This window comes from Phaseolus vulgaris, chromosome 1, assembly GCF_051622355.1.
Source record: "Phaseolus vulgaris cultivar YP4 chromosome 1, ASM5162235v1, whole genome shotgun sequence".
Lineage (NCBI taxonomy): Eukaryota > Viridiplantae > Streptophyta > Magnoliopsida > Fabales > Fabaceae > Phaseolus > Phaseolus vulgaris.
The window spans coordinates 8978343-9115270 of record NC_143498.1 but is presented as its reverse complement, the minus strand read 5'-3'; the positions used below and the strand labels follow the sequence as shown (position 1 = coordinate 9115270).

Genomic DNA, 136928 nt, shown 5'->3' with positions numbered 1-136928 from the left:
TTATAAAAATTAAAAATACCACGTTAACTAGTTCAGATTGAGTTTGTTTTCTATAAATCTAGTCTAAGTATAATTGATTTGAGTTTTTTTTTTTAATTATTAACACCTCTTTAACTTAAAAAAACTTGGTTTTGATTCTTATAAATTAGTTACAATACTTATAAAGAATAAGTTTTAACATATTAACATTTCAGAATAAATAATAAATCTATTCACAGCTAAGTGAATCTAATAATCTGAAAAGAGAAACATATTCTTCTATTCAAACATTAACCTTTAATGATAATATTTATAAAATAATTATGCAATCAATTATCAAGTAGAAATAATAGTTTTGTTTCGTAATTGAGTTGACTTTCCTAAATTTGAAATTGGTGATTTAATTTTAGTTAGATACACTATTCCAAGTTTGATCTAATATCTAAACTCAATTGACTATAATATAATTGAATTGCATTAGGTTTGATAAGTATGTTCAAATTTGAATTGATAAAAAAATTAAAAGTTAATACAAAACTTTGAAAATTGATCAAAACTAACTTATTTTATTTAATTTCTATTTTTTTTTCTTCAACCTAACAATTTGATTCAAATTTTGTTAAAGAAAAAATTTAACATCTAGCATGAAGTTAAGTCCGTTAAGGCGAAGATCAGTCATATCATCACATTGTCTAGATGATTATAAATTGTGATTTCCGGGTCAACATTAAAAGTTGTATGCTAAAGAATAAAGAATAAATGAAAGAATATCGAGTATACCTTTAACTTGATCTAATAAGTCTCGATGAATGACAAACGAAAGGAGCATTAGAAAGATCAACCAAAATGTCTGATAAATAAGTGAATGAGCATCAAATGATACACTCAACGTAAAGTTCAAGACAACACAAGATCAAAGAACATTTATGAAACTTGAGTCTACTTTTCAGAGATTCCCTCCTAAGTTTTCTCTTAAGAAGACTCACACCAAACATAAACATTCAAATGTTTCTTAAGACATGAGTTAAAGTTGCAATGACCAACAACTCTCTTGATATAACTACATTTAAACTTTGGCTCAACTATTTTCCTTGTATAATGTGCACTTTTACCTTGCAAGGTATAAAAGGCTATGTTACCAAGGGAATCATATATTGTTAGTCATTCATAATACTGTATAAAGAAATAAGAGCTTTGAAAATTTGCATTAATTGCAATAGTCAAGTTGACACCCATTAGACGCAAGAAAGACAAAGAAGAATTGAAGCTACTTAACAAATGTAAATGACCTCCCAATGACTATCATCTTTAAGTGATTATATAAAAGTCTATCATAAAGAAGAATAATACAAGAGACTAGAGGATGCATTGTGCAAAAATAATGTCAATATAATTTGCAGTCCTCAAAAGCTTTAGAAAAGGATTCCAATACTTAGAGTGTGAGTACTACCAAATGTATATAGATCCATGTGAGCTTAGAAGAGAACACAAGATGTGTCTCTCTAGTCACCTATGTGAGTGAACTTTCACCTTGTATTCATCGAAAGATGTAACCCCTCCGTAGAGTGAGTGTTGATCAAGAGTGATCAAGTGCTTTATAGAATCCAAATCCAAAGTGTTTGATGAAAGGCTGGTGTTGCTGATATGTTTAGGAGGGATTTTGGTAGAATAGAATGTGATCCACACCTTTGTTGAATCTAAAATTGATGTAATTTAAAACCTTTTTGAAATCAAGTGTTTTTCCAACTAAGTGAAAAACAACTTGTTGTTTTGTCAAATCAACCGGTTGTTTTCCTCTTAGGAGTTTTGAAAAGGTTGAAAATTGTTTTAGTTTGGTGACTCAACTCTCAAACCAAACAATTGGTTGTTTCGTGGTTTTAACTAATTGTTTCTTTGAAAATCCTAACATAATTCTATTTTGGTTGTTGAATGTGCTTTAAATTTTTTTCAACTGAATACGCTCATTTATTAATTGCTTTGACCAATCTTTAGAAAATATAAATGGTTTGTTTATGTTTTCAAACAAGCAAGTGAAACAAATTTGAGTTTTTCAGTGGTGACAAAGTTGATTCTAAGTTTTGAACATTCACATCAAACTTTGGGTTTTCAAAGAGAGTGGAATAGGATTGCAATTGTATTGATTTCAGTTTGTACTGTGTGTTAGAATGTATGGCTTTAAACTGGAGGGGGAGTGAATGGTTTAAAGGGGGTTTTCGAAAACTTTTTAAGATAGAATGAAATTCTTTACAAGAAACCAGATTTAGGAATTCAGTTTGCCAAGAACAAAGCTCAAAACAGAAAAACAATCGGTTGTTTCGCAGAAACAATCGGTTGTTTATACCAATAAAAATAACAGCAACTGAAATTAAAGAGTTTAAGGAAGAGAGAAATGCACAAACATTTTATACTGGTTCACTCTTAACCCAAGAGCTACATCCAATTTCCTAGAAACCACTGGGGAATCCACTAGGTAATCAAATCCAGATTACATACACACACCACTAAAGAAGTGACCTTGATCCCCTCAAGACACACACTTCCTTTGGTTCAGCACATACACCACCAAGAATGTTGATCTTGACAACCTCAAGAGCACACAACCCTTCTTGGCTTTACAACACCAGAATGTACACAAATCACAGAACGAATTACACTGTTACAGAATCAACTGAAATCAATATAGAGTAATCTTATTCCACTTCTCTCTTGAATAACCAAAGCTCAAAGTGAAAACACACTACGCCATTTTTCACTTTAGGCAACACTAACATGTCAACAGGTAAAAAAGTGTTGCTTAAAGGTGGTTTAGACAACGTTTTTTTATTGTTGGTTACTTAGTAAAGTTTATTTGTCTTTGGCTAAAAATATTTAGAAAAAACGTTGTCTATTTATTTAAAGCAACATTTTATAAAATGCAGACTTGGTTATTATAATGTGAGTACTTTAGACAACGTTTTTAAAACTGTGGGTATTTTATATAACATTTTAGACAACGTTTTTAAAACTGTGAATATTTTATATAATATTTTAGACAACGTTTTTAAAACTGTGAGTATTTTTTATAATATTTTAAGCGACGTTTTTGAAAGTGTGGGTATTTTATATAACACTTAGACAATGTTTTAAAAAATAGCAGGTATTTCAAATAATATTTTAGACAATATTTTGTAAGTGATTCTCTTAACATTCACTGTAAAAAAAATCTGATTTAATAACCTCGAAGAAGACATCGGGTTTTCTAAAACCCTTGAAAATATTGATTGTTATTTAAAAATTCAGATTTCTCTTACTTTTTGCATTTTGTATACACTGAAGGTTTGGAGGCATGGTTTGAGAGAGACAATATCCTTTTAAAAAAAAACAGAGGCATAATGGTACATCTTGAAAACACAGTGCATCCGATTCAGAATTCAAAAGAACTCTTCTCATCTTCGTCTCTCATAATTCAGATTTTTTTGAATAATTTTTGGCACACAGAGTTTTCTCTATTCTTGTATTAGGGCTTCCAATTTGTAATTCTGTTTACTCTGTTTGATTTCTCAGAATTAGTTTCTTCCTCCATTTCTTATGCCCTACTTCTTTTCCTACCTCTTAGTGGGTCGTTTTCCTCCGGTGGTGCGTTTGGTGGTGGTTTTCTTTCAGCGGTGCGTTTCACGGGTTGTTCGAACATTCTCACCGGTTCGTCTCTCATTTCGCTCTTCTTTAGTTTTGATGAGGATTATTTGACTAATTAAGTTATTGATATGGATTATTTGAATGTTGAGTTATCCTGATTTGTCCCAATCCCACATTTTTGTTTAACCATAAGATAGATTCAAGGAAACTTGAACATGTTAGAGTATTCGAATCAGGTTTTCAACGGTTCAATTTCGACTCGAATTACAATAATAACTCTGTTGAGTGAATCTTCATGGGTTCCAAATCCAATAATATAATCTCTTATAACAGACTACTTTGTTGGGAATACCCTATTGGCCTTTTACGGGAATTGTAGGCTTCTTGACGATGCAATGAAGGTATTTGATGAAATGGCGGATAGGGATAAGGTGTCGTGGAATACTATTATTGGCTTGTGTTCTCTTTATGGATTTTACACGGAGGCGCTCAGGTTTTTTAAGGAGATGGTTGTGGTCGTGCCGCGGATTCAACTGGACCTAGTTACCATTGTAAGTGTGCTGCCAGTGTGTGCGGAAATTGAGGTTGAGGTGATGGCGAGAAACGTGCACTGTTATGCATTGAAGGTTGGATTGTTGGGCAATGTGAAGGTTGGAAATGCGTTGGTTGACGTGTATGAGAAGTGTGGGAGTGAGAAGGCTTCCAAGAAAGTTTTTGATGAAATTGATGAGAGAAATGTGGTTTCCTGGAATGCTACCTGTATTAGGAGAATTAGGACTTTTCAAGTTGGGAATGGAAGTTCATGGGTTTAGTTTAAGGATGTGCAAATCTAGCTTCAGTAAGACAAGGCAAAGAGGTCCATGGTCTGCTGGTGAGAAAACTTTTTCACACTCATCTTTTTGCAGCGAATTCGCTCTTGGATTTGTATACCAGGTGTGGACGAATAGATCTCGCTACAAAGTTCTTTGACACTATTCAAAAGGACGTGGCCTTTTGGAATACTATGATTTTGGGGTATGGTATGGGGGGTGAGTTGGACACTACAATGAACCTTTTTGAATATAACGAAATGTTTACCTTCACTTTAAGTCTTTTAGTCTTTTGTATGTTACCTAAACCATATCCTACATTTTTTCTTCTTGTTATTATTATTATTGTTATTCCTCACTGATGATAAATCTTAGTTTATAAACTATAATTATAAACTACAACACCTTCTAGGATTTTTTTTATTTTATTTGGTGAATCTCATCTTGCAAGTGCTGAATTTGATAGATGATGTAAGGGGAAAGGTAGCGGTTATGGTAGATGACATGATTGAGACTGCTGGTAAGTCAGTAAAACTCTTTATATGCTAGTGCAAATAATGATAGTTTGTCCTTCTTTTAAAGTTGTAGTACTCAAATTAAGAAATGTAGTGGATATTCTTGTTTATATTAATATTATTTTCAGATTCCTAATATGCTCTTTATATCTTTGTGCTAAAATCTAAGATTGCCTGTATTATTTTTCTCTTTTATTAAAGAAATCGATAAAGACAAGGAAGGATTTACTATTATTTTGAATCTTTTGTAATTAATGCTATTTTAAACATTTTGAAGGATAGACATATGAATAGAACTTTTCTCCCAAAAGGATAGGAATGGATATACATGTTAGTTTAATGTGATAATAGCAATGAAAAATAATGTCATACTTGTTAATTACTTTGTCTTATTGATTGCAGGTTCACTTATTATCTAATTATCATTAGGTCTATCATGACAGAAGAGAAATATTCTCTTGGTTCATTTGCGTCCACCCATATTCCTTTTTTGATCAGGTATAGATGCATAATTTTCATTAAAATGTTGATTGGATACTTTTCTATTAATCTTATTTTATTTAAAACTTAATACTATTTTAATAAGTTTGTACATTTTTTTTTAATTCTTTCAGGTTGGACCTGAAGATAATACAAAACAAGAAATTGATTATGATCAATCGAAGAACTGTACAAATTTCAAGAGATTTTTTTGTTATTTTTTCTGTTAATTTCTAACTCTAATTAGTTGTAATGATTCCAACATCTACTATTTTAATATATATTGGAGTATGTAATTTCTACATTTGAAATATTAATATTTATATATATTGTTCTTAGATAGAAATGTCACATTTTAAAGTTTTGTTACGAAATATAAATGTATAACATAGTTTACAAATATTATTGGATTTGAATAAATGAATAACCAAAATGTATAATTATAAATACGGTCTAAATGTGCAATTATGTTATAAACTAGTTTAAAAATATTGTATAATGTGTAATTTTATAAATTAGATGTATGTCAATTTAAAATTATAAAATATTGTCAAATGTATTTCATAATTGTCACATTAAAAAATTGTTGTCTAATAGTATTGACAAACATGTAAATAAGTGTTGTCTAAAAAACCAGATAACATGTAAATAAGTGTTGCCTAAACATTATTCTACCAATATGCAACATTGAAAATGCGTTGCCTAAAAGATAGACAACATGCAAATAAATGTTGTCTAAAAAGATAAACAACATGTAAATAAACGTTGCTTTTACCAATGACAACATTTAATAAAACGTTGCCTAAAATAATAGGCAACATTGAAAATGCGTTGCCTAAACACTTTGAGAAAAAACGTTGCCTAAAAGTTTTCCCAAAAAACGTTGCCTATTCTACCAATATAAGACAACGGCTGCAAAAAAGCGTTGTCTAAACCTAAGCCCACGGCTGCATATTCCACGCCTAAAAAAGTGTTGCCAAACTGTTGCCTAAAGTTAAGGCAACGCTTTTCTTACTTTAGGCAACACTTTTTAGATGTTGTCTAAGGTCAAAAATGGTGTAGTGACAAATGCTTCAAAAACTCTTTGAAAAACTCAAATATGTTTTTCTTTCTTGTTCTTTGTTATAAAACATTAACAAACTATTTATAGTATTCAAATCTTGGTCAAAGCATTTAAAGCATGAGTGTATTCAGTTATGAAATCAATTAAAGCTCTTTTAACAAACAAAACCGTTTTTGTTAGGATTCAAAACAAACAATCGGTTGAAATAGCGAATCAATCGGTTGTTTTGATTTGATAGCAAGTCAACCATCCAAAACAGTTTTCAAACTTTTTCAAAAACACCTAAGTATAAAACAATCGGTTGTTTCGACAAAACAACAAGTTGTTTTTCACTTAGTTTGAAAAACACTTTAAACTTAAAAGATTTGAAAACACTTAAGCTTTAGATTCAACAAAGAGTGGATTACAAATATAATATACCCCAAATCCTATTCTAAAGCACCTCAGTAACATCAAGCACCTCCAGCCTTCCATCAAACGCTTAGGATTTGGATTCTTCAAAGCTTGATTTCTCTTAACACACTTGATTCAACACTGTGAACAAGTGTAATCTCTTCTCAACCAACTGTATTTTTGGTGTTGTGTAGCCAAGGAGTGTTGTGTGTTCTTGAGGTGGTCAAGATCAATACTCTTGGTGTGTTTTGCCAAAGGGAGTGTGTTTTCTGAAGGGTTCAAGGTCACTACTTTGGTGGTTTGTGTGTTGTAATCAAGTTTGATTGCTTAGTGGATTACCCAATGGGTTTCTGGGTTGTGGATGTAGCTCTTGGCTTAAGAGCGAACCAATATAAATTGTTGGTGTATCTCTCTCTTACTCTGAACTCATTTAATTCTATTTTTAAGCTTTTCTAGTATAAACAACCGATTGTTTTTCTGTTGATTTGTTGTTTAATTGCTTATATTCTTGGCTAACTTGATTCTTGTTATGGATTCACACAAAGAATTTTATTAAGCATTAAAATTTTTTCAAAAACCCCTCTTAAACAATTCACCTCCCTTCTCGTTTAAGGCCATATATTCTAACAGTCTGCACTATCAAATGAATCCATATAAAAAATTATAAAGTAAATTTGTATAGACTAACCATCCATTCTTGTAATTCTAGGGTATTATAGAATTCTTGAATGCTCTTAGAATATTCTATAATCTCTAAAATTTGCATCTTTATTTCTTCTTCAAATCTTTTATCTTGCTTCATGTAAATCTCCCTAGAAATTTCTTCCTTAATTTTTCTTGTTCTTTTCTTGCCATGCTTTTTATTTGTATTCTTAATTCGTCTTGTACTTCCTTTTCTACTTAATTAGATTCCTCTTCAATCATATTCATAGTACTATGGGTACACCACTTACTTCATTTATAGACAATTAACCAATGATTTCATCATATACAAGCTTTCAAGTTTCATCCATAATCTCTTTGTGATCTTATCCTTCAAGACTTACCTCAAGACCTTGTCACCAAGGCAATGAACAATCACATTGTGAGCCTTTTTTATACAAACCACCTTGACAAGCAGATGACTAAGAAAACAACATACACTTCAAAATTAGGCAAGTCATCTCAGTATACAAGATCAGGCCCCACCAAACAACAGAAAAACCTCAACAGAAGAAGAATTAGACATAGGCCAAAGCATCAGATATTCTTTCTTCTGGTCTTTTTACAAGACAAGTTTATGTAAATAATTTTGGCTCTTTTTGGGGTCCAAATAGAAGAATAAGCTAGAGTAGGGTGTGCTTAGTAATTTGGGCTTGTGTGCCAAGACCACCTTTCATGGCATGTGTACATAGGTTTAGAGTTTCTTTGACCTACCTTTTAGAAGGTTTCTCATAAATGACGCCTCTACCCCTCTCACTCTTGCTCCCCAAGTCACTCTCTCCTATATAAAGGGTGTCTTGTCTCATGTATTTTTACACTTGAATTTGAATATATAACAGAAACTCTGCTTGAGTGATTAGTGAACTTTGTCTCCTAAATTTTTTTTGGGTCTTATCTTGGGTGTAATGCACCTCAAGTAGCAACTCCTCACCACTCATCTTGAAGTCTTCTACCACTCCAAGTGGCGTACCCACCCCCATCATCCATAAGTTTTTCTTACTCTTTCTCTTTTCCTTCTTCATTTGTGTCATTATTCTTTTCCATTTCATGTTCTTTAATGTTCTTCTCCATTCGGTCATCATCATCACCATATAATTGTGTTTTCTCTTTTGCTTTCTAGAAGAGAACTTTCACACTTACTTAACCACTTGGTTAAGTTCGTGTTTAGTGACAATCTTCTTTGAGTTTATCACCATAATTGCTAATTCAAAAAATCTTAAACAAAGTGCAACCTCTAAAATGTGCAATCCTAAAATTAATTCACATCACTTTTTCAATGAGGCCGTATTGAACCAAATAAGCATGAATCTTCAATTGCCACAATATGAAATCATCAAACCAGTGAATTTCTCAACTTCATATTTTGCAAAAGTCACGATGAATTAAGTCCACATTCACCGTACTTGTTTGTTATGAAAATAAACTAAACAAATTCACTACAAAACTATTTACCAATACAAATTGAAATATGATAACAAAGAAAGAATCCATAAATGATTGATATAAGGTAAACAAAGGAAGAAACAAGAAAAGAATTAATGTGCAGATGTAACATGGTCCAATTGAATTGTTAACAATTTTCAATTTACATCCATGACAAAATTCACTATGAAACAGAGATTGCAACTTGAAGTTTTTCTCTTAGTGGCCTCTCGTTCAACTCACTTAAGTTAAACTTAAAACTCTCATTTAGTTACAATTATTGATATAGGTTCCTATATATAGTACATAATAACCATAACTAACTTCCGTGAAACATGCTTGAACATGCGGAGAAGACATGTGAGCAATACTTCCCTCTTTTAAGTTGAAACGTCACCAAACCAATTCCACCAAATGCATTAGTCTTAGTAGATGCTAAAACAATAAACGCTCTACTAAGATTATCCACCAGAGCTCCATGATGGCATTCTCATGGAGCTCTTCTTGGATGTTGTGAAAATGGTGCGGAAGCTATGGATTGAAATGGACAAGATCCTCCTAGGTGCATGAAGTGTATGGAAAAAGGGAGGTTCGGCCAACCCTTGGATAGATGGTGAAGATGAAGATTAGGTCCTAGAAACTAGGCAAAAGCAATGTATGGCACAATGTAAGCAGCATAACATTACTCTCATTAATCTTGAAAATACAAGTGATGAGCTTCTCCTTTTATAGGCTAAGGAGGCCGTAAATCCTAAGCTAAGAGAAGATGAAATGCTACCTAAATGAAATGGAAATTACTCCACATGGAGCACATGGGCACATGGCCGGCCATGTGAGGCAATGTTCTAGAATGTGCACAAAATCTAGGGTAAATCACATGTAAGACAAGTTTATGCTTTCTAACACTACATTAACTACTAAGCCACCCCTAATGGGCCTCCATGTAGTATGTATAAGTTCTTCTCCCTCCCATCCGTTGCTTGACCCAATTGTGCGTGAAGATGCTTGGCCATGGACCTAGTGATAGGTCCTAGACGGTCTAGGCTTCCTCCTAGACGCTCCTTTTGTAGTCGCCCCTCATCTTGTGCTAGACGCTCTCCTTTTAAGTCTAGACACTCCCCACATGGTTCTAGACGGTCTAGACTTGGATCTTGGCTTTCATATTGTGGTGAGCTTGGCCCTCCTCCATCATCCCCTCCCCCTTGGAAAGGATTTGTCCTCAAATCCGGCTCGTCCTCATCGTCATTGGTACCTACAAATGGAGAAAGATCAATCACATTAAAAGTATCATGTACTCCATATTCAAGAGGTAGGTCCAATTTGTATGCATTGTTATTGACTCTCTGGAGGATTTGAAAGGGTCCATCACCTCGGGGACTTAGTTTGGACTTCCTTTGAGTTGGAAATCGATCTTTGCGAAGGTGAAGCCAAACTAAGTCTCCTTCCTCAAAAATTATTTCTTTCTTCCTTTTATTGTTATATTTTGTGTACTTCTCATTTTGTTGTTGTATTTGGAGTTTAATCTTCTCATGCATTTTCTTCACAAAGTTGGCTTTGATTACTCCTTCCTTATGCACAAATTCTTGTGGATTAGGAAGAGGTAACAAATCCATAGGTGTGAGAGGATTAAATCCATATACTACTTCAAAAGGAGAAGCATTAGTAGTCTTGTGGACTACTCGATTGTAAGCAAACTCAATATGGGGAAGATACTCATCCCAAGATTTATGGTTTCCCTTCATGATAGCCCTAAGCATAGTCCCAAGAGATCTATTGACTACTTTGGTTTGGCCATCCGTTTGAGGATGACAAGAAATTGAAAATTGTAGTCTTGTTCCAAGTTTGCCCCAAAGAGTTTTCCAAAAGTGGCTTATGAATTTGGGATCTCTATCGGATACTATACTTCTAGGGAGACCATGAAGTCTCACCACTTCTCTAAAGAAGAGTCTAGAAATATTTTAAGCATCATCTACCTTGTGGCAAGGAATAAAATGGGACATTTTGCTAAAATGGTCCACTACCACAAAGATAGAGTCATGGCCTCTTGTAGTCCTAGGGAGTCCTAAAATGAAATCCATGCTAATGTCTTCCCAAGGAGCATTTGCAATCGGCAAAGGGGTGTAGAGTCCATGAGGCATTGTTCTAGACTTTGCTTTTAAACATGATATGCATCTAGAACAATGTCTTTGGACATCTTTTCTCATGTGTGGCCAACAAAATTTTGCTTTCAAAAGGTCTAGAGTCTTATCAACTCCAAAATGGCCCATGAGTCCCCCCTCATGTGATTCCTTGACAAGGAGTTTCCTATGTGTGCCTTGGGGAATGCAAAGTTTTCCTTCTTTAAAAAGATATCCATCGGCCACACAGTACCCTCCTTGCGCTATATGTTGACATTGGGCATAGATGGATGAAAGTTCTTGATCCTCTTGGTAAAGCTCTCTTATGTGATCAAATCCAAGAATTTGGGCACTCAATTTTGAAAAGAGTGTATGCCGTCTTGAAAGAGCATCGGCCACTATATTGGTGCTTCCTTTCTTGTATTTGATTACATAAGGAAATTGTTCAAGAAACTTCATCCATTTAGCATGTCTCTTGTTGAGCTTGTGTTGGCCCTTTAAATATTTTAAAGACTCGTGATCACTATGGATGACAAATTCTTTGGACACAAGGTAGTGTTCCCAAGTCTTTAGGGCTCGCACAAGAGCATAAAGCTCTTTGTCATAGGTGGGATAGTTGAGGGTGGCACCATGAAGTTTTTCACTAAAATATGCAATGGGGTGTCCACCTTGCAACAATACCGCACCTATGCCTACTCCCGATGCATCACATTCTATCTCAAAAGTTTTGGAAAAATTTGGAAGAGCTAGAATTGGTGCATTGGTGAGTTGAGTCTTTAGCCTTTGGAAGGCTTGCTCATGCTTATCATTCCAACAAAAGGCAACATCTTTTTTTACAAGTTCATTCAAAGGAGAAGCTAGACTTGAAAAATTAGGCACAAACCATCTATAGAAGCTAGCTAACCCATGAAAACTCCTTACATCACTTACATTTTGTGGAGTGGGCCACTCTCGGATGGCTTTGATTTTCTCGGGGTCAACATGCACCCCCCTTTTGTTGACTATGAAACCTAAGAAAACTACACTATCTACACAAAAGGTGCACTTATTCCTATTGGCAAAAAGACTATTTTTCCTAAGCACTAGAAGAACTTCCCTAAGGTGACTTAGATGGTCTTCTAGGGTTTTGCTATACACTAGGATATCATCAAAATAAACTACTACATATTTACCTATGCAATCTCTCAAGGTATGATTCATGAGCCTCATGAATGTACTAGGTGCATTAGTGAGCCCAAAGGGCATCACCAACCACTCATATAATCCAAATTTGGTCTTAAAAGCGATTTTCCATTCATCACCCTCTTTGATTCGAATTTGGTGATATCCACTTTTAAGGTCAATTTTAGAGAATATGGTTGACCCATGTAGTTCATCAAGCATGTCATCAAGCCTTGAGATTGGATGCCTATACTTGATGGTGATGTTGTTGATTGCTCGACAATCACAACACATGCGCCATTTTCCATCTTTTTTGGGCACCAACAAGACAGGTACAGCACAAGGGCTTAGGCTCTTTTGAACTCAACCCTTCTCTAACAAGTCTTGAACTTGTGACTCTATCTCCTTGGTTTCCTCAGGGTTTGTTCTATAAGCGGGCCTATTTGGTAGGCTTGCCCCCGAAATGAAGTCAATTTGATGTTCTATACCTCTAATGGGAGGGAGTCCAATGGGTCCCTCATTAGAGAATATATCTTCAAATTCACAGCACACCAATTCAAAGCAAAAAATTAAAAACAGCAAGACAATATGGAATATAAAGATGAACAACGAGGAAAATAAGAAGAAATCAAAATGAAAATGACCAAGAACTACTTATCTTTGAAGAACCTATGCTCATGATACCAAATGATGGCATTCTCATGGAGCTCTTCTTAGATGTTGTGAAAATGGTGCGGAAGCTATGGATTGAAATGGGCAAGATCCTCCTAGGAGTTGTGGTGATCTTGAAGGTGCATGAAGTGTATGGAAAAAGGGAGGTTCGGCCAGCCCTTGGATAGATGGTGAAGATGAAGATTAGGTCCTAGAAACTAGGCAAAAGCAATGTATGGCACAATATGGGCAGTATAACATTACTCTCATTAATCTTGAAAATACAAGTGATGGGCTTCTCCTTTTATAGGCTAAGGAGGCCGTAAATCCTAAGCTAAGAGAAGATGAAATGCTACCTAAATGAAATGGAAATTACTCCACATGGAGCACATGGGCACATGGCCGGCCATGTCAGGCAATGTTCTAGATTGTGCACAAAATCTAGGGTAAATCACATGTAAGACAAGTTTATGCTTTCTAACACTACACTAACTACTAAGCCACCCCTAATGAGCCTCCATGTAGTATGTATAAGTTCTTCTCCCTCCCATTCGTTGCTTGACCCAATTGTGCGTGAAGATGCTTAGCCATGGACCTAGTGATAGGTTCTAGACGGTCTAGGCTTCCTCCTAGACGCTCCTTTTGTAGCCGCCCCTCATCTTGTGCTAGACGCTCTCCTTTTGAGTCTAGACGCTCCCCACATGGTTCTAGACGGTCTAGACTTGGATCTTGGCTTTCATAGTGTGGTGAGCTTGGCCCTCCTCCATCACCATTACTCTATTATACACTTTGATGAAGTTAAATGATCTAGAGTTCTCAACAAGATTTTACTAAATAAATCATCTTTGTATTTTATTAAACGATCCACAAAATTAATGTTAACCTAACTCATTAGTGAGAAAATACATAGATTACTAAAGGGGAAATCCAATTCCTTAGCAAACTTTGTTAAATAACCATCTTGAAGGTTGAAGACTTACAATGGACTTGGTAGTTCCTACCCATCTTCCCACTTGTAGGTTGTACCATAATTTTACCTAGATTCTAATTAATAAAAATAAAAAGGGTTACTGTAATTAAAATAATAAAATCATGATTTAGTTATTTAGGACAAATAAGCATTAAGAACAAAGTAAAAACAATTAACCAAATAACCACATGATGTTGGGAATGAAAAGATAAATTATAATTCTAGTAGTTACATCAATTTATAACAACTTATGACTTCATAATGACATAAAGACTAAAAAAAACTATAGACAAAGAGGTTAGAATACATTTTTTTTATGTTTGTTCTTATTTACCTTTTATTATCAGGGTTTATACTACTACGATACAAGGTTTATGTTGTCTAAACCTAAATTAATAACATTTGGAGTTAGGATTTTCCTTCTTGACATCGAGTTTTCTTTTCCAAACAACTATTCTTAGCTAAGATGTAAAAGTTTAATGTTTAATGATCTATTGATCATTAAGTTTGATCACTTATGTTTGGCGACGAATATAATGTTTTGGCTTTCTATTCTAGTTTAGATCATCTTGCTCTTTAGGGAGAGTAGTATCTTTCGACGTATATAATAGATAGGCTCACTCTTCTAGGTAGTTGGATAAACACTCTCATTTCCATGAGGTTCCTCTATAACTTAGAATTTTAATTATGTTTCTTCTTTTAGCTTAAGGATCCTTTTACGAAGTTGTGAGGTTTGCTCCATCATGTGATAAATACTTTGGATACAATGCAACCTCTGGTCTCTTGACTTAAAGGAGTGCTCTTGATTTGAGCAACATTTTGACATCATATCTCCTCTCTCTCACTTTTATTCTTCTGGATGGAAGGCTTTAAATAAAATCTGGAAGAAGGTAATTGTTAAAAGGTTGTTTGTAGCCATTATGAAACTTCAACTTCTATGCATGTCCATTATGCATCTGAAGAGCTTCAATATGATTGATGCAGTTAACGCAATTTTGATCCTGGCTTCTTTCTCTTCAGAACATCCTTAATAATTGATAACACTTATCTTCCTAGGTAACATAACATTTTGCAGTAGTTCATGATTAACATGCATACCGTACCAGGCATATACATCAAAATTGAAAACATCTTTCAACCTTTTGAGTTTTCTACCTCTAATTTTCATCTTAGTCTCACCAAACCCAGTCTAAACAATTCCTCAATATTTTGGTTTGAATTTCTTTTATGGATTTAGATTAATAGTGAAAACATGTAAGAAGTGCAATAATGTCATGGTTTGTAGATGAAAATTATGAGTTTGATTATAGGTGAGGTTAGGCCAACACACTAGTTTCTAGAAGAGGTTGGACCAACGCTACTAGGAGGAGTCTAGAATTTTTCTAGCAAGAAGATAACTTTAGAGAGAACTTTGATAAGTAGAAGTGTCTCAAAATCTAGACAATATTTCATTACTCAATTCAAAATTAATTTTCATGTACAAAGTACTCCTATTTATAGGAGATGAAGCTAGCAAGAGAATCTTATAACCCTACATAACCAAACACTAACCCTAACATGGAGAGCAAGTTTCATAAATCCTCTCGAATGAGAGTTTGACACGTGTCACCCCCTCATTGGCACAAATCTTCTTAATTAGGAGAGTGACAAGTAGCAAAGGCACCACATGTACATGTAAGAAGTGCATATCCCTAGCTTGCATGTCAAGCTAGGGTTTAGGGTTTATGACCTAGTTAACGCCCAAAAATCACCTTAGAATTAGGTTATTTGACCTAATCTAGTTTGTTCCATATATAAGGCCCAAAATAAAATCATATGCTACATGGCCAAAAATAAAAGACCCAAGAAAAATTCCTAAACTACTCTGTACAATTTTTACAAATAGAGGTCATATAATTTTGATGCTCCAAAATCTCAAGAGTGATCTCTTCAAGTTGAACATGGGCTCAAAAGCCTAATTGGAGGTCCAAGTAGACTTAAATAGGCTCTAACTTCTAATAAGCTTCTGATCAAGTTTTTAGATTTGTGATTAGGGTTATAATTATGTTTATGGTCAGGATAAAGTTATAGTTAGGATTAGGGTTAGATTTAGGATTAGAATTATGTAAAGATAAGGTTAGGGATATGATTTACTTTAATCCTTATAATTAGGACTATAGATGACTACTACTACTAATAAACAATTTTTTTATAACTAATTCTAAATTTATTTCAAATCATAATGATGTAAACTTAATTACAATACATAACAACAACAAATTAAAATATTAAATACAATCATAGCATGAATAATTCTTTCGATATTAAACATATGGTAATAAATTTGTTAATGTGATGAGTTATGCGTTATATAAATTGTATTAGATAATTTTTTTTTTAAATATATGAAAACGGTAAAAACAATAAACACATAACAAAAAAAACTAAATAGGACAGACATAATAAAAAAATTAAAAATAGTAAACACAAAACAAGAAAAATATAAATATATTTATAAAAATTAAAAATAAAAACACATAAAATAAAAATTAAACAATAAAAATAATAATAATAAAATATAAAAAACAGTAAAGACATAATGAAAAATATAAATATATTTATAAAATTAAAAACAGTAAACAAACAATAAAAAAATATAAACATATTTCAAATAATTAAAAACAGTAAACACATAAAATAAATAAACTAAACAATAAACACAAAATAATTAAAAATTTAGAAATAGGAAACATATAATAATACAAAAATTATAAATATATTTATAAAAGTTAGAAATAGTAAACACATAAAATAAAAAACTAATCAGTAAACACATAATAATAAAAAAATGTAAAAACATAATAACATAATAACAAAATATATATATATATATTTAAAAAAATTAAAAACAGTAAAAACATAAATAAAAAACTAAACAATAAACACATAATAAAAAGAATTAAAAACAATAAATACATAATAACCAAAAAATGTATAAATATATTTACAAAAATTAAAAAAAGTAAAACATAAAATAATAAACTAAAAATAAACACATAATAATAACAAAATTAAAAAAAGTAAATATATAATAACAAAAATAAATAAATATATCTACAAAACAACAAACGCATAAAATAAAAAAACTAAACAGTAAACCTATAATAATAAAATAAGTAAAAACAGTAAACACATAATAATAAAACAAAAATATAACTATATTTATAAAAATTAAAAACATTAAAATTAAAAACTAAACAATAAACACATAATAAAAAAATTAAAACAGTAAAAACATAATAACAAAAGAAAATATAAACATATTTAGAATTAAAAAGTAAACGCATAGCATAAAATATTAAACCATAAACACATAATAATAACAAATGTGAAAACAGTAAACACATTATAAAAAAATTTAAATATATTTATAAAAATTAAAAGAAGTAAACAAATAAAATAAAAAAATAAACAATAAGTATATAATAATAAAATATGTAAAAACAGTAAATACATAATAAAAAATATATAAATATATTTATAAAAATTAAAAACAATAAACACATAATAGTAAAAAAAATATAAATATATTTATAAAGATTAAAAACAACAAACACATAAAATAAAATAAAATTAAACAGTAAACATAAAATAATAAAAAATATAAAAACAGTAAAAATATAATAGTAAAAAATGTAAAAACAGTAAACACGTATTAAAAAAATATAAATATATATATAAAAAAAAAAATATTAAACACTTAAAATAAAATAAAAATAATGTAAAAACAATAAACATATAATAAAAGAATACAAATATATTTATAAAATTAAAAACAATAAACACATAAAATAAAAAACTAAACAATAAACTCATAATAAAAAAAATAGAAAAACAGTAAACACATAATAAAAAAATAAAAATATATTTATAGAAACTAAAATCAATAAATACATTAAATAAAAAACTAAACAATAAACAAATAATAATAAAAAAGTATAAACAGTAAAAATATAATAATAAAAAATATAAATATATTTATAAAGATTAAATACAGTAAACATATAAAATAAAAAAAACTAAACAGTAAACATGTAATAATTAAAATATAAAAATAATAAACACAATACAAAAATATAAATATTTTTAAAAATTAAAAACAGTAAATATATAAAATAAAAAACTAAACGGGAAACACATAATTAAAAAAATATAAAAATAATAAATACATTAAACAAAATAAACAGTAAACACATAATAATAAAAAATGTAAATATATTTATTAAAGCTGTACACACATAAAAAAATACTAAACAATAAACACATAATAATAAAAAAATGTAAAAACAATAAAAACATAATAAAAAAAATTAAATACATTTATAAAAATTAAATACAGTAAATAAAATAATAAATAAGTATATCAAGAAAAGGCTCTTACAAAGCAATTACAAAATAAAAGTTAATTTTTAAGAAGTAGGGGTGACAAAGCGGGTCGGTCCGCCCCGTATAACTCCGCGTGTTTTACCGTGGATCAGCCCCGCACCTCCCAAAAAGCACAACTATCGTATGTGAGTGAATATACATACATACACAAAGTGTATCTTTAATTTGAAAAAGGAGTCAATACACCAAATTCAAACTAAACATGACTCATTCAAGACTGTCACCATTGTTTTAAAAATGCATGCACAAGAGTATTTGGATGAAATGCAAGATGCAAATCTCTTCATTTATGTGAATAATCAATATGTTTTCACATTTTCTCTTACTCTCAAAAATCAAACACAAAAACACACAAAAAGCACACCAAGATCCCTCTCTCCCGGTTGCACATACTTGGAAACAACAATAGTGTTAGTCTCACTCTTCACTCACAATTTCCCACTATTCATGTTTTGCATCAAAAAAGTCTATTACACATTGGTTTTCTTATTTTCATTCTTTGTCATCCCTTAATAAGTTAATAAATATAGTACTTGAAAAAAGTGTTAAGCGGGAGCTGTTTAATAGGTGTCTCTACTATTTATCATAAAAAGAAATATTAAAAAAATCTTTTTATTAAAAATAACTCAACCGTATGTTTCAATAAAAGATTATTACTATTACGAATGGTAAAACCTACCCTCTCACACACACACGAATCAAGGCCCCATTAGTATTTCAAATAATATAGTAAGACAAAAAAACAAAATCACTTGTAAGAATTAAGAGAGCATATATAAATAGGAAGAGTGAATGAAACTAATCGAGAATTGAGATAGAGATGAAAGGTCTTTAGTTGAAGATAAATAAAGAAATGGATAAAAATGTGACAAAAGAAGTGAAAACAATATTGGTAAGTTTCACTATTTGTAAAAGTTATTCTATTCTGACTTTCTTTGAACAAATATACTAACTTCTTCCGGCTATCTTATTTCTCACTGATCAAACAAAAGACAAAATTAATGTCTGATGTGAGTAAAACAGAGTGAAAATAATTTTAACTAACCCCAAATATCTTTTACTTTTCTTATTCGATTATTTTACTCTCTTTTTCATCCACATATTTAGTGTAGACAATGAGAGAGGGACCATGAACACTTGTTTGATTTGGCTCCTGCTAGAGCATGTTGGTCTCCACAGCATGAATGTTACATTATCATCTGCATTCGTTTGGGTTTGGTGCAGTTAATATATAAAGACACACACTGTCTTTGAAGGGCATAAACGGTTCTCCCATTGAATCCTCGTGGATAAGATCAATCTCATTTTTCTTCTTTATTTTAGTGCCTAAAGAAGTTACCTTTCAATTCTTCCATTTCTACATATATTTGTATATATATATCACCCCACAACCTCTGCAAACCACCCCTCATTGTAATCAGTTATGAGTTACCTACCGTTTCTAAAGAAACTCCTAGTTCTTTAGACCACTTTCTTTCCTTTCTTCAACTCTCATTGATATTCTTCTCACTTCCAAGCTTCAACATCATGGATATTGCTCATTTCGTGTTCGGCATATTTGGTGAGTTTTACTGTTTCTCTTATCTTCCTGCATAATGCTTCCATTTGCATACCCTTCTTGTCTATGTTCTTGGTTTCTCACTTTTCTTTTTCTGCTGCAGGGAATGCTTCTGGTTTGTTCCTCTTCTTGGCCCCAATGTATGCTTCTCTTAACTCTATCTTTATCTCCCCTTCCTCCCGCACCCCATGTTTGAAGTTCTTACCTTTTTCATTCTCTATTCTTTATGATGCACAAAAAATCATCTTTTTGTGTGCGTAGGGTACCCATTTGAGCAAAACTTATGAGAAATTTGGTTTTGCAGAGTAACATTCAAGAGGGTCATTACGAACAAATCCACAGAGAAGTTCTCTGGCGTTCCATACCCTATGACACTGCTCAACTGTCTGCTTTCTGCTTGGTACCTTTCTCCCTCAGTTCTTTCACTTTAATCATCTATACTAAAAAAAAAACCTTTTCTTTCGATTTTCTGTTGATTATTACCATTTTCATTTCTTCCATTTCCCTTTATGTCATGTAAATCTCATATGGTAAGAGGGGCATTATATTTATCCATAGGTATTACTTTCAGTTAAGGGAAAAAAAAAGTTACATAACTTTGCCAAATCGTGGTTGAGTTTTCCCTCTCATTGGCTAAATATTGGCTCATAGTTTATTCCTGCTCTTCCTTGCTCGTACACAAGATACATCTTTTTGCATGTTTTCTTATAGTGAGTTCAATCTGAGAAATGAAAGTTTTATATTCCATTCTGATTCTTTTGATTGTATTCTACAAAACACTATACACAGGTATGGTTTACCATTTGTGTCCCCAGACAACATACTAGTATCAATAATCAATGGCATAGGAGCAGCGATTGAAGTGACATACGTTTTCATCTTCGTGTTGTTTGCACCCAAGAAAGAGAAGGCGAAGATTCTTGGCCTTTTCTCCTTCGTGGTGGCAGTGTTCTCTGCTGTGGTTTTGGTGTCCCTGTTAGCTCTCCATGGAAATGCCAGAAAACTCTTCTGTGGCTTCGCTGCTTCAATCTTTTCCATCATCATGTATGGGTCTCCCCTCTCCATTATGGTAAGCTAACTTCACTTTCTCCATTGAATTATTTCATCTCTCACATCCTTATCATCTCATTATGGCATCATTCCTTCTGTTGACAAGTTTACTTTTGAGGTTGCCTTTCTTGTTAATCATTATTTCAAGAGTGTTGCCATTGTGTTTCCCCTTTTTTGGTTCACTGAATTAACATCACTCTCTCACTTGATTGGATTTCATAACTCAATCATTCACTCAATCAAAACAGAAAAAATATCTTATTTTAAACACAAATAATTTGTTTACTTGGTGAAAAATTTATTTTAATCAAAATGGTGGTATCTGTGCAGAGGTTTTGGATGGCACATGCAGTTCTGTCAAAGTGAATCTCTGTATATTTATTGGTAACTGGTGTAAAAGTAGACAGTTCCTTGAGTGTGTCTTTCAATGGAAAAAAAGGTTAAAAGCATAGCAGAGAGGAAAGAATTGAGAAGTGAATTATTAGTAAAATAAAAAGGTTAGAGAATGTCTTAGTAAATATTTATTAAAGTTGTGTCGGAAATAAATAGGTAACAATAAAAATAAGTAGAAAGATAACAAAATGTCTAAAAATATATGTGCACCAAAGCATAGTATTTTTCTATTAACAGTTGTAGATAATTCTTTCATAGAATAGTCATAGATAATTAAGGTTTTTAATTTGGCCTGACACGTGTTTCATAAAGCTATTTTTATTCAAAGTCTGTAACAATTTCATCATTTTTTATCACATCATTGATTTTTCTTTACATTTCTATTTTCATTCTCACAAGAAGTAAGATATTCTTTCAAATACAATTTTTTTCTAACACGTTACAAATTTAGTAGAATATTTTTTCTAACATGCAAAAAAAATTCTAAAATCTTTTTTCTTGACGCACACACTACATACAAAGACTAATATTAAAAACGAGTAAAACGTTATTTTAGAAACTCTGTAATTATTTGAAAACATAATTATATAAATGTAAATGAGATTATTTTTTTCATACTCTTTTGGTGTTTGGCATTATGTGTGGGTGCAGAGGCTAGTGATCAGAACCAAGAGTGTGGAGTTTATGCCCTTCTTCCTGTCGCTGTTTGTTTTCCTCTGTGGCACGTCTTGGTTTATCTACGGTCTTCTAGGTCGTGACCCTTTTGTGGCTGTAAGTTGCACACCACATTCTTATCATTTTATCACGTTATTATTATAATCAAATCATTTTTTTATTATAATGAAATCGTATCAAAATAACATAATTTAGTTTAACATAATATTTTGTTTTGTTATGCACTGTGCAGGTACCTAATGGCGTGGGTTCAGCGTTGGGGACGATCCAACTGATACTGTATTTTATATACCGTGACAGTAAAAGTGATGGAAAGAAGGCAACAGCAGCATCATCATCTGGAACACAAGAAGAAGGAACCGTGGAGATGGCAAAGCATGCCAACTCCAATGGAACAACTACGCAGGAAGAACAGGTCTAGGGGGACACGTGCCAGCATTTTAGGACCACCTTTTTAATTTCGACAATGCTTATATTTTTTTGTTGTTGTTGTTTCTCTGTGTTCTCTCAATGATTTGGATCTTACTTTTCGTTACGATAATGTTTTTGTAAGTTTAGCCATTGAGGCTTGTGTTTTTTGTTGTGTTTGGATCAAGTTTGAAAGAGGAATGGAAAATGTGAATGTATAGAAATAGTAATATGTTTTATTGGTAACATTCTAGGATCAACATCTATGAAGGTCATGAACCACACTCATTTGGTTTGTAATTGTTGAATGAATCATAAAAGGTAATCGTTTCTTCATCTTCTGATGAACTCGTTGCTAACATATTCAAATACATTCTGGAAAACCTGCATTGACACATGGTGGTATGCAATCCTTTTACCATTTAGAATTTTGTAATGAGCCTGACAAATCCACATTACAGTCAACAATATCCATGTGAGGGTTTTGTCCACCAAAATCCACCAATCGATGAAGAACTAACAGAAGAGGAACAATGACAATGATCAAACACGTAAGACACCACTACAGAAACTAATCTTTGCCACAAATAATATCATCTTTTGCTAGTTTAACATAACATTCAATTTATTTAACGAACTATTTTGTAATACCTACATGTTTATATATAGACATTTTTTTCATAGTTTTCATATATATATAGACAAGACTTTTTCTTCCTACACCTCCATACCTTCTTCTTCTGCCACCTCTATACTAATTGTGAAAATACCGTTTTATCCTTTTTTTTTGTGTCACTCATACATAATTCATAATCCAGAAGATGTTTTTGGATTTGGAAGTGTTCTTTAGATTTATAAAATTTGGAACTCTTTTCTGGATTTGAAATAAGTCTATGAATTATGTAATTTAGATATATTTTGGATTACATCCGGAAGTCAATCTCATATTCACAAAAGACTTTCGGATTATGTAATCCGGAAGCTAATCACACATCTGAAAAAAAATCTTCCGGATTACATAATCTATAAGTTAATCTTATGTATGGAAAAGACTTCTAGATTATGTAATCCGGAAGCTAATCATAAAAGGCTCATGGATTACATAATCCGAAAGCTAATTTTGGATATAGAAAAAGATTTAAAGATTATGTGATCCAAAATATTAAAAAGGGTATTTTTGGAATAAAAGAACTTATGAGGATGGTACAAAAAAGCTATGGAGGTGCAGTAAGAAGCAACCTAAACACAATGATACAACATTTGTCCAAAAAAAAATACTCGCAAGACATTTGAAAAGCCTGTCAAAAATTGAAAAATGCATTTTTAAGACCTAAATCATAACAAGTGGGTCACTTTAGGAGTCTTGATCAGACCTCTAAATACAAATACAATGTTAACATAGAACATTTTCCATGATTTTCATGTATATAAACACAATAATAATACTCGCAAAAAATTAAAAAAATATGTAAAAAATAAGTACAAAATATACTTTTAAGACCAAAACCATAACAAACTTCAGAAGTCTTACGAGACTCCGAATATAATTACATATAAACAATTCTTCATATTTTTCATGTGGATCAACACAACTGTGCAACTTTTGGACTAAAAAAATACTTGCAAAATCCTAAAAAGCGTGTTAAAAACTCAAATATCAATTTTTCTTTAGGCACATACAACACCATCATTTATTAAGGTTTAAGGAAAAAAATAATTAAAAAAATACTAACATTTCATCTACATAAAAGTAGGTATTATGCTATCATAATTAAGTAAATATTTATAATATAGTTAAATTTATATAATTCAATTAATTTTATAATAAAAAATTAAATAAAATATTTATAAGATTAATTAAATTTATATAATTCAATTACTTTTATATCAGTTATTAAATTTATTTATATTTAAATTGTAATATTTATTATATTATTATAACTAAAAAATTATATTTTAATTACTCTTTTAGTAATTATAAAATATATTTGTATTTTAATATAATATTTATTATATTATTATATTTGAAAACGTATATTTTCATTAATTAATAGTTAATTATTAAATTTGTATTTGTATTTATATTTTATATTTTTAATATTTGTATATTTTAATTAGTTATTAATTAACTATTTATTAATTATTAAATTTTTATTTATATTTTAAATTATATATTAAGATAGTAGAAACTGAGATGCACATTCAAAATTTGTGTGCTTGGGAAGTGAATTCTAACTTGTAAAAGTGAACCATGACAATCTGGTAAATAATATCTATGTTCCACTAGAGAAATTTTTATCATTTTCATTTTCAAGTTTTTACTATAATTAAATCAATATTTTAGTTCATCACAGAACTAATTAATTATTTTATAAAATAATTAATGTCTTTTATATTTTATTTTTAATTTTTATTATTAGAAATTTATTAAATAAAAACTAATTTTAAAAATAAAAAATAATTAATTATTATATTTACTAAATTAGATAATATTTTAAAGACTAAAAAATTATTGATTTTTAAATTAGCTTATATTATCAATAAATAATTTTTAAATTGATTAGCTACTAAGGTTTTAACTATTAATTATTTAGATTTTGAATTTGGTAGAAAAACCTTAGTAGCTAATTAGATGTCAATTTAAAAATTATTTATCAATAATAGAAACTAATTTAGAAACTAATAATTTTTTAGTCTCTAAATTAGAATGAATTTTAGTCAATATAACAATTAATTATTTTTTATCTCTAAAATTGGTTTTTATTATGATTTTTTTTAATGTTTTTATTATCTTTTAAAGAATTTTTAAATTTATTTATGTTTTAATTATAATATTTAATATAGTGCAATAAATATATTTCATATTTTAAAATAATTATTACATTTATTTATTTATTATATTGTGTTAATGGATAATACAAATTCAATTCAAAATCGGTTCTTGATAAACCAAATTTCAGCCAAGAAGGATATACCATGATACTTCTGTAATTAAAAGACACAGTGTCCTATAAGACAAAATAAAAAACTGAACATGAAAAATTCCTTATATATGTAAGATAATTCATTATTTTTCAACTTAAAACAAGTTATTATCTTTTTTTATTAATTATGAACTAGTTTCTTAAATTAAAAAGTGACAATAATATAACTGGAGGAAAGTCTTTAAATATTTATGAAATATATAAAATTTAAATAGCTTTTTCATGATAAATATAGTATTTTGGTCTTTTAATTTAATCATCTATAATTTATTATTATAACCGAACTATTTCCATTAAATAATTAATTTTATGCCAGGTTTGACAAAAAGGGAAAGAAGAGAAATAAATTTGAGAAGAGAATAAAACTTTCTCTCTTTTAATTTAAAAATAAAATTGGAAAGAGGTTGATTTTTTGTATGCCTAAAACAGAGAATTTGAAACTTGCATGTGATTTTCTTTAATGAAACTAGGATAAATTTTATAGGTTAATTAATAAAATATATAATTTTAAAAAAAATTATCAAATACTTAAGTTGTACGATTTCAATATAATAAAATTTTAAGTAATATTAAAATCGATGACACGACACGACTTCAATTAAAATTTAATTAAAATAAATTTGTATTACTTTAATATAATTTTAATTTAAATAGAATAAAATCATATAATATTAAGACGATTTTTTTACAATAAAATTGTGTGAATTTAACATTACTTATCCATCTCAATAAATGTTTAAAATTTTATTTATTTCAAAAAATTACCTTAGTTTGATAAATAAAAATCGTAATTTGGGTGTCTAATGAATTGACCAACCTGGTGTGGCTGGATATCAGTTTTAACTTTTATTTTTTTAATATGGTTTAGTTTTATAATTTAGATAATTTTATTTTTTAATTTTAATATCATATATAAAATATAAGAAACAACACAAATACTCCATTTAAACTTGCTTGTTTAGATTGGTACCCACATAAATAACGGTGATAATAATAATGACATTAGTAGTTCATTTAAGGGATTGTGAAGTATAACAGCTTAAAAAAAACCTTAGACCCCACGTTCTTCTCCCAAGTTTTATTTTTTTTTCTTTTATTTTTAATTTTCTCTTCCAATTTTTATCTATTTTAGAATTTGATCGATCCACGTTGTAACTGAGAAGTTAAAGAACATTTCTACTCGATCATATTTTCAAACAGAGTGAGTTCATTTTTGTTCTTTTTTTTTCCCTTAGGTTTTAGTTATCAATCTTGGTAGGGTCACTTGAAAAGAGTAATCCTCTCAACTTATTCTACTATATACTGAATTTTTGTTATGTTTAGATAACTTGCATTAGACCCTTAAATCTAGAAGCTTATCTAGACTAAGGGGATAAAATTCTAGAAGTTGTTTGGAAAACAAGTAATTAAGGTAAAGGAAACTAAATTTAATTTTTAATAGCACTATTAGATTTTGATGGTTTATTATTTAAGTGTTGTTTTATTTTATGTTAAATAGACTTTTGAATGTTGTGAATCACGTTTTGAATGATATTGTATGATGAAAATTGTATGAAATTGATGTCATACATTTGGGATAATGTATGAGTTGTTGTTTAATGGCACTAAGAATGAAAAACCTATTTTTAAAAGAGATCCTCTAGCTTCATTGATGATCTAAATCATATAGACTAAGATATCAGGTGGGGAGAAGATGAGAGAGAGTTCATACACATCGGGTCCCGCTGTAGACAATCGATATTGGATGTTTGAACATACCCAAATCCTTTTTATTAGATTCGTTGGTAATCTTTGGATCATGTGTTAGTATCTGGTAGGGGCATACTTAATAAGTTTTCCGGAAGACGAAGTGGGATTGGAATGAAATTTAATGATTGTGATTGAAAATAGATCCATGTGTGGTCTATATGAATGTATGAAATTGATATTGAAACTTTATATGACAACATCTAAAGAAATGTTTATAAATGATTTGTTTGATTAGTTCCGTTTGCATGAATTAGATATGTTATGGAATTTCTTTTCGTTAGCTTACCCTAGTTTTTCTTGTTGTGTTTGAACTGCAATGACTATACTACATACACGAACAAATGATCATACAAATGTCAGAGGGTTTATAAAGCTTTAAAGTGTTGTTTTTGAAACTTATATTGTAAATATTTGTATTTTTATAAGTTCTAATAATGTATTGGGAATGTTTTAAAAAATCCTAAACTTGTATAGAAATATATAGAACTTGTATTGTTATAGTTAGAAGTATTTATGAGGTGTTAGATGAAGTTTGTATTAGTAGCTATAAAAATGAGATTTTTTTTTAGTTAAGTTTGGATTGGTGATGATAAAAGTTAAAACAACCAAATTTAGTTAGTGTTCAAAATCTAAAGATTAAGCAAAGATGATTCTAGAATAGACCCACGTTAACTTGATTCATTTTTGTCGCACTTATCTGTTTAAAGAAAATTAGGTAGAAAAGATGAAAGTATAGGAAGGGATGAGACAACTTCCGAAAACCTAAAATTAGTGTTGATTTGGAAAATGTTAGAGTCACGAAATATAGTTTTTACATTGTTTTCATGTTTGATTATTCATGTTTCACATATTAGATGAAATCTTATGATTATTTTATTTTATTTTTCTAAAAAAAAGAGAGTATATAAAGACATTACTATATAGCATGTAATCTCAATTAAGTTAATATTCTATTATAAGTTTGGTTAATTATTTGTAGAATAAGATATAGCATAAAAATAAAATAAAAGATATAGAAAAAGTGGGGTCTAGGAGAGTACCCACCTTATCGAGAAACAAACCTAGAATTAGGTAGATACTACTTATTCCTAAGAATCATATGTAACAATCTTTGGCATAGAATCCTACCGAAATTATAATAATAAGAACTATTGATGGAGTGTAATAAATATTAATATTTTTTTTAGTATAATAATTTATTATTATTATTATTATAAGATTTTTAATTTTGTTTATTTTATTTGAATTTTACTGATGGTTAAGATAACTGATACTAATTTTTTTTAGTAAACACACGTGACAATTGTTAAAGATAATGTGTTAAATCACCTTAATTATTAATAAATTAAAAAAATTATTAAAAATAATTTTTTATACAATGATTCTGTAATTTTTTTATTATACTAAAAATAAAATATATTAATATTTATTATATTGAATTATAATTTAACCTATAAAACATTCCATTTTTTATTTATTCATCATATTCATCTATCCAGTACTAAGTTTATAAAGAACCATGCTTTGATTATGAAAAACTTGAAAAACAAGAAATCACTCTGAATCTAACTATTTTAAAAAAATATATATATTTCATAGCATATATATACTCAACAACTAAACTAACACAAAGATATGAATGTATATAAAGAAATATTGGACTCTAGATTATGCGAGCACAAACTACTAAACAATCAACAACAAAAAATTATTTTTGATTTTCATGTATGAAGTCCTAGTGTTTTTAAAGCAAATAGGACTGCAATTGGACCAAATGGTTGTTAAAATAAGTGGCCTAAACAAGAGGGGAGTAAATTGTTTTCACAAGATTTTCGCAAAGTTTGGAAGTAGAGTGAAAAGTTATGAAAAATCAACCAATTGATTTTTTGTTCAACTCAATAAAATTTCTCTTTTAAGGTTATTTATAGCAAATCAACCTGTTGTTTTCACAAAACAACTAGTTGTTTATACAATCAGAATATGAAACCAAGTTAAAACAATTTATAAGAGTAGAGATAGAGAGAATCACACAATAGGTTTATACTAGTTCACTCTTAACCAAGAGCTACATCCAGTCCTCGGCTAACCATTGAAAATTCACTATGTAATCAAACCTAGATTACGAAACACACACCAAAAGTGATGATCTTGAACCCTTCAAGAACACACACCACTCTTGTAGTGTTCAAGAACTGTTTTGTATTTCTTGTAAAGAAATTGTGTTGTTTTAGTGAAATTCACCTTGGTGTGAGGTGAAACTAAATGTAGCTTTGTTGTGAGTGAATCAATATAAAATCTTGATGTCTTTTATATGTTCTTTACCTCTGCTTTATAAAATTTATGCATAATAATAAAATGTTTTCTTAAAGCATTGATTGATACTTCTGAATTTTGTACCTATCATATAATTTGTATAAATATCTTTTCAGTATTTCTTGATCATAAAAATAATTTACTAATTCCAAAAATAACTTTCTTAAATTAATCCAAATATTTGTTTCTTTTAAAACAAATTTAGATCATTTCAATTGTATTTCTGATTTATAAGATTTTGTTCTAAAAACTTTAATCAATTGTCTTTAAATAAAACATATTCATTTTAGTATCAATGTATTTCAACGTCAAAATTAATCTGTTGTTTTTCAAAACAATTTGTTAAAATTGTTTCTAAATTGTTGGAAAATATTTGCGAAAATATTCTAAGTACAATTCACCCCATCTTGAACTTAGTTTTCCTTTATTTCAACACCCCTAAGTTCAAATTCCCTTGAGGGGGTATATGATACAACCCAATTAGCCAAGCAGATGACCAATGACACAAGAGAAAATTCACACTGTGATCAGTCATCTCAACATTCAAGACAAGGCCTCACCAAATATCGGAAGGACCTTAGCAGAAGAAGAACTGGTAGACCAGAGCATCAAATGTTTTTCCTTCTTGTCTTCTTACAAGACACAAATGTTTGTAAATAAATTGGGCTCACTTTGGGGGTCCAAATAGAAGAATAAACTAGAGTAGGATGTGCTTAGTAATTTGAGTAGGGTGTGCTTAGTAATTTGGGCCTGTGCCAAGCCCACCTTTCATGACAAGTGCTTCTAGGTTTAGGGTTTCTTTGACCTACCTTCTATAAGGCTTCTAACAAATGACACCCATACCCCTATATCTTGTTCTCCAAGACACTCTCTCCTATAAATAGAGTGCCTTGTCTCATGTATTTCACACATTGAATTTTGAAATAGAAAGGAAACTCTGCAAGAGTGATTAATGAGCTTAGTCTCTTAGTATTTTGGGTCTTATCTTGAGTGCGCAACACCTCAAGTGGCAGCTCCTTCACCACTCATTTTGGAGTACCTCATTCTCCAAGTGACGAGACAACCTTCTTCTTCCATAAGCTTTCTTCTTCTCTTCATCTTTTTCCTTCTTATTTGTGCCATTTTCTTTCCTTTTTATGTTCTTGTGTTCTTCCTTTCATATTCGTTTTCCATCTTGTTTCTTTCCATTATATGTTCTTTAATTTCGCACCTCTTCATCATCAACATCATATAATTGTGTTTTCTCTTTGCCCTCTAGAAGTGAACCTTCACACTTACTTAACCACTTGGTTAAGTTTGTGTCCAGTGAGAATCTTCTTTGGGTTCTCACCTTAAATTGTTAATCTAAAAAATCATAAACAAAAGAGGAACCCATAAAATGTGTCAATCTAAAATCAACTCACATCAGTATAAATGTTGAGAATTCATGGCACAAAGGTGAGGGACGCCTCTCAGAATGTTTGAGCTCAACATTATGCCTAGGATGAAAAAGATAAGTTAAAGAGATTTTTAGACAAACACACCTTACTATTTATTGAGTTAAATTCAGTTACTTAGATACATCTAAGATCTTTTATTTCTTTTGAAATACCAACTTGTGAATTGTTTAATGATAAACCTATTTACTTTTTTGTTATGATACCACTCACTTCACATAGTTTTATACATTTTTTATAAACAAGTTCAAAGGTGAATTATACAATATGAAGTATTTTTTTGAGTTTCATGCAACTTATGAGTTACTTAGTTAGCTTTTTGTAAAGGTGCATACATTAACTTTTGTTTTGTAAACTAATATGTATTGTTAGATGGGTCAACTTTTAGTTTGATTTCAAACCATTTATTGGGGAACATAAATCTATAACAAATATTATATTATGTAAATGTTATTATTCACATATGTTATTATTTATGTTACACCAAATCCTCTCTTGAATGTTACACAAACTATAAACAATATTCAAAAGGTTCACAAGAGGTTTGTCCAACCAAGCATCAATAAAAAATGAACTAGTTTTTTGTCACAAATGTATCATCTCACATTAGCTAATGCATAAGGAAAACAAATTTTAATACTACACCAAATGCAAGAGCAAGTGAAGGGTTTATAGTGATGTGATCTTGGAGGGAATCATTCACTTCAAGAAGATCCTAGAAGAAAGCTAACTAGAAATGAAGATAAAGTTTAAGAGGAGGACATTCTCAAAAGTTTATGAATGATAGAAAATAGTAATTTTCATGTAATAAACTTATTCTTTGATATTTAAATAGTTTAGGTACTCCTTAGTTAGGATTCTTTCTATCTTGTTTTATTACAAAGGAGGGTAGAAGAGTGTTTGAAACTCCTTCACATACCTACGTCTCTTTATGTTAGATGTCGAAATTCAACAAACCATGTGTTTGATTTTGATTTTCTGCTTAAAGAAGTAAGTATAACATAATTTTATGTTTTATCAGATCATGTTAGACACAAATATCCAATCTATCCCTTCAAAAATAAGTTGTATGGCTGGACAAATGCAAATTCTATTTAATATATTATTGGTTTGACATCTGATAAACTTTTTCTTATACAAACTCAAGAGAGTATACTTAGTTAAGTAAGCTTTTACTTGAATAGACAAGCACACCTTAAGCCCTTCATACTACATGTCCAAATTTAATATATGCTTATTTTATGCTTACAAGAATTATAAACTTCTTCAGTCTTTCAAGAATATCTCGCAATGCCTTGTTAACGTAAAAAATCTCTTGCAAAACATGTTGAAAGTTGCTTAAGGAAAATAACTTCTCTGGAAAATACAACATGTCAATGTTGCAAAGTCTGCCAACTATGTCATGTCTTATGCTTTTCTCAAAGGTGGAAAAAGCCTCCTACCCAAGTCCGTAAAGCTTTTCCATCCTTCAAAGGTGTTGCCAAATAAGTCACGTTCAATGTAATGTTAAAAGTACTTGATGCGTCTTGAAGGCTCAAAGTGTGCTCAGATGTAAGAAGAAACAATATCATAAAGAAAACCCTCACAATAGCTACAAAAACATGTGCAACGATCTTGTTGAAGAAAAGGGGGACGACAACAAAAGTCTCGATACAAGAATGTGCTTCATCAAAGATCTTAAGCTTCCAAATTTTGTAATTGTGAGAAAGAGCATTGTTTGTGTTCATTATCAAACTAATAGGTGTGTAAACCCAAAAGACACATGATTATGCATCATCAAACAATATTTACAAAAATCTACAAAACATTATAAAATAGAATTGAACCTTCCCTTGTGTTTCGACCTATTTTCACAAAAACTAGAGTTTTTTTTAAAAGTGTAAAATGGAGTCTAAAATCAAATTGTAAGTTGTAGGATCAAACAAAGACAATGTGATACAAACCACCTCGACAAGCAGATGACTAAGGACACAAGAGACACTTCAGAATTAGGTCATTCATCTCAGCATACAAGACCAGGTCCCACTAAACATCAGAAGGACCTCAAATGAAGAAGAACTGGACATAGGCTAAAGCATCAAATGTTCTTTCTTCTGGTCTTTTTATAAGACAAGTTTACGTAAATAATTTTGGCTCTTTTTGAGGGTCCAAATAGAAGAATAAGCTAAAGTAGGGTGTGCTTAGTAATTTGGGTTTGTGTCAAGCCCACCTTTCATAAGATATGCACCTAGGTTTAGGGTTTCTTTGACCTACCTTCTAGAAGGTTTATCACAAATGACGCCCCTACCCCTCTCACTCTTGCCTCCCAAGTCACTTTCTCTTTGCCTCATGTATCTGGACATTGAATTTTGAATAGAAAAGAAACTCTATTAGAGTGTTTATTGAGCTCAGTCTCCTAGAATTTGGGTCTTATCTTGAGTGTTCTACACTTCAAGTTGTGGCTCTTCACCACTCATCTTGGAGTCTCCTCCCCTTCCAAGTGGCGTGAGCACCCCTTCATCATCCTAAGCTTTTCTTTCCTTTCATCTTTTTATTTTTCCATTCCTTGATGTTCTTGTGTTCATCTTCTTCTATTATGTTTCCATATTCTTTTTTTCCTTTATATGCTCTTTAATTTTGCACCTATTCATCATTAACACCATATAATTATGTTTTCTCTTTGCCCTCTAGAAGTGAACCTTCACACTTACTTAACCACTTGGTTAAGTTTGTGTCCAGTGGGAATCTTCTTTGGGTTTTTCACCATATTATGCTTAAAATCCAAAACCAAAAACAAAGTGCAAACCATAAAATGTGCAATCCTAAAATCAACTCACATAAAAATGTATAACATAATTAAAGAAATGAGAAAAGTAGGCAAAGATTTATCCTGGTTCACCCTATGACTTAGGTGATTGGGGGGGCTCTTTTTATTTTTATTTTTCGATAAGTGGATTGAGTCAACTATAGTACAATTGATAAGAGGAGTTGTCGTATCCACAGGGACTAAAGATAAAAAAAACATAGCAATATCAATCAAAGTGAAGTGAGGATATTTTGATTTTGGGGTGCATGATGATATCTAACAGATATAATAGATAAGTATAAATAATATAAATAACGAGACTGAAACTAGATGAAGAAAAGGAGAAATTTAGATATTCAAAGCAAATGTTGGCATTGAATAACTTTGTAAATCTCTTTTGTCGATGTTACTTACAAATGCTTTGTTCTTCAAGTTCATTATTCTTTATGGCAAAACTAAGTTAATCCCTCAATCATAGTTATCTAGAACAACAGACTATCATAATCAATTCTTTGACTTCCATTTAGCTTGCTTTTGCGTTAATATAGAACAATGATGACTATTTTACAACAAGTGTATCGAGTCAGAAGTAATAAAATTGTCCCTAAAGACGGATTTCAAACCCACATGGAACCGTTGAATTCTCAAGTAAAATATTCACTAAATAGAAAACAATAAGTAAACGTTTGTTAGATGTTTGTTGTATGTGAGACTACAAGAATGTAAATAAAGAAAAGTAAAGAGTGTTGATTCAATTGGGGAAATTGGGATTAAGGTTCATCCTTCTCACTATTTTGTATTCTGAAAACCATAATAATATTTTATCTTTCATTGATATTGATGTCCATATAAAATTCATTTATATCTATTTCTTGCATATAAAATTATTAAGATAGTATCCTAAATCTGGATTTGTCGCATATTTATAAAAACTCTTTATCGTTACGAGAAGATGTTGATAGCTATTAGCATTTCAAATATATTCCTAGCATTCAAATATGTTAAGCATTATCATTTAGGTCAGAAACGTAGAATTATGTTTTCAAATCTAAGGATCAAAATCATGATAAAACAAATGTTAAGAATAAAATGAGAATATCAATCATCAATCAATAACATAATATTATATTTAAATATCACCTAAATACATAAGAGTTTGAACAAATTACTCTCAATCCCGAAGAGTAGAATTAGTCACTTATGTTGGCCATTACAAGCATGGAAAGCAAGAAAAAAATGTCCAAGATGTTTCTCCTTGATGGTTGCCTCCTTTAGGGTTTTCTATCACCTTCTATTCTCCCTATGATGTCTAGGGTTATGCCTCATGTCTCATATTTAACATAGTTGAACTTTGGAGTTGGAAGAGAAAAAACCAACCTTCTTTGGAGTGATCTCGCCTGGGCGAGATTTGGCAAGTTCCTTTGGAGTGCTTCTGAATTTGGTGAGTTTGGGCGAGTTGAATCAGCGTTCCAGCTTTCCCTTTTTATCTAGTATATTCTCCTTTTGCCCTTTCATCTCCATTTTCTCCTATAATCCTGAAATTAACTTAAATTTGGGAATAAATCGTTATAGAACCGTCATTATAAAACCACATTAACGACACATGTTAAAAACTGTCATTATTATGCCAACTAACAATAATTTTTTTAATAAAAAATACACTTATAACGACTGTTCCCCACTAGAAACGTCGTTATAAATTCTTTTGAAAGACGTTTCTAGTTGAGAATTGTCGTTATAAGTGTATTTTTTTTAAGTTTTTATTATTATATATATAATCTATTCTTGTATAAAATATCAAATTTCCATAACAATAATGCATGTAATATCATACTTTAAATATGAAAGTCTACAAAAAATTTTATAAATATATGAAAAAGTTTTAGGTCATTCTAAAGTATTATACAAGGTTACCTTAAGGTGCATCCAAGTGAGTTTCTTTGCATTTGCACTTGTACTTGCACTTCTCCTCCCACTCAATATGTTATATCCAGAATAAGCACTAAAATAATAAGATTTTATGTTAGAACACACACACAACATTATGCAATGTAATGTATAAGTAATAAATTTGTGAATGTAATGTAATCATAATGGTTTGATAAATCTCTAATTTATACTAGGAAATATCATGCAAAATTTCAAAATTTTCTGACAAGTGTAAGTATGAGAACTAAAATCTCAAAATACCTAAATAATACTAAAAAATTAAAAAAATAATAGTAAATAGTAGATTTTTGGAATTTTATTGGACCCCAATCCCCTTCGGAATTGGCCACGTGATTCGTTACCTTGTTTTGAGCAACTTTCATTTTTTACGCATCTCCATCTGACTTCTCTATCAAAAGTTATGACTGTTAAAGAAACAATTAAAAACTATTTGCAGTATATGACAATTTAAAATAGTTAACACATAATCAATAAATATTTATGTTTCCAAACAAAGATGGTCATTAGACCATTGATAATTAATGTGTTCTTTAAAACTAGATTATATAGTCATGGAATTAAATATTTTCAACACTTGTATATTTATATAAAAAAAAACAATAATTTAAACATTGTGCTTTCATCTAATTAATTTATTTCAGCTTATAAGAACTTTTGTTTTAATAGATTAACTAGCCTGTGATACGTTGTAGATATTGAATGGTTTATTATATACTAGAGCTACACAACACATTGTTAAAACGTTTAGATGATATATTCCACATTCAATACCTAAAGTTATTTTGCTATCACTAGAACATTACAAATCACAGATGATCAACCGTCATCAAATCGTCTAGTGGGGTATTGATGTGAGTTGATTTTAGAATTGTACATGTTTTTAGGATTTTCACTTGGATTATGATTTTGATTAGCAATGATAGGTGAAACTCAATGAAGATTGCCATTGGACACAAACTTAACCAAGTGGTTAAGTAAGTGTGAAGACTCTCTTCAAAAGAGTAAAAGAAAAACACAATTACTAAGATGATGATGATGATTGCGAAAAATAAAGCCAAACAAATGAATGAAGAAACCGAATTGAAAGGGAAGATAAAATGGCGGAACAATTAAAGAGATAATGAAGAAAAGAAAAGAAGAGTAATAATGGAATATAAGAGAAAATAGTAAGGAGTATAGAAAGCTTAGGGAGTGGAGAGAAATGAAGAGGGATCACGCCACTTGGGGGAGGAAGCTCCAAGATGAGTGAGGATGGAGTTGCCACTTGCAACTACCTTTGCCAAGATAAGACTCAAAAAAATTATAGGAACGCTCTAGACTTACTCAAGGAGAGTTTCTTTAATTCAAAATTCAATGTTCTAAAGAGGATTATAATTGTATGGCAAATATTTTCCATAATTGTAGAATTTGATCATTCTTGCTTTGACAATTTCTAAAACCATGTTCAAAGCTAAAATCAATTCACATCATGTGGTATTCAAAGCATGGTTATTTTGCGCTTAATTTTTTCTAAGTTGATTTTTGCTTTAAATTTTCAGCACCTTTCAATTTTGTCTTTATATTTCAGTCTTTTCAATTCAGCACCTTTCAATTCAGTCTTTAAATTGCTTTATTAATTAAGCAATTTAAATTCTAATTTTGAATTACTTTTGTCATTTAAATTTACCTTTGTCGTTTGCTTGACTCATAATGTTATTAGTGTTCTAGGAGTATTATTTTCCATTATGCTTATTTTGATTTTAATTGTGAATAACTAAAACCAATTAGAAGTTGTTTGAGTAGTGGTTGAATTAATTCCAAACATAGAATTCAAGTGTTCATATGGATTAAATCTAAAAAAAAAAAAAATCATTTGCAAAAATTGAAAAGTGATTCAAAAGTATGCACGACAAGAATATGAAAATTTTGAATCCATAAACACAAAGACAAAACAATTTAAGTGCATCCACCTTTCAAATTTCAGAGTGCTAAAGAGGATTCTAATTGTATGGCAAATCTTTTTTATAATTGTGGAATTTGATCATTCTTTCTTTGACAATTTCTAAAACCATGTCCAAAGCTAAAATCAACCCACATTAGGTATAGACCGTCTAAAGAGATCTTAGTCCACTTAGAGTCTCAACATGTAAGACAAAAGATTTATTCAACAAAAGATGCAAGTGTTTTATCTGTTAGACGATACAACACTATGCAGTCTTCCTTTACATTTGATAGCCTAATAAGTCATTTATATACTCAAACGATATGGACACAATCTAAGTTAACCTCATACTTCTCGCATATGCATACACTTATTCTAAGTTACAGGAAATGTATGTTGTTTTCGTATGCCAAGGAGATTCAGTCAAACATAAGTCACATCAAGTGATTTCTTGAATAAAGAGCTAAATTTGTTTTCTTCAATGACAACCTAACATAAGTTTTTGTTATGATTCCATTAATTGTCTCATCATTTCCTCTAAACATGACTCTTCAACATTAAGAGGAATACTGTCAGTTTTCAAAAATTGTTGATAGGATGTTTGGGTTTTATCATAATAACATTACTGATAATATGATTGTTGCTGAGGTTGCTCATAAGACTGCTGACAATATGGTTCATAATGCATCTCATAATTGTAAATTTGATCAGCTAAATTTCTTTCCATTTTAGAATTTTAAACAAGAGAGATATGTAATGGTCAAAGGTTAGACGTTGTATCAGCAAACCCCATCTACCTTAAAAATGTAACAATTCAAGATGCAAATTGGAATAAAAAGTGTGTAGATGTTTGTCAGTAGACCGTCTACACTGAAAATTAGATGAGAACATAATCAATAATAATAAATAAATAAATAAAAATTATGCAGAAAATCTAGTCATGCACTAATGAAATCCCTAATATGTATCGATAACAACACCTATTAAATGCCTCATAGCAAACTCTTTTTTTAATTGAAAAATAAAACAAATGAACTCCCAAATAAGAGATGTGACTCATAAGTGGACAAGTTTAAAAATTAAGTCTTTCCTAGCTAAAGTCTTCCCTAGATTGTTTTTAATTTATAAATCAAGGAGTAGCAACCGCAGCATCTATCCTAAATGCAAATCTTGTAAAAACTAATACAAATGCTACATTTAATGCTAAAAAGAAAATTAGTTAGATAAAAAAATTATGCAGCACACAAACAAAAGAAAAACAATTTTTTTAAGTAAAAATAAGAAAAATATAAACTTTGTTAGCAAAAAAAAAAAAGAAGAAAAGAAAATAGAAACTTTGTTAGTAAAAACAAGAGAAGGAAAACTTTGTTAGTAAAAAAAATAAGAAAAATAGAAACTTTGTTAGTAAAAAAATAAGAAAGATAGAAACTTTGTTAGGTTAAAAATAGAAATTAAGAATAAAAATAGAAATTAAGAATAAAAATGGAAATTATGAATAAAAATAGAAAAAAAAAACAAAAACAAAAATAAAAAAATGAAAACAAAATAAGAAATAAGAAATAGAAAAAAGATAATGGCAGAAATAATAATTAAAAAAATAGAAAATAAATGAAATAAGATATGAAAAATAAAAAATAAGATTAAGATATAAGATATAATGAAGATATGACAAATCAAAATAAGATTAAAATATAAGATATAAGGAAGATATGGCAAATTAAAATAAAATTAACATATAAGATATAAGAAAATAAAATAAAATAAAATTAACATATAAGATATAAGAAAATAAAATAAAATAAAAATAAGATTGAATATCATGAATATTAAATTTATTTATTTATTTTTATTAATTTATTTTTTATTTTTCCTTTTTTATGATTATAATAAATAAATAAATAAATATAGAAAAATAAATTTAGATAAGTAGAAAATAAAATTATGCATATGAAATAAAAAAAAATGCAAATAAAGAAAACAAAAACTAATAACCAAATTCAAATTGAATTCCTCGACAATGGTGTCAAATTTGATAATTGTTGTTTAGCAGTTAACTTAAAATTATTTCAGCGTAGACAATCTAACTAATATTGGACCGTATAACGTTAGGGAGATTATAGTATAATTATGGTCAGATGACCCAAATCATCTCTCAACGAATCCAATAGTAAAATCACTAAAAAAAATAAAAAAGAGGAGGTTGAGTTGTGAAAAAAAGTAGAGATTATAAAACAGTAAAAAATGTAGGTTAACTCTCAAGTTCCTCCACCAATGAATTCTTGAAGGTTATCTAAATATCATCACCCTTCAATTCTCACATAGGGTGAAATTAAATCAAACATATGTTAATACAATTCAACTGAATCTTATGAGCAAAAACATGCATATATTGATGTACTCATGAGATGGTTCTCTCCTCTCTATTGGATCATGAACACAAGAAATTAACTAGAACAATGCGAACTAACTAAGAAATCAAAGTTTAAGATAAAGAAGATTTTCAATCATGCGTTCAAGTACAATCTCTCACAAAATTCAGTTTTCTAGGAGATCAGAAGATTAAAACAATTGCTATAGAAAATTGAAAAACGAAATTTTTATTGCTCAGAACCTCAGAACTCAATGGGAAATTATAAGAGAATCAACCCAAAAATTATAACAAAATAACTCGTCTCAGTAGTATTCATCGTATAGCAGAATAAGACAAATACCCTATTTATGAATTCATAAAACATTGGTTTAAAGAAAGTTCATACGTATTTAATCAAGTATTCTTGCTAAAATTTGAAAAAAATTAAATCGCTTTCTTTTTTTTAATTGATTATGACACATATTAATCAATTATTTCTACTTTGCATTTATTTCAGAAAAAAAAATTTATAACAAAATAACTCCACACAAATATAAAAAAACTACCAAATGGTTATCTATGGGCAAATAACATTCCAATGTTCAAATTATTAAAACTATAAAAAGACAGTGCAGAAAAAGAATATAACAATAAACATAAAATAAAGTAAACATTACTAATATGAAGTGTTAATAAAGTTTCCAAAAACATTACTAATATGAAAAAGAACTACCAATGGTTATCTATGTGCAAATAACATTCTAATGTTCAAATTCTTAAAACTAAAAAGACAATAAGTGTAGAAAAAGAATATAACAATAAACATAAAGTGAACATTACTAATATGAAGTGTTAACACATAAGTTTCGAAAACTTTAGTTTTAGAAAATTAAATATATAATAATAATAAATTAGAGATATAATAAAATATGGTTGTGTTTACCATTTATTTAGGGTAAACACTTTCTGAAAACGTGTATTCAACTATTTTAAATGATCAGATTAAAAATGATTTTTGAATTTAAGGTAAAATATAAACTCATACTAAATTGAAGAGTTAAAAAGAAGTTGAATCAAACATTTATTATTTATGATAATTATTTTGACTAAAAAGAAATAGTTTTATTATAGAATATATGTATAAAGAGAAAAATAATAGTGCAATGTTTATAATGATAGAGTATGGTGATGAACGGCTGAGATGAGGGTGAGGATGGAGGGCAACGCATGGTTGATGTAGAAACCAGAGAAAGAGAGAGGCGAAATGGAAGAATAAGATTTGACGTGAGTGTGCTCGAACTAAATATTATAAAGAAGAAAGAAACAGAAAACGAAAGAAAGGATGAAAAAGAAAAGAGAGAGAACCGAAATTCAATCAGATCGAATACAAGCTTGACGTCCGCAGCAACACGCCAATCTCTCTCTACTTTCTCTCTCTAAAAAGCGTGAGAACACAGTAGGGCCCTTCACTGAAGAAGAAGAAGAAGAAGAAGAAGAAGTTGAAGAAGAAGAAGGAGAAACCCTAGAGAGAAAGGACCAACTCAACTCAACTCAGCTCAGCTCTACTCAGCTGAACTCAACTCAGCACTTCATATTTCTCGCCACAATTCAAATTCCTTTTCCATTCCGTTCTCATTTTTTTTTCTCTCTCGCCACTGTTTTCTCTTCGGTTTCGACTGGGTAGGTTCTTCTGAGTCCAACTCGCTTTCTTTCTCACGAGTCATGGATCGTTGATTCGCTCCATCTAGGGCTCGATCGACCCCTTTTTATTTCGCTACTGTTTTCGCTTCTTTTTGAGTTTCTTTCTTTTTAAATTCAACCGCGCATTTTGGTTTGATTAAATTAAGTTGAATTTCTTTTATTTATTGGTGTAATTTTTTTTTTCAATTACAAGCTCTAATTTGGTATTTTTTAAAGGTTTCGGTAATTAGTGTGATTTACTATAATACTTTATTTATTTGTTTATTTATGTTAATTGTTACTGGGTGGTGTTTTGTTGACTGTTGTTGATGATTTGGATCTGAAAATTGGTGTGCTGTGCAGACTCATGCGGAAGGTGTTTGAAGAGTGCACGTTTGAATGTTTGAGTTTGTTTCGGAAGCGCAGCAAGGGCTTGGACTTTGGGTTGAAATGAAACGGTCTGTGGTTTGAGATTGAGAGGGTTTGTGTTTGGTAATTATTGGGCTTAGGTTTTTGAAAGGGCAGTTATAGTGAAGAGAATGGTTCCTCCTGGGCCGCCTACGCCACTTGGTGCCCAGTCCGTGCCGTCACTTCTGAGATCGAATTCCGGAATGATGGGGGGTCAAGGCGGTCCTGTGCCTTCACAAACTTCGTTCCCTTCGCTGGTTGCGCAGCGAAACCAGTTTAACAACATGAACATGATTGGTAATATGTCTAATGTAACTTCCTTACTGAATCAGTCTTTTCCGAATGGAATTCCGAATTCTGGGCTAGCTGGGCATGGGAGCAGCCAGCGCAGTGGAGGAGTTGATGCTGGGGCGGAATCTGATCCGCTGTCTGGTGTAGGCAATGGAATCAATTTTGGCAATACTTTGCAATCGAATTTGGGGAACCCGGGTCCATCTGGTCAAGGTCAGGGTCAACAATTTTCAAATGCTTCTGGTAACCAGATGTTGTCAGATCAACAGCATTCCCAGCAACTCGAACTTCAGAGTTTTCAGCATAGTCAGCAATCAATGCAACAATTCTCTGCTCCTCTGAGCGCTCAGCAGCAACAACAGCATTTTCAGTCAATTCGTGGTGGAATGGGTGGTGTTGGATCGGTTAAGTTGGAGCAACAGGTAAACAACGATCAGTTTGGGCAGCAGCAGCAGCAGCAATTACCCTCAAGGAATCTTGCTCAGGTGAAGTTGGAACCTCAACAACTTCAAACAATAAGAAACATGGCAGCAGTAAAAATGGAGCCCCAGCATACTGATCAGCAGTTTTTGCATCAGCAGCAACAACAGCAGCAGCAACAACAACAACAACTTCTCCACATGTCAAGGCAATCCTCTCAGGCTGCTGCTGCTCAGATGAATCATCTTTTGCAGCAACAGAGACTTTTGCAACATCAGCAACATCAGCAACATCAGCAGCAGCAACAGCAGCAGCAGCAACTCTTGAAGGCGATGCCTCAACAACGGCCCCATCTACCACAGCAGTTTCAGCAGCAGAATATGCGGTCTCCTGTGAAACCATCATATGAACCTGGAATGTGTGCTAGGCGGCTGACACATTACATGTATCAGCAACAACATAGACCTGAAGTGAGAGTTATTCTTGATATTGTGTTTTCTCTAAACATCTATATCTTCTGTCTTATTAATGATGCATTTGCACTTGATTTTATGCAGGATAATAACATTGAATTCTGGAGGAAATTTGTTGCTGAGTATTTTGCTCCGAATGCCAAAAAGAAGTGGTGTGTTTCCATGTATGGAAGTAGCAGACAAACTGGAGTTTTCCCTCAGGTCTGCTGCAAGAGAAAACCTTATAAACTATTTCTGATGCCTGGATAACTTCATCTAAGTTAGTCTCTTGATTATTCAATAATGTCTGTAGTCCATTCTCCATTATACTATTTTCCTTTATTTGCATCTTGATTTTGAAGTTGTGATTGCCAAATTATTATGTATCAAGCAACTATTGTCTTGAAAATTCTATGGGAATCAATGCGCTACCATGTTAAGTTCATGAAGTTAAGCATTAGTTTAAGCTAACATATTGTTTTTTAAATTTTTTTCAGGATGTATGGCACTGTGAAATATGTAATCGCAAACCTGGCCGTGGGTTTGGTAAGTTCTTTTTAAATTTTTCAGTTTAACTCGTCACATTATGTTTTGGTCTGCTACTATCTTACTGTTAGTGATTTTGAATTTTTGAGCATTTCAAATGTTTAAAAATATGATTATGCTGCATTATCTCCTTTCTGAAGTTTTTATGTGTTTTCAGAAGCAACTGCTGAGGTTCTTCCGAGGCTTTTCAAAATAAAGTATGAAAGTGGTACTCTGGAAGAGCTCCTTTATGTTGACATGCCTCGAGAATATCATAATTCCTCTGGCCAAATTGTTCTAGATTACGCAAAAGCAATACAAGAAAGTGTTTTTGAGCAACTTCGTGTTGTCCGTGATGGTCAACTTCGAATAGTTTTTTCTCCAGACCTGAAGGTTGTGAATTGGAAGAATTGCCTTTAGCTTTTAACTACAAGCATCACAGATTATTATTGATATTTTGTTAGAACTACCTTTAGCTTTTAAGTAAAATTCAGTACACATTATTATTTATATTTTCTTAGAATCACCTTTATTTTTTAACTAAAAGTCAGAATATATTATTACTTATATTTTCCGTATTTCGAAAAAGTAATTGACATTTTGTTGGTTATTTCCTATGCAGATATGCTCTTGGGAATTTTGTGCCCGGCGACATGAAGAGCTCATTCCCAGAAGACTTTTAATACCTCAGGTTTGTGACAAAAATTAATTGTTGAGAGACTTTATATCCTGATGATGTATCAATATTTGAGTACAAGATGTTTGTTGTGATGGTTAACCAATATTTTAGGGTTAGAATTTAGGGGGACTTTATATGTTTGTGATATGTATTGTTCAGATTAAGGAAAATTCAGATTAAGTGCACTTATATATTTTGATTATTGGTTTCAAAGATGATGACAAAGTGTTATACATGATGGTTATTTATTCTTATATGTATTCTATTTTTGTATGTAGATTAGTCAGCTTGGAGCAGTTGCTCAAAAATACCAGGCAATTACTCAAAATGCGACACCCAATTTATCGGTTCCAGAGTTACAAAGTAATTGCAATATGTGAGTCCACTTTTCCTTTATATTCTTTCTGCTAAGGTCTGAGCTGCAGTCTTTTGTTAGTGATCTAATCATGAAATTGTTATGATATACTTGCAAAATTACTCCTGTTCTTAAAACTAGTATGTATTTGTTTATTAAGTGGTAAGTTTCTGCTTCTTGATTTCCTCAATTTTTCTGGATCTTTTATATGAATCTCATTATGAATGTGTTAATAGTGACTTGGCTTCTAATAAAATCTTATTTTTTATTTTATGGTATAATAAGAGAACAAATGTCTGGCTTATTTAAGTCTATGTATCCTTGATTCATACATATATTTAATGGGAGAAGGTGCAAACATTTGTCTTTTCCATGTCCATAGGAAATATCTATCTTTAAAGTTTTTCACATGTGGTCCTTGTCAGTGCATTTGTCTTAGACAAAGAATTTAGGAATTGCTACGCAAACATAGTTTAAATTGTGATTTATATCGTGAAATCGTCCTATTCTACGGTCTTGTACAATGCTTCCGACTCAACTTGGACGTGATTGTAGCATAGTAAAATTGTCTCGCAAAATCGCAAAATCGCAAAATCATGCATATCACATTTTTTCTGTGTTTCTTATGCTACACTTCCAACCAAAAGCTTGTTCACCTTCTCGAGTCAATGAGTTTTTGGCTAAAACCCAAACCCAATTGGAAGATAAGGACACATAATGTTTTCTACGTAAAGTTTCTTCTCCTTAAGAAATCCGGAAACCGCTCGTACTCATGGACTTAAGGCACCGGTATGGTTTTTCTTCCACATCTCCTTGTTTGATGCAAACAATTCGCACACACGGTCATAACACCGGCAGGGTTTTGCTGTTTCCTCTCCTTGCTTGCCGAAAGGCACTCACAGTCACAGACTCACGACATTGGCATGGTTTTGCTACATGAAGGAGATAGAGCTAATGAAGATCCCTTGATTTTTCGTTTTAATATGAATGATATATATTAGAGGAAGCATTGACAAAGTGATTCATTCTGTTTTAATTATTTATTTTATTTGCACAGGTATGTGTATATATATATAAATATATAAATAATGTATATCATATTTTTGTAGAAAGTAAAATCTATGATCTGTGTTATGATCCCATGATTTACGATTTTGTGAGCCCTTCACGATCCATACCATAATCTCGATATTAACCACCTTGTGCTACACACATTTATTGTTTCATTTTGAAGGAAAATTTTGTTCTTGGGTTTTTATGTGACTTCTAAACGCTGGTCTTGCTATTAAGAAATTTGCATGTATAATGTATAAGTTCTCGTCACATTTAGGCTTTTAGGAATGTGTCTGATATGCCTACTTCCTATTTCCACTTATAGAACTTTTTCTTGATCCACTTGTGGTCTGACTTAAAGTAAGTTCACTTGATTTTGCAATCTCTGTTTGTTTTCCTTAATTTAAATGTTGCTTTACTGCTTTCCAGGTTTGTTGCATCAGCCCGTCAGTTGGCGAAAGCTTTAGAAGTTCCATTGGTCAATGATTTAGGATATACAAAAAGATATGTGCGGTGCCTTCAGGTAATGTTCTACTTGTTGAGTCATGTTCTTTAATATTGAAAGTCGAATCCTATTGTGATTTCACCTGCTGCATACCAAAAGATTGACGACTGTAGATTTTTATTTTCTTATGTTTAATATTTTCATGGTGGTTTTTTAAATATTTTCTTGGCAATTTTCAGGAGTGGTTATGAAAGTTTTCTTTTAAATACTTATATTTTACCTAAAGAGACAATTTTATCTAAATAAAAAGTAATTGGGAAATTTATGGAATTATGAGCTTATTGAAATATGTTCTCTAGTGAATTTTATGGAGTAATTAGGGCTGCTAAGTTAACTTGTCAATCCTTTCTCTCATGTTGCAGATATCAGAAGTGGTAAATAGTATGAAAGATCTGATAGATTATAGCAGAGAAACACGGACTGGACCCATGGGTAAGTTAATGATATTTTTACTGGTTTGGAATACATTTGTGAGCATGGATATGGATATGGTTATGAAATAGTGTCATGTTTTATCAAAAGCCCCAGCTATCTTATCCACATATTATTGCAATGTTCCATTCCATTTTCTAATTGAACAATGGGCATCATATAGATGTGGAAAGCCTCAATGCATATACCTTTATAGTTTATGTTGGGCTAAATTATTTATTTAGTTCCCATGGTTTCTGGCTAAATAAATTCAGCTTAGTCCCAACTATTATGACAAAAATACAGGTTTCTATAATTATCCAAACTATGCAAAACGATCCTAACTGTCAGATGTCATTATGTCCCTATGATAACTGTGTTAATCAAATTTAAAAATACGAAGTATCAAATGGTGATACTGGCAAACTGTTAGGATCCAATTGGAAGGTACGGGACTTGAGTTCCACATTGGAAATATGTTGATTCAACTGTAGGATATTGCATAAGGCTTTGGGCTCTCCAACTACATGAGCTAGCTGTTGTGGAGCAACTCTCACAAGGTTCGTATCAATTGGTAGCAAACCTTCTTACATGTCTCTTAGCTCCAAACGAGAGGAGCCAGTGGTGACACCATCATTGCAGTGTTCACCCCCAAAAGTCTAGTGCATTGCCAGCCTGTGTTGAGGCTGCCAAGAGTGTTGGGATATCGGGATCCAATTGTTGGATGAGACATGAATTCTACATTGGTAGTATGAGATTCTAGCGTGGGGTTTACTAGGTTTTGGGCTCTCCATCTACAGGTACTAGCTTTTTTGCTCTGGCTCTCTTAAGGTTCTTATCATTTGTTAGGTGTCTGTTAGTAATGGTCATCTCTTAGTATTTGTTAATGAGGAATTAATCAATTACACTTGTGAGTTAGTTGGTTGAAGAAATAAAGGTTGTGATTTGCAAGAGAATTGAAGCCTTTGGCATTGTTGAGATTAAAAGCCTTCAAATTTCTGCAAATTAGGCACTGTTATGATGGAGGATATTTCTTGGAGCTATGGGGATATGTTCATAAAAATGATTCCAAGATGTCACCAGGGCCAGTATCAGCTTGGGTTCTCTTATGTATGTTATCAGGAGAACTGTTACACCTTGGTGCTCATATGTTTGTCAGTATTATGCTAGAGTCAGAGTAGATGGGTGTGAATCCCAATTCCAAAGTAGAAATGGTGCTGGCAAGGTGATGTACACAATGGCAGGCTTGTAATTACACATAGTTGGCTAATTTTTTGACCTAATGGACCAGGCCCTTAGCACTGACGTTTATTTTCACCAAACACCCAGAGGTGTTTTATTTGTGTCAAACCCAACAAAGTGAGACAAAGGTAGTGATGAAGGACAAGAAAAACAGGAGGTTCTTTTTCTAAATTCACGGACCCAGAAGAACAATGACTCTGAAAAGGGATGGAAGAGATTTTCTGTGATTTGTGTATTTGACCCATATTTGTGTTCATGGTAGGAGCATTGACAGTGAATTTTTGGCTACAGTTGTTTTGTTGGCTTTGTGATCATGCTTGAACCGACCTGAATACTGATATGGACTTTTTAGCAGCAGCTGGCATCACCCTTTACCTTGAGGACAAGGTGAATAATTAAGTGGGGATTATAGTTAGGTGTCTGTTAGTGTTAGTATGTCTTAGCAGTTTTTTTAGTAATTGTTAATGAGTTTGGTACATTAGTTATGGTAGTTGGTAAAAGAAGCGAGGCATATTGCCTCCTATGAATAAGAGGGGAGGGAAGAGAGTGATCACCTTGTCAAAAGGCTCCAATTCTCACAAATGACAGGCATAAAGTGGCACGAAAGTGTTACTTGTCAGTCCATGTGAGTCAGTTATGATCATTATTTGGAATTTTTATGTCAGTGAATTATTGATGCTGACTTTATTTGATATGATTAGTATGATTAAAAATATAAAGCACTAACCCTTATTTATACCAATAGTAAATAAGGAGACGAATCATGAATCAAATCTTAAGAAATCTAAGATACTCTTAAACTATTCTAAAATGATTATTGGATACTTTTCATATTTTCTAACACTCTCCGGACTAAGACTAAAAGGTTAAAGTTTGCTATGCTTTAAGCTTATAAATTATACCTTTTAAATATAATATGGCTGCACCAAAAATGGCTGAAATTATTATCATCCTAGAGAGTTGGGTAGAATATTTCATTACAAAGGAGGGAATTCATCAATGAGATGCGAGAAATCACCATTAGTGCAAGTATTGTGTAAGCCAGTTATCTCATCTGTGCTATTGTACCATTAGCCCCTCAACAGTTGTTAGTTACTGTTGTAAGGTTTGCAGAGAAACTAGTGTACAAGCTGGTCTGTTCTCAGATTGTGATAAGAAGAATCGTTATCAATTGTAAAAATACATTCGGAATCTATCACTGTGGTCTCCTTTTTAAACTCTCAAATTCTTTTAGTCATTACATCAAATGGGAGGTTGGTAGTATAAATCCTAGCCAATTCATCTCTATACAGAGCATTGTGAGAAAAAGTCAATGGGAAGGATTAATGCTGCTAAAGAACATCCTTACAAACATTAAATGGTTTGAATGAAGATGAGGCGAGTGTCTAAGGTCAATCAGAATGCATTTGTGAAAAATATGGGGTCAAATTGCATTTTGGAACAAAATCCTGGAAGGTGCCAGGCTGCACCTGGGATTGAGTTTGATGCAGGCGAGTGTCTAAGGTCAATTATTACATTTGGAAGGGCAGATTGCATTTGTGAAAAAGTTGGGGCCCGAATGCAATTTGGAACTAAAACTGGCAAGTGCCCAGGCTGCACCTGGGATTGAGTTTGATGCTAGATCATATTTACCCACCCTAAAATTGCTGTAGTGGGTTTAGCTATTGTGAAATTTTATATGCAAGTTAAACAATTCATAATATCATATGCGGACATACACAAGCTCATAAAAAATCCTGGAAATTATAGACATTCGAATGTTGGTGATAGAGAACAGAGATAAAATCATGAGAGAGCAAGATCATTAAGTAAAAGAAAAGATGAGAACAGTTAAACAGTGAACTGAATAGAACCAACAGAGCAAAAGGTTTCAGAGGACAGAACAAGATCAGAAACACTAAGAAAGTACTGGAAAACTTTAGAAATTATCAGAGATGGCATCCGAGAGTAGAGGCTCATGTTTTAGAAACACAACGGATAACATAATATCAGAGATGGTACCAGAGAACAGTGCCAGGCTAGTCGGATGTATATATGAGCAAGGTCAAACCACAGAACAGAGATTAGGGCAGAAAGAATTGATGAGACAAGGTTAGGAATGAACAAAGCAGGTCATATAAGTTTGGAAAGTACAAACTTTCCCCCAACAAACGAATGAAGTGACACTAATTTCAGGGGTGTCTTTCTTCACCTGAGAAAGGCGAGTTGTTGACATGTGAAAATAATAGCATACTGACAATGGACACAATTTTGGCCATGAAGAGCACTTCACTTTGGTTGTGTTGGCCTAACACAACACGACATGGGCATAGTGCTGCTATCACGAGCTATGAACAACTATGGGCTACATCACATGGGAGAACCGTGGTCCAATCACATCTGACTGAGATCATCGGGATTACACAATGTAGATTTATATATAAAAAAATGCTTGATTTTAGGAAACTGAGCTGCAGAATATTCTAGGTCTCTGAAGATGGTACTGCAATAATACTATATTGAAATTATAGGATTTTAGGTATAGAGGGAGAAAGGGGAGACAGGAGGAAATGATATTTCTTGGCTTAACATATGATGAAAAACCAAAGCACTAGCCCTTATTTATCTACTAGATCATTATGCTAAATAAAGAAACAAGTAATTTTATATTAGGAAATATGAAAACAATCTGATAAGATAATCTAAGATACTCTAAATTATTCTAAAGATATAATGAAGATACTATTCTACATTTTCCATATATCCTAACATGTGGTGTAATTCCTTTTTCTCATTCTGGGAATGTGCTTGTGTTTATACAAGTTCTCAAGTCTTTACATGCTGGTTGGCAGATGGTAAGAGCAATTGCTCAAACCAATTTTTTACTGAGATAAACTGTTTGTTTGGTTCCAAGGGAAGAAACTGTATTTAATTGTTTTTCTTGGGGTGGGGGATAGAAGTTGGATGAATTTACTAGTATACTTTGCAGTAGACAAATAAAATCATCAACCGACTAAGGGTAATTTAGTTAACTTTTTATTAACTTAAAGCATATTCCCTCCCCTTCCAATTCCCCAAATATATAGGACACAAAAAATGAGGAGGGATTTGGGCATCCTTATTAGTTTTCCTCTCACCAGACGCTATAAAAAGTTTCAATGTACAACTATGCATCTATTTTGTTGTCTGAGGGAAACTGTGTACAAACTCTTTTCATAAGTTTTGGTACTCAATATATTTTAGTTTCAAATTGTCGGAAGGTTTTTTAATGCATTATTGCCAGTTGTTTAACTGTAATGATATACTGATTTTAGAATCGTATTTTTGTTGCATTTTATCAGACAGCTTAGCTAAATTTCCTCGGAGAACAACTGGTTCATCTGGACTTCATAGTCAGGCACAACAGTCTGAAGATCAAATACAGCAGCAGTCACAGCCTCAGCAGCCACCCCCGCATATGCCCCATACTTCAAATGGTGATCATAACTCTGTGCAAACTGCTGCAATGCAAATTACTTCTACCAATGGTGTGACAAATGTAAATAATTCTGTCAATGCAGCATCTGCATCAACCGCCACAAGCACCATTGTTGGACTTCTCCACCAGAATTCTGTGAATTCTAGACAAAATTCAATGAACAATGCAAGCAGCCCTTATGGTGGTAGTTCTGTTCAAATTCCATCCCCAGGTTCCTCTGGTAATGTTCCACAGGCACAGCCAAATGCATCCCCTTTTCAATCACCCACACCATCCTCATCTAACAACCCACAAACATCTCATCCGGCATTAACTTCCGCAAACCACATGGGTACAGCAAACTCACCAGCTAATATTTCCTTGCAACAACAGCAGACTTCTCTCCCTGCTGAAGCCGACACAGCTGATGCCCAGAGCTCAGTCCAGAAAATCATTCATGAGATGATGATGTCCTCCCAGATGAACGGCCCAAGTGGAATGGCTGGTGCTGGTTCTCTTGGAAACGACATGAAAAATGTAAACGGGATTCTACCAGGGAGTAACAATTCAGGGCTCAACAATAACAGTGGCCTTGTGGGTAATGGGGCTGTAAACAGTAATTCAGGTGTTGGGGTTGGTGGTTATGGCACAATGGGTCTTGGTCCATCTGGAATGAGCAATGGAATGAGACCTGTAATGGGACATAATTCCATCATGAATGGAAGGGGAGGGCTGGCATCTCTTGCTCGCGATCAAGTTATGAATCAACAGGATTTGTCAACCCAACTACTTAGTGGGCTAGGAGCAGTAAATGGCTTTAATAATCTTCAATTTGATTGGAAACCATCTCCATGAGAGCCTTTGTAATCTTGTGGATGTTGCGATTCTTGGGCGGCTGCTTGTGCAGCATGAGAAATGCTAGAATTGCCTTCGGCCCCTGGCCCTGGCCCTGGAGATGGCAGAACACAATGAGGTCGTCATAGGTCGTTGTACTAATCTGTTGTTTTTATATATATAAAAATGAAAATTTGTTGGCTGGTTGTTTGGCTGATGGGGCTGATTTTCTTTTGAATTCAATTGTAACTTTTAGTTTTTGTATTTTTTAAATATCTTGATGGCATTCACAACTTATCCATTGCACACGCAAGAAAGTTGATGCTTGGGGCTGCAAACTGTAAGTGATTAGGAGCATGTATTTATGTTCGTCAGCACAGGACAAGTCCGGCACCATGTGATAGAGCTCATGCCCAGCTTGAAAGGCCATGAAGACATTGGAATTTCCCTTTTACTCCTAAACCTGGAGTAATTGTGCCAAATTAAAACATGGCATCAGAAATTATTTGTTCTGTGATCGAATTTGTGACTATAGATTTCCCTCCATCGAGAATTTATACAATGTAATCTATACAAAATGTTGAAACGGACATGGATACAAAGTACTTTTTGGTGTGTTTAAAACCATAAAATGAAAATGAAAGATGGTCTATAATTCATGGTGAATTTCCTTATCATAACAATTTTCCAGTTATATATCACCATATTTCTCCTGTTAAGGAAAGGGTGGACAATTTCGCTTTCTTCCCTTATTTTTAACTCTTGTTATTGAAGAACGGAACAGTTGGTATGCTTCTGACTCTGAGTTGTGCTGTATTTTGTCTGCAAAACTCTTAATGGATTTTGGTTGTTTTGTTTTGTTTCATTTACAGTTTTTAAAAATAGAAGTGGCCTTTTTATTGGGAAGATCTAGATCCATTTATTTTTAACATATTTTGGAATATGGAATAAAATCAATGGCCATTTTACTGGAATGAATTAATTCAAAGATTTAACGCTTGTAGGAATTAATTTCCTCATGGAAAGTAAATGTTTAGTGGGAAGTAATTCCTTAGAGGAAATTTAGTACCCAAGTCTAAATCAAGTTTAATAAGATCAGAATTGGTGTTTATTCAATTTCTTGTGTTTCTATTTTTATATTATTTTCACCTTTTTGTCTTTTGTTAGGAGTTTGATGTTCAATTTGAGATCACATAGCAGAAATTATCATTACGCATTAAAGGATGGGTTTAATTGCTTGGTTTGACATGTTAAACTCAAATTCTTGTTACTGTCAGCAATTGTTGCATGAATATGATTGGTACAAGTGGAGAAGTTTGTTAATCAAGACCTAATCAAGAGTACTGAATATTGAAGTTTTAGTTTAACTTTATTGTATTATTTATAACTTCCATATTTCAATGAGTGTGAATCATGCATCTAGCATTAATTAAAATAAGAATAAACATCACATTCCTCGTTGACACTTATTTAAACTTTAGTGTTTTTTAAAAATATTTAAAAAACTTCAAATACAATATAATCAATTATAATTTAATATAATTAATTATTATTATTGGTATAATCAATTATTTTTAAATTAGTTTCAAAATGTAAACTCACAGTTAATCAATTATTATGAAATAATCGATTAAGTTGTTGTTTGGATTCAAAATCATTTAAGAGCAAAATAATCAATTAGGTGAAGATATACTCATAATTGTTATGAGCATTTAATTGATCTTATGATTTAATAATTTATTCTAGTTGTGTTTCCAACTCATTTAGCTAGGAATGACTAAGTTAAGAATACTCAAGGGGTTACTAAAGAGTTACGAGCTTAAAGAATATTGTAATGTACTTCATAATAGTAGTCTACCTAGTTGAACTTGACTTGTTAGATTAAGAATTGAATGTACATATTTTCTCCCTCTTATCTCCTTTACTTTGCATGTTACTATCATATGCACTAATCTAAGAAGGAGATTTATTGTGAGAGTACAAACCTAAAATGGTTTCATTAGAACTTCTTCTAAATGAGTATTTAATTTGTACTTATGATGTTTGACCAAATGAAGAAACCATGATCTAACCACTTGTGAATCATTAATCAAGTGATTCAAATGAGTTGCATAATTTGCATCTATCTTGACCTCTTAGAAGAAGAAGAAGTTGAGTTCAAAATAAGTTTTTTTGAATTGACAAAAAATTTCTTTGTTTGTTGAGATTGATCATCTATAAATCTCTTATGAAAATATACTTTACCATCTCAGTCTATTGCTACAAATTTGTGCAAATCAAACTTGCATTAGTTAGTTATGATCTATCAAACACAAGAATTACAATGAGAAAATACCATAGACACAAAGATTTAGTAGGAGTTAGTTGCATCTGACATGATAGATCAAACAAAGTAAACCATCATTTGAGTACCGTCATTCAAACGATATTTACAAAAGGTTTTTAAATTTAATTCAATCACAATTCAACCTTCCCTTCTTGTGATTTCCTTGTTTTCACAACTAGTATCTCTTAAGAGTTGTTAAAGATGTTTAGTTCATATCTTGTGTGATTACATGTTTCTCATGTGAAGTGTGATTGCAAGATTTTGAAAGTAATCCCTCTCATGTTGAGTTTTTGTAACTAGACTGAGTTGATTGTAACTAGACGTAGAATTAGGCATATTGAAAATCTTTTGTGCATTTTCTTTTGCCTACCTCTTGATATATTTTTTTATTTTTGAAAAACTAACATTTTATGATTTAGATACTCACAATTAATACCAGAGCTTGCTTTTTTGTATGGTTTTTCAAACTAAAAAGAAATCTTGAAATGGTTGGACAAAACAATGTTGAAGTTACTAGTGTTGTTATATTTGATGAATCCACTTTTAAATAAGTCTTGAATATTTTTGAAGAATTAGTTTTATCTAGAGTGTGAGTTATGTTATTTAATTTGAATATTTTTTCTCTTTGTGATTAGTTTGATCTTTATAAGTACTTAAGAAAGCTAATTTAAATCTTGGTTATAACTTATTTTTGTTGAAGGATAATTTTAATTGATTAAAAGATAGTTTAATCCATTAAAATGTTCTTATTCGAAGTCATAAAAGACTGCAATGGATATTTTAATTGATTACATTGTTGGTTTAATTAATTGATAGCACTTTAAACCATAAGTAGTTTTAGAAGGAAGTTTTAATAGGTTAAAATGAGTTTTTAATAGATTAAATTGCCTATGTTTTTAAAGGATCTTTATCAATCTATTTTAACATATTGAAATAGTGATTTAATACATTCTTTTTACTAGTACATGAAATCTATATAATTCTCTTTCTTAAATCTTTTTCAATATGTTTTTTGAAGTTTGAATTTTAAAAACACCTTAAAAAAATGAGAGAGTATTCTTCTAAGTCTACAAACTTTTTTCATGAGTTTTCCTTAAATGTTCTTGGGATAAATCTTTTCAGCCAAAAGGAATCCACATGATTTTTCTAATCTAGTTTGACCTTGTTGTAATCCAAGTGATATTGTTTTATTGTATACTCTTTGTTTTTATGGTTCTTAGTTTGGTTTAAATAGGGTTTCTAGTTACAATTTTGTAATAGTGGTAAAAGAACATTGGTGTATTATTCAAAAGTGTTCTTGGTGTGTTGTGTAATTGTATGTTTGATTTAGTGTGAGCTTGACTGATGTAGCTAGGCAATTGGATGTAACTCTTGAAAAAGAGTGAACCAGTATATATCTTTCTCTCCCTTTAATTATGAAACTGCATTAATCTTGTTCTTGTTGTAGCTAAAATTTTCACTTGTTAAATGATTGTGTCATATTTACTTCAATTGATTAATTTTGCAAGAGAATAATTCTAAATCTTCAAAAGTTTCTAAAAATCTTGATACAATTCATCACCTCTTGAGCTCAACCTCCCTTCTAACAATTGGTATTAGAGTTGGTTCTTATAAGATAATCAAGATTTAATCATGTTTTCTAAAAAATGGCTAAGAACAAGTTTCCTTTTGTTGAGAGTGCTTTTATTAATAGATCACCTATGTTTGGAGATGTTAATTATCAGCTTTGCAAGGTTAGAAAGAAGATCTTTATTGAATCATTCGACAAAGGAATCTAGGATGCAATTATAAATGGATATTTTGTGCCTAAACATGTGATTAACAATGAACTTATTGATAAACCTTGGTCTGAAATTGTGAACAAGAAAGCTCAATATGATTGTATGACTAAAAACTTAATCACTTATGCTTTAAATCTTGGTGAGTTTTTTTAAGATCTCTTAGTGTACTTTTTCTAAGAAGATGTAGAACATCCTATAGGTCATACACGTAGGAACTTCTTATGTGAAAAGGGTTAAGAAACATGCCTTGATCCAAGAATATAAGCTTTTCAAAATGCAACGGGGACAAACCATAATAGATGTTTAGAAACGATTTACACATATTATAAACCACCTAATTGGCCTAGGGAAGATGTTTGACAAGGAGGAGTTGAACATCAAAGTTCTAAAATGCCTTGACAGATGCTAGTAGCCTAAAGTGACAACAATTTCAGAATCCAAGGATTTGTCAACTTTAACCATTACATCACTCTCTAGAAAATTAAGGCAACATAAGCTAAAATCGATTGAATGAGCAAGAGAGAAATGACAAGAAAGTTAAGAGCATTGCACTTAGGTTTGTAGTGAAGATGAATCAGATAATTACAATGATTCTAAAAGTTTGAACCCACTGACTAAGAAATCTGGGAGATTTCTGAAAAAGAGGACTAAAGACAAAAATTTTGTAGTGGACTTAGCGACAATTAATGATTCTCGCTTAAAAGATTTTTGCTAAACCAATATAAAGATTTGTGAAGACTGACTTAGTAAAATCTTGTTAAGGTTTCTAGACCTTCTGATGTTGTAAATTGCCTAGTAGTTTAAGATAATATAGTGGAATGAGATCTTTTGTCTTAATCAATCCATATTTTTTTTATCAATGTGTTTGTCTTCGGAGCATCTGATGGTATCAAATCGTCTACTTTGCATTAGATTATAACTTCCTTCGTCTGCCATCAAAGATTCAACCCACTTAATGCTTTAAGTTCATTAGTGGAAGCATTGTTTAACTTTTCCATTAGTTTCATCCTGATTTATGAAAATTAGTATGAAAGTTATTTATATATAAATAAGACCTTATTTTAACAGGTTTTTTAACTAAGGTTTGTGAGTTGAATTGTATATTAGAAAATTGTTAGTTGAGTGAGAGTTACTAAGAGAGAAACTTCGAATAATCTCTATGTGATAGTGAAATTTTGTCATGGATGTAGATTGAAGTCTATTAAAACTTTAATTGAATCACGTTAATCTTTTGTACATGTTTGTTATCCTTCTAGTAGTATATTATGGATTTTCTCTATTATCATTTTTAATCATTTATGTGGTAAACTGATAAGTGAATTTGTTTGAGTTCTGATGACAACTCAAATATTAAACATTAACATACATTGCATGTTGCAAGTTTGTCTTTTCTTGAATTTCTACTATAGTTTATGTGAAGACACTTTTATTCGGAAAAACTTCATTTCTTGTAATATCACCACATTATGCGTAACTAGTGCTTTAAAATATATAACTTCTTTTAATTTTTTGTAATAATAACTTATTATTGGACTATTCTAAATAACTCATAGTTTCCTAAAAGTCAGCCATAATTTTATTTCATTATAACATTCTCTAACTTGACTCTTCTTTCTTTCTTTTTTATTAATAATTTAATAATCACAATTTTCTCAATAAATTTATCTATATACCAAATTGTTTTTGCCGGTTGACCTGGTCGCCGATTGACTCTGGGAACAAACTGTGGCTCTATCTATCTCGTTGGAGTCTGCTCTTTCCTTTGGATGTTGGAACGCAGCTCCGTTTGAAACAGAGGGACCCCTACCTGTTGATTGCACTCTGACAATCAAGTCATTACAAGGCTTATAGAAGCAGTAAGTAAGCAAGTAGTTTCAATCTTAGAAATAGTGTACCTTTACCAGGGATCTCGAGTCCCTTTTATAGACTACTTTTAGGTTACTTCTTGTAACAACACTCTCTCACGAGAATCTTATCTCGAGTGAAAGCATGTTTAATGGGAGGAGAGTCTCTTACAATGCGCACAATCTTAGCCGGAAACTGCACAAAATCTTATCTCCTTGGAGTGCATAATCTTAACAGAATGGCCGCCAGGATACCAACTCATGTACCAGAATTAGGGGTCCAATATGAACATTGTAGGTGTACAAGCCTCTACATACCGTGCATGCAACTTATTCATGCAAACCCTAACGCTCTTGGACTTAGGCTTTATAGAGAATGTTTTACTTGTGCTAGACCTGAATGTGCTAAACACACCCTTAGGCCCATTAACACTCTTTGTTGAGCTGACCAGGACTTATACGCGTTAAGTATATGAATGAAAGTCAATGTACGCATACCTGAAGCCCACTCATGTGGCCCATCAACTCGACTTGACGACCGAACTGACCTATTTGACACAGATGTTGATGTCCGATCGCGCGAACACTGAACTGAGCGCTCTGGTCCAATAGACAAATAAATTCATTTCATTGATTTTTCTTTAGCATGGACAACAACGCAACCATATTCAATTGTAGTATGTTTTAATTGAATTCAATACCTCTCGTTTTTTTCCTACTCTTAGAAATTGTACCGGGATTATTACAACTTAGTTTTCTAAACAATATATATAATAAATGGTAAGTGAGTTTACTAAAAATGTTAAAGTGGAAATTAATGTCAGAGTGAAAGATAACTTTCTTTTTAAGAAAATTACATAAACAATCACCACGTGTTTGTTGAGATTAGACACATTGAGACAAAAATATTTTTCTAAAAAGTAACAAATACAGAAATTAGACACTTTCATTCTTACATCCAAATAAGAAAGAGATTTGTTCTTATGTTTACATTTCCAATAATAAAGAAATTTTTATTATATGATAAACAAATACTCTGACAAGATTAACAGATAACCGTGAAACACTCATGTCTATAGATTTTTGAGTTTATTATAAACAAACAACTTAACAAAAAAGACTACAATGAGAAGGGAATGAGACAAATCAAGTGGACCATCAAAATAATTCTATTTTAAGCCATCTTTGTTTCCAAAAGAAGATTTGTGCAAGTGAGGAAGATTGAATAAAGCACAAAAATCAATAAATAAAAAACTAATTAAAAATAGAAAATGAGGAAAAAAAGTATGAGTGCTCTTTCTTGGTAATTATACAAAGATTTGTAAGGAATGTAACTATTAAATATATTATATGTTTTTATTATATATATATATTTATAATTATTATATTAAATATATATTATATTTTAATATTATTAATTCATTAATATTAATATGTATATTATAATAAAATAAAATAAAATATATAATATAATATAAATAATTATTATTATTAAAATAATAACAAATATATAAAATAATAATGATAAATATTAATAATAATTTATAAAATAATATTAAAAAATTATAAAAATATAATTTTAATTACTGTTATTACATTTATTCACAAATTTTTATAAATTTTTCCAACAGAAAATAAAAATTAGGAGATGATATAGATCCCATCCTATGATGATATATCATCTTATCTAACATTCTACTTTGGACACCTAAACATATTCTCTCTTGATTAAAAAATATTTTTAATTAGATTATTTTAAATTTTAAATTAAATATTAATTATTGTATTTCTAATTTACCCTCAAATAAATTAGATACTTGTATATAGTATAGATCAAATTAACATATTTAGTAAGGAAGTGAAGTTATTTTAATAAGTGACACATTTATTGTGATTCTTTATTTAGGTTAAAAACCCGTAAAATTGCAATCAAATTTGGAATGGATGAAGCACCATCATGTAATCATTTTAGGATAGAAATTAAAATTAATAATTTTTATATTGTTTTATATTTTTTTACTAGAAAAGAAATGCAATATTTAAATATAAGAATATATATATATATATATATTATAAATATGTGCAAATAAAGCTAACATATAAAATATTAAATTGTACAGGATATTTTTTACTATAAATTACAGTTATTTTTATCTTAGTTACAATTTTAAATAGTAATATTGAGTAAATGTTTTATTTTCATATTTTGTTTTCATCCTGATAAAATAGAACTTACTGTTCTTTTTTCCTGTGTGACCCAAAATATTCTTCATATATTTATTATTGTTTTAAAATTACTATAATAAATATTAATAATAAATATAAAAATTTATAACCAAAATAAATATTGTATAGATTTCTTTTGTTTATATGTATATCTTTTAATTTATATTTTAAAAGCTTGTCTAAATTTAAAAGTTCTTATATCATAGAAACCTCTTAAAAATACTAATGAAATAATGCATTCTATTATACATGTTGTATAATGAATATTTCAATAAAAAAAGTATTTATTAATTTATCTTTACAAGCTTTACATGACTACCAGAACTGTTTAGCATAAATAAAACAAAAGAATAATAATGAAAAGACTAAGAGAAATGAGCTGGCAAATTGAAAGAAGCCCACAAAGATGAAAAGGATCCACAGAAAATTCACTGGTTTCTGTGTTATTCTACCAAAACCACAGCACCCCCAGTTTTACAAATCCAAATCCTCCATATTTATTTAATATGAAACTTTTTGTATTTTCATGCCCCTCAACTATTCTTCAATTACCAAACTACCCTTCCCTATGTACCCAACACTACCCTTAACAATTGTCATTCTTTTCTTAACCAAAACTACCCAACCTATCTAAACACAACTTCTCCATCTATGTAAAGTCAAATTTCCACACAAAAATTGCATAAATTTCAAAACAACTTCAAAATTCAATATGTGGCATTCTTGAAATTATGAACAAAAACAAGGACTTATTTCTACTCACACCCTTTACAAATATCTCTCTCTTCTAAGCAGCACACACAGTTTCACTGAAAGTGAGTCTAAGCCCACCACATCACCAAAACCATGCAGATACGGCCATGCCACTCCATCACCACTCAAACCGTTGTTCCACCGCTTTATAGGAATTCATGCCACCGCCACCTCTTGCCACCACCCAGTGCCGCCGTCTCCACGGCGGCGCTGAAGACTCGGAGGACCCACTCAATGCCTGCGGAGAAAATGGAGGTTTTCAAGTCGTTGGAGGGGTGGGCCTCGGAATGCGTGCTACCACTGTTGAAGCCCGTGGAGCAATGCTGGCAGCCCCAGAACCTGGTTCCTGACTCAACACTGCCGTTCGAAGAGTTCAGTGAGGAGGTGAAGGCCCTTCGCGAACGCACCAAGGAGCTACCTGACGAGTACTTCGTGGTGTTGGTGGGTGACATGGTCACCGAAGACGCGCTTCCCACCTACCAGACTATGATCAACAACCTCGACGGGGTGAGAGACGAGTGCGGAACCAGCCCAAGCCCGTGGGCTGTGTGGACCCGGGCCTGGACGGCAGAAGAAAACAGACACGGAGATTTGCTCAGAACTTACTTGTACCTCTCTGGTCGCGTTGACATGGCTAAGGTTGAGAAAACTGTCCATTACCTCATCGGAGCTGGCATGGTAAACAAATCTTTTTATTTTCAATACCCTTTTCACTTCACACATGACACTCATAATATCTTCCACCATACAAGTAAAAAGTTGGATCCTTCTTCATCTATAGATATTTGCTTCTCTTCATTGAAAGTTTCAAGCTTTGAAGCTTCACGTACAATTTTTTATATACAGTAACATGGCAATTGGACCCTTTTGCGAAAAGTTGCGGATTATGGTTTGATTTTTTGATTGGTAGGACCCTGGAACAGAGAACAACCCTTATTTGGGGTTTGTGTACACTTCATTCCAAGAGCGAGCAACTTTCGTGGCGCACGGGAACACTGCACGGCTTGCGAAGGAAGGGGGCGATCCAGTGCTGGCACGCATATGCGGGACTATCGCTGCGGATGAGAAACGGCACGAGAATGCATACTCGAGGATTGTGGAGAAGCTTCTAGAAGTGGACCCCAGTGGGGCAATGGTTGCTATAGGAAACATGATGGAGAAGAAGATTACAATGCCGGCACATCTTATGTACGACGGGGAAGACCCTAAGCTGTTCGAGCATTACTCTGCAGTGGCCCAGCGAATGGGCGTGTACACGGCCAATGATTATGCAGATATCTTGGAGTTTCTAGTTGGACGGTGGAGATTGGAGAAGCTGGAAGGTTTGACGGGTGAGGGAAAGCGGGCGCAAGATTACGTGTGTGGGTTAGCGCCTAGGATTAGGAGGTTGCAAGAACGCGCTGATGAGCGAGCGCGTAAGATGAAGCCGCAGAGTATCAACTTCAGCTGGATCTTCAATAGAGAACTGCTTTTGTGAAATTTTGTGTGAGATCCTTTTTTATTTAATTTTGGCTTGTGCTTGTAATAAATGGAGACATGGTTGTTTTGGTGGATACATAACTGGTAGGACTTTTGGTATGTCACGTTTGGTTTGAGAGTAGCTTAGCTTCCCAATGTTTATTTAAAATCTTATACTTCAAATATCATATTTTTGTAATTAACACTAAGCAAAACCATGTTCTATTTCATCATGGTTTGCTCCATGATGACTTTATGGAAGAGTTCCATTTTTCAAGACTTTTAAAACAAAATGCTATTCAATTTTCATTCATCAATCAATCAAAGCGAGTATAAGGGAAGGTATCTCTTATAGTTAGAGGAGCTTTATTACATACACTTAGAATGTGCAAATGCAGTTGCACTTAGAAATTTGTGACTTCATACCATCTAATCAGTTCTTTGATTTTTTATTTTTCAAGGGTAAGTTTCAATACTCTTACACTTATTCCTTCATCGTTTGGGTGTGTAGTGCGTGTTCCACTCTTTGGGTTGTTGACTCCTCAAGCTAGCTTAATCCTAATTAAGCTTACTTGTACATTTATTTTTTTACATAAAGAAAAATCATAATTCCTATACAATTTTTTACTTATTTTATTTACACAAAGCTTACTCTTACACATTTATAGAACTCTAAGAAGAAGGAAAAAACTATTAAAATTCTATAAATGTTGATTCTCCTCTAAAAGGTCTTATCTTTCCCCATTCCACTTAGCCAAGGATGTCGTGACTCTATGGTTTTCCTTCAGATCCCATGTCCTCATATTTGAATGAAGCAACCAACTTTATTTATTCATCTTTTGTTTTCCCCTCCAAGATCAAAGATCAATTTACATAAAACAACAAACAAAACTATAATCAATTTCAGTGATAACTTTCAATTTTGTTGTATTTATTTAGCCTAATTGAATTTTCTTGGGATTTGTTTGATCTTATTTACTGTTTTTATATTAGATTTGTACTTTCTGTGAAATAAAAGAGTTTCTATCAAAATGACTTGTAGTTTATATTTTGCCTTAACCATCTAATGTAATGTTTTGACCTTTTGAAAAGTCGATTTGGAGTTGAAATTGATTTTAGAATCATGGAAGAAGTTGTTGAAAAAGGAAGACTTGAAACTGGGAGCTAAAATGATGAAAAACTGCTAAAATGAGCTCTAGATGGTCAACCCTTCCTTAAGCAATAGACAATCAATAGTAGCAATAATTGACTTTATACTCAACCATGCTTGAAAAGAGAAATTCACATAAGTTAGTTAGAATGTAACTTGAAATTGGGGTCATTAACTGTCAAAGTTGAAACTTTATAAATAGAATTGATTGTTGATTTTTTTTTTAAATGGGTAACAATGAAATGAAAATCATGTTAGACGATGCTCTTTTTTAGTATTTTCTTCTTCAAAGTCTTTTTGGGAACTCTATTTTTTATTGAAAGTAGTTTTTTCTAAGATCATACAAACTGATTGGTTGTGTTTTCTCGAGTAACAAATTTCAGATTTGGATCTCTTGCAAATTGAAGATGAACATTACTAACCATGAATTTTAGTCCCTATTTTTTTGTTCCAATTCATAGTATCGCTTTTCTCACTTTCAATTCATTTTAATTCTTGTTTCTTATATGTTTATGAACTTTAATTTCTTGTTTACAAGTTTTTCTAAATTCAATCACAGTTTAATTCATTGTCATTTACTGCTTTGTTTTAAGTTTCATCAATTTAAATTTTTTGCAATTTACTTTTCTCACAAAGTAAGTTTCTATAATTTATATTTTTCGCAATTTACTTTACTATCGTTTACATTTCTCGCGATTTAAGTTTCCAGACATTTACATTATTCATCATTTTAGTTTCTATCATTTACATTCTTTGTCATTTAAGTTTTCGCTTCTTTTTTCTTTTTTCTGTTATTTCTTCATATACCCATTAGATAGTCTAGTAAGTGATTGCTTACTAGAAGATTTAATCGTTATGTGAAGTATCTTTCATTGAAATTAATTTCATTTTCTACAAAGCAATCATCAGACGATATAGTAAGTGGTTGGAGACTAGATGGTCTTATAGTTGTATTTTACTAATTTTGTTTCATTTCTTTTTGTTTTTCGTTTACATTGAAATTTATTTTCATGTCTTTACTTTTCTTCCATTAAATTTCGGTCTTTACATTTTCACATGTTGCTAGATAGTCCATCAGAGAATTGTCTATAGACCGTTTAATATTCACTTTGTTTTACTGTTTAGATTATTTTGCAGTGTGTTTAATTACAAATTTTCCTCCATTTTATTAATTTGAAATCAAAAAATTATATGCAATGAGTTTCATACATGAGATTTTTCCTTGGACTAGACCTAGGTTGACCCTACACTACATTAGGGAAAACATAGTTTTATTCTGGTCTTTACATTTTCACATGTTGCTAGATAGTCCATCAAACGATTGTAGACGGTCTAATATTCACTCAATTTTACTGTTCAGTTTATTTTGCAGTGTGTTTAATTACAAATTTGTTAGAAAAGATGGCTTTAAACTAGAGGGGGTGAATTGTTTAAAGGGGTTTTCGCAATCTTTTCAAAGCTAGAATGAACTTATTTCAGAAACCAATTGATTCAGCAAATTAGTTAGCCAAAACAACAAGCAAAACAGTGATATCAGGAAAAACAATCGGTTGTTTTAACGAAACAATCGGTTGTTTATACCAGCAAACAACAAACAAACTGAAATTAAAGAGTTAGGGATAGAAAGATTGTACACAGATGTTTATACTGGTTCACTCCAACTAGAGCTACATCCAGTCTTCTCATAAACCCTGAGGATATCCACTAAGCAATCACCACTTGATCACTTACACCACAACCAAGAGAATGACCTTGAACACCTCAAGAAACACACTTTCCTTGGCCAACACTAAGATTGCTGATCTTGAACACCTCAAGAACACACAGCCAATCTCAGCAACACACACAAACAAATTGTTCAGCAGCTTACAAAGATTACACTTGTTACAGATGGAAATCTGAAATCAATACAAGTAGAATCCCTATTCAACACCTTGATCAATCTCTCAACTCTTTAGCAATCTCATAATACTTTGAAAAACTCTTTTCTCAAAACTTTGTTTCAAGATTCTTAATATATCAAAACTGTTTTTCAGAATATATCTAAGAATATAGTTTGTTATCAAATCTTAACAAACTCTTAATTGCATTTAAAATAGATTGGTCAAAGCATTTAATGACTGGAGCGTATTCAGTTAAAGCATTTAAAGCTCAGTCAAAGAAAACAGTTTTTCTGTTATGGTTTTAAAACAAACAATCGATTGTTTCCTCAAATCAATCGGTTGTTTTGTTACTTAACAAAAACACCATTCAAAAAACAGTTTTCAAACTTTCTCAAAACACCTAAGTGTAAACAATCGGTTGTTTCGACAAAACAATCGATTGTTTCAACTTAGTTTGAAAATCATTTTGCTTTGTTAAAATTGAGATGCTAATTGCTTTGAGATTTAATATAAGTGTTGATTACAACATTGAACTACCCCAGAACAAGACTAAAACCAGCACATCAGCAACAAGTAAAGCAGAGGCTTCATCATCCTTCAAAGGATTTGGATTCTTCAAAACATTGAACTCCACTTGGTTGACCCTACACTACATTAGGGAAAACATAGTTTTATTCCGGTCTTTACATTTTCACATGTTGCTAGATAGTCCATCAAACGATTGTCTATAGACGGTCTAATATTCACTCAATTTTACTGTTCAGTTTATTTTGCAGTGTGTTTAATTACAAATTTTCCTCAATTTTATTAATTTCTAACCGAAAGATTATATGCAATGAGTTTCGTACATGAGATTTTTCCTTGGACTAGACCTAGGTTGACCCTACACTACATTAGGGAAAACATAGTTTTATTCCGATCTTTTTTCACATGTTACTAGATAGTCCATCAGACGATTGTCTATAAACGGTCGTCTAATAGTCACTTTGTTTTACTGTTTAGTTTATTTTACAGTGTGTTTAATTCCAAATTTTCCTCCATTTTATTAATTTGTAATCGAAAGATTATATGTAATGAGTTCCGTACATGATATTTTTCCTTGGACTAGACCTAGGTTGACCATACACTACATTAGGGAAAACATAGTTTTATTTTGAGATTGAACACGACTAATAGTTCTATTAATGAGACAAAATGTTTCTAAAAAGGATAAAGAAACACGACTCATTATGATATTTGTAAAAAAAATTTCATATTATGTTCCTTTATTTCAAAATCATTTTTTTCTTCACTTTGTTTTGACCATTGTCTTGTGCCAAGCAATGACACAATAAAGTGTAATTTTTTTAGATTTTTGTAAAGACAAATAAAAATTATTACCTTTTCCGAAATAAGAGTTCAAAAACATGTAAGATTTTATTTTCTATTATCTTTCCTAGAGGCTTGTTTCAACTTTTCTTATTTTCTTTTCTTTTAATTTTAATTTTTCTCTTTTACAATATTTTATTTTTCTATTTTTACTTTTAGTTTTATTTGATGCTCTCACAATTGTTGATGTGTGAGAGGAATTAAAATTATTTTGCTTCTTTGGTGAGTGAAAGTTATTTATTGGTGTAAGTCATCTAATGAGTGTGAATGTTACTTATTAAAATATTAATTTAGACACTTAAATTAAGTCAATTGAATTGAAAAAATCTAGAAAATAGTAATCTTCCCACTTAAAAATAAAATGTGATTGAAATTGCTTAATTTTATGAGAATTTTGGTTGATTTTGCAAAATATTAAGTAAAATGGCAGTTGAACAGAAATGGCCCAAAAATAGAGAATCCACTAAGCATTGACATCAAGCAATGAACAGATTCAAGGCAAAGAAGGTCCAAAAATAACCATCTCCAAGCGTTAAGCGCCCAAAAGTAATGGTAAGTTAAACAACTCCATAGATGAGCATATTTAAAGAGCATGAAGCGCTAAGTGACTTAGTCAAGAGTTAAGCACAAGGGAAACCTTGAGGTGAAGAAAGATTTTGCGCCAAGCAGAAGAAAACAGGCTAGGCGAAATGATAGTATTCTACTCTTCATGTGTAGATTCTTCCTCCATAAGGCTTCATCTTTTTCTTTCTTCTTAGCTAAAGATGTGGTGATTGGATGGTTTCCATCACTAAGAGTGACATGTTAGGCCTCTACTTTGCTCTCCAAGGCTTTGTTTGTTTCAAGGGTTGTACTGTTCAGGAGGAAAGATGTGAAGGGATATCAATTATTTGGATCAAGGAATGTGAAGGGATATCCATTATTTGGTTTAAGGAATGTGAAGGAATATCCATTATTTGGATCAAGGGATGTGTACGGAAGGGGGGAGAGTGAATCTGCATGAATAATAATTTCTCTCATCCTCCTCATATGCAAATATTTGAGGGGAAAGTCACCTAGGATGGTGGTGTTTTCCATTTTTGACCTTTTTTTTTTGCTTTGTCATTCATGCAATAATATATATAATAATAATACATTTTATTTTTATTATTTTTCCATCATATTATGATATTTCATATTTTATTCTATATATTTTCTCTTCTTTATAAATAAATTTGTTGTACAATTCACTCTATATATAATTTTTTTTATTATAAAATGTCTTCTAAAATGTCTACATGATTATGTATCTACATACAATCTAAACAAATGAATATAAAAAACTTTCAAAATGCATCAATAAAAATAATAATAAATTTGTATATGCTTAGATAATATTATTGTTATGATTTTTTTCATGTTTTAATATAGTAACTTGTATTTTTTTTAAAGTAATTATTTAACAAAATAAATTGTTCAATTATACTAAAAATAATTTAAAATATTTCAATTAACTTAAATCTACACAAAAATACATCATATTTTATTATTTAAATATTTTTAAATACAAGGGTAAATTTGTAAACTTACATTTTACACTTTAAAAAAAAATTAAAAAAATCTCACAACCATCACATCACTTACAAACTCGAATAAACTTTCCTCACAAATCTACTCTAACATACCTCAATCCAAACACACTCACTTTCTTCACACTTTTCTCTCAAATCCTCACTCATCCACTCCCTCAAATCCTCACACATCCTCTCCCTAATCCAAATACAACCTAAAGGACACTAAATGGTTGTTGAAAACTTGAAGGGTCAAGTGAAAGAGTCCACTTAGCCATGTGCACTTAAAAGTGACGTGTGGTAGTTTATAAGTTCTCTAAAAGACATTTCTAACTTCATGAGTTCGTCCCACGCCTTCTCAAGTTCAAACTATCAAGTTCTTGTTTATCTGAAGTTCATTTAAAGACTAAGAAACTACAAATGCACATATATTTTTATCTAATCTTTAATAGCTTGAAGTCTTCCTTGTTGAAATCTCCCCTTTATTTTTTGTTATCATGCTTATTATTGTGTTTACTCTTTTTGTATCTTGTGAAATCTGGGAAGAGATCCCTAAAATAATGTGAAATGAATTTTGAAGTATTTTCATGGTTCTGTTAACATGAAACTTATATTTTGGTGTTGATAAACTTACTTTGGTGGAGTATTCAAATTCAGATATGGTTGAGACAACTGAGAAGTCCACTTCACACTATTTGATTATTTTTAGAGGAGTTGTGAGTTGGTAGACTAGGCTACAAAGTTTTGTCTACTACAAAGTCAAAATTTATTGTTGTTACATAGCATGCAAAGAGTTCTTGTGAGTGGAAAAAGATTCTTGTACGAGTGTCGTTAAATTATTATTCATCTTAAGAATTCAATTTTAAACATATTGATTTAAGGTATCATTCAATGTGAAACGAAATGTTTTGGATGTTCCTCGAAGCAAAATTTGAAATTTGTTGTGCAATCATCAGTTTAAGGTTACTTTCACACTGTGAGGGGAAGATTTGTTAAGTTTTGGAACTCCTCTATAGTTCATTTGTCTCTCTTATTTAGATGGAAATATGTTAGATGGGGATGTGTAAAAGTGACTCATGACTCATTATTAAAAATAAGCATAGGAAAGGTGTTTCTAGGCATACTTACCGGAGGGCAGATTTTAGAATTGCTGATTTTTTTTATAGCAAATTCACAAGGGATAACGACTTTACTGGGATTACTTTTATATTTTTTTATTTGTGAGGATTGTTGTTTAGTGTACTTTAGCAATATTATATACATAATTTATTATACACTTGTTAGATATTTTCTTGTACCCTTTATTGATATTAGAGCTATTTTTTGTTCAATACATCTTGTAGTTTTTACTTTTAAATTGAGTTCTCTTGTACCATTTATTAATCATAATAGATCTATTCTTTATTGTAAACGTCGTGGATTCTTGCATACTGAGAAAATTTTATTAATTTTTATTCGGCTACACATTGCTATATTATTAACGTATTAAACTATAGAGAACAGTTTAATAAAAACTGAGGATCATATAACGAAATTTGACATGCTCATCACTGTCATTTTTTTCATGTAGAAATAAAACATCCCTAACAATTAAAAACCAAAATTACAACAAGACATAAGCCGCAACAAAGTAACAAAAGATCAAGTGCCCCTATCAGTCTAAACACTCAATCTGCAAAATGACAATCATAATCCTAACACAGCATTACCTAAAACTTATTCTCTCTTGAAAATTCCGATGGAGACCTCTGTCCTCAAAGTGATGGACTATTTCATGCATGTTACTCTTGCATGCGAATAATGCACCTAATGGACTGTCCTTTCAGCATGTATTCAAAGGCTTTGTTGATCTCTGAGAAGGGAACTGAGTGAGTGATGAATTTGTCTACTTCTAGCTCCTGCAATATGCATAAGGATCATGTTAGCAACATAATAAATAAGTGAGGTTCCTCCCATATTGGTTCTCCTAAAGACCATAAAGACCAGAAGTCACTGTGTAAGCTTACCCCGCTCATGTACTTTTCCACAACAGCAGGAAGATCAGTGCGTGGTTTGTAGTTACCATAAAAGGTTCCTTTAAGAGTCCTCTCATTCAGGAAATTAATAGGAGCAGTTTTGAATGCATCATCTTTATTAGGCACACCAACAAGTACAGCAAGACCCCAACCCTGAGAAGAAGAAATCAAGGTTCAGCCTTGGCAAATAGCTTAATTAAATGTTTTAGCAACAAGAGATTATGAGTCATGATTCAATTACATCGTGGACACATTCAAATGCTGAAACCATAGCCTGGATGCTGCCAGTACATTCGACAGCCCGATCCACACCTCCATTGGTCATTTCAGCAATTACCTGATCACCAACATTCACTCCTCAATCATGGTGAAACGATAAGAATATAACTTGTTGAGGAAAGGGTATTGAACTTCAGAAAATTGGTCAAGAACTAACCTGTTGAATAGGTTTATCGTGATCCTTTGGATTCACAAACTCGTTAACCCCAAACTTCTTAGCTGCCAACAAAAATAAAATCACAACCATCAATAAACCAAAAGGAATCTAATTATCTTGTGCCGAATCTTTAAACATCTGATCAATGATGGGTATATTATACCTTCTTCAAATCTGGATGAAACTAAATCAATTCCAATGATTCGTGAAGCACCTGAAACCCTTGCCCCTTCTGCAGCCTAAAATAGTGATTGAAAATCAAGAGTGGGAATTAATATTCCTCTATCACATTATCAACTGCTGAAAGAAACACTATTAAACGCGAAAGGAAAAACATACGGCAAGGCCAACAGCTCCAAGTCCGAAAATGGCAATAGAGGAACCAGGTTTTGGTTTTGCAACATTAACAGTAGCACCAAATCCTACGACATGGAACGAAAGAATATATAATCACCTAGCTAATTTGCTACATAAAAAGTTATAGGTTGTATTCTTTCAACCTGTGCAAATTCCACAACTGAGAACACAGGATTTGTCAAGTGGAGCAGCTGGGTTGATCTTTGCAACACATCCGGCGTGGACAACTGTGTATTCACTGAATGTGGAGGTTCCCAAGAAATGGTATATGGGTTTTCCATTCTTAGAGAACCTTGATTGACCATCATTGATCATGACACCCCTATCGGTGTTGATCCTGAGGAGCTCACACATGTTGCTCTCTTCTGACTTACAATGTACGCATTCCCCACACTCTCCTGTGAACACAGGCAGGGCATGGTCTCCTGGTTGCAAATGAGTAACACCTTCCCCAATGCTCTCCACAATACTGAATAAAAACAACAAAATGTAATAAGAAATTGCTCATTACTGATAACCCTCACTTCTTCAATGCAGGAGCTAGATGTACAAAAATAGGAAAGAAAAGTTTAAATAAACTAAATAGGCAAGTATGGTCAAGATACCCTGAAGCTTCATGGCCAAAAATACGAGGAAACAATGGAGTCTGGCCCTGAAAAACAAAAAGGAAAATCAAGTTAGATACGAATGCATTGATGATGCATAATACATGGAAAGGAAAAATGATAGTCAAGTTTCTAATCTTTCAGAACAAATTTATATGTACAAAGATGGATTTGGCTCCACAACACTTCATTGGTACCAAATCCCAGTGAAGGAATAGTATGTAGCAACATTTAGTTTAAGGTAAGGTTTGCATGAAGATGGACAACTTCCCCAAATACACTCTAAGGTCACTTAGCTTACCCTCCTACCGATAAAACAACAAAAAACCAACCTTTGATAGACATCATATCTGTATCTATTCGTATCAGCTACATAATTTAATTTAACATATTTGTTTCTTCAATCACTCTCCCATTGTCACATTATATCTCCAATAAATCTATCACTTTTTTTTCTCTCTTTGAAGTTCAGATGCACATTTTAGGTACCCATTCAACATTTTCCATCTAATAAAGATAAGAAAAAAAAAGATAAACACACCCTTCAAAACATAAAACACTCGCCTAACATCCACTAAAAAATATTTCTTTGCTGATATTTCCTCTTTCATTAAATGCTAATAATAAGATAATATATTATAAATCATACTTTAGGTGGTTTTTTTATATTTTTTGAGTATCTGTATCTCGAAAGAAAGATAATGTTGTAACATGCAAACCTTGGCTTCCCAAAAGTAAACATCGGTGTGGCAAAGGGAGGTGTAGAGGATCTTCAAACGGACCTCCCCGGCTTTGGGTGGCGCCACCTCTACTTCTTCAATCACCAGAGGCTTCCCTGCCTCCCATGCAATCGCAGCTGTGACAATGTAACCACCAACCAATGCAATCAGTTACAACAATAGAAAACCACATATAGCAAAACTAGAGAGAACAAAAAAAAAATGACGATGGTAATGAGAGTGAAGCATGCAAAAGGGTGACCTCTGCACTTGATTATCTGGCCAACGGTCGCAGACATGGCTGAAACGAAACGAAGATGAAAGAAATGAAGGAAGATGAGAGAGTTTTTGGTGAGATAAAAGCGTAGGTTTCAGAAGGGTATTTATTATGGTGAAAGAGGGAAGAAGAAAAAGTGCGCCACAAAACAAAACCACCTTGCTCATGGTATTGCACCCTATTCCCACCGGCGCCATCTTCGAAATCGAATGGTTTTGCTCGATTTGCATGCTCTTTTTCTGTGTTCTGTTTTCCTCTGCATTTCCGCCTGCGGTTTCTTGCATTTCGCCACGTAACTTTGACCCCACACTAAGAAAAAATGGAGAAATAAATTTTCACTGTAATTAAAAAATATAGAAAAAGAAAGAACATATAAGATTAAATATTTTAATATAATTAAATAAGATAATTAAAGATATTTTTTTAATCATTATTATGTATATTTATAAAAATAAAATTTAAACGTTAATACGTAACTCCAAAAAACATTATTATTATTATTATGTATATTCATTAAAATAAAATTTAAACGTTAATATGTAACTCTAAAAAACATTTATTATAATTATTAAAAATAAAATATATGTTCAGTTATTTTAACTTAATAAAATTTAAACAAAATTAATTTTTTTTATATTAAAAAATTATAAATTTTTTTAATTTTAATAAAATATTTATTTTATTATTTACGCCACATATAAATAAGTTTCAAGAATTATTAACTTTCACTCACTAATAATATTTCAGGTTTATATATTTTCGTGATTTTATAATTTGTGCTAAATTGCACACCTTTTGCCACGTGTATCCACTGCATGTGTTTTCCCACAATCTTTAATAAGAGTAATGAATAGAGAAATGTTATTTTAAAAATTGCATAAAAAAACTATACAATATTTCAAAACAAAAATTATATATTCTTATTTGAGTTTATATTTTACTAAAAAATTAATTTTTTTCTATTTTAAGTAGTAGTAATTTAGAATAATTCATGATTAGATTGTTAACATGTCATGTAGTCGAATAAAATTAGTAAATTCTTTACAATAAAATTAGAAATCACTTGTTATTTAGGATTTATGAAGTAGTTTTTGTTTTTGTAACGTGTTGTTATTAATTGTTTCTATAAATGTAATTACTATATGTGTTTCATATGTTATTGTGTGGTTATTTTTTATATGGTTATTATGGTTCGAATGATACTTTTACACCTTTATTATTTCATATAAGTATTATACCACCAAATATATTATTATTTTATGTTAATATTTTATATCTATTATTATCATTTAAATAAATTTTATTATCGAAAGGAGTTATTTGAAAAAAAAAATATGGTTGTCAACAAATAATTTTTCTATTATTTCAAAAGTGTCTTATACTGAAAAGTATAATTATTTAGAAAAAACTATTTGTTGAGAACTGACACTTTTTTGTTGTAAGTATATGCTAATATTTTGAAAATTTTAAAACTATAGAATTTTTATTTTACTTAGCCCACTACAACACAAATAATATTTTAAATAAAATAAATAAATAAATAAAATCACAAAAATAATTTTTAGAAGTTTTGTTTTTAAAATACAATTTATAATGAGTATGAATGTCTTTTTCTTCAAATTAGCTCATTTTGTGAGTTTATTGAAATTTTACTTGCAAAATATATAAAAATCACGTTTTATCACTATATAGTAAATACGGCAGTAGGTATAAATGCAATTTTAATAAATTAAATATAAAATTTCTTTATCTAACTATGAAATCAATTTTATTTTATAGTCAATTATAATTCTTCATGATTGTACTAATTTAATTTGGTAATTTCATTTAATACCATTACTTCTTTTTCTAATTTTAATTATTACAAGAAAATGCAAGATTGTATCATTTATGTTTATCTTTTTTTCTTCTTATAAGAATACACGTTTTTTTTAAATGAGATTTGTAATTATAGTGTGTTGAGTCATAATGCCAATTGTATTAATTTTTTAAAATTAAAAGTGTTTTTTCTAAATTAAAGAACATTTTTTTACTCTAAAAAAAGTTGGTTCATGGGTTGACTCTTTTTATTATGTGATCATGTTGCCATTGACCCATGTGAGTCAAGATCATGTCCTATGGGTTTGACCAAATTGACATATTATCCCTAATGGATGTTGATGTGTGGTCATACTTTGAGAATTTATGGTTAGAGAAAAAAGATATTAAGAAAATGAGTAGTAATTTTAAGATATGGTGGACTATTCATAATGGATAAATTATGCAATAAAAAATGTAATAAAATTGTATTTTAAGAAGTTAGGTGGTGTTCTTGAATAATCGAACTTTTAAGGAAAGAAGTGTGTAACTAATAAGGTGATGATGAATGACAATGAAAGTTTGAATGATATTTATGTCAATGACAATGGAGGAAAGAGAGATATCAATCAATAATGGTGCTTAAGACTACATTGTATGTATAAGGGAGGGTAATGTCAAAGGATTGTGTGAAGTTGGAATAATTGTCAATATTCTATTCTTGGCACTTTAGTTTTAACACTCTTTTACTATTTTTATAAGATTTATTCTTCTTAAGTGTTTTATTCATAACAAATAATATAAAATTTTGAAGTGTTATTAGAACCTAAACAATTTATCAATGTTTTAGTCATTAGAATATTAATAAAATTTTCTAGTCTATATAAGTACTTAAGCATGATACAAGATACACAACAAAATAATATGAGAATTTTTTTTAATTAGTCTAATTGTTGATATCTTAGAGAGACAAATCATATATCCCTATATTAATTTTGACTAAGTAGTATACACAATAGTCAAATGACTAATGAAACTCTAATCACATTTAGTTTGATAAAACTAAGTATTGAGTTTAATAAAACTAAATTGCTCCTTTAAATGTAATATCAAGGTCAACCTAAGTTGAATCTCGATAATACATTGAGTTCATTATTTATTACTATTTCTTTTTACAAATTAAAATTGGAGTTTGAATGAGTTTCAAAATTGAAAATGGATAACAAAATGACAATATAAACATAATAGAAAAATGAAACAGAAAATGGAGTAATGAAAAAGACTGTCTAATAACAATAGTCTACTAGACTGTCTAAACAAAAATTAAATAGAATGATGTCATAGAATTAAACGAGAACTATAAATGTAATTAAAAACTGGAATTAAAATGGACAAAAACTAAAATTACAATATTGAAGCTACAACAAAGTTTTATTAGATGGTTCAAGCTAAAATGGAAATCTGGATTATTCATAGAATACATGAATATAAAAGTGCATTAAACAATCTAAATGAAAAACAAAAATAACTAAATTCACTAACTAACAGAAATATTGATTTTACGAATTTTTTTTATGACCAAACCAACTATCAACTATAGTCTAGCACATCATCTAATACTTTTTATAACAGTAATTGTAAGTGTATAATTGAATTGAATTGTAAGTGGCAGAAATGCAACTAGTCAATTGTAAATAAAAGATATTGAAATTAATAAAAAAAAACAAAAGGAAAAAATAATTCTTGATATAAAATAACAAGAAAAATATAACGAGATAATATATCTAAACCAATACTATTATAAACTGGAAAACATAGTAGAATTGAAATTTAAATTACAACTGAGATAAACTGAAATTGAAAGAAATTCATTGTGAAATGTGAAAACAAGAATTAATAGGAATGCAGTAAAGAGAAGAGAGTTTCATTTGATAAATGTAAATCCTAAACCCTAAACTCTAAAAAAAACATGGTTAAGTTCTCTTACCTTGAATGCAAGCAAACCAAATATGAATTTCTTGGCTAAAGAATAAAATGCAAAATATCGATTTGTATATTTAAATAAGACAATTTTTAATCAAGATCTGGATAATTATAGCAATTCAAGAACATAAAACTCAAACAAGTCCATGATAATGCTTCTTACTTCATCAAATCAATTTAAGTTCATGCGGATAAGAACAAAATTGAAAATTGTAGAACATAAAGCATAAAAGAAGAAAAATTGTAGAAGATTAAATAAGAAATCAAAGATAAGGAAGAGAGAAAATGAAGAATTAGAATAGCCAAAATTGTATAAACTGAAAACTCAAGAGAACTAAACTAACAAACTGTAAAAATTGTAGAAGTAAAGGTGAAAGTAAAGTCTCTCCCACTATCTTCAACTATTAATTATTTATAAGATTCTAAAACAACTATAAATAGATATGGCTAAGCTAAACCGAAAATTCATCAGGAAAACTTTCAAAATTGTTTAAGATTCACACACTCACTTGGTTTAAATGACCTCATTCCTTGTTGTTTTGTCATTCTCTGTCCTAATCAATCATCTTGTTAAATTTCATGTATCACAATTTCAACTACATTTGAATAGGGATTCAATCAAATTTTCTTTTCTAATTTGTGTGTAATTTATCTCACTATTTAACATTTAAACACAAATTCTTTTTTTCCACAATTGAAATTAATATTCTAGTTCTTTTTGTTTGAGAAAAATAAACTAGAAAACAAACAATTTAAAACTTTAATTTATTCAAGACACAAAAATAACAAAAACCGTAAATTTATTCAAAACTACAAAATAAGCAAAATAACCGAAAAACAAAAACTAAACAGAAAAATAAAATCAAAATTTAAATAACTAAAAAGAAAAGAGAATTAAAAAGATAAAACCATATTTTTGTTCAATCCTCTCTTCCTAAGAAGTCATCCAACTTTTTATCAAAATCTTCCTCTATAATCTTGTTTCATTTGCTGGATTTGCCCCCTTTGAATAATAGGACATGTCCTCATGCCAAAATATATAACCTGCAAAATGATGCGGAGGAATATAGGTTGGGGATTACCTTTGAGGCAAAAATAAAATAAAATATTTTTTATTTTTTTTGGAAATTTTTCTAGCTTGAGCGAGAATTTTTTATGCCAAACTCGCTTGAGTGAGATTTGTCTTGCTTGAGCAAGAATCTCTGTAGAAAGCTCAAATTTTTCGTTGTACATCTTGCTTGAGCACCATTTGTCTCGCTTGAGCGAGATTCCCTGCATGAAAACTCTATTTTTCAACTTTAAACTCGCTTGAGCAAAAATTCCTGCAAGAAAACATGATTTTTTAAAGGTAAAAAAAAAATAACAAAACAACATAAAACTAAAATATGGACTGGGTTGCCTCTCAACAAGCGCTTTATTTAACGTCTTATAGCTTGACGAAAGTTTGTTATCAAGGGGGATAATTATCTGGTTCAACCTGTGCTTTTGCTATCACTTTTGTCTACCTTGAATATGGTTCTTCAACTTCAATTTTTCGTCCATCTTTAATTCCTTTATGACCCATAATTTTTTTGTTTTATTCCTTCCTCTGCCCCTCTGCATTGAGCATGATAGGTTGTCCTGGAGGATACTCATCTCCTTCCACCAACTTTTCTTGATTGTTCCGGTTTCCATTTGCCTCTAACTTTTCTTTACATGTAACTTTCTCCTTTGGCTTTGATCTCTCCATCTGCTCACCATCTTTTGAAATTTTCTCTTGTCTCCCATTCTTATCTGCAATAAAGTTTACATCATCAAAAAGATTAAATCTTACCTCATCATTATGAGACCTTACTCTAAGTTCTCCTTTATCTACATTCACTGTGACTTTAGCAGTCTTCATAAAAGGTCTGCCAAGAATCAAAGGAACCCCTCATCTTCTTTCATGTCCAATGTAACAAAATCCACCAGGAACATGAATTTGTCTACCTTCATGAGGACATCTACTACTACACCATAAGAATGTTTCACCGTTTTGTCCACCAATTGTAACTGTATCTTGGTGGGTTTAACCTCCAAATCACCTATTTGTCTTAACATGGTTAGTGGCATCAACTTTATACTTGATCCCAAATCCAATAAGGCATTATCCACAATTAAATCACCAATTGACATAGAAATAGTAAAACTCCCTATATCCCTGAATTTCTTTGGCAAGTCTTTTAGCTTCAAAAAAAATTCTTCTAGCTTCCGGCTTTATATCTTTGTCTTCAAAACAACATATCTTCCTTCTAATTCCATCAAAGAATGTCTTTTCCTCCGGCCATCCTGCAAAATAACTTTTTGGAAGCAATTTATCAAAAAATAAACCTTTCTTTTCTCTTTTTACATGCATAGGAGAATGAGATAATTCTTTTGAAACTCTACTCTCTACAACTTCACATTTTTATCCCTCTATTCTATTTTCTCCTTTTTCTTCCTCAACTTTCACCATCTCACCATCTCCCTCTCTTGGTTTTTTATCACCCTTAGTAGTGATTTTATTACAATGCTTCTTAAGATTGGTTATAGTGTTGGCTGAGAATTGGCTAATTTATCTGTCTACAATTTGTGCAATTTGTGTCATTTGTTTGGTTATTTGTCCTATCTGGGTCTCCATACTCCTAATCGTGGACATGTTATTTTCTTGCGAACTCACAATCTTTGACAAAGCATCTTCAACTTTATTCATTCTGTCAGGGATGAATGGATAATTGGATTGATGTTGTTGTTGGAAAGGCCCCTGCTTGTTGGATGAACTATAGTCTTGTTTCCACCCAAATTTTTTATTTTGATTATTTCTCCAACCTTGAAAATAATTGTTGGAAAAACCACCTTGCCTTTCTTGATTTCCCATATAATTTACCTCAGCTTCAGGTGAGTTGGTTTGATAAGAACAATGACCATTAGGATTATCACCTCCACAAAATCACACCTGATAGGTATATTCTGACTTTGAGATGAGTGCATCGCATGCAACTTTTGGGGTAGTTTGGCCATCTGTGTGGTCAGTTGCTCAATCTGCTGTGTCAGAATCTTATTTTGAGCCAACAATGCATGTGCAGTTTTCAATTCCAATAATCCCCTCTTTTGATGACCTTGTCTGACATGTTGAGCTTGATAATCAGTTGTGGCCAAAGCCTCAATAATTCGTGTTGCTTGTTCTACATCAACAACCATCATGTGCCACTAGCTGCGGCATCTAGGAGCATCTTCGTATCAGATTTGAGACCATTAATGAATATGCTCAGTTGGGCAATGTCTTCAAACCCATGATTTGGGCATCTTCTCAGCATCATCTTGACTCTCTCCCATGTCTCACAAAAAGATTCCTATACTCCTTGTCTGAACATAGAAATTCCAGACTTAGCTTTAATATAACGAGAAATTAGAAAAAAATCTATGTAGAAATTTTTTCTCCACATTTTTGTTAACATATGGGTTTTGGTCTAGTCCCCCGTATTTTTGTTTTTTTTTCTTTTCTTTTTTATTTTGTTTAATATTACTTTTTTCATGTGATGGTAAATGATTGTTGTTACTTGAGGTGTCAGCCTAGCTGAGATCTTAAAATGCCTAACATGAAAGCTTTTATTTAAAAAAAAAAAAAAATCTCCACATCCTTCCATCTGGTTAAGCTCTGATTAGGATGTGATTTAAGCAACTCCTTCGCCTTCCCTGCCAAAGAAAAAGGAAACAAACACATATACACATTCTCAATATTAGCTTATTGAAAACCCATTGTCCCTACCAATTCATAAAATGTAGCCAAGTGTGTATGGGGATCCTCATGGTCCATCACTGTGAATTGATTGATACTAATGAGGGTGAGGAACGCTGGCTTCATCTCTAAGGCCCTATTAGTAGTAGGTATAACAATGCTAGAAAAGTGTCTAGCCCTTGTTGTATGGCGTAGTCTTCAAGAGTTCTCCTAGGAAGTGGTGCTTTTGTTATCTTCTTGAAAAAGGTGATTAGAAAAAGAAGTTGTTGAAGAGTCTTCTCTAATATCTTCTTGATTCTTGTTTGACTTTAATTTTTGCTTTCTTCTAGCTACATTCTCAATTTCTGCTTCAAATAGCAATTGGTCTTTTGGAATCCGACCTCTCAATATCATATAAAAGCAAATAATGCAATGGTTAGCAAGAAAAATTCACAAGCAGTAACCGAAAATTTGTATTATATATATATATATATATATATATATATATCAAGTGAACTGACTAGTATTTGTGCTATTTAAATTAGCTTAACCTCTCAGCCTCTCGACTATGTCACTACAAGAAAATCATTAAATAAAAATTAATTTTAGAGACAAAAAATAATTAGTTGTTATAGTAACTAAATTAGAGACCATTTTAGATACTAAAAAAATTTTGGTTTCTAAATTAATTTTTATTATTGATAAATAGTTTCTAAATTTGTATCTAATTAGCTACCAAGGTTTTAACTACCAATTATTTAGATTCTAAATTTGGTAGCAAAAACCTTGGTAGCTAATTAGATACCAATTTAGAAACTACTTATCAATAATAGAAACAAATTTAGAAACCAATAAATTTTTTAGTCTTTAAAATGGTCTCTAATTTAGTCACTATATCAACTAATTATTTTTAGTCTCTAAAATTAGTTTCTATTTAATGATTTTCTTGTAGTATGTATTTACCCAACACCCAAAGTTTAACTCAAGGTTTTGACTTGACGACTTATCGAATGTTGATTAAGATAGCCTTCATGGTATTGACCAAAAATAATTTAAGATTAGCATGACAAAGCCAAAACCAATCTAAATTATTTATGTTAATAAGAAATAACTTGCACTAACAAGGTTTGGGCCTAGTAGTAAAAATACTATAAGTAATAGGCCCAATAAGACCAACAAAGCCCAATATCCAACTATATAAATAGGGAACCTTATGAACAAGTAGGTAGAATCATTTATGACACATTTAAGACTGAACTTAACTTAATTATCGGAGAGCATGTACAAGTACACCTCCCCTCACCCGTGAAGTCGTGAGATCGTGAACACAAGTTGAAGTAAACCTAAATACTAGAAAGTCTAGTAATAGTAGAGTTTTAGTGAACAACAGTTAAAGACTTAAAGAAGAAGTGGTTATTGTCATCTCGAAATAAGCACTCTAACAACATCAAGTGTGATACTCAATTATTAAGACGGGTGTGAATATTCATAAAAATGTATTTTTTCTACCCACAATCAGTCCGATGTTATTCATATATCATTGGATTTTTCATTTTTCTAAATTGAAATGGGATTTCATCCACCCTAAAATCTTATTTCCATATCAGATTAAGCGGTTCTTGAACAGGTCTTGCTTGGTCTTGGATTATTGACCAGCTATAAAATTGTATTAATTTGTATAACAACGCACTGCTATTTGCTTATGCTACTTGAGAAATACTTGTGTAAGTATAACACTGCTTCAGATACTAGCGAAAGAAGTTTTGCAGTCTACTTTCTTAGCAAGAGCATAGTTAATTATATGCATTGCTCTTTCCCCCACAAAACAAAGAAACTATGATGTGAAGGCTTATGCCAGAAGAAATCCTATAGGATTAGAAGCATTCAATTTTATATCCATTTTTAATAATTTGTTGGAAAAGACACGCGTTTGGGGTTATAATAAGTAATAACCTTATTTTGTTCCTGTTGTATGCTACGCCTCAACCCCAACCCTACCCCTTCTTCCATTAAAAGAGAATAAAAAGTGCTTTTGAAAGCCTTGATTCTACTGTGGTAAGGCCTTGTTTCGCATACAATCAATTACTATATTCTCATTGGTTTGATATATTGAAGACAAAATCATAAATCACCTTGGAGTGCCATAAATCTGGCAAAATGTCACCTTCCAACTTTTATGTGGCGAAGGAGGGGTCAACATTTGTTCCCACAAGCTTTTCCAACCTCCAACAAGAAAGCAAGTTTCCTACCTTAATAATTGGTCATGATAATATTTATTTCCCTTTCGGCTACCACTAATCTATGTAGCAGGGCATGTCGAGAACTATAAATCCTAGCTACAACTGTGTCATCTCTATCACACCTCTGCACTACGGACAACCATAACACTTGTGTCTTTTCAAAAGTTTGGCTTACCAAAGTCAACCTTCTACGCAGGTAGTTGTCTACAATAATGGACACTATTCGTATATAATTTTGGTCGGTGATGACAGAATTATGGTGAAGCATGGAAGCTTTCCATTATATATATCTATATATATTACCCCACCTAGTCAAGTAGGGTTATTATAGTTTGGATCATACTTTTCTTCAATGCACTGATTCTTCTCTGAGGTTGTAACTTCTCTTCTTTCCCTTCATAAGCCGAGAAATATGTAATATAAGAGAGTTATTGGTAAGGAAACCAGCATGCCAAAGATAACCCTGCAAAAGAAAAAAGACAGCAAATGTTAATTGAAAGTTAACAGTAACTTGACTTAGTTTGACCTAAAGGGTCATTAGAAAGGTAATCTACATATGTTGGTGGGGTTAAAAGTCTTACTAGATCAAGTTTTGCAATAGAGCATTCTCTAGGTTTTCAGTAGCAAGAAAACTCTTGGTGTACTAATGATTACCTACTAACAAGGTAAAAGAGGGTTCTCGAAAATGGTTTTAAGGTTAAAACTTTGAGGGAAACTCGTCATGAAAAGGCAAATGCATTTACAATCACAATTAACACACATAATTATGTATGTCCAAATTATGCATGCCCTGGTTGTTAGGGACAATATGTCTGATAGATTCGGCATCCTATCCTAGCTAAAGCCGCATAATAATCAACTTATTATGTGGGCCATGTTAACATTCAATACTCTTTGCTTAGTCTTCCCATCATTTCATTTTCTGAGTACTTTATCCTCCAATCAACCTTCTAAAATGAGTATTACCCCACTCTCACACAACTATCACCTTGATGTTGTATCATTAAACTATTTTGGGACCTGACTTCTAATTAAGAAAGTGAAAAGCATATTCTTAACACAAAATCCAATTTAGCCAACAACGACAGCATGACAACAAGCAGCATTGGAATTGTATATATCTTAAACAGTAGTTTTTCATTTCAGTTTGTAACTTTTTCAATGTATTAAGATGCTAAACACATTGAATCAAGTCCAAATAAAGATGTCTCATAAGCAAAAACTCGTAGCTTACCCTGTGCTCAAAATATCAGGATGCAGTCCATATTCTCTGGCAAATACAAATGGCACTATCCCCTGTGGAAGAGCAGCCTGGAAGCACAGATTGAGGGAAATTTAGAAACATAAGTACAGCAATTTCAGCTATTGGTCTAACTGTAACAGGATATATTAAATTTTGCCTTTAGCAGCATTTATGACCCTAGAAGCATAAACCTATTATTCTGGTGTATATGAGGTACAATTTCCATGTGGTGCGTGCAGATGTGAAGTCATTCCACATATATGTATAGTCCAAATACCTGTACAATGGCAGTGTGAAGTATGTCATGTCTTAGTCCAATGGCAATGGAAGATGCAGACATCACAAGAGGCCCACACAGGAAGCGAATGACCATGCCCATAACTGCCCTTTTAGTACCACAGGCTATGATACGGGGCTGAAGGGCCATGAAAAGCCCTGCACATTTGGCAATGTGTATCTGTCACTCTTTCCATAAATTAATATATCACTCCAAAATTTGTACTCATCTTCACAGTATCAACTCGCCTTCATTTTACATGTTCCATTTTCCCTCCAACATCATGTGCTATCGGGGCATATCACATTTATTTTATTTAGTTGCCAAAAACACCCTAGTACACGACAACTCATGTGTTTAACTTGTCTCTCCTCTTAATTTTTTTTTGTCTTCCTCTCCAACTTCTTCACATTAGGTTAGGAGATTTGTGAATATATATAAAAAGAAACCCCATGTGTGTACCTCTCTCTTGTTCTCTTTCTTTATAGAAAAATTATCATGTAATGCAGATACACTGATTGAGGCCATAGGCAAAATGGTGATTATATACTACTTCGACATTTTCATACCAATTATAATAGGGTTACCTAAGGTCGTTAAATTTTTATATTTCATATAAAAAAACTATTTTTTAAACTACCCTTTATCATATTATTCAAAATGGTATCTAGATTTGAACTTTTAATATATAATATATGCAGGGTGTAAATTATTATAATTAATGATGTTTATGTATGTAATGTAATACCTAAGCTAAACATAGCCATCCCAAGGCCGGCATCTGAGACGATTTTGACTGATGATTTGATGAGACTTGGCATTTCCATATTCCATCTGTAAATCACATCATTAAATGTATGAAAGTTACATGCCTGCTAACTAATTACACATGCATAAAAGGTTTTTGAATATGAAATTTTACCAAGAGAGAAATAGTTTAGTTTAAAGTGAAGAAAGTTGGTTGAAAATGAATGAAAAAGAAGAAAAAATAAAATAGAAAATGAAATTGCGTGAATGAAATGAAGGAGACTGGAATGAGAAAAAATAATAACAAAAGTGTGAATGTGTGTTTCATTTGAAATAAGAAAAAAAAAAGTGAATATTGCTATGATATCCTTGTTATAACATTATTTTAATTTAAAAATAAAAACAAATTTCTTTCATGATTTTTGAAAGATGGGTGCATAATTAATTAGGACATGTTCATTATTGTAAAGCTTTTAATCGAAGTAGTTTACTTTTAGATAATCTAGAGTATGGTTGGTTCCTAATTAATTATCTAAACATACTTAAAATTATATAAACATATTTAATTAAAGGATAACTATATTTTATGACTACTTAACCCATTATTGCGTAGGTCATTTGAGACTACATATTGATATTAGGGAAATATATTCATTATTCATAATTTTCAATGTAACCTTATAAAAATAAATGAAGGTGAATTTGAAAAACAAGTGTTTTTATGAACCATAATGAATTACGTGATAAATATTAATAAATAAAAATATTTTTTGTTGACTTAATTTTCATGAAACTGTCTATTTTTATTTGTTTATATTTTAGATTAGTATTAACTAGTTTGAGGTAAAGAGGTTTGTGTATGACTTACTTGAAAGAGATTAAAGACCAAAGAAGTCCTAATACACTAGAATATGTATTAGGATTTCGGGAAAGTTTTCTTCCCACTACAACCAGTATAAGCCTCATCATGACAAAGGCATGTGGCATTTTCTGGTCTGCAGCATCCCCCGGCATTGGGACTTTGGTGCTGTCTCTGAAGCTCATCTCTTTATCTGTCAAAAATAATTACACATAATCACAAACAAATTTATTCCAGTTGAGTAGATAGAAGGAAAGGTAAAAAGAAAATGAAAATTTAGGTGGCTATGATATGATTCGGTGTTATCATTTGGAACACTGTACACCGTTTTCACCACCAATTAGGGAATCATACTACTTCTATCATCATTACACACGTGCTCTCTTCCAAATCATGCCTACTCTCAATTAAGCTTCTCACTAAGCAAAGTGCCGAATTTATGCATATAGCTAAGTAATTCTATAATGCTTTGACCACTTCTTCTTTTTTATATTTTCTCACTTTAGAGATGGCGTGAGAGGGTACGAGGGACCACCTGTCTGGTGCATCAGGATCTAAACTCAAATTATGAACCCATCCTGTTATCTCCTTTTTCAGAGTTTAATATGCATAGTCATTTCTCACGTGCATACTTTACAGTTTATCATGGAGATAACCAAAACCATTATTTGCTTCAACAATTACCAAAGTTCTTCGAATAATTATTTCGCAAAGGAAACCACTTAGACCTTAACAATGCAGGTTTCTCTTCAACAAAACACCCATGTTTAACCTAAATTGTTTCACTCTGTTTCATTCACATTTGCTTTGTTTTCTTAGCCATGGCTTCTACATTGGAAAGAGAAAATTGTCATTATTTTTCTCCTCCTTCCTCTTTGGCTCTGTAGTCTAAAATTTCCAGTTACCGACACATGCACATTGTGCTAAACACAAAATAAATAAATAAATAAATTTATGGTACAATATTTAATAGTGAGTAAAGTTAAATGAAATTATTATTCCATTCCATTCCATCATACACACATATTATATATATATAGATAGATATATTAGAATAAACCATATTTATCCCTAAGGTAAAATAATTACAGATCAACCAATTAAATATTGTTATGTAATATAATTTTTTGAATTTTGTTTATCTATCTTAAAAAATCATTATAACAGATATCATTGAGTTTCGCATTATATATATATATATATATATATATATATCATTAATATTTTATTGTTTTTATTGTATTTTTTCCAACATTTTCCTATTTACTCCTATAACCAATAAAAAAGAAAAGAGAAAGAAAAGAGAGATGTTAATAAAGGAAATTTTAATAAAGACACTTCCCATCAACAATTTATATACGAGAAGAGAAAAATGTCAAACAGAAAACTAATAAATACTAAAAATAATGCGAGAAGAAGAGAAAAAAGGAATATTAAAATAGTTTTAGTTAAATAATTGTAAATATATATAGTTTTTCATTGTATTGGGTTTCATCCAAAAGTAAAATAGTTGAACAAATTTATGAAAAAAAAAAATGAAAGTTAAGAAATTGCGAGCAGGACATGAGCAATGAATTGGTGAAAGTACGACAAAGACCATAGCTGAGGAGGGTCGGGGACAAAACGTACGCACAGTGGCTGAAAAGGTCGCATGGGCATGCGCAAGCTCAACCTACAACAACCAGGGTTTCATAATTCTGATTTAGATGCCAAACAGCACACTGCCATTAAAATGACATGTCTTTCCTCTCATTCACGGCATAACGACACCATTCATTCACGGGGACCGTTGCTATTTCTATCTACTCTTTTAAACTTTAATTTTTACTCCCCACCCACACACTATCATCACCCACTAATATTTTTCATTTTTTCAACTAAACAATCATGTGTTTTACACTCACCCAGACCATAACTATATGTTAGTGCACAACATTAGTGTTTTAGTGCAAAACTTCAAATTCTATTCTATTTTTTTACTTAGACAACTACACTATCACAATTCTTAAATTTTAGAAATATGATATGGAGCCACAGAAAAATACAAAAAGTTTGAAAAATAAACGGAACAAGAATTGTGGAGAAGTATTCTCTAGATGAATGAGCAATAAACTAAAGAAATGAAGAAAGAAAAAACTTCTCATAAGCTGAGATATAATATTTGTCATAAAAAAGAGGGAAAAAGTAATAATATTATAAGCAAGTCATAAGGAAAATGAAAAAGAAATATATTATTAAATGATTAATAGTATAAAATTTATGCATCGTAATAAGATTTCTAGTTTGAAAAATGTTAATTGTACATAATCTTTTAGTTCTTTGATCTAATTTAATAGTTTTAGAAAAAATTAACTAATAATAAAACATGTTTTAGATAAAGGATAAACCTTGACCAAAAAATAAAAAACTCCCTCTCACACATACACGTACCTGAGAGAGTGATATCCTTGCAACCTTGTGTCTCTTCTCCTCTACCGTATTTCCCCGGCGACTCCCACACAACCCTGGCCACCGGGGATGACTGGAGGCACAGTCTTCCTGCGGCGACCGGCGAACGCCCCCAGACGGGGGTGCCGGCCTCCATCTCGTTGAAGTTGGAGGCCCGCGGCGTGGGCTGCAGCGAGTACGCGTCCGAGGAGGCGTAGCCAGAGAGGTAGGGGCTGGCGCCGGCGGGGTGATCGCCGTCGTGCAGGTGCAGGGGCGTGTTGATGGAGAAAATGTCGGCGTTGGAGAGGTTGGAGGGTCGCGGAGTGAGGACGGCGGCGTTGCCGATGGAGGAGCTGGACTCCGGCACCGACGAAACGGATCGCCGGATCCGCACCCGGATCCGCCCGAGGTCATCGGTCTCTGACTCCGTCCGCAGCGGCATGTCGTGGCCGTCCAGCGATATAACGTCGCCGTCCACCTCGAATCTCGTGATGGACGCCGCCGCTTGTCCCGGAAACTGCCTCTGGATCAAAAGCGTCGCAGCTCTGTACTCGAACAAAAACAGAAGTAGAGTATACCTGAAGCAAAACACCATTGACCCACACGTGTGTTCAGTCAAATTGAAAAAAAAAAAGCAAAATTAGTTAATCACGAAAGATGAAAAAAAAAGGCCATTTATAATAAATACTACTTGAATGCAAAATTAAATGAACACTTTTAAAAACAAGCTCAAATAAACATTCATTAATCTTGATTATGCATTTGCATTTGCATTATTCCTGTATACAGAGATGTCAGTAATATAAGTTGTTAATAAAAACAATTATTAAAATTTGTTATCATTAATAGAAATCAATAATATTATTGATATTTAGTTAACAATTAAAATTAGTTTATGAGTTACTCTACCAAATATTAATCATCCAAAACTAATATATTGTAGTATTTACCATTAAAAAAGTAATAATCTAACTATTTATTTGTTGAAAAAACATGAATAAATAATGTAATTGGAAGTAAAGAAAGAAAGAAAGGTGATAAATAATGTGAGTTATTTTGGAGTTGACAGTGAAGAAGAAAGAAGAGGTTGGGTTAGTTGGTTACCATATGATGCATTGGAGGACGACGAGTTGCACCATGAGGGACTGAGTGAAGTCGCCGTACATGACTTGGAGGAGGGGAATGCCCATGACGAGGGTGTTGGGAAGGGTGGCGAGGGAGAAGAGAGTGATGAGCCACTCCAGGGAGCCTTTTGCGAACAAAATGGCCCAAAGCGAGAGGAAGAGAAGCACCAGGAGCTTCGAGAGTGTGTCCGCGATGATGAACCTCGTGTTCATCTGGTACGGGTTGTTCATCGAAATGAAGTGGAAGGAGAGGACCGGAACGGCGAAAACCGCCACGAACCGGTTTATGCCGGAACACTGCTCCGGGGTGAACATCTTGCACCATTTCACCGAACCGTACGCCACCAGCATTGCGAAGTACAGCGGCACCATGGCGCACATCACCTTGTACAAATCCTCTCCCGTGATCATCTTCAGAGAGAATAATAATGGCGCGATTTATATTATAAACTATGAAGTGGTTTTGTTGCTGTTGTTGTTGTGATGTTTTGGAATCATGTGAATTTGAGTGGTGAAAGAGTGAGGGGAATGAAGATAGAGGGGTTTTAATTTATAGGGGTGTTGATGGACCGGTTTGCCCTTCTCTAAAGGGGTGATTTACTTGGAAGGTATTGTGGGCAGTGGTGAGGAGTGTCTGTGGTTGTTAGGGTTAATGATTGGCATAAGTCAGGGGAGAGAGAGAGAGAGAGAGTACTGATCTCATGCTTTCTTTGTTGATCTTCTTCAAAGAAACTGAGCAGAGACCAACGGATTTATATACCGAGTGATGTCATTTTTAGCCACTCAATTTTCATATTTTAAATAAATTTAATTAAGTCTTAAATTTTTCATAAATTTTAATATTCTTAATTGAGCTTTTAATAACTTGGTTTGTTTTTTATTTTTTATATTTTTATATTTTTTAATTATTTTTCTTTCATTTAATTTTATTTGTTATTTTATCTATAATTTTGTTTTATTTGCCTTCACCTACTAAGAAAGGTGAGGTTTTATATTTTTGGATGACTTGTATATCATTACCATTTATATATACCATTTATATAAATAATAGTGAAAGTCTCTTATTATCCAATATACTCTCAATAAAATAAAAGTTATTTTTGTTATTTTATATTAATTATAATGTTATTTTATATTAATCATAAAAACTTCATTTCGTAAATATAAATAAGTAAAATGATAAAGCAAAATAATAATCTAGTTAATATTAAATTAACCGAAAAATTAAATTATATAAATACTTTTTATTTAATAATAAGATCGATAATAAGGAGTTTGTTCCTTAAAACACGTAAAATTGTTCAAAATTAGTTCCTGAAAAATGTGGTCACTAACAATGACCAAATTAATGATTAAAAATTATTTTTACGATATAGTGACCAAAATAACGATTACATTTTAGTTACAAAAAATCGTTCGTATATTTTTTTCTTCCAATTTTCACTTATATTAACATTATTGAATAATATAATATTAATAAATTAATATTATTACAATACTAATATTAATATTAATATCAATAATAATAATAATATTAATATTAATATTAATAAATATATTAATAATAATAATAATGTTAGAATTAATAATAATACTAAATATAATAATAATAATATCAATAATATTAATATTAATAATAGTAGTATTAATAATAATTAAAATAATTTAAATTTTAATAATAATATTATTATTAATGATATTATTATTAATATTAAAAATAATAGTAATAATAACATAATAATAATCATAATTTAATCATTAAATGTTTTTGGCCTAGTGATTACATGTTATTGTACTTAATATAGACGAATTTCAACTATTTTTTGTAGAATTAAACAATAATCAGTTAATTACAAAATTAAATTTTGAAATTAATAGATTATCAATAAATATTATTGAAATTATCTTTCAATTATATTTATACTTTATTTGATTAAAAAGTTAAAGAATAATTTGTGAGTGATTTAATACATATAATAAATTTTAAAATTATAAAATAATATATATATATAATAATTAATTAATTTATATTATTATAAACTAATTCTAATTAAATAAAAAAAATTAATTTCATCATCATTATTATTATTATTATTATTGTTTATTGTTAATTTTTACACATATTTTAATTATTTTGTTATTATTAATATTTTTATATATATTTAGTAATCTTTTTTATTTATTAGATGTGGGCGCCAACTGTTTAAAGTTACTTTATGTACAGTGTAAATGAATTGTTAAATCAATGCATATTTTTATTGGAAACAATGTTTCTGTTTTTCTATATTGGTGAAACTTTAATACAATTTGTGAGTAAGTTGTGCAATTCACATGATGTATAGTGAATTTTGAATTGAATAAAGATTTCTTCTTCAATTTTTGAGCAACTTCTAATTTTTTTGAGTTTCTAGACCCCTCTTAATAGTATTGACCCAACTTTAGTTATCTAGACTCCTCTTAATAGTATTGACCCAACCTTACTCTAGAAATTAGTGTGTTAGTTTAACCTCACCTAGAATCAAACTCATAATTTTCATATCCTCTTCAAATCGTGACTCAAACCTACACTTCTTACATGCTTTTGCTATCGTTCATCATTCATAGAAGAAATTAAATTCAAAATATTGAAGAAGAAAAGCTACACAAGGCGCATTGAAGGTCATTTTCCATTATACCATATAATGGTTCGTCTGATAGACCGTTTAATACTCTTTTTTATATGTTTTCACTAATGTTTGCTTGTACTCTAAAACTTAGGTCGATTCTTTGTTTTGCTACTGTAATCTACATGCATAAATTGATATGATAGAGACATTCTTTGTTTAATTTAACCCACTTAGCCATATTACCCCACCTTTCATGATGATTCACTTGTTAGTCCCTTGAGCCTATGACATTTTTATTGTTTTTAACCATCATTGTGAGCGTAAAACAAATAAAAACATGCTTATCCCTACCAAAAAAGATAAAAGAGTTTTGAAATTATTTTGGGAATAGGTTCTTGAATAAGTGTGGGTGTGTATCTCATTGTCCATAAGTTTACCTCCTTAGTACTAAAAAAAATTACAAAAAGAAAGAACAAAACAACAAAGACAAAAGCAAATAAAGAACATAAGAGTGGATCGTCTAATACACTAGTAGTTCGTCTATTGCATGAAAAAAATGATATCTTGAAATAAAGAGAGGAGTTGAATTCTCATGATACTTAACACTTGCTTTTAGACCTATTCTCTATTGCTCCTTTGTTTTTCTATGAATTTTAAGCTCTCATTTTCCCTTTTACCCACCTTTACCTCTGCCCCATTACGTCCCTTATGAAGTCCATTTGATCTTTGATGGCATGTTTTTCAATTGTTGTGAATATTGGAGTCATACTAAGCATATGGTAGAGTTTGTCTACATGAGTGTTGAGTGTAAATACAAACCTAAAAACTTGAGAGTTAAAAAGTGTCTAGTGAAAAATTTGTCGTTCTTAATTCATCCATTGATTTCTATTACCTGCTTGTGTATTAAAATAAAAGAATTTTCATTCACATTTGTCTTGATTCAATGATTTGTTGAAATTATCACATGTTTGTTGTTAAGCGTTCTTAGGATTCATTGTAATTTTGTCTTTTGCTTGCATTGTATTCCTTTGATTTGTTGTGAGTATATAAAGTGTTTTGCCTAGGAGTGTAAAAGGATAAATGTGGGAGTATTTGATGAACATATTTTTATTCACACTTAACAACTTTAATCATAGATTCTTGGATTGTAATCTTGAATAAATCCACTATTTTAATTAAGATTCATCCAATTGGGCTTATTTAGGTCTTAACTATTATTTATATTAATTATGTGTTTTTAGGGTAGACGGTCTAATATTTCTTAGGATAGAAGGTTTGAAGGAAGCGTTTAGCATTGTGAATGGACCTAACATGCGAAAACCCAAGTTGCTTATTTGAATCAAAACAAAAAACGAAATTTGTCAAGAAGAATAAGATAATAAAATCTACAATATCTTAAAAATAGAATTGGAAGTAATTCTTCTGCAAAATATGAAGAAATAAAATCGTGATAAACTGGAAACAAAATCTGAGAATTCTGGAAAGTTGGAAATTGAGAAACTGTTAACAAAATTTGAACCATAATATTTTCTTAAGATCCTTAGAGCAGGAAAATCTATAAAATGATACAAGCTTCAAAGCTAAATCATCAAGCTTCAGAGCTTGACAACAACGTTAAAAAATGAGCATTAGGGTTTTCTTAGTTTTTTAGTTTCTTTGTTGTAATCATTTTGTTTTGCCTTCGCATTGAAAGCAAAACTCCTTGAAGTTGATTTTCTTGTGATTTCACAATGAGTTTTGAGGTTTTTGTCAAAACAATTTTGTTCTTAAATTCTCTATAGAAGATTATGTTTTACTTTTGGTCATTTTGAAATCTAGTTTTTATCAAAAGAATTATTTTTAAACGCTTGTTGAAAATTCACTTATTTTCTTTAATTGGAGTTCTTGTGTAATTTTCTTAGTCTTAATCAATGTCTTGTTTGCTTAATTCAAGAGGTAGACGATTAACATCTCACGAGTAGGCATTGGAACTTAGTGAGATAATGAATACATCAGTAAAAATATGTTGAATTTGATTACACTTGTTTGATTAAGTTTGACATTGTGTGAGGATTGAAAAGGTGAAAATCTTAAGAAAATTGGTGATGAATTCATTGTCAAATAAATTTGAGAGTTAACTTACTTCTTTTACTATTTTTCAATTATCAACTTTATTTTTCTACACAACAATCTCAACCTCCTTTTATTTTCATTATTATTTCTAATCCTTTTGATTATAGATAAGTTGTGAGTACTGATTTAACTATATTTACTAGTTGATTCGTTGGAAGACGACTTAGGGTCATCTAGTCACAATTATAATATCATCTCTTTGGTGTTAGACGGTCTAGCACCACGTTAAACTGTTTGCGCACAATATCATTTTAATTTGACAACAAAAGGACATCTATTAAGTGACTTGTAAAAAGAATACTTGGATAAACAATGACCAACTTGTCAAAATCATAGTTGGGTTAACCCAAAATGGCTTGTTAACGAATATGTGGGTGTCAAAAAGTGGCTTGGTAAAAGAATACTTGTTTTGTACTTCGCAACAGTTGTCTGCCTAGTGTAAGTTGATTGGTTAGTCAAGAACTGGACTTAGTGTGTTGCTACAAACAATCGGTATGAAATACTGAGTAATAATTCTTCCTTTGATATCTTACATTTTGTACTGGACAGGAATGCTCGGAACCTCGGTCCAGGTATTTGGGGGAGGTCCGCTTGGCGTTTAGGTTCTAAAGGTGGGTCAGGAGCTCGACCCAGGTAAGGGTCGACCCAACAAAGGTAATTAAGAAAAAAGATAAAGAGATATTTTATTTGTTGTGATATTATTCTGAAGATGAAAGTTATAATTGTTATTGTTTAAATCTGTTATTATATTATTATGAAGATAAAGAGATATTTTATCTCTTGTGATAATATGCAAGTTAGTTATATATTAATTAATATATGTTAGTTACATATTAATTAATAGTTGTTGAGAATGAAAGAGGAACACCCGAGAATAATGGTGCACATGTTAAACAAAATATTTTTCTGCTGTTAACACCTGAAGATAAGTGGTGCCCGTGAGCATGTGGTTTTCTGTTATTATTTTATGCTTTCAATAGAGATTATATTCTCATGAGTGAAAGTTGTTAGAGGAATAACTATAAAAGGGGCTTGAGCCCCTGGTAAAGAAAGGCGGTTTTTGAGTTCTAGAGACTAAAACTGATTATTATTTCGTATGCTCTCATTGACTTGATTGTTGGAGTGTGATTAACGGGTAAAGCCCCTCTGTTTCAGCGGAGCGTTGTTCCAGTGCGCTAGGAGGAGACAAACTAGAAGTGGAGCTTGCCTATCCAGTCAACCCGAGGTCAACCGAAGAGAACATTTGGCGCCCTCCGTGGGGCACGTTAAAACCTAATCCCATCCACATTCGTTGTTCGAGCTTTCTGATGAGATGAGAAACACCAAGCAAGCACCGTTGGGATCTGAAGGAAGTGATGCCCCGCCTTACACCAACTCGTGGAGACCGAGAGGCTGCAAGCGGAAGTTAAAGCTAAGCAATATCTTTTGCAACAACGCTTGATGGTAGAAATCACGGCCTCCCGCATGCCTATAGAGGAGCATGCGTGGGCCAACGAGGAGCTACAGAGGATTCTGCAGCAACGTGACCGACGTTCCACTAGGGAACGAACTTCGAACTTACAAGTAAGGGACACTTCCAAGCCATTCTCACAGACGATCATGAATGAGGTCGTTCCACCTCACTATATCACAACCAAGATTGTCTTTTTCACGGGGGTAAAGGACCCTGAAAGCCATCTCACGACGTTCAATACTCAAATGATCATCTGAGGAAGAACGAATGTCATTCAGTGCAACATGTTCATGGACACTTTTACAGGTAGAACCCTCCAATGGTTCAGTGGGATCCCCGACGACCACATTACCTCTTTCTCCTAGTTCGCCAAATTGTTAAGAGAATAGTTCTCCGCCAACAAGGTCAAACCTCCAAGGTCGTATGACCTCTTTGGCGTGAGGCAAAGGGAGGGAGAGAGGTTGAAGGAGTATCTGAACAGGTTTAACATGCTAACAATAAGACTTCAGACGCACGATGAAGAGATGATGATCGTCGCTTTCGAGCAGGGGATGGTAGTAGGGCCATTTAGTGATTCGTTGATAAGGAATCCAGCGAAGACGTTTTCTGAGGTGCGTGAGCGGGTTGTCGCACATATTGAGGTGGAAGGAACCGTGCTCAAGAAGAACGACAGCTCACGCTCTAGGAAGCCTAACCCTAAGGAGAGCAACTGAGATCGACCTCTGTGGGATCATGAAACCTTTATTGAGAAGAGAACGAACTCGAGGTAAGTGCCTTATGTGGCTAAGAAAAATGAGTCGAGGGAGAAGGCGTGGGAAGAGCTGCAAGCTCAACCCATGTTCCGTGTATCCTACAAAGAGCTCTTGGGTATGCCAGGAATGGTAGACAAGTTGAAGTTTCCCCATAAGACGGAAAGAAGCCTAGGGTCACGAAACGATGCCTGGTGCGAGTTCCATAGGCATTCAGGCATAACGTGGAGCGATGCACAACCTTAGGTCACCAATTGACTGACCTAGTCAAAGATGGGTTCTTAAAGGAGTATCTCGAGGATAGCCAGGAAGGACCACAGGGGGAGGTTGCCCTCAGGGAGGCGGTACATGAGACACCGATCCACGGGGAGTTAAATACCATCTTTGGAGGATTTTCTGGAGGACGAAGCTCGGCTACCAAATGTAAGCGGTAACGAGGCGACCTGACCATACTATGGAGCCCGCCCTATACTTCATAGGTTCCGATCTAGAAGACGTGTTTTCCCACGAGAATGATCCGGTGGTGATATCATTCATCACTATGGGACGAAGGGTACATAAAGTTTTGGTTAATCAGGGGAGCTCGACTGACGTGACGTTCTGGGAGACGTTCGTCAATTTGCAGTTATCCCCTGACTAGTTGAGGCCATACGATGAGTGTTTGGTCAGCTTCGCGGGAGATCAGGTAGAGGTGCAAGGGTATGTTGAGTTGGGGACAACCTTCGCTGATGAAAATGCGGCCATGACCATCACCATCAGATATATTGTTGTTAACGTGCCTTCTGCTTATAACTTGCTTCTAGGTCGGCCCTCCCTGAATAGGTTGGGAGCAGTAGCCTCGACGACTTAGATGAGGATGACGCTTCCTTCAGAGGAGGGAGGAGTAATCACCCTAAAGGTCGATCAGAATGCGGCCAGGAAGTGCTACGAGAGTAGTTTGAAGAATCGAAGGAAGACTTACATAATCGCGTAGTCGAGGTGCTTAGGAATGAAGCGTATAGACTAGAGACCCTGGAGGGGGAAGCCATTCCTCGAGCGGGGAACGTGGCAAACCTCAAGTTGTATTTTAGCTAAGCTATTCTTGCTTAATGCTTTCTTTTTGAACAATGTGATGGTTAAGGTGATGCTCTTTTTTCCTTGAAGGGATTTTTTAATGAGGTCACCTAATGATAAAATTTGTTCTTGGAAGATGATGCATTTAGTTTTATTGACCTACTTGAATTAGCACACAGTAAGTCGACCTAGCTCGGCATAAGTATGTATGCTCGAGCATAGGTGCCATGTGGGATTAATTTGTTTGTTCATTTACTTAAGCCTTTGTAAGTCGACCTACCTCGGTATTAGTGTGTATACCAGAGTATAAGTGCCATGGGAAATTGATTTGTTTTAATTAAGCACAAATAAGTTGACCTACCTCGGTATAAGTACGTATACCCGAGTATAGGTGCTTTGTGGGAGTAATTTTCTTGTTGAGTTAATCGAGTATGGGCAGGTAAGACGACCTAACTCGGTGTCAGTATGACCACCTGAGTATGGCGCCCTGTGTATAAAATGATTACCTAGTGGCAGGTAAGAAGACCTAGCTTGGTGTCAATGCAGCCACTCGAGCATAGGCGGCCTGTGGGTAAAGGTGTTGTAGATAAGGTACTTGACCTGGTAAGACGACCTAGTTCGATGTCAGTACGACTACCTGAGTACGGGTGCTCTACAGTTTAATTTGTTATGGTTAAGTTGTTTGATTTGAGGCAAGGTAAGACGACCTAACTCGGCGTAAGAATGAATTATAGGCGCTTTGCAAGAGATGTCATGGTTAAGTTGTTTCGGTACATGGTAAGTCAGTTATCTCAGTGAGTGAATGATTAAATGATCAGCCGAGTAGGCGCTTTGCGAAACAAAGCTTGGTGAGATCAAGATATATGGCCCCGGGCTAAGTTTGCGAGATACACCTATGCAAGTCGAGAGTGAGCATAGGCTTGTCGTAGCTATGGGTGTATAGTTCATCAAAAGGTTAGTTCTTTGTTAGTTGAGGACTCCGCGGTTTTTCATGCTTAGATTTTGCCTAAGTTTCATTCTTGTTATCTTTATTACTTTATGCTTAAAGAGGTAGAGATGGGTTAGTGTAAGTAATAGAGTGTCTGCATGTGTGTGATAGTAGTTGTTATACTTGAGCTAGTTTGCTATATGATAAGTTAAGTAGCAAGCACCCATGAAGAAAGGTGCACAAGATTATCTTCTATTGTTAGTTGTTAGCACAAGAATATTTTTCTGTTATATATGTTTTTAGTTGAAATTATATTCTCATAAGTCTCTTCGCCTAATCAAGCTCGGCTCGAGCCTGGGGTTGAGTACTGGACAAAAATGCTCGAAACCTCAGTCCAGGTATTTGGGGGAGGTCCGCTTGGCGTTTGGGCTATAAAGGTGGGTCAGGAGCTCGACCCAGGTAGGGGTTGACCCAGAAAAGGTAATTAAGATAAACGATAAAGAGATATTTTATCTGTTGTGATATTATTCTGAAGATGAAAGATATAATTGTTATTGTTTAAATATCTTACCACATTATTCTGAAGATAAAATATATTTTATCTCTTGTGATAATATGCAAGTTAGTTCTATATTAACTAATACATGTTAATTACATATTAATTAATAGTTGTTGAGAATAAAAGAGGAGCACCCGAGAATAATGGTGCACATGTTAAACAAAATATTTTTCTGCTGTTAGCACCTGAAGATAAGTGGTGCTCGTGAGCATGTAATTTTCTGTTATTATTTTATGCTTTTAGTAGAGATTATATTCTCGTGAGTGAAAGTTGTAAGAGGAATAACTATAAAAGCCTCCAGTAAAGAGAGGTGATTTCTGAGTACTAGAGACTGAAGTTGATTATTATTTCATATACTCTCACTGACTTGATCGTTGAAGTGTGATCAACAGGTAGAACCCCTTTGTTTCGGCAGAACGTTGTTCCAATGCGTTAGGAGGAGACAAACTAGAAGCAGAGCTTGCCCATCCAGTCAATCCGACGAAAACACATTTCATGTTATTTAATTTGTAAATAAAAGATGAATAATTCATCAATTTTTTTTGTGTGAAATCTTTATTAATTCGTCTGACCAAACACCAAAACTATAGGTATCAGACAAAACTTACTTGAAAAAACCTTTTGTAAACCGAATTCAATCCTCTCTTCTTGTACTTTTTCTTTCTATTTTTCATATGTCCAAGTATACAAGGTAGAATTTTGTAAATATGAAACCACACAAATATTTTTGAAAACAATATACTTTTGTTTACATTTGATTTTCTGTTACTTGCACTCTTGATTTATTTTAACACCAATTAATTTCTTAAATAGATTTTTCGAACGTTACTGGAATCTTATTTCCTTGTATATGGACAATGTATTGGACATTGTTAGTAATGTTAAAGGCCTTTGAGCAAATTGATTCTTACCAATTATATGTCATATATGAATATAGAAAGTAAATCCTTTGCTTTTGATTGTGCTTAAGTTAACCACTTAACCTTTGATTAATTAAACATACTATTGTATAATTTATAAGATTATGAAATCCTTATACTTATAACTTTAACTTTGCTAAATAAAACACATGTTAGAAAATTTAACTTTTTTTTTTAATAAAACACATGTTAGAAAAATTAACTTTTTTTTGGAATAAAACACATGTTAGAAAATTTATAATTGATTCAGAAATTAATTCAAATTTATATTTTTGATTAGTCTATTAATCTAATTTAGCGCTTTAAGCACATGTCTCTATTTACATAAGATTTCATGTATTTATTTCGACGATGTTTATACTTTAAATTTAACTTGCATGTTGTTAATAGTTTGTATTTGACTTAATATTAGTTTCACATAAATAAAATTTGTTTTATTGTAATCAAAACTCAGATTTGTATCCTTGTTGCCTTAATATTATTACATACTTAATTTATTTTTATATTCATTTTAAATATTAACCATTTATAAAGATATGTATTAATTTTGTTTGTTTTATTAAATTATGATTTTTTTAATATTATATAATATTATTTTATTAGTAAGTGTTGAATCTCATTTGAACCATAATTTAGTGACAAATTTAATTTTGAAAAAAATAGTCAATAAAAAAATAACAGAAAAAAATTAGAAAATAGAATAAAATTTAGTATTAATAAAAAATAAAAAATAGAAAACAACCAAAAGAGATACACTCCTTAATTCACAGGTATCATCAAATCGGGAAATGGAAAAGATCTGAGGGAGAGAAACCCTTCTTATCTCTGCGTCCCACTGCAGCGGAATCCATGAAGTCGTGAACGTACATTGAATGTTCAACGACGTCGTTCCTTGTTCATCCACTTGGTAACACTCTTCCCTTTCTCGCATCTTCCCTACTCGACGAAAGATCTTCCATGAGCGCCTCCAACAAATGGAGAGCAATGTCACCGCACCACCACCACCAGCAGCCTCTCTGCACGCGCACGCACCAGATCGGAACCCTCCTCCTCGTAACCACCACCTTCTTCTTCACGCGACTCCTCTCTCCCTGCAGCCTATCCACCGGCATCGTCCACGTGTCACACCCGCAGTTACAGTGGGGGCAGTCGCAGCTTTCGCTCAAGATCTACGTCTACGAACCTGAAGAAATCAACGGCTTGAATGATCTCTTGCACGGTCGAGACGGTAAGGTCACGGAAGAAGCCTGCCTCAAAGGTCAGTGGGGCACTCAGGTAATTAATTAATTAATTAATTAATTAATTACCTAATTAAGTAGTTCCTTTCCCAATTTTCTTAATTAATTTATTAGTGAGTTAATGGTTGATTAATTTGTAGGTGAAAATACATAAGTTTCTTCTGCAATCGAAGCAACGGACGCGGAAGAAGGAGGAAGCGGATCTGTTCTTTGTCCCGTCGTATGTCAAATGTGCGCGCATGATGGGTGGCCTTAACGACAAAGAAATTAACAACACCTATGTCCAAGTAATTCATTCTGAATTTTGTCTTAATTTGATTCCATCAATTGGATTTGCAATTGCTTTGTTTTAACTGAACTTCTTGCAGGTCATAAGCCAAATGCCGTATTTTCGCTTATCTGGGGGCCGCAACCACATTTTTGTTTTCCCCAGGTAAAAAGGGTTGTTTATTTCTTGTAGGAAAATGCTAACTAATGTAGTTAGGGAACTGATTAAGAAGTTGAAAGTGGAAAGTTTTTTTATAGGGATGGAGAAAATTGTACTGTATCAGGGTTTTTTTAATGCGCTCCTATATTATTTTTATAAAACCTTTCTCATTTTAATTCCTTAAGACAATGTTAGCAAGGTTCTTTCTTGTATTATGAAAAAAAACATACACTGCAGATAATAGCTAATACTTGATGTGTCTTTGTGTTGTGGTCAGTGGAGCTGGTGCTCACTTGTTCAAATCATGGGCAACGTATATAAATCGCTCTATTATTCTTACACCTGAGGTGAACTCTTTTTGCTTATCATTGGTGTTTATTTGTTTTGTTTGTGAATCAGAACTGCGAAGATTAGGTTTGTGAACCAAGCTGCTTGTTTATTGTAGTGGACTGTGTCTTTAGCAATTATGGGGATGAAATTGTGTGTAAGGCTGAAACAAGCTTTAGAATAAAGTAGTGAATGCACTAATTGGCATGGATATGTCAATGCTGATCTGTTTATATGAAATAATTTATTAACTACCTTTTGCTCTCTTTTTGGTGAAAGTATCATATGAGGATTGCTTGATTGGGAATTAAGTGAGTGTATGTTTTTCCATCATTTTCTTGTTGGTGGTTTTGGTTTTGCCTTTCCTTTTTTAATCTACTTTGAGGAGAAAAAGTTATAAAATCTCAGGAGCTGGGAACCTACTTGTATCGGTAGTTGGGCTGATCTTCTATCAATAGGGAATGTAACTTGTCTAAAGTTGGTTAAAGAGCCTATTAATTATTAACAAAGAGATCCAATAAAACTACCCAGAATCTTAGCAAAATAAAGTGATATTTTCTAGTGCTACTTGAAGTTAGTTGAGGAAGATATCAACTTTAAATATTAGATAATATTAGTTAAGATTCAAAAGATAACGAACAACTAACTAGAGCTTATAAATACATCTCTCACTATGAACAAGGGGAATTCAACTTGAATTCTTTGGTTTGAAAGTATTTAAACTTTTGAACTAGAACAATGGTGGCCATCGTGGGGTTAGGTAAAACTTCTCCTACCTCCACAAAATAGTAGATAACTTTTCCCAAAAATAACTACGACATCACGAGGAATCAAAGACAACAAATCTAACCCGAAGAAGACAGTCACATTCCTACTTTGTAGAAAATGTTGGTTACCATAAGGAGCGATCAACGATGCCTACGAGGTCTTCATGGACAATAACAAGAGCGTCAATTACAATTCTCGAGGAGCTCAAGAACGCCTTCCTCACAATTCGATGGGCTATTGATTATCTTCTCAAGACTTTTTCTGAGCCCAAATTAGATTTTGATAATATTTTGATACAGAGATATAATACTTTTTTATTTAGAATAGATCTAAATTTATTTTTTATGAAGGGCTTGACCATTCAGCCTAATTTTTGGAATTTTCAATCGACCTAAAAAGGGTTTGACCATTCAGTCCAATTCCTGACATTGCCAGTTAACTTAAAAATGGCTTGAATGTTCAACCCAATTCCTGTTATCGCTAGTCAACCTCAAAAGGGCTTGACCGTTCAATACAATTTCTGACATTGCTTGTCGACTTAAAGAAGGGCTTGACTTTTTAGCCCAATTCCTGGTATCGCTAGCCGACCTAAAAGAGGGCTTGACTATTCAGGCCAATTCTACCCAATTCCTTGCATCATCAGTCGACCTGGAAAAAGGCTTGACCATTCAGCCCAATTCTTGACATCGCCTCGACCAAAAAAGGGCTTGACTATTAAGCTCAATCCCTAACATCGTTAGTTGACCTAAGAAGGGTTTGATTGTTCAACCCAATTCTTGTCATAGCTAGTCGACCTAAATGAACTTGACTGTTCACCCAATTCCTAGCATCGCCAGTTGACCTAAAATGGGCTTGATCGCATCGATTTGAAAAAGGGCTTGACTGTTTTGCCCAATTCTTGGCATTTCCAGTCGACCTAAAAAGTCCTTGACCATTTAAAAAGCGTAAGACTGACCTATGTGTCAGCTACAAAAATTTAAAAAAGTGTAAGTCTGACCTACGTGGTGGCCACAAAGCGTAAGATTGACCTACGTGGTGGTCACAAAAATTAAAAAGCCTAAGACCAACATACGTGGCGGTCGCAAAAATTTGAAATCGTAAGATCAACCTTTGTGGTGGCCGCAAAAATTAAAAGGCGTAAGACCGACCCATTAGGCGACTGCAATAATTTAAAGGTGTAAGAATGACCCAAAGGGCACCAACAAAAGTTGAAGCGTAAGACTAACCCTTTGAGGTGACAAAAAGATTGCCACATGATGTTTTCGTATTAAGTCCAATCCTTTGGGATGACAAAATGTTTTGATTGCGACATGATGTTTTTTTGAATATGAAGAATTTTTTTGCTGATCAGCCGCACCCCAGGTGGAATGGTTGAATTTCTGCTGACCAGCCACACCCGCAGCACGATTGGTAATTTTATTACTGAATTGGTAAACTTATAAGGTAATTTAAATCAGGGCAAAACAATAAGAAAGAATAGAGCCTTAAAGACACAACTACATCATAATTTATTTCTTGGTTTGTCGTTGGATAAACCACTTCGCTTCGTCTACTCAGCTTGAGGCTGGGAGACTATGTACTAGTAGTTGGTCTGATATTCTATTAATAAGGAATGTAACTTGTCTAAAATCGGTTATTAATAGGGCCTATTAATTGTTAACAGAGAGATTCAATAAAACTACCCAAAATCTTAACAAAAATAAAGGGATATCTTCTAGTGGTACTTGGAATTAGTTGAGGATGATATAAACTTTAAATATTAGATAATATTAGTTAAGATTCAGAAGATAACAGACAACTAACTAGAGCTTATATCTTTCACTACAAACAAGGGGAACTCAACTTAAATACTCTAGTTTGAAGGCATTTAAACTTTTGAACCAGAACACTACTTTTGGTAAGTAAATTTGTTTCTTTTCCCAGTCCTGACAGAATACTTGAAAGACATGAAGAATTTGGTTTTAGATTATTGCATTGTAAATTTCTTAGTGATGGTAATTATGAAAAGAATAAGCTTTGGAATGATTAAGTTTCAAGAACAAGTAAAGCTGATAGCACATTCTGTTTTGTGGGAACAGTACCTGAATTTTCAACGTGTTTATGTTTTATTTGGGTTGTGTGTACAAGGCTAGATGCATCCTCAGAAGAAATGACACATAATTGTGTTTAATTTTGCTATACTGGTGGTGAATGAATATTGAATAATTCCCTGGAACCAACATTAACGTTGAACTAGATCAGAAGGTGATAAAAGAACGCAACATGAGGATCGGAACTCAACTTCGTAGAATTATGCATATACAAAAAACCATAATTATTGACATGCACGTACATCTCCCTGTTCCGTGTTTTGCATTTTCTTGCTTGGGTCTCCCATATTTGCTAGATTGTGAGCTTCTAGTTATACTTTAGTTATTGTTTTATTTGTCCTTGTCCAGAATAATAGAAATTAGTTAGCTATCTTTTTATTGATCTTTGTCTAGAAAAATAGGAATTAGCTAGTTATCCTTTGGTATCTTTATATTTTTTATTATTTATCCTTACCCTTATCTTTAGGAAAAGGGATTTGTTAGAGGGATGCCATGGGCCAGGCCCATCATATCCATAAATAGGAGGATACTAAGGTAGAGGGGAGGCATTCAGATCAGTAAACCTTGTGAGAATAGAGTAGTGTCTCATTCGTACGAGGCTATGATGTATGGATACATGGTATTTCTGGTCCTGTATCAGTATTAGTGATTTTCGGATATTGTATATTCTTCGGTGCTTAGTTTTGAATATAGAAGAGAGGACTTCAAATATGAAGATGCTCTCATGCATTAGCTGGCGCATCTCTATATCTATGTTCTTGTGGCGTTTTCAAGAGCATTACTTTTTTTCTCTCTTAATATCTATGTTTTCAGATTTAACAAACATTGATTTTTCATTCTAAAACCTACTATAATATGTATTGTTATCCTAGTTATCAGAATCTCTTTACGATTGGTATCACAAGATTAATCTTTTTTTTTTATCAGCAATAAATGAATTAAATTAAGGGGATACTTAAGGGGTATCCCAATCCGTGTACCACAGCCACAAAGTTACACTTCCACAAAAGAAAGTATAACCAAAAACCTAAACCTACAAAAGGGAATGGCAAACCCAAACCAGCACTTATAAAAGAACCAAATGACAGAACCAATAAAAATAACAGCACCCTAAACCCAACTGCCCTCCAAAGAACAACACAACAACACCTAAAAAATCCTAACACTCTTCACCAGTTTTCCAAGCTGCTCCCCACGGCACCCTTCTAATCACAACCTTCATTCCTTCACCGACCCCCCCCTACACAAACGAATTATAGCAGTCCAACCAGCCAACCAGTCCACCTTTACACCAAACAGCAATTACGTAACCCGACATAACGCCTTGGTTACTCATTGCCACAGCTTCACATTCCTCAACCAAGCTATCTCTACCCCCGAAAAGCGTGGCTCAAACCCAACCTCAGCTCCCCTCCAAAGCATCCAACCTTGATCTAAGCACGCCCGTGACTCCAGAAACTGCAGGAAGACCACCCTGCCACCACAAAACAGCTGTTCCCGTGTTATGACTCCTTTATAAAGATGCTTCGTGTTCCTGCAAAAGATGATTGAAGACCAACCCCAATACAGGTAACAGCAGCTAACCCCTAAGGGATTCACTCCATCACCATCACCATCACCATCACAGGTTCCATCCGAACCATAACCTTCACATGATACCAACCAGAAAAACTAGCTTCTTCAGGAGACCCAAAACCAGGAAACATTAGCAGCTTTTAATGCAGATAATTGGGTTGAAAACCCAATCTGTAAAAGAATAAGAAAACGAATGGGCTTTATGCTTCAGCCACAACCAAGACTTAAGTTGGGCCCTCTGGAATATCTCCTCTGCATCTACTACCCCTTGCTGAAAGGTAATCAGATTCCTCTGGTCCCATATACTTCTAATAACATTAACCCATACCCCTTTCCGGATCTAATTCTGCTTGTTACTAACTTGAAACAAGTGGAAACTTAGGAAATGCCGCTTAAGATCATGATGCTCAACAAAAGAAATGCCTACCCACTGAAGGCATTGGGACCATACCTGTTGAGCATATTTACAATCCATGAAGAGATGTTGACAGGTCTCTTCCTGTAACAGACACAAGGGACACACTGTTGAGTTCAACATCATTCCTCTCCGGCTCAAACTCACTAGTGGGGATTCTCCCCTTAAACACCCTCCAGGAAGTTACCAATACATTTGGAAAGGCCTTCACCTTCCACAGGAGCTTAAACACTTCGTCATTGTTCCCTCTACCATGCTTAGATAGACACTCATACGCTGAGCTCACTCTACCATCACAAGATTAATCTTAAATGACGTTGTCTCTCACAATATGAATGCATTTATGTAATCTCATATCACTGATACGATTCAACAATTTATCTTTCTAGTTTAAACTATTTACATTGAAAAGCATATACATCTATAAGATATATTTGAAATAATATTTCAGTGCACCTGAATCTTGCTATGCAAAAAATAGCTCGGTGATTCACGATTCAAATCTCCTTGTGACCTTGATTGCGGTAATGCAATGTATATTGCAAGCTCTTGTGTAACTATAATATAATATTTTAATTTTTTTTTTTTCATTCTAATGTGTATTAAGTATTTTTTTCTGTTATATACTTTTAGTGCTAAAAATAGTGTTTTTTAGAAATTATACATTTTCCAGTGATTAACTGATTTTATCATATACTGATATTAATAATAGTATTTAGAACTATATAATAGTTCTTTAATAACTAATAATTGATTAGTGATGATATATTTTTAAGCTATAAATAGTAATTCAAATATGCTCGAGTGGTTCAAAAAAATTTATAATTGATTTGTTACTGTATATTTTTATTATAATAGTAATAGTAATAAAAATTATTAGAATAATTTAAAAAAAGTTATGATTGAAGCAGAAATATTATCTCCTACTTCAGTTAACAAAATTGTTCTTTCCTTTTCACTTTCTGTTCATAACATGTTCCATCAATTTATTGAGAGGTTCCTTGAGCTCAAAGTTCTTTCTTTGGCATGCCAATGTAGGGGGATCGGACTGATAAGAGAGATACAAGTGCCTTTAATACTTGGAAAGATATAATCATTCCAGGTAATGTTGATGATGGTATGACTAAAACTGGGGCCACCGTGGTCCAGCCTCTGCCTCTGCCTAAAAGGAAGTACTTGGCTAATTATTTAGGACGTGCACAAGGAAAAGCTGGTCGGCTTAAGCTTATAGAGCTTGCAAAGCAGTTTCCAGAGAAGGTATGTTATCTTCTGTGCTTGGTTTGTTCTCTGAGTGAAATTTTGCCATCAACATTCGTCAGATTATCTCTTAGGATTTTTTTTTTCCATTTTTGAATTCTACTAAATTATAAAATCAGTGAACGTGATGCTAATGCAAACCTTGTAGTGGCTGACAAATTCTGATTATCATTTACATGGATCCAATTCTCATGTCGATTCAATCTTTAAAATAATCTCTGCCATGGTACAAAATAATATATTAAGCAGTATTGATGGTATAAACAGTTGGAATGTCCAGATTTGAAATTCAGTGGACCTGACAAGCTGGCAAGGAAAGAATATTTTGAACACCTACGCAATTCTAAGTTTTGCCTCGCCCCACGCGGAGAGTCATCTTGGACACTTCGGTTTTATGAGTCCTTTTTTGTGGTATTTAATTCTCCCCCTCCTTATGTGTATCTCTCTTGACGAGAACGACTTACATGAGAAGCAATCCATTTTGCATTTGACAGGAATGTGTTCCCGTTATAATATCAGATCAAACAGAATTGCCATTCCAGAATGTCATTGATTACAGTCAGATATCAATAAAATGGCCATCTAGTCGAGTGGGTCCTGAACTATTGCAGTACCTGGAATCTATACCAGGTGGAAATGCAGCTTCTAGTTCCCCACACAATATCCTAGCTCTTAGGTATTTTAAGCTTTAAATCTAATTTATTTGTTTTGATTATTGCAGATGAAGAAATAGAAAGAATAATTGCTCTTGGTCGACAAGTTAGGTGCTGGTGGGTGTATGCTTCGGATTCAGAACCTTGTTCGGCAATGCGTGGAATTATGTGGGAATTGCAGAGGAAAGTGAGGCAATTTCACCACTCAGCTGAAACATTTTGGTTGCACAATGGATCAATTGTAAACAGGAACTTGGTTCAATTTTCCAAATGGGAACTCCCTGTGCCTTTGCCTTGACAGCCTCGGAGATAGATAATGCCCTTGTACACATTTTTTTCTTATACTTGTTATTTGAAGCTCATGTTAGGTGCTCTTGATTATCATCATCTTCTCGAACAAGAGTTTAGCGCGGGACTATCAACTTTAACTTGAAAATGACATCTTATTCTTTGTGAGGTGGCGAATCTGCTCAACCATAACTCATCTCGTTTTATCCAGGGAAAGAAGTCGTAGTTTATTTTATAACGAAGTCACAAAAGTAGCCAAAATAGAAAAACAAGAAGAAAAAGAGCAGAGGATAAAACTAATTATCGAAGAGCTGGGCTAACTGTTGATCTGGACTTGAAGCCCAACCATAATGGCCAATGAAGTGAGGAATTTGAAGATGAGTGGAGGAACCCATTGCTGAGTTTGAAGATCTTGTAACTTCTCCTGGATAATGTAATTTGGTGAGAATTCTAGTATATCCAAGAGGGGGAGCCAATTCATGATGGTCAATGTGAAGTAATTATTGCATTTTTGAGGAAGGCAAACTCTCCTTGGTGAAGTGCAAGTTATCTTAATGTTGTGTTTGGATTAATTAGGGAAATTGTGAAGATTAAAGAGGATGTATGAGAATGTGTAAGGTTGTTTGAATTTAGTAATGATAAAGTATATTTGTGAAGATGTGATGTATTGAAATTTATGAGTGATGTGATAGTTGAGAGAGAAAAAATTTAGAAATTATTTTAAAAGTGTAAAATGGTAAGTTTATAAATTTATTGTTATTAAAAAATATTTGAGTAATTAATTATTATATATTTTAATGTATGTTTGAGTTAATTAAATTTTTATAATATATAATATCCATAATTACTTATATTTTTTTAATAAAAATATTAAAAAATATAAAAGAAAATAATTTTATGTTAAATTTAAATAAATTTATTTAAAATATATTAAAATTGATGAAAATAATATTTATTATTATATACATTTATTATTTTATATAGCTATATGTTTTGTTGGTATTATGATTTTATTTTATTATTTATAATTATATATTGTTATTAATAGTATATATTTTTTAAACTTATAAAAAAAATAACACAACAAATAGAAAAAAGAATTGATTTTGTATGAGAATCGATTCTCCTTGTCCTATATAGAAGTGAAAATTGATTCTTAATTGTGGCACCAAAATACCAAAATCGATTTTGTCTTATTTTATACCAGGATGAGAATTGATTCTTCTTGTCCTATACTTCAACCAAAATTGATTCTAATACAAAATGAACTAAGAGAAAATTGATTATAATCCAAAAATCAGAGCATGCAAAATGATTTTACCTCTCTTTTGTATCTCTTCTTTGGCTCGTCCTCAAGCACAAGAAAGAACTTCAACGCAAAAACTCAAGGCACAACTCTCACAAGACTCATACTCTCTCTTGAACAAGGAAAACTCACTCACGACAACTCTCACAAGACCAAATATGCAAATGAATGAAAACAACTATGTTCACGGCTGGAAAGCTTTTGATCAAAAAAATTCAAAAAAGTAATAAAAAGGTTCCTCACAGTGTGGTGCAGTGTGTTCAGCTCATGCATTGATTTGTCACAGTGGTGCCAGTCACAGACCAATCTCATCTCATGCATACAAAATTCCAAAGTTAGGTTCAAAGTATTGAGGTAAAAGACTCTTATCCTATGTGGACATCAATGTTAATCTTTGCTTATGTGAGAGGAAACCAAAATACATCCAACCCACTCCCCCATTTGCACCCTCGCCTTCAAACATGATGATCCAAACATAGTAGGCTCCCGCTCGTCCATCCACGCTGCCACTCCAGGAGGAGTTTGAAATGTTCATGATGGGACAATTATCATACTTCCTTGGACTACAGGTCAAATGTCCCGACCAATCCTCGGTCATTCTCCAAGGAACCCTAGATAAGGGTAACAACACAAAGGTGAACCCTAGTTTCAACCTATATAAAGGGTGCCAAGAACCCTAACAAGGTGCACAGTTTCTAAGACTGAAGCTAATACACACTCTTGGTGTTTCTTTGCCGTAATACTGACTTGAGCGTCAGAGTGCAAACGACCGTCAAGGCGCCCCTTTGTCTTTACAGGTGGGAGATTCTTTGATCAAGAAAGTATGTATCACAGGTGGGGATAGAAGGGCCAAAGGCTGTCGTTCGAGTCAACCGACAACGCGAGTCAACCAACAGGAACATCAAACTAATGAAAAATGGTATGTTCTTGAGTCAAACCAAATATTGTAAAGACATTCGAAGAAGTTTGACATGGAAAATTGCAAAGAAGCTACAACACCTATGTCAACAAGTTGTTACATGGATGCTGATATGGTTGGAAAATCTGTAGGCCAAACTAAGTTTAGAGGATTAATTGGATCCTTTTTTCTACCTCACTGCAAGCAGATTGAACATCATGTTTGTTGTATGTTTGTGTGCTAGATTCCAGTCAAATCCCAAAAGTCTCACTGCTTGCTGCTAAGAAGATCCTTAAATATCTCAAAGGAACAAACTACGTTGGTTTATGGTATCCTTCTAACTCTCCTATTATTCTCATTGGATATTCTGATTCAGATTTTGCAGGGTGTAAGTTAGATAGGAAAAACACAAGTGGTACATGTCACCTACTTGGTTCCAGACTCATTTCCTAGCACAACAAGAAACAAACTTGCGTACTTCTCTCAAGTGCAAAGGCAAAATATATTGTTGTTGGAAGCTGTTGTGCACAAATCTTATGGCTTAAACAAAAACTTGAAGATTATGGTTTAAAGCTAAGCAAGATGCCTTTATTATGTGATAATACTAGTGCAATCAATCTTACAAATAATCAGATCCAACATTCAAGAACAAAACATATTGAAATTAGACATCATTTTATTCGAGATCACGTAACCACTGGTAACTGTGAAATTAAGTTTGTTGAAATAAAAAAACAATTTGTTGATATTTTTACTAAACCTCTTCCTAAGGACATATTCAATATTTTAAGGTATTCTTGATTATAGGAACATATCTTAAAAATTCTTTTCTCTGATATTATCTCTATCTTCTTTTTAATGTCTATTTGTTGAAGACAAAATGGGGAGAATATGTATGTGTCTTTGACTATGTTTCTTATTTTTTTATTACTATTGCATAATTTTATTTCTGCATAGTTGTGTGGTTATCCTACTATTTTGCACATATCTGTATGTTATGGATTACTTGTTCTTTCCTATATTTTTTGCAGAATTTCCTTTTGTCAAAATCTACAATACAACACCAGATATTTGTCTTCATCAAATAGGGGGAGATAGTTGACTATGAAGACTTTGCTTTGATGAATCCAATCTGTCATGAAATTTGTTGGAAGTTGTGTGTGCATCTAGGTAGATTTTTTTGTATCTCTTTACAATACATTATTGTCTAAGTTAGTTTCAAAAGCTATCTCCATGAAATATTTTTTCTAAATCTGTTGTATTTTTTAATTAATTGATTCATGTTTTTTATTAGTTAAATTTACTTCTATTAAAATCTTTTGACTATTGTTAGTATTTGTAACATATTGATTTATTGTATCAAAAAATTGAAAATACTTAAATGTTTTTAAAGATTTGAAAATGTTTTGTTTTCTATTTTGTGTTTTTTTGTTTGTTTAGTGAAATCAACAAGTTATTTCAATAAAAGAACTAGTTTAAAAACGGTTGATTTCTTCTTGTAAAAGAAAACAGTTAGTTATTTCAAAAAATCAATTAATGTTTTTAACAGATTTCCTATTAGTATAACTAATCAAATTTAATTTGATACAACTATTTTTTTAAATGATCAAACCATATTTGCAATCATTTGAAAAAAAAAATTGGAATTTTGTAAAAGAGAAAAACAGAAAGTTTTGAAATCATTCTTGGAGATTTATTTTTGCTTCTTGGATCATTCTTGTGCTGTGAAAAAGGTCTTATGGGTTTTGAATTTTTTCTGTGATTCATTTGTAAAATCCCAAACTTGATTTCTTTCTTTGTATTCTATCAGTGGTTAAGGATGTGTGTTCTTGTAGGGTTCAAGATCTATAGTCTTGATTGTATCTTTCGTAAAAATTTTGTTTGGTTTAGTGGATTCTTAGTGATTAACTAAGGACAGGATGTTGCTCTCGTTGTAAGAGTCAACTAGTATAAATCATCTGTGCAAATTTCTCTCTCTCTCTCTCTCTCATAATTGCTGCTTTGTCTATTGTTTTCAGGTTCTCTACCGATATTTCTATCAGTTAACTAAACGAAAAAATTGGTTTATATTTTGTGTATACACAATGGGTAAGTCAGGAGTGATTGAGATAGGAATAATATTAGGATTTTTAGCCATGAGTGGTTGCATTATAAAAAAATACACAAGTTATTACACATGAGTGATTGCGTTCGAAAAACTTCTCGAGTTAGTTTTATCAAAGGAATGATAAGTTCCAAATAATAGTCATGTTTGTAATTTGCTAGTTTATGTAATAAAACTCAATCAATTGATTGAGAACTAAACATAGTATATGCTATTATATGAACCAGTACAAAAACCACAACATAAATCTTTCTTTCTTTAATCTTTGTTCATTGCATATTATTATATTACACTAACTAAAAAAAGGAGAGTTTTATCAACTAAATTTTTTAAAAGCTTTTAATAGATAATATGTTAAGTAAAATTATTGTCTGAATACACATCATTAGGCGATATCTTGTAAAAATCTAAAAAACGTTTAAAAACACAATTCAACCCTCTCTTCTTGTGTTTTTGACATGTTTTCACACTTGGTATCAGAGCTAAGCATATAAAGGATTGAGTGATTCATAATCTAAAGGAAAATATCCATCACATGGTAGGAACCGAACAACATCTTATCATAAAAGGAACGTCCCTTACAAGGCCTCCAACCTTCATCGATGAAACTTTTATACTAGAAGACATGATGAAAATGTATGTTAAGTCCACACATTACCAATTGTGCCAGATCATCAACCGAGGATAGGTACAATTCATTTTGCACTTTTTTCTAAAAATGAATGTAAAAAAGGTTTGTAGGTTGAAGACTAATAATGAGATCTGAGACTCGTTAAGAATCAACTATGAGGGAAATAAAGATGTTTAGGTATGAAAAGTTGCAATCCTCACGTCAGTATGGATCCTTCACGTTGAAAGAAGATGAATATGTTGATGATATCTTGGGAAGGATTTCGATCCTTTTAAATGGGTTTGAATTTTGGCAATAGGTGGTTGTAATTCACAACACATTTTGAATAAAGAAACTCTGCTTGAGTGAATTTTCGAGTGTCTAGTTTTTCTCTGAGTTTTATCTTGGTAAAGATGCTTTAAGTGGCAACTCCAATAATCACTTATCTTGGGTTCCTCCTCCTTCAAGTGGCGTGACTACTCAATCCTTCCACCTCCATGAAAGTCTTCAACCATTTAAGTTCTTCTTCCTTAATCTCTAAATCCAACTCTTTCATTTTTGCCTAACTCCTATTCTAGTGTCTTTTAATTTCTTAATTTTTGCTTGCATTCTTATTCCTTGTGTGAGTCCTTTTCCCTTTGCTCTTTGAAGAGAACCTTGACACTTACTTAACCACTTGGTTAAGTTCGCGTCCAGTGACAATCCTCACTGAGTCATCACGTTATTTTTTAATCAAAATCCTAATCAAAGTGAAACTAATAACTCAATGTGTGAGTCTACTAAATCAACTAATATAAGAAAGATACACCAAATTTTTTACTGGTTCACCCACCAACAAGGGCTACGTCTAGTCCCCTTTAGTAACCCACTTAAGAGCCTTTCACCAAGTATTCTCCACCTTTCTATGTATACTAGTATTCTACATCTCTGCATGTTTACCTAATATTCTCAACCTCTGCAGGTTCTCCAAGTATTCTAACTGTTCCGTTCGGTTGACCTGGGACGTCTTCGTGCGCGGCCTCAACCGTCAGCTAGGGACTCCTTCCCACTGGTTACCTGCGGATTCCTGCAAAGAAGGACAAAAAGGGCGCCCTAGCGACCGTTTGCACTCCGACGCTCAAGTCAGCCAGCAAGAAACACCAAAAAAACTAAGCACCTCCGTATCGGAGCACCGCGTATGGCACTCTGAAGGTGGTCAAAAGGAAACTGTGTCTAGTGTGTATTTCTCCTTCTAACAAAGATCTTTCCCTAGTCTCTTGTGCGTAACCTCAAGGCTCGAGCAAGCAACTAGAGAGTTTCTGGGAAATTTGCCAAAAGTTCCCACCCCGTTCCCAACATTCTCGGTGCTATTTAAACTACCCTAGCATTTAAAGCGCTTTTAATTATAAAACGTAACGCATTTAATTAGCGCGTCTAATTAGAAAACGTAGCGCATTTAAGACGTTGAAACGCTTGGGAGCCTTTATAGTACCTTAAACGCTCGAAACAGAAACTGTATTAAATGACTTTAATTACCTGGTACCTGACTAAATGGTATTTCTATTCTGACCTGGCTGTCATTCACGTGGAGGGCGTCACAACACCATGACCCCATCTGGGGACGTTTCTTCGTGTGAGTCCTCCTGCTTGGGAGTGCTACTGCGCAAGGGGTGACCTGTTGGGTGCCAACTCATGCCCCCAATCCTCTAGTCACTCACTTTGAGAGCGTATCTGCCTTCCTCTCGTACCCTGCGCCTAGCTACCCTGGGCGTGACCCTCCTCTTGAGTCGTATCTGTCCCAAAGGCGTCTCTGGGGCGCCAGGGGTACTTCATGAGTTAGGCTGTCCTACACTGGTGCTACCACTATGGCCTTGAAGCCACCTTTGTCTTCTCTTCATCACTACTCTGGATTTATTGGGACTTGAGGCCTTCTCACGGCGTCGCTCCCTCCATGGTCTTTCCTACCCATGGGTATCGGGGAACCACACTGTGATCGCCTTGTCTTAGTGATGTTTAATCTTGGCGACGCCCTGGTTGGGCGACGCCTTCACTTAGGCGACGCCTTGACCTTGGCAACGCTTCCTCTTGGCGACGCTGACACTTGGCGTCTCTTCACCTAGGCGACGCCTTATGTTGACTTTGACCTTGACTTTGTCAATGCCCGGATACGGGACGGTACACTAACATCTGAAGGTACACCAAGTATTCTTACCTTTTTAAGTACATCAAATATTATAACCTCTTCAAGTACACCAAGTATTCTAACCTCTTCAGGTACACACAACCCAAATTTTCCCCTGAGATCAAGGATCTCTCAATACAATGAGAAAAATCTCGTTTAGAGAGAACAATAAAAGCTCACAGATACTTCACAATTGTGAATGATTTACAATGGTTATGCTCAAAACCCAAATCTCACAATTTCGATCTTCACTACTAGATATGAAAATGTATAAGCATAATTCTAAACACAACTAAAAAATGCTTTTCTGTACACTTGAATGTTTCGTATGATGCTTGTTTCTAGTTTTTTTTTTTCACCCTTGAGGTCTTTATATACTTTTAAAATGTGTACATTGTAACTTTAGGGTTTCTTCTCTTCAAAGTAGTTAAACTCATGATATAGAAACTATTGCTTGGATTGATCTTTGTGTGTAAGGGTTTTAAAAAACTTTATTTATCTTCCTCTAATATGAACATAGAAACTTTAATCTTCATTACTTTGAGTATCAAGTTAATCTTCCTTGTTGTTTTTCTTTTTTAATGTGTTAGACGTTAAATATGAAAACTTCTATTTTGATACAATTTACGCTTCTCGAATCTTATGAAACATTTCAAAATGTTTCTTTAATTGTATTTGAGATTTGAATAAATTTTGTCTTGGATATTCTCTTGTCAGTTTTGTTCATCATCTTCTACGTGTTAGACGCCCGATAAGGAAATGTTGGCTTCTATGTGATCTTTGTGTCTTTAAAATGTATTTTCCTTCCAAATACTTTATCTATCTGTATGAACTTTTTCCGTTGAGCTTTGACTATCTCTGAACTTGGATATTTCTATATCTGCCCATCTTCTTTTTCGTATCATACTCTCAGATATTTCTCATTTAAATCATTTTCAAATACTTTCCAAGTTAATATTGGTTTAGAACATTGAAGCATAATTAATTTTAACTTGGATATTATTCCACTAATCATATTTCAAAAAACCTTTGATATAGAAAATATTCATACTTTATTTTTCAAAGGCTTTTACAATGTAATATTGTCTAGTCAAGTTATTTCCAAAAACATTTAATCCAATAATTTTATTTGTAAAATATAATTCAGGATTCATCAAATAAGATTTAGAATGAAATAGATAGTGTCACAAAAAAAAAATGTAAAGATGAAGTATAGATATTTCTCTAACATAATGTTTCATTTGACGGATCGACAATGCTAGTATAGTTTTATACGTGTATAATTCCATTATACGTCTGATACTTATGACTTGTGCATCTGCCTTGTGTTTCACAAGGGATTCATTTAATATGATCTTCAATGAGTTCATTAACACTAGAATCGTCTAATGTGATAATTCATAATTGTATTGTCTAATCCACCATCTGATTTGAGCTTTTCACGAGCTTCATCTGATATGTCCTTTGTCTGCTGAGAGCTTTGTCTTGATGTGATCTTTTCTTATATGAACAATTTATTTATTTTTAATGTTCTCATGAATATATTAGCCATTTAGAGAATGAACACGAAGACTTGATCGTTTGACATTATGAACATGTCATTATTTTGTCTAACAACATTTTCTGTTGTTGTATCGTCTAATGAGTCTTGCTCATATGCTCTATTGTTTTTGTCTAAACTTGTATTGCACATAAGTGAACTTTGTCATATCACAACACACCTTATAGTGTTTGTTATCATCAAAACATATAAACGCTTATATCATGAGATTGTCTGATGGGCGTTGGTTCGTCTACTTAACAATGTGTTGCTTAAATCTTGAGAGTGCATGAGCTACATCTGCGAGATAGAGACGAGAAGGAAGCAAATAGATAAAGACCAAAAGGAAATACCTAGATAAAAGACCGAAGGAAGCAACTACAATGTCTAACAAATGACTTTAGGCCAAATTGAAGCCAAAATAGATGGAGGTCAAATGTAAAAAGACTAAACCACTCCAAGCTTTGGAAGATGAAAATATGAGGTTGAGTCCAAAAACTCAAGCAATAAAAATATAATCTCATTAATGTCCTAAAAGTTTAAATAAAATACTTAAATATAGAGTATAATAATTCTTAAAAAAGAAAATTTTGTCCAAAAGGATGATATATATAATTAAACTTATAATTAATCGTAAGATTTTTTTTTAAGTGTATTAGAAGTTTTAAAATTGAATCAATATCTTTAATTTTAATCTAATGAAATTTATAAAATTTATTTTATTGAAGTAAATATGAAAAAGATATTTAATGAAAAAATATATTAAAAAAGTAATAATTTTATTATTTTTCGTTATTGTTTTAAATTCATAATGAAGAGGAACCTATGATAATCAATCAAAATGAAATTCAAAATTCAGTTATTTAGAACTAAATTTTAACTATGGTTATAAACAATTAAATAATAAATAGTTAAATATGTTGTCCAAGTAAACAATACATTATTAAATGTTTTTCCAATCTTGCTACTTTGAAAAAAGAATTTCTTACAACCTTTATTAATTGTGCGAGACATTCAACAGGACTTTGATTGACCCGTGTTGTCAACGGACACCAGAACAGAATAAACGCACGACACACAAAGGCGACAAAAATAACGTATTTAACAATTTAAACTTTAAACTTGAGTGGGACCGACCACTCACATGAATTGTCTTGTCTCATCATCCCCATTCACACACCAAACAAACACCAACTCGCCCTCCCTTTCGTTCTCAGTATCTGTAAAAACCCAAACTTTCATCACAAATTAACTTTGAATGCAAAAAATCTAACCCACTTGGTGTAGTAACTGTCACTTCCTCGCTCCTTTCCTCGAACCTTCGTTTCTTCTTTCTGCGTCCCCTTCTTCATTCCCCTCTTCACTTGCAATCTGCTTTCATAGCCCTTCCTACGTTTCATTCAGTTCCTCTTCTTCTGTCTCTATCTTCATTTTCCATCACAAACTGGTTCAGACTTTGCAGTTTTCAAGTTCGTGCTTTCTCCGTTTTCTTTGTTTTTTTCCCATACTTGACCGCCCCTTGTGATATTTCTCCACTGTTTATGTGCCATTACTTACTTTTCTACTTCACCACTGCTTGGTCGAAATCTGGGAGTTTAATCAACGCCAACATACATGTTAGTTATTTTCAATGAGTTTGGTTTCAAAAAAAGTTCCTTTAAAAAAACAAAGATTGGGTGATTTTTTTAATGGAATCTTTCCCTTTTGGGCTATAGCAGATACAATCAATCTTGAGAACTTTATTTTTGGTATCACAAATTTGATTTCTTTTATCATTACAAGTTTAATTTAATTTCACCGGTTTGTATTTTTTGATATTGTTATGGTGGGGTTTGTGTTTTGCTTGAGAAATGAAGTGTCTGATTGTCATTGTCTCTTATTTATTTCAGGAATAGGGAGTGTGGTGAATGAAGGAGGTATTCAATGAGATTTACAAGGCTGGTTCTGCTTTATTGTTCTTGAAGTAGGCTACAATTATGAGCACTGCACAACAAGAGAAGGTTGTTAGGTTAGTATGAAGATGCCTGCCTTATTTACTCACATTGATTTTATGTTGCTGTCTATGAAAATTTTAGAAGCATTCTACTTTTTATCCGTAGCATGTATTTTTCATTCTTGCGGTTGAGGGTAAGAGTCACAATTCAGTTACCACTTGTCCAAATCAAACCGTTTCGACATTTCCAAATTATCAACCTTATATTATAGAAGTTTTTTTTTTTCCTTAATCAGCATTTATATGGAAGACATCTTTTGGTAGGAATAACACATGTTAACTAAGTTTATATTGCCATTTATTCATCGTTTAATATTTATGTGATGTTCAGGTTTAGGGATTGGAATTTGGAGAAGAGTTCTGAGAGCAATTATTCTGAGATCAAAATTGCACACTCAGGGATATTTAGAACGACATTAAGTTCAGTTTCTGAGAAGTTTCAAAATGGATTGGAATCTGGTTCTGATAGGATAAAAAGCTTCAGAACATCATTCAAATCTTTTCCCTATAGTAGTGCTCTTTCTAGAAGTTTTAGTTCTAGAAAGAAAATACTTGATCCGCAGGGTCCATTCCTTCAAAGGTGGAACAAGATATTTGTATTATTATGTGTTATCGCAGTATCACTGGATCCTTTGTTCTTTTATGTCCCGGTTATTGATGATGAGAAAAAATGTCTTTCACTGGACAGTAAGATGGAGATTACAGCAACTGTCTTAAGATCTTTCTCTGATGCTTTTTATATAATCCACATGATTTTCCAATTTCGTACTGGATTCATTGCTCCCTCTTCTCGTGTATTTGGAAGAGGTGTTTTGGTTGAAGATTCTTGGGCAATAGCAAGGAGGTATCTATCATCATATTTCTTAGTTGACATTCTTGCTGTTCTTCCCCTCCCACAGGTACGGATACTTTCATATTGTCTATGTCCCACTAACATCTTAGTGTAGATTCAATTTTACATTGTTGTGGGGTTCATTTGTGATCTTATTGACTCAAGGCTTGTTATAATATTGCTAGGTGGTGATTCTAGTTATCATTCCAAAGATGAGTGGTTTTAAATCACTTAATACCAAGAACTTGCTGAAATTTGTTGTCTTCTTCCAATATGTGCCTCGTTTATTGCGGGTCATTCCATTATATAGAGAAGTTACAAGAGCCTCTGGCATTCTCACTGAAACTGCTTGGGCTGGAGCTGCATTTAATCTATTTCTTTACATGCTTGCAAGTCATGTAAGTTTACGATATATACTTTCATTTATGTGTATCGAAATTGAATTTTGATAACATTGCTTTCACATAGGTACTTGTTTGTGTTATTTACGTGCTATTTTCTAGCCTTACTAGTTTTTTTTTTTTTTTTTTATATTTTTGTTCGAGCAGTTATTGATAGCTTTTCAGATGTGGTAGTGGGAGTGATGTTCTGTCCATAACAATTTCATTTTGTCTTATCAGTTCATTAAAAATTTATGGTTTTTCTGCGGAGGCTATGTGTACATGTGTAAGTGGGTTGGGATCTACACTTGCCACTTCTGTATGCTATGCTAGTTGCATAACAGACATATAGATTATTAGATGCAGGTATTTGAAGATTGAATTGGCTAGTTTATGATAGGAATGGTAAAAATGAAAATTGCAGAATAGAGAAGTTTCTAAAGAGTCCTAGCTTTGGGAACGACCATCTCCATACAATTCTTCCTATCTCTCCTAAGCCAACTCTTGCATTTTATTCCCACTCTTTTCTAGCAGAGTCCTCTCTTGCCTGCTTCCACATGTCTAGGTAATTACAAGATTTCTATCCTCTCTCCCTCCAGTGAATTGTAAACCCTACTGTTCCAGTGGAATTCAATGGTTTATTTGATTTCCATTCCCCTGGTGAGAGGTGGGTATGTTTTTTTCCATGGGAAAATTGGATTTTAAAACAGACTCTTAGAAATATTAAATTAAAATCAAACATGTTTATGATTGTACCTATTAATAACATTTCTGGTTTTGTTAAAGGTTTCTAGTTGGGTTTTTTTCTTGCCTTTTTTTATTCCTAAAAAGACTGTAATATGTATGGTCACAGTAATCCTGGAAATGTTAAAGTATACATTTGTTAATATGCTGTCATAAGTGTTTAATGGAAGATTGAATACTTAACGAAGGCTTCTTACAAGTATTTAATGGTATTCATGTGACCCTATATTTCTAAATGTTAGAGTACTGTTAAATTTTTAGAGTTATTTTTCAGACTTCTTTGAATGTGCTACAAAATGTAAGCAAAAGTAGGGAAAACAAATCAAAACAGAGACAATTTCAGTTCCCAAATTATCTTTCTCTTACTCTAATTTTTTCTACACAATTTTGTAGAAATTAAGTTCCTTGAGTTTTAAATACTATCATTTCCTCTGGAATACCACCAACAACCTTGAATCACCTTAAATAGAATGCAACTTGAAAGGTTAACTACCTTTGATATGCTAATTTCCCCAACAGTGGTAAGTTTACTAGTTGTGTTTGAGAACGCAAAATAAATTCTCTTGCACCCTTCTCTTTATGTAAAATTAGATAAATTTAATTTTGTGATCAGCAGGTTGCTAATGATCTCTTATTCAGCATTTATATACTGTAAAAGATGTTGTTGATGTGCCTGTGTTGGACACATTTTAGGCATTTTGTGTCAGGTGTGAGACAATACTTCAAAATTTTGCGAATAAGTATTCATGTCGTTGCTTGTTGTATGTGTTCATACTTTTCAAGTATCCATGTATATTGTAGTTACCATGTACCTTTTTGTTTTTATTCCTAGTATTGCATGTTTAAATATGACACATCAATTTGCATTTTTCTTACAAAACATAATATTAGTGAAAGTTTGAAAATATGAATTGATGTCACTTGCATTTCTTTGTGATTGCTGAGTTAATTGCTTTTTCAGGTTGTTGGTGCCTTTTGGTACTTGTTTTCTATAGAACGAGAAACCACATGTTGGCAAGAAGCCTGTCGAAGTAATACAACAGTGTGTAACAAGGCAGATATGTATTGTAATGATTATTGGGGTGGGCTGAGCAAAATTTCGACATTCCTGAATACTTCTTGCCCAATACAGAAGGAAGATAAAAATCTCTTTGATTTTGGAATGTTCCTTGATGCTCTTCAATCCGGTGTTGTGGAGTCAAGAGATTTTCCACAAAAATTCTTTTACTGCTTTTGGTGGGGCTTAAAAAATTTGAGGTGCGCTTCTTTGATTTTTATTTTTAATATATGTTATGAATTTAGGTTTGAGGTAAATAATATTATGTTGCAATAAGTTTTTGATTTTGTGGCTTCTTTTGGGGTTTGATGTGCAATAATAGGATATTTTTTGTACTGTTGCACTACTTGGATTTTATAAGTGTATGCGCTCAAAGCATAGAAATGTTTATGATAGTTCCCTATTATGCTGGATGATTTGTGGTTATAAGTTTTCTTCCTTTCAAAGTGTTTGCATGCATCTTCAGGTCCATGTGTTTTTGTCTGCAAGAAGTGGTTGGGCACATAATATTTGTAGATAGATAAAGAATGGATCATCAGTTAAATTAATGTACTAGTTAGATGTGCTGAAGGCTGGAAAATGATTTACACTTCAGTTTTGAATCTGTTTGCTTTGCTCAATAAAAATGCTACCTAGGGTGGGGATTCTCTCAGCCAGCATGAGTGTATGTCTTTTAAATTTTAAGCTTGAGCATATTATTACTGAAGTTATTATCTAATATTCTGTAATTTCTTTTATTGCAGTTCTCTTGGCCAGAACCTGGGAACAAGTACCTATGTTTGGGAAATATGCTTTGCAGTTTTCATTTCTGTATCTGGTTTGGTGTTATTTTCATTCCTCATTGGAAATATGCAGGTTCGTACCAAATACTCCGTTTGTTCCTCTTTTAGGGTAGTTGAAGGTTCTTTTGGAGAAACTAAGAATGCAATAATTTTTTCATTTTAATAAAATGTTTTTAGATTTTCCATTTTACCATTTTCATTGCTACATCATAGCAAGGTATATATTTAAACTAGTTAAAATTAGGTGAAGGGTGAGAGTATAAATGGTTAATGACAGTTAAATAGAAACAAAAGAAAAAGATTTCATCTAATCATGCAATGGAGCTGACATGTACTATTTATTAATTTTGGATTTTGTACTTTTATTGCAAGTGCTACATATACTTTCTTGTCTTTTATCTTTTCCTTCTTTGAATACTATTCTTCTGTAAGGTCAGTATATCTTTTTATCTTGCTAGTTGAATTAAGATATCCTAGTTGAATTATGAGATTTCCATGGAACAACTGCCAAACTAAGTTTTCTTATCCATCTTCTAATCATACCCAAACGTTTGATCTCCATGGCTTTTTCATCACATTTCTAAAAATCTTGTTTTGGTGATTCATAAGTTAAGCAATTCTTGTATCTTTATGGCTTAAAATAAAAAATGCTGCAACAAGCAATAAAAGTTAGTTATGAGTTTACTATAGAGGTAAATCAGTTTGATAAGAAGAGAGTATAGTTATTAGTTACAAGAATAGAGTTTACTGAGTAATTCTGTTATATTTTCTATAGTTTTTTGACCAATTATACTTGTTTTGAAACAGACATATTTGCAGTCAACAACCACAAGATTGGAGGAGATGAGAGTGAAGAGGAGGGATGCAGAACAGTGGATGTCTCACCGATTGCTTCCTGATGGCCTGAGAGTGCGAATCAGACGATATGAGCAGTACAAATGGCAAGAAACCAGAGGCGTAGATGAAGACAATTTGGTTCGTAATCTTCCCAAGGATTTAAGAAGAGACATTAAGCGACATCTTTGTTTGGCTTTGCTAATGAGAGTAAGTGCCCCTGTCCCCTTCATATATATTTTTTTAATCTTTATTCCTTTTCTGCTGTTATCCACATATTTTGAACCAACCACCTATGTGTAGTGATTGTGAATTTCTTACTTTTGTTGAATATCTCTTTTCCAAAATGTTGGTGGTATTCTAGAAGAGCAAAATTGTGTAGTATAAAACCAATCTAAAACAACAAAGTAAAGATTGAAAATAACTCTTAGAATCATATAATTGTGCTTTAACATTTATAAATATAAAGAATTACATGAATCCCCATCAAATACTTTTAAGAAGCTTTCATTAATTATTCAATCTCCATTAAACACCACATTATTCAACAGATGTATACTTCAACATTGCCAAGATTACTATGACCATAAATATTACAATGTTTTTAGGTATAAAGGATCAAGACAAGCCCAACTAGAGAAACCTTTAACAAAACCAGATATTGTTCATATCATCACTTCTGATAGAAGAATCTTGTAAAACTCACTTTAATCAATATTTCATCTAGTTGTTGATGTTTTTATGACAAAAATATTTGTTTTCATTCTTATACTTCAATGGGGGGTCTTATAAGACCAGGTCATAAACTTCTGACCTGCAATGGAAATGTCCTAATAGTTACTTTTGTTTCAAAATTAGTTTCTCTAATAGAATAAATAAAAACCATAGTTGATTTTGAGTTCAATATGAGAAATAACCAACCCTTGGTATCGAACTATTTAAAATCTATCTTAACGAGAGTTTTTAATATGATATCAGTCCTGTTTAGTGTTTATCATAAGGAATTTTTTTAATAGTATATACATGTGCGCAAATTCATCTAATTAGCAGGTTTATTTTGAGTTAGTATTAGAAGTAACCAACCCAATATTGTGTGCTGTGTGTGAAGGTGCCAATGTTTGAGAAAATGGATGAACAACTTCTGGATGCAATGTGTGACCGTCTGAAGCCGGTGCTGTTCACTGAAGAAAGCTACATTGTGAGGGAAGGAGACCCAGTTGATGAGATGCTGTTCATAATGCGTGGGAAGTTACTGACCATAACAACTAACGGTGGAAGAACCGGTTTCTTCAACTCGGAGTATCTGAAAGCTGGTGACTTCTGTGGAGAGGAGCTTCTGACGTGGGCCTTGGATCCCCATTCCTCATCCAACCTTCCCACCTCAACCAGAACAGTCCAAACTCTTTCAGAAGTGGAAGCCTTCGCCCTCAAAGCCGATGACTTGAAGTTCGTGGCATCACAGTTTCGGCGCCTTCACAGTAAGCAGCTACGCCACACTTTCCGGTTCTACTCGCAACAATGGCGGTCGTGGGCTGCGTGCTTCATCCAAGCTGCATGGCGGCGATACAGTAAGAGGAAGCTTGAAGAATCCCTGGTTGAAGACGAGAATAGACTGCAAAATGTGTTGGCTAAATCAGGTGGAAGCTCACCTAGCCTTGGTGCTACAATATATGCTTCAAGGTTTGCTGCAAATGCACTTACATTGCTACGCCGTAATGGTGCAAAGAAGGGTAGGGTGGCAGAGAGATTACCCCCCATGCTTTTTCAGAAGCCTGCAGAACCTGATTTTACTGCGGATGAAGAATAAACACAAATGAAGAACATCATGGAATCATGTTTTGGTACAATTTTCAAGTGTATAATATACGGGGTTCAGAAATTAAGCCAAGTTGTATATATAAAATTGTTTCAAAAATTCTTCGTGCACCATATCTATTCCAACTAGTACTCAATCTGTAATTAGAAAATGTACCTTATAATTATTATCCAAAATATATTTTTCAGATTTTATTTCTTGGATTTATTATTGAAGTTCAGATTTTTTTTTTAAAATACATTTTCAGTCGGATTTGGATTTATAGAACACTTTTTGGATTCCAGAAATTTTTGTCTGGAATGCAATTTTAGATTGTGTTTTGGATTTTTTTTAAAAAACGTATTTTATTTTATTTTCTGGAACCAGATTTTACTTTTGAATTAAATTTTTTAAATTCTGAATTCAGAAAAAAGAGTAATTTTAGAAATTTTAAAAAAATGATATAATACAGGTTAAAATTTATATAATACAGAAAAACTTGTCAAAATGTTTTAGTCGTGATTGAGTGAGTTCATTATATTTTTTATGATTAAAAATATTACATTATAAATTTAAAATAATTATAATTTTATTGAGTTAATATAAATTTAACCATATAAAGACAAACAAAAAATTAGTGTAATCTAGATATAATACACTATTTTATTTTTATAAAAAATATTATTATTATTATAATAACTATTAAAATAAAAATATATTAATAAATTATAAAAATATTTTTATAAAAATAATTATAAAATAAATAATTTTTTTTATAATTTTATTGTATGTTAGTTTTATTGTGTAGGTAAATTTTTATTGGAAAAAATTATTTAAATTTAAAAAAAGGTATTTAAAGGGTAAAATTGTAAGAAATTAGATTTTTTTTTTCAAATTCAAATTTTTCTAAATTTTTAAACATTTAAATTTTCAGTTTAAAATAAATAACTGTCAAATTTAAAGGAGAGAAACTCTTTATATATATATATATATATATATATATATATATATATCGATTAAGTTCATCGATTATGAAAGCATGTGTTTTAATCTTTAATCATGATAATATTTTAGTTGTTTAAATTTACTTCTTATGGGCTTAATCAACATACATTATTCTTTATTTTATACACTTTTATATGATGCCCCTTTACAAAATTATTAATTTGGTTTTGAAAATTACTGATACTTATTTTAACCCGAAATTTCACAGTAGTTTATTTATTTTGTTGACATATTTGTTACAAAAATGTTTTATTAACACCCTATGTCACTGACACAGACTTGACACCGCTTGCGTGACATTAATTGACGCTGCAAACGTGACATTTGGTGAGGATGTGACACTGGCTATATATTATAATATATGACTCGTAGCACACCCGTGTGTCTGTAAGTGGCTACTTACGTGACGCACGCAAAAATGGTTCCTCCACATATACTAGCAAACGCAAAACTGGTTACCCGTGTGTTTGTAAGTGGTTACCTATGTGACATTTATGGTCACCCACTCTTCATGAAAAAAAATCAATTTTTTTTAATAAAAATCATATATTACATCGGTTAAGTGACTTAATCGATGTAAAAATCATATATTACATTGATTAGATGGTTTAACCGATGTAGGTTTCTTCACATATATTGGCACACACAAAACTGGTTACCCGTGTATGTGTAAGTGGTTACCTATGTGATGTTTATGGTCACCCACTCTTCATGAAAAAAAATTAATTTTTTTTAATAAAAACCATATATTACATCGGTTAAGTGACTTAATCGATGTAAAACTCATATATTACATCGATTAGATGATTTAACCGATGTAGGTTTCTTCACATATACTAGAACACGCAAAACTGGTTACCCGTGTGTCTGTAAGTGGTTACCTATGTGACGTTTATGGTCACCCACTCTTCATGAAAAAAAATCAATTTTTTTTAATAAAAACCATATATTACATCGGTTAAGTGACTTAATCAATGTAAAAATCATATATTACATCGATTAGATGGTTTAACCGATGTAGGTTTCTTCACATATACTGGCACACACAAAACTGGTTACCCGTGTGTCTGTAATTGGTTACCTATGTGACGCTTATGGTCACCCATCTTCATGAAAAAAATCATTTTTTTAATAAAAACCATATATTACATCGGTTAGATGGCTTAACCGATGTAGGTTTCTCCACATATACTGGCAAACGCAAAACTGATTACCTGTGTGTCTGTAAATGGTTACCTATGTGACGTTTATGGTCACCAACTCTTCATGAAAAAAATCAATTTTTTTTAATAAAAACCATATATTACATCGGTTAGATGGCTTAACCGATGTAAAAGTCATATATTACATCGGTTAGATGGCTTAACCGATGTAGGTTTCTCCACATATACTGGCACACACAAAACTGGTTACCCGTGTGTCTGTAAATGGTTACCTATGTGACGTTTATGACCCACCCACTCTTTATGAAAAAAAAATCATTTTTTTAATATGGGCCATATATTACATCGGTTAGATGACTTAACCGATGTAATATGGGTCATTCTGAGTAAAACAAAATATATTACACTGGTTGTTTGTAAGAACCGATGTAATATATTATTTTTTACCCTATTTTGAAGATCGCGCTGCTCATTCGCGCGCAATCTCACTCTATCACATCATTGCCACATCTGCAGCGTCAAATGTATGTCATGTGCAAAAGGTGTCAATATATCGAGACTCTATTTATTATGCAATGAAAAAAAAAATCACAATAAAAGAATAGTTATTCAAACTTTATCATAGTAAGGATAAAATTTAAAAAACGTAATAGAAACTGTTACCAACACTAATATATTAATAGTAGTATAGATAATGTTATTTATACTTTTAAAAAATATACTATTTCATCAAATTTAAATTTTTCTATAAATTTAACTAGAATCATATTAATTAAATATATTAAAAAATATCTGAAATACATAAATTAAAGTGAAAACAACATTCAATTTTCATTAATATATATAATTATATTATGTATAGGAGTTTTTAAAATATACTTTTAACACATAGAAAATCTGTATATTAAAAAATAAGTTTATGATTAACTCATTATTATATAACTAGTTTGTAATGGGAGGATTGTCCATTTATATTGGTATTTTTGCATTAGTAATTTTTAATAATTACATCACTTCACTTTCCCACATTAATCATTGCTTGAACATATAAATTTTTTTTTAATTTTTTTGAGACTAAGGTCTTGACTCAATTACTATCAACAACATTTGAGACTAATGTTTCAACTCAATTATATTTTCATCAGCCTCAAAGACTGTAATACTTTCTTCCACTTCATCTTCAATAGTAGTTTTAACATTCTTGACTACATAGGCTGATATTCGAGATAAAAAGCTTGAACATTATTCTTTACTCATCATCATTCAGTAGCCATTACACCTATGACTTTGTCTTCAGTTCTCAGATCCTTTACTACTTCTTCGAGAGTTTTTGTATCATTGCATCTTGAATCCTTTATATGGATCTATTTTCTCAATAAAATCTTAAGTATCTTAAAACAAAAAAAAAACTTCGTTAAAATCATATTTCTTCAAAGGCAAATCAACATGTGAAACATATGCAATATAATTCTTTCGAGCAACATTACTCACTTTGAAATGTCCATCTCGATTCCACAGGAACACCCTTTGATGCTAAGTTAATGTGACTGCTCTACTCCTTGAGGGGTTTTCACTAAAATACGAAAGCATAATGTTATGAGGCTTAAGTCCTCCAATTTTTAACCAAACTCTTTTAGCATTGATTTGGGTAAAATGTTAGTAGTTGTTCAACCATTTATAAAAATTAAGAAATGCACAACTTTGATTTAAAAATCTTGAGAGCACAAATGACTATGAGAAAATGTTTTAAAAATCTTGAGAGCACAAATGACTATGAGAAAATGTTTAGAAAAGCTCAATATATAACTGTTCATTTCAAATTTATTATTTAATTTTTTATATTATTTTATTTTTTATTATTGTTAATGATTATTAATTATTAATTCTCTATTTCTTTCATTATTATTTAATACTCTATTTCAACTGAAAGGACATGTTGTTTGAGACACACGGAAACATCAAGAGTCATGATTAATATTTGGCTATAAATAGGTAACATAGTTTGGTTTTTTATTATTTAGAATCCAACTTTCTTTCCTCCTTGCTTCTTGTTGCTCTCTCTATTATTCACTTTCGTGAAGCCCACTGCTGAAGAAATTCTTAGACTTGACACGCGAGGTCTATTTTGCTCAATGAACATCCGCAGTGAAGTATGTATCTTTATTTTCTTAAATTTCCACTTTTACACAGTTTCTTCAGTTCCTGACTTTTTATTGTTTATTTAAAAATGTATAGCTTGGGTATGTTGACGATGCATTCACGATTGAGTTTCAAAAAGAACTTGGTGAGAAGTGGACCCTTGCAGATAGTGCAGGGAACGTCAATATAGTACATTATAACGAGGATTTATTGTCTCCCAAAATGTTGTGTGGATGGTGGACTTCGAGTGATTTTTATGGCTTTAAAGGCGACCACTATATCATATTCTGTTACATCGGTCAAAACGTTTTCCATATAACTATTTACATGGGAGAGGTCTTTGAAAGTGGTGTAAATCGTTATTTGGAAGAAGTTGAAGGGAGGGAATTGTTGACCATTGGTCCCTTTGACCATTTTTCCATAAAGTTGTCTCTGTTACACATCTATGCCAGTTATCTGGTGAGTTTAGCATTCCTTTTTTTTTAAATGTCGTGCCTTATATTCTATTTCTTTTGTTGACTTATTATTTCCATGTTCTTGAAGAATATTCCTGCTCCATTTGCGGAATATCTTCGCAAAGGGAGATTTAGAAAGGTTAGCCTACATGGACTGCTGAAGGAGGTCGAATGTAAGGTCTTAAAAGGAAGGTTTCCTGCTAGAACCATTAAACTTGGCAGCGGCTGAAAGATTTTTTTGTCGTCTTCATTCTTTCCGTGAAGGTCACAAAATTATCTTTGAATCATATAGCAGGAACTCTTCTTCTCATATCAGAGTTTTGCTACTGATGCCAAGTCATTATGTTAGCAAACACAGATAATTTTATTTCTTATATTTTTAGGCTAATCGTTTCCATTGCTTTTAAACAAAGACAAATATTTATTTTTTTTACTTTATTTAAGAACTATTACTTATTTTTTGTGGTTTCACTTTGTTGGAAACCATAACAGTTAATTAGTCTTAATGTTTATGTTTATTATTATTGTTATTATGTAATTATTTTTTATTGTATTTTTTCCCTGCATTACTTGCAATATGCATACATAATGTGTTAAACTTTTCATTCATTATCTAACATATTTATAATGTGTTGGCATAATTTGATATGTTTAACGCTATAACAATTTCTAGTACATTAAACTCATAAAAACTATTTCATGATTTTTTCTTATTTATTATTTATTTTGACTTAATATTCTAAAATTTTGATTGTGATTATATTGTTCATTATTAAGTATTCAATGATGTATTCAATTGTTTGACGGTTTAGCATAGATCTGGTGAGGAATCCATGTTTACTCCACTGTATTCACTTTTTTTTATCAATTCTATTTTATTGTACTTCAAAATTTTCATGATATTCATGTGTTATCATTTGTCATTATATTTGGTTTGAATTTATATAAAAAAGGGTGGACGCATAGTTTAATGTGTCATTCACCGAATCATGTTTCTGAACACACATTTTTTTTTTATCCATTTTACATTAACTGGACTTCATATAATGTAATTATTTAAACTTTTTACATTATTTCTTATTTTTAATTACAATAAATAGTGCAAGATATTTTTTGAGATGGACCTACAACACAAGTTGGTGGTCAAGAGTCGTATTTACTTTTATAATTTTTATGTGAACTTTATATTAGATAGGACTTTGGATAATTGAAAATAGTTCAAATTATTGTAATGTACATGTTGTTTACAAAATTAATTCATTTTACCTACATTCCAAAGTTATGTAATTTGGTGTTGTATTTTTTATAGGATATATTTAATTCTAATGCGTTACTTTTTAAATTTTTTTAATTTATGGACAATTATAAATTGTAATAATTTTTTTTTTAAAACTAAATCAAAGTTGAAAATGTCAAATACCATAAAAAAATGTCTAAGAAATTTGAAAATAGCTGATGAAATTACATTTTAATTTTTTTAATTCTTAATTTTTACCACTTTCTATTTGGTTAACATGCATAATAAGGCACCTACACTAATATATGGTTTTTAAATTTTCATTCTTCATTACTACCTCATGCATATTGTATCTAACATATATCGTATCGTTTATTTTTTATTGCTACCCCTCATATACATATTGTATACCATATTGTTTATTTTTGTAACTATGAAATGAATTAAACATAGTCACGTCAAAATAAAACTTCATTCAGAGAGCTCATTTTATAATGAAGAGTATTCAAATAAAAGGTATATTTAGTTAATGTATTTTATTATTTTCATATTTAATAAATTTTATTTAATTATTTTTTTAACATTACAGTATTCATGAAAATCTGATATTCAAAGGAGAGATTTTACCATCATCCTGAATGATCAATAATTTTGTTCATAATAATTTTATTTTTGCTCAATTTTATCTATTCTCAATTATTTAGTAATAATTGATTGTAATATATCAACATTATTTCTCTTTACTTTTTAATATTATAATATTATAAATTAAGTATATAATTTTACACCTATGATCCTGTAGTGTTTTAAATTATTAACTATAGTTAAATTTTTCTATATTGCGTTTTTAATATACCCATCATATCTATTTTTAATTTATATGATTTTTACTTAATTTAATTTTAACTTATAATTCATTGTATAACTAATATTACAATTTAATATCTTACCTTTAAGAAAAACAAATTTAATCTAATATTATAATATTAATATTTAAATATGATATTTTCAATGCACGGGTCAGGTACTACTAGTGTTATTACGAGGGAGGACGAAGAATACTCCAAACTAGTTGCGATCATCTTTGTTTAATGGAAACCAAAAAACAAACCCAACCAACCTTCCATTCTCCAATTGCTTCTCACTTCTCTTCCTAAACATGGCTTCTCTCCCATTCCTCTCGCAAATTTCCCACTCTCTTTCCTTTCCGCCACATCGCCACCGCTTCCATCGCCATTTCCCCACCGCTCTCGCTGCTTCCTACCAATCTGCAGCCTCCGCAGGTGCGTTTTCTGGACTCTCGCTGCTTCCTAATCAATGTTGATTTTCGAAACTAATGGTGCGTTGACATTGCAGATTCTAAAACTGAAGTATCTCGTGTTCCGGTTTTGACTTCCTCCGAGGTCTAATCTTTTTTTGTACTCTCAATTTTTGTTTGTGGTTCGGGTTAGGACTTGTTATGACTGGAGAATATTCTCTGTTTGCAGTTTTTTTTTGTTTGTTAACTATACTGTTACCGGATATTTATCAATTTTGTTCTCGACTAATCTCTCTTCTAACTACCTTCAAAAATAAACGGGTGAGGTTGAGGTAGATGTAAACTATTTTGTAAGATGATAATGGTGACTATCCTATATCCGTTAAAAGGGTCATAGAGCCTGTTATCTATGCAGCTAGCCCAGGGTGCATTGGAGAAAAAAAAATCCAGCCCATTATATAAGTAAGATAATTCTCACTTTTATTGAGTTAGACCTAAATTATTTAAAAGATTAATCACTTTGTTTAGATTTTCAACCATGTTTTCAGAAAGCACTAATTTGGAATTTCACAAAGGACTTGTTGATTATCAATGGTTGTTTAATTGCCAATATTCGATGAAATTCACTATATACGTGACTAGATGTTTGTGGATAATGTAACAGTGATATAATTCAATGTACTCAACAAACTTTTTTTATCTCATATCATTTTAGAAAGTGAATTTTTCAAGAAAGGTCTAAAAGTTATGATTGTGACAAAAAAAAATTTGTATGGCTGAAGTAAAGATAATTATGTTTGTAACCATAGTGAAATTAGAAAGGGAAAATCATTATTTTTAATATGTGATTTCAGTATTACTTACTAACTGCATTTTTTTCGTATGTTTCTTTTTTCTTCTTTTGAACGCACAAGGCCTATGAAAGGCTAAAATCATTTAGAGAAAAGATAAAGGGCAAGCAACAGTTTCTTGCTATGTATTCTAGTATTTTTGATGGGATAACAACAGACCCAGCCGCTATGGTTATTCCTATGGATGACCACATGATCCATAGGGGCCACGGTGTGTTTGATACTGCTGCAATAGTGGATGGGTTAGTGATTTCCACCTCAAAATGATATTTACTCTTTTGTTTTCTATTTTCTAAAGCAATCAAATGGTGTATTGTGTGCATTATAGATACCTATATGAGCTAGATCAACACCTTGATCGCTTTTTAAGTTCAGCATTCATGTCTAAAATAGATCCCCCATTTGATCGTGGAAGCATAAGGAGAATACTAATACAAACTGTAAGTGCTTCCAAGTGTAGAAAAGGATCACTAAGATATTGGCTCTCAGCAGGACCTGGTGACTTTCAGTTATCTCCCTCTAACTGCCACCAGTCAAGTCTTTATGCAATAGTAATACAGGATCTGTCACCATCGTCGCTTAATTCCAGGGGAGTTAAAGTTGTTACTTCATCTGTTCCCATTAAACACCCCAAGTTTGCCATTACTAAGAGTGTGAATTATCTTCCAAATGTGCTCTCAAAGGTTGAAGCTGAAGAAGCTGGTGCTTTTGTAGGCATTTGGCTTGATGATGAAGGTTTTGTTGCAGAAGGGCCTAATATGAATGTGGCCTTTGTCACTAAAGAGAAGGAACTAATAATGCCTCACTTTGACAAAATTTTGAGTGGCTGCACAGCTAAGAGAGTTTTAACCCTTGCCGAGGGTTTGTTAAGCGAGGGTAAGCTTAAGGGGATAAGGATGGAAAATGTGACTGTTGAAGAAGGTAAAAAAGCAGATGAAATGATGCTTCTTGGCAGTGGAGTTCTTGTTTGCCCTGTAGTGCAGTGGGATGAACACGTTATTGGTGATGGTAAGTGTTTTTACTTCTCGCTGCAAAAGGTTATACGATTTACTGTATGTTTGGAGGGAACTTCTATGTAAGTACTTTTAAAAAAGTAGGAAAGAAAAATTAAATTAGTTTCTCCAGAAGTTAAAATTAACTTATGCATGAGTTAAAAAATCAGATTTTGGAATAGTGGATAGGAAATAGTTTTTATAAACTAAGGCACGCCTAAGTAAATTTTGGAATATGAAGAAATTGATTTAATTTTTTCTTCTTATTTTTCTCATAAAAGTGGTTATGGAGAAGTTTCTCCAAACAGATCTTGCATGTATGCACTCTAGTAAATTATGCGTATGCTTTTCTTTAGTCTTCTCCAAGGCATCAGTTGACTGAATTAACAGGAACTTCTTAGTGGAGTTAGAAGATTCTATTCTTTTTGTGTTTTGTTCTGTTGTTCTTCAATTATATGAATATGATTCCAAAGAGAATTGAAACTAGGTTTGGGAAGTTAATGGTTAGAGATAGGAACCAATTGAAAACGGCTATTGAAAACAGAACAATGAAACCTAGAAAAAGTAAGCGCTACAAAATGTTTGATAAGTTTAAAGACGATTGTCACAATAATTTATAAGTCTTGATTACATAATGAAGGAAACAATCCTTGGAGAGAGATATTCTCAATATTTTGTCAAAAAATAATTTTTCATTTTCTGAATTCAAAAATAAATTAGTTTTAGGATTTGTCTCCTTTACAAGTAAATAAAAGAAAAATAAAATCTCTATATCACAAGCAAAACTAATTTGTCCCAGAAGTTAAGTGGAGCGCATTCTAAACTTATGGTTTTAATTTCAAATTTTATCCCAAGAATTATACTAGTAATTTTATTTTAACTTTCCAAACATGTTATACATGTAATTAGTCTAGTCTTCTCAAAATTTTGTCTTACATCTGAATTGTGAATTGTTGATAATAATGGTAAACATAGGATCCTGCTAGGTCAAGGGAATGTCTGTCAAGCTTTCTTTGCCACATATTCGGTCATGTTGATAGATTGATCATGCAAATGAATCTTCCTTAATGCATTTTTTTTCTCTGATTCTCCAGTCTCCACACAAGATTTTATCTCCAAAAGTTTTACGTTTGATTCTTAGACGGTTAAACTTGAAAATGGTCATGGTATATTGTTTGGTCGAGGTCTTTTGACCTGAAATATGTTAATCATTACATAAACAGATTCGATCTTGCTTGTTTTTGTGAACTGTTGCTAACTTGCATTGTGCGTTCCTTGTCAGTGTATGGGACCCTTTAGTTAGGATTGACTCTCTTGATTTACAGTTCGGTTGGTCCATCACAGAGAGCTTTTGTAATCATTATCTGAGTAAATTTTATGTATCTTCTCATGAGCTGATTGATTGTTATGCATTCCTTGTAGGCAAAGAGGGCCCTGTAACACAGGCTCTCTTCAATCTAATTGTTGATGACATGAAATCAGGACCCTCAACTGTTCGTATACCGGTTCCATATTGACACAACATTTTTTCCTTTTCCTTCTCTACGTTTTGTAATGAAGATTCACCATCAGTAGTTGTGATGCCCCAACCCCAAGAGGGATGCCTATTAGTCTTGTAAGAATCAGTATTCCATGGAGCTTAGTTTTCAAATGTGTTTCTGTGGTTTGGTGTCATGAACCGTTCTTGTTGAGACTTGCTTCTGATATCCGTGTGTACTTTTGAATATTGTTGAAATTTTTTGAATCACATAAGTTTATCTACAATGTTACAGTTACACTGTTAGTCAAGAGCTGTTCGACAAATAAGATCTAAAGTTTGAAGATACACAACACAGACAAAGCATTTAAAGCTCCATCCGGAAGATTTTCCATAACTAATTTGTGAATCAACTAAAAAATTTCCTTGATAAAATTCAACTGGTGGCAAAATGGCATGACACTTTTTCCGCAAGTATTGCACCTTCATATTTTTTTTGGCGCAGCTCTTTATTACAATATAATAACAAAAATGCCTTTTGAAATCCTTGTATATTTAGAATATTTGTTCTA

General features: G+C 32.1%; 8 protein-coding genes and 1 long non-coding RNA gene across 19 annotated transcripts; 7 read left to right on the top strand and 2 right to left on the bottom strand.

Annotated features, from left to right (window-relative positions):
- Positions 1–3269: 3269 nt before the first annotated feature.
- On the top strand, positions 3270–5412 carry LOC137813453 (uncharacterized). 3 transcript variants are annotated; one of them, XR_016517273.1, is made up of 4 exons: positions 3270–3353; positions 3575–3657; positions 4870–4923; positions 5321–5412. It is a non-coding gene; the product is annotated as an uncharacterized LOC137813453 (long non-coding RNA). The 3 variants fall into 3 exon arrangements; XR_016517271.1 differs by lacking the exon at positions 3270–3353 and adding an exon at positions 3365–3491; XR_011081430.2 differs by lacking the exon at positions 3270–3353 and having other exon boundaries at positions 3365–3657.
- A 14021-nt stretch (positions 5413–19433) lies between these two features.
- Positions 19434–22722, top strand: LOC137813451 (bidirectional sugar transporter SWEET1). Of its 2 annotated transcripts, XM_068615708.2 has the most exons (6): positions 19434–19863; positions 19964–20000; positions 20165–20260; positions 20650–20929; positions 21955–22074; positions 22211–22722. In XM_068615708.2, exons 1-6 carry the CDS (start codon positions 19830–19832, stop codon positions 22397–22399), a joined length of 756 nt encoding a protein of 251 aa, XP_068471809.1. In that variant the 5' UTR covers positions 19434–19829; the 3' UTR covers positions 22400–22722. The 2 variants fall into 2 exon arrangements, with proteins under 2 accessions (XP_068471809.1, XP_068471810.1); XM_068615709.2 differs by lacking the exon at positions 21955–22074 and having other exon boundaries at positions 19518–19863.
- Positions 22723–41043: 18321 nt separating this feature from the next.
- Positions 41044–52831, top strand: LOC137813448 (transcriptional corepressor SEUSS). 3 transcript variants are annotated; one of them, XM_068615705.2, is made up of 11 exons: positions 41078–41554; positions 41918–43143; positions 43231–43347; positions 43623–43671; positions 43829–44043; positions 44273–44341; positions 44608–44705; positions 46167–46260; positions 46605–46674; positions 51216–51350; positions 51435–52831. In XM_068615705.2, the coding sequence occupies exons 2-11, from the start codon at positions 42094–42096 to the stop codon at positions 52184–52186; spliced, it is 2649 nt and encodes an 882-aa protein (XP_068471806.1). In that variant the 5' UTR covers positions 41078–41554; positions 41918–42093; the 3' UTR covers positions 52187–52831. The 3 variants fall into 3 exon arrangements, with proteins under 3 accessions (XP_068471805.1, XP_090155981.1, XP_068471806.1); XM_068615704.2 differs by having other exon boundaries at positions 41044–41554; positions 51216–52831; XM_090299855.1 differs by having other exon boundaries at positions 41073–41554; positions 43231–43405; positions 51216–52831.
- An 8288-nt stretch (positions 52832–61119) lies between these two features.
- FTM1 (Plant stearoyl-acyl-carrier-protein desaturase family protein) lies at positions 61120–62678 on the top strand. The gene is made up of 2 exons (XM_068615706.2): positions 61120–61773; positions 62006–62678. The coding sequence occupies exons 1-2, from the start codon at positions 61189–61191 to the stop codon at positions 62570–62572; spliced, it is 1152 nt and encodes a 383-aa protein (XP_068471807.2). The 5' UTR covers positions 61120–61188; the 3' UTR covers positions 62573–62678.
- A 7352-nt stretch (positions 62679–70030) lies between these two features.
- LOC137813450 (alcohol dehydrogenase 1) lies at positions 70031–73029 on the bottom strand. The gene is made up of 10 exons (XM_068615707.2): positions 72899–73029; positions 72637–72773; positions 71918–71964; positions 71456–71781; positions 71295–71377; positions 71119–71194; positions 70956–71017; positions 70761–70856; positions 70511–70672; positions 70031–70402 (listed from the first exon to the last, which is right to left on the bottom strand). The coding sequence occupies exons 1-10, from the start codon at positions 72933–72935 to the stop codon at positions 70286–70288; spliced, it is 1143 nt and encodes a 380-aa protein (XP_068471808.1). The 5' UTR covers positions 72936–73029; the 3' UTR covers positions 70031–70285.
- A 9388-nt stretch (positions 73030–82417) lies between these two features.
- On the bottom strand, positions 82418–90050 carry PIN6 (Auxin efflux carrier family protein). Of its 2 annotated transcripts, XM_068615702.2 has the most exons (7): positions 89306–90050; positions 88205–88779; positions 85784–85967; positions 84917–85002; positions 84169–84326; positions 83883–83959; positions 82418–83111 (listed from the first exon to the last, which is right to left on the bottom strand). In XM_068615702.2, exons 1-7 carry the CDS (start codon positions 89734–89736, stop codon positions 83045–83047), a joined length of 1578 nt encoding a protein of 525 aa, XP_068471803.1. In that variant the 5' UTR covers positions 89737–90050; the 3' UTR covers positions 82418–83044. The 2 variants fall into 2 exon arrangements, with proteins under 2 accessions (XP_068471803.1, XP_068471804.1); XM_068615703.2 differs by lacking the exon at positions 84169–84326 and having other exon boundaries at positions 89306–89846.
- A 10398-nt stretch (positions 90051–100448) lies between these two features.
- LOC137813445 (Exostosin family protein) lies at positions 100449–109399 on the top strand. Of its 3 annotated transcripts, none has more exons than XM_068615700.2 (8): positions 100449–100980; positions 101084–101230; positions 101312–101376; positions 101648–101717; positions 107584–107802; positions 108070–108213; positions 108297–108432; positions 108524–109399. In XM_068615700.2, exons 1-8 carry the CDS (start codon positions 100663–100665, stop codon positions 108751–108753), a joined length of 1329 nt encoding a protein of 442 aa, XP_068471801.2. In that variant the 5' UTR covers positions 100449–100662; the 3' UTR covers positions 108754–109399. The 3 variants fall into 3 exon arrangements, 2 of the variants coding, with proteins under 2 accessions (XP_068471801.2, XP_090155957.1); XR_016519332.1 differs by having other exon boundaries at positions 100467–100980; positions 108083–108213; XM_090299831.1 differs by lacking the exons at positions 108070–108213; positions 108297–108432 and having other exon boundaries at positions 100467–100980.
- A 9114-nt stretch (positions 109400–118513) lies between these two features.
- Positions 118514–125994, top strand: LOC137813444 (cyclic nucleotide-gated ion channel 1). Of its 2 annotated transcripts, none has more exons than XM_068615699.2 (8): positions 118514–118831; positions 119252–119370; positions 119687–120254; positions 120373–120585; positions 122273–122568; positions 123112–123223; positions 123958–124194; positions 125093–125994. In XM_068615699.2, the coding sequence occupies exons 2-8, from the start codon at positions 119339–119341 to the stop codon at positions 125789–125791; spliced, it is 2157 nt and encodes a 718-aa protein (XP_068471800.1). In that variant the 5' UTR covers positions 118514–118831; positions 119252–119338; the 3' UTR covers positions 125792–125994. The 2 variants fall into 2 exon arrangements, with proteins under 2 accessions (XP_068471800.1, XP_068471799.1); XM_068615698.2 differs by having other exon boundaries at positions 118537–118978.
- Positions 125995–132800: 6806 nt separating this feature from the next.
- Positions 132801–136654, top strand: ADCL (D-aminoacid aminotransferase-like PLP-dependent enzymes superfamily protein). Of its 2 annotated transcripts, XM_068615696.1 has the most exons (5): positions 132801–133061; positions 133135–133181; positions 133951–134129; positions 134216–134895; positions 136302–136654. In XM_068615696.1, the coding sequence occupies exons 1-5, from the start codon at positions 132938–132940 to the stop codon at positions 136394–136396; spliced, it is 1125 nt and encodes a 374-aa protein (XP_068471797.1). In that variant the 5' UTR covers positions 132801–132937; the 3' UTR covers positions 136397–136654. The 2 variants fall into 2 exon arrangements, with proteins under 2 accessions (XP_068471797.1, XP_068471798.1); XM_068615697.2 differs by lacking the exons at positions 132801–133061; positions 133135–133181 and adding an exon at positions 133466–133498.
- Positions 136655–136928: the final 274 nt, after the last annotated feature.

Bases quoted from the DNA above. Each gene is read 5' to 3' on its own strand.
- LOC137813450 (XM_068615707.2), bottom strand. From the start codon at position 72,935: ATGTCTGCGACCGTTGGCCAGATAATCAAGTGCAGAG. The intron at 70,857-70,955 runs GTTAGTTCTTGA...GTTGGTGATCAG, and splicing joins ACGATAAACCTATTCAACAG to GTAATTGCTGAAATGACCAA. The intron at 70,403-70,510 runs GTAAGCTTACAC...TGCATATTGCAG, and splicing joins TGGAAAAGTACATGAGCGGG to GAGCTAGAAGTAGACAAATT.
- LOC137813451 (XM_068615708.2), top strand. From the start codon at position 19,830: ATGGATATTGCTCATTTCGTGTTCGGCATATTTG. The intron at 20,001-20,164 runs GTATGCTTCTCT...TTGGTTTTGCAG, and splicing joins TTCCTCTTCTTGGCCCCAAT to AGTAACATTCAAGAGGGTCA. The intron at 22,075-22,210 runs GTAAGTTGCACA...TGCACTGTGCAG, and splicing joins GTCGTGACCCTTTTGTGGCT to GTACCTAATGGCGTGGGTTC.
- PIN6 (XM_068615702.2), bottom strand. From the start codon at position 89,736: ATGATCACGGGAGAGGATTTGTACAAGGTGATGTGCGCCATGGTGCCG. The intron at 85,968-88,204 runs GTACGTGTATGT...TATTTTTGACAG, and splicing joins CAAGGATATCACTCTCTCAG to ATAAAGAGATGAGCTTCAGA. The intron at 83,112-83,882 runs GTAAGCTACGAG...TTTCTTTTGCAG, and splicing joins CCTGATATTTTGAGCACAGG to GGTTATCTTTGGCATGCTGG.
- LOC137813448 (XM_068615704.2), top strand. From the start codon at position 42,094: ATGGTTCCTCCTGGGCCGCCTACGCCACTTGGTGCCCAGTCCGTGCCG. The intron at 43,348-43,622 runs GTCTGCTGCAAG...AATTTTTTTCAG, and splicing joins AAACTGGAGTTTTCCCTCAG to GATGTATGGCACTGTGAAAT. The intron at 43,672-43,828 runs GTAAGTTCTTTT...ATGTGTTTTCAG, and splicing joins CAAACCTGGCCGTGGGTTTG to AAGCAACTGCTGAGGTTCTT.
- LOC137813444 (XM_068615699.2), top strand. From the start codon at position 119,339: ATGAGCACTGCACAACAAGAGAAGGTTGTTAG. The intron at 119,371-119,686 runs GTTAGTATGAAG...TGTGATGTTCAG, and splicing joins CAACAAGAGAAGGTTGTTAG to GTTTAGGGATTGGAATTTGG. The intron at 120,586-122,272 runs GTAAGTTTACGA...TTGCTTTTTCAG, and splicing joins TTTACATGCTTGCAAGTCAT to GTTGTTGGTGCCTTTTGGTA.
- LOC137813445 (XM_068615700.2), top strand. From the start codon at position 100,663: ATGAGCGCCTCCAACAAATGGAGAGCAATGTCACCGCACCACCACCAC. The intron at 100,981-101,083 runs GTAATTAATTAA...ATTAATTTGTAG, and splicing joins AAGGTCAGTGGGGCACTCAG to GTGAAAATACATAAGTTTCT. The intron at 101,718-107,583 runs GTGAACTCTTTT...ATGCCAATGTAG, and splicing joins CTATTATTCTTACACCTGAG to GGGGATCGGACTGATAAGAG.
- FTM1 (XM_068615706.2), top strand. From the start codon at position 61,189: ATGCAGATACGGCCATGCCACTCCATCACCACTCAAACCGTTGTTCCA. The intron at 61,774-62,005 runs GTAAACAAATCT...TTTGATTGGTAG, and splicing joins ACCTCATCGGAGCTGGCATG to GACCCTGGAACAGAGAACAA.
- ADCL (XM_068615696.1), top strand. From the start codon at position 132,938: ATGGCTTCTCTCCCATTCCTCTCGCAAATTTCCCACTCTCTTTCCTTT. The intron at 134,130-134,215 runs GTTAGTGATTTC...TGTGCATTATAG, and splicing joins ACTGCTGCAATAGTGGATGG to ATACCTATATGAGCTAGATC. The intron at 134,896-136,301 runs GTAAGTGTTTTT...CATTCCTTGTAG, and splicing joins TGAACACGTTATTGGTGATG to GCAAAGAGGGCCCTGTAACA.